Here is a 144,179-nt window from a genome sequence, read left to right as displayed (position 1 = left end):
AAACTGAAACCAGTCTAGATGTTTTAAACAAAAACAAAATCATTAAAGGAGTGGGAATTAAAGGTTTTGGCTTTAGATAAGTAGTAGAAACACCATAGCTGTGACCCAGATGTCAGGAAATGGCGATTGCTACCACTACACTCTGGCTGCTGCCTCAGGTGCCCTCCACCCACAAAGCTGGTGACAAATAATGGAATCTAAAGTTCAGCTGCTGCTAAGAGGCACATCTGTTGGAGTGAACTCATATACTTACTTAAATTATGTACACCTTCTTAAATTATGTACAAATAATTGGTAGAACCACAGATTTCGCAAAACGCAATTTTTAGCTTTCCACCCTCTCTGGGCTAAATACCTCCTCCGCCCTGTTGTCTGTCCTGGGACTCCGACCTGCATTAAGAAGCTCCCTTGACCAGTGACTTATAAATAGGTTTGGACAAAGAGGAGTGACAGGGAGAGGGTAGTGAGGTCGGGGTGTTTATTCCCCTAATTCCCTCCCTTGAGGCTGTCATGAATCGGCCTCATCATTTTTGCAAAAGGCTGAAGCTCCTATCCAGCGGCTCTCTCCAAATAGCTCTGTCTCTGCATCCTGGTAACTTCTTCATCTCCTCGCACTTTCAGGCTTATGAATGGTAATAGTACTCAGTTCTTACTAATTCCGTGGTACTGTGGTTTTCCTTCCCCCTGCCCACACCTTTGTCAATAATCCCTTTATTAAACTCTCCTCAAATTACTCAATTTGAATGTGCTGTACATTTTCTGCCAGGCCCTTGATTGGTTTATTTGCTAAATTCAAGTGCAGTAAAATAGCGTGTGAGAGGACCAATGGAAGTATTCTTCACACTTGATGACCCCACAAGGTCAAACTGGGAGTTTGTTTTTGCTTCTTTAGCCATACAGTTGGAAAAGACAGATTTTTTTTCTGTTCTTTTTATCATGGACATGGAAAGTTGTTGGGTCTCATTCTGTGCCTTGAAATGACAATAGGTTTGTTATGCTCTGTCTTTAAGCTGTCCAGAGTGGTTTAGAAGCAGGTCTGCCTACCTGCAGACCTTTAATGCCTTGTGCCATTTATACTGACATGTGGCAGCTCCAAGGCAGGCCCCAGACCACTGCCCTTAGTGGGCAGGCTTTTCCTGAGATATTCTGGGCCTCAATCCATGGCAGATGTGGTTGCTGTTAGAAAATTACCCTTGATCTAAAATTTATGCTAGGGGTTACACTCTGTCAAAGACTAACTTGAAAAAGACATGGCAAAATTATAATCATATATATATAGACAAACAGATGTGGAAACAATCTTAGAATATAAGCATTACTTATATGGCAGGAAAAATTGTGTAACTTCTGTGAAATCTACTAGGAAATTCTTTTTCTTATGACTCAGATTTCTTCCTGGAAGTTATCAACAAAACACGACACAAAACAGAACAAAACAAAAAAGCAGGATTTTTTAAAAAAGAAAAACAATTAATTCTTTAAACTCAGAGTTATGATATTCTTACTTTATATAAAATATGTATGAGGTCAGACATAAAGGGAAATATATTTTCCAGAAAAATATGGAAATATCTACAATATAAAGGAATCAATGCTACGAGTAATATGAATAACTCAGACGAAAACTTTCCGAAGGAGAAGTTTTTATAAATTACATTACACCTTCTTGGCTTGCTTTACATATTATATCTGTCATGCATCATTGTAGTGTATCGACAATGTTTTTAAATCCCCATACAGTTAAAAACGGAAAATGATAATGTCAAACTGTGCCTTAAACAATAAGAAAAAAAAACTAGACAAATTTTCAATAAGGTTTTGCTAAAATGCAATGTCGCATTTACCCAATGTGAGCTTCAGGTCAGTGTTTTTTTTTCCCTTTCTGGTGAACGCTGCTTTGGGAGGAATATCAAGGAGCACTAGCCACTGCACTTGCTTTGAACAGTGCTTCCATTAGGAGAACTATAGCCGTATTTAAGTGGTTTCCTTCCCCTTGCATATTGCCACTAGGTTTAATAGCCTTAGGTCTTTCAGCACAAGAAAACAACAACTTTCAAAAGCATAGGCTGCCTTGAACTTTGTATTTTATCAAATGGAAACTCATGTGTATTTGTGAACCTCCTTGGCTTCTACTTCTTGAAGGAAAAAGAGAATGAAGACACTGGTCTGCTAACTAGGTGTTTTTATTTTTTGTTTTTGTTTTTTTTCTTTAACCCCATAAGCTGTACAGTTCTTATGATAAGCTTCTGGGTCCTAGCTAAGCAGTGCTGAAAGAGGCCTTCGCTGAAATTTGGATTTGCTTTCATTCCCTCACAATTAGGCTCTACTATTTGCTTATCTCCGCTCCTAAACTAACCAAGAGAGCCTCTTCTGAGATCACTGGGCTGCTTCTGGTGAGGTATGGAGAGGTTCTCATCACTTCCTCTAACCCTGGGTCACCTCTCTATGGGTTCTTCCCCTATCAGTATTCAGGTATGTTCAATTACCCCCAAGTTAAATAACGAAAGAAAACAAAAACTCCCCCTCAACCATATGTATGGTTACTCCCCCTGAAGAATGGTATCCTGTCTCTTCTTCAATTTCTCAACTCTCCCTTTATGCTTTTTTTTTTAAATTGACTGTGTTGGGTCTTTTTTGCTGTGTGTGGGCTTTCTTTTAGTTGTGGTGAGTGGGGGCTACTCTTCATTGTGGTGCGCGGGCTCCTCGTTGCTGTGGCTTCTCTTGTTGCGGAGCATGGGCTCTAGGCGCGTGGGCTTCAGTAGTTGCAGCACATGCGCTCAATAGTTGTGGCTCATGGGCTCTAAAGCGCAGGCTCAATAGTTATGGCGCATAGGCTTAGTTGCTCCACGGCATGTGGGATCTTCCTGGAGCAGGGATTGAACCCGTGTCCCCTGCATTGGCAGGTGGATTCTTAACCACTGCGCCACCTAGGAAGTCCCTCTCCCTTTATTCTTTAACCCCTGATAACTGCCCTTCTTCTCCCCTAACCTAAAAACACCAAGGTCAGTGAGGACTTTCTTACTGCCAAGTCAAATGAACCCTTTACAGTCGTTATGTAGTTTGACTGATTGGCCGCATTTGAAACACCATCCATCATTTGAACGTTATCAAAATACTTTTTCTCTTAGCTTAAACTATATCACATTAAAATAATTTTTTTTGCAAAGATCCTGAATGCCTGGTTTTAAACTCTCCTCCACTGAATAGCTATGTATTCTAGGCATGTTACATAATTTTTTAGCCTCCCCCCCAATTTCATCTCAGTGGGGAATATACTAGGTTTGTTGTGATGATTAAAGAAATTAAATCTAAAAGCACTTAGAACAGTGCTCACCAGACTTGCTATAAAGTATGCAGTAAATGTTAGCTATTATTACGTTTAATTGTTTGATTTCTTCCCTTAAAACTTGTTCCCTCTGCAGCCAATGAGATTGAGTACTTGACACTTTTACTTTGAAAGACAGATTTGGTGGTCTAGACCACAGAGTTTACATAGTGGATGCCCTGGCAGGAAGAGGAAGTGAAGGAATCCCAATTCTATCAAAAAAGAAGATTGATACAGAGTCAAAGCAGGAGAACAAAATAGGGATGTGCTCAGATTTCAGAAATGAAGGAGTGTTAATTAAGTTAAATAGACAGTTATTTTGTTAGGGCATGAACCCCACTTTTTGGCCACTCTGAGTTCTTGGATGGTGGGATGGGTTCTAAAACCCTCTGCAGCTACAGCCCACCCACTGCTCCAGGAGAACTAAAAAGGAGTTAAGTTGGGAACCATTGGGCTGGTCATGAGGCTGATGAGCCCTGCACAGAGGCTGGGGTGGACCACTAAGCCTGGGATGCATGAGGAGGACCTGGAAGAGACTCAGAGATTGGTAGTGCCACCGAGAGCCCTGGGGAGGGCTGTCAGTCTAGGTGTATTGCCAGCTCTGACCAAGCTGAGAGAGATCAGATACTGGGTTACGCTAGTGGCTGACTTTAGCATTGGAGCCAGTGGAATGCCAGCAATGGGAGGCCAGAGGGCAGAGTGGGGCCATGGCTTGGATCTGAGGACCTTTCTAGTCTGAGGTCAAAAGGTCCCTTGAGACCCGATGATTTTCTCTCCTACATACTTGAATCTCTCTTCTTTATGCCTGGAATAGGAAACTTCTCTTCTTACCTGGATTCCTGTAACAATAATTAGTTCCTCTCTCTCCAGCCTTGCTGCTGTCACCCATTTGTAACACTTTAGCCAGACTGAGCTTTCTTTTTCTCTCAGGCTGATCTTTTAAAACCACAAATCTGCTTGTGTGGCTTTCCCACTGAAAACACGTCAGAGGTATCTTCAGCAAGCCAGATTCCTTGATATGGTTTAAAGGACCTTCAGAACTTGCGGGTCCTCTAACCTCACTACCTGGCCTCTCGTCCACTCCTCTCTACATGCCCGCCCTCCTGAACTCCTTCCTGAACGGCTGTTGCCTCCGCCACGTGGCCGTGCTGCCCCCGTGCCTCTCTGCATGCTGTTTCCTATTCCAGGAGCATTTCCTATTCCATGCCTGCTTGTGCCTTTACCTGGATAAATATACAATAGTTCATAATTTTTGCTACCAGCCTTTCTGACTCTTTGATTCTTGATTCAGATGACCCTCCTGTGTGTTTTCATAGCACAATATACTTCACAATGAACAACACTTTCCACTTGGGTTTACACTCTGGGGAAATTGTTGACATGTTGATCGGATGCAGTAATTAACAACTCTCTATCCCTTCTTGGCTTGCAGCCACAGGGAATGAACACAGAGGAGACAAACTTCTCTGTCCTCAACTTTTGAACCTTAAAAACTGTATTGGAGGGCATGGCTTATGTGAGGACAAACGGTTTTCTAACTCTCCCTTGAGCTGAACATATCCTTCAAAATGTCGTTTGTTCTCCCCCATGAGGCGAAGAGCAAATGGTGACAGTCATCAGCTGAATCCCCAAGGACAGAGAAAGAGGAGCCAACCTATACTTTCTCAGCAACTCACCAATCAGGGAAGTCACTCCTACTCCCCTGGGAAGAGGGTGAGGTGATGGGACCAGAGACTGGGAGGGTTATATGAGTGAACATACAATCTTTCCACTTGGAAACATAAAGCTGTGCGGGGAGACAGCCTTCACCTCCAACATCCTCAAAAGAGGGAGGATTGCATCCCATTCAATGTCCTATCTCTATCCCCTTAGCATAATGACTGGAATGAATTGACATAGTAAATGCTCATTGAAAGAACATCTTCAGTAGTTTTGATATAGATCTACTTTCATAGAAGATCTGGGCCAAATGACCTCTTGAGATTTCCTTTCATTGTCAAGGGTTACCTTCTGAGTGGTTGCCTTTTTTCAGAATGTGTTACTATATGAGAATCACAATGTAGTGTCCTGTAATTTCTCATCTAGTCAGCATGCGTTGTCTATTTGTTCTGTCCACTGATTTTAAAAGATTTTGAATTAGGGTATCGAGAAATTTCACATAAACCTATAGATTTCTGTTGTGTCTTGGAAAGTCTGAAGCTATGGTGAAATAGGCTTGTATTTCCAAATATTACACACAGGCTGTTTGAGATCTGAGCAGTTGCCTCTTGGATGGGGTGTGGTGCCCTTTTGTGTGTGCCTTAGTGTCCCACCCCCACGCCTTGACCCTGCCCTATTGCCCTAGACTTAGCCTCATTCTATTTGGTTATGTTTCCTGCCTGGCACTATAACCATTGGAATTTGTGACTCTTGTACAACGTTTCAGACAAATGGCAAATTTAGGTTTTCCCTGGCATAGCCAAAGTGGATTTTTTTCTCTTAAATATGTAGTACATATTTTATCCTCTCTTTTGAAAACCCAGTGGCCGTAATCAAACTTCGTTGCTATGGAATAAATCTTTGGGATGCATTAAAGTTTGATTTAATTTGGAAACAAATCTTCATTTATTAATATCTCTTCATTTATCTTCATTTATAAGAATCCTTAAGGAAAGTCATCTATTGCATAAAGAAAAGCATATTTGATAGTAGAAAAATTATGTGATTTCCAGAAACTTCTTGCTGTGTTTGTAGCTTGTCCCTAGGTGTGATTTAAGACTTTCCTTTGCCTGACAATTTATCTGAAAGGTGGTATTGCTATTCTTATAAAACAAGGGCAGTGATTCATATTGGCTGGGGTAAACAGTGTGTTTGCAAAACACTTCGAGTTTCTCTTATCAAAGGGGCTATACAAATTCTTTGAAAGGAGTAAGGAGATAATTGTGATCCTATGATCATAGAAATTCATATCACACATGAGGAAGCAGGATGAGTATTTACAACAAAAGCATTCACAAGGACTCATGTAATTCAGAACCAAGGTAAAAGGGTCTCATGTCAGAAATAGTACTATTAGCCCCCAGATCATTATAGAGGTTGTTTAATTAATTCTTTACTGTGAGGAAAAATGCCATTGACACTTCATTATTTTGATACTGAAACTACAATTGTGGGCTTTCAAAATGTGTATGTGAAACCACAAATAGATCCCTTCAGTTCTTTGTGAAGGGAGCTCCTATTTCTCTATTCAAAAGCACTATCTTCTGGGGATGTCCTTGTAGTTCTTTCCTAATATATTTTCACACTTTGCCCCTGCGAGTCTATGTTTGGGTGAATTGTTAATTGCAGTTTTCATAATTTAAGAAATCATATCCAAGGAATAGTATGGGAAGTGTTCTGAAAAATAGATTGCTAATAATTTATTGAAACCATCTCATTCAAATCAAAGGGACACTCATTACCAGAAAAAGTATTTTTTAAATAAACTGTTATTTTATAGAAAGCAGAATAAACCCAAATCCAAGGCTTTTGGTATTTTATACTTTCTATTTACTTATCACTTTAAATATTTTATCTGATTCATACTTGAGATGGTGATTTTCCTATAAATCTTTCATTGAAAAGGTGGATACTTAAGACCAAGAATGTGATTTATAAATTATAAATTCATTTTCTTAAGGCCTTTTTTTTGTTGTTTTCTTCACTTATTTTTAAAAAGTAAATTATTCACTAGTTTGGTAATTTTCACGAAATAGTTTTTTGGGTGTACTTTTGGTTCCATAATTTAGGAAGGTACTTAGGATATAAAGTATTCTTGCTTTGCATTTTTTATTTCTTCTCATTTTTTTAGATCCAGTATTGCTCTTAAGTAAATCTTTAATTGTTGCATGACTGGTAGAAATAAACTGTATAAAGTATTGCCTTAATAAAGATATGGGAAACTATTAATAAATGATAGTAAAAAAAGTAATAAAGATTCTTGGCACATAGGAACAGTCATTGAATCATGAAATGTTTTTAAATTTTACATTCTGTGTTCACTGTCTGAATACTAGAAAGTGTTATAAACAGCAGAAAAGGCCTAGCAAGAGCCAGACCAAGAAGTGAATCAAGTTGTTGAGTGACTTTTGCAAAGTGACCCATACCCTGTAAGTATAGTTCAACATAGCATAAGATGAAAATAACCTTATATGAAAAAATAGTAAAAGAACTGAAGGAAATATATATAATTTCAAGTGCTACAGACTATAATTATGTGCTATGTTGAATTTATCCAGATGTCCTAAAAGCTAACTGCTCCGTTGTTGATAAAATTAAACAAATTAACAGTCCACTTAACATTATTCAGAAAATCCTAAATTGTTAACTAAATTACAAACTGCGCTAGATCAGAGGTCCTGACCTATGTTGTTTTTCCCCCAACAACTATCTGTATTCTATACATGGCATAGCCTTGGGAACTTCATGAAATCTAATTTAGCAAAAGCCCAATTCATCCTTCTAGATTCAAATAGTGATTCAATTCAGTACCATTAAAACTGAGCACCTCCTGCATGTACAGCCATGTGCTCTATATTAGGATACAAGTTAAGACAAAATACCACCCTCAAGGTGGGTGTCGGACAAAGCACGCCAGAGAATAAAACAGAATGATGTATTATGGTAGCAGCCCAACACTGTCTTTGAGTGACGATGAAGTCTTCCACAGAAGAAACTCCTGAGTGACTCACAAAAGTTATGAGGAGGTAAAGAAAAGGCAGAGTGAATAGCAGTAACAATGGTCAGATGTGGGAGAGAGCTTGTCAACTGTCAGGTCCAGGAAATGCAGGTGTTTCAGAGGGGTGCGGGGTGATGAGGCTACAGCTTGATGAGGCCTCTTCCTCCTACATCCTCTGAATCAGGAGACACTGCAGATTGCACACAGCTACCAAGTCCAAGACTCTGAGGTCATCTTTGGCTCCCCACTTGCTGGCACCTCCCACATCTAATGGATTGAAACATGGTCTCAGTTCTACCTCCTTCAGTTTCTGCAGGGAGGCACGGAGCTAATTCTTTTGTCTCTCACATGATCTACGGGAATAACATTCCTACTGGCCCACGTGCTTCCAGTGTTATTTTCTACCAATTCATTCTGTACACTGCTGCCAGTGTACAGTTTTAAAGTAAACAAACAAAAAAATCAAATTATAACATGTATACAAGTGCACAAATGATAACTGTACAACTCAGTGAATTTTAACAAAGTGAATACATTCATATAACCACTATCTAGACCTGGAAAAAAGTATTACCAGCATTTTAGAAGGTCACTGTGTATAGCAATCTATAAATCTTACTTAGGTCATATTGGTTAATACTGTTGTTCCAATTATCTGTGGATCCTACTAATTTTTTGTCTAGTTACTCATCAATTGATGATAAAATATTAAAATCTCCAACTGTGATTGTGGAATTATTTATTTCTCCCTTTAATTCTGTCTGTTATGTTCCATACATTTGAATTTTGAATGTGTTATTGAGCACATATATTTATTATTATTGTTGTTGTGATTATATCTTCTTGATGAGCTGAACCTTCCATCATCATGAAATGTTCCTTTTTATTGTGGATGATACACTTTGTCTTGAAGTCTATTTTACCTGAATTTAATATAGTCACTCCAGGTGTCTGATGTCTTCTATTTGCAAGGCATATCTTTTCCTATTAACTTGCAACCTATCTGTGTCATTATGCTTAAAGTATATCTCATGTAGACAGCACACAATTTTTTTTTAGTGTATTCAGATCACCTCTGCTTTTAATTGGAGTATTTATCTCATTTTCATTTATTACAGTTGCAATGGTTGGATATAGATCTACCATTTTAATTTGTTTTCTGTGTGTCCTCTCTGTCCTTTGTACTCCTGTTCCTCTTTTATATCCTACTTTTGGATTATTTGAATAATTTTTAGAATTTTACTTCAATTTATGGATTGACTTTTAAGCATTTTACACTATTATCAATTGCTCTAGAGATTACAATATGCATTCTTAACTTTTCCGAGTCTATTTAGAGTTAATGTTGTGCTACTGCATTTAAACTGTATAACTGCAAAAATATAGTTTGATTTGTCCCCACCCTTACCTAAATGCTATGGTTGTCATACTTATTATGTCTATATACATTATAAATACACAAGTTAATGTTCTAATTTTTGCATTAAACATTATAAAGAAATTAAGATAAAAATAGGCTTTCCTATTTTCCCGGATAGTTATAATTTCCAATGTTCTTCGTTCCTTCCTGAAGATATGATCTGATAGTTCTTTCAGCCTATAGAAATTTCTTTTTATAATTTATATGGCAGATCTTCTGGCAATGAGTTTTCTTAGTTTTCTTATATCTGAAAATGTCTTTATTTTGCCTTCATTCCCAAAGGATATTTTTGCTATATAAAAATTCTGGATTGACCATTTCTGTCTCTTAGTACTGTAAAGATGTTCATCTATTGTTTTCTGTTCCCCATAATTTCTGAAAGAACACTGTGGTAATTCAAATTATTGTTTCATCATATGTTATGTGTTATTTTTCTCTAGCTGCTTTCAAAAGATTGTCTTATTTTTTATATTTAGCTGTTTGATCATAATTGGCCTAGGTGTTGGCCTAGGTGTGTTTTTCTTTGTATTTATCCTGGATGGAGAGCACTGAGCTTACTGAATGTATGACTTTCACTACCTTTGGACAGCTTTTGGCCCACTTTTTTTTCTACACCAGTCTCTCCTAGTCTTTTGAGATTCCAATTATTCATATGGTAGATCTTTTGAAATTCTTCCATTACTTCTTTGAAATACTGTTCATTTTTCCAATCTTTTTTTTTCTCTATTCTTCAGATTGGACAATTTTCCATGGATTTATCTTCAGATTCACTCTTTATTTCCTCTGTTATCCTCACTCTCCTGTTAAGTGCATCCAGTGCTGCTTCTTTTTTTTTTTTTAACGTTTGGATACTGTACTTTTGAGTTTTATAATTTTCACTTTTATTTTGGTTAATAATTTCTATTTTGCTACAGATATGTCCTATGTTTTTATTGATTTTTGAGGCTATTTTCCTTTTATGTCCTTGAGCAGAGTTGCAACTGTTGCTTTAAAACACTTGCCTTTTAATTCTAACATTTTGAATCATCTCAGCATTAATCTCCAGTGATTGCCTCTACTGACTAAATAAAACCAGGTCATATTTTCCTGATTCTTTATATTTTGAGATATACTTTATTGTATCTAGAGCAATGTGAATATTATCTTATGGAGACCCTGGATTATGTTTTATTTAGTCTTCATGGCTGTTTCCTCAAAATTAACTTGATTGGACTTAAACATCATGTTCTGTATTTAGAATGATAGCTCAAATCTCAGATCATTTCCTTTATTTTTATCTGCAATCTGTCCCATGCATGTGTGGTTCAGGGGTCAGACAGAGACTTGGGCAGAGTTCATAGATGGAATTTGGGGCTCCTTCTCTCCAAATCACTCCTTTATGAGATTTCTCTCTCATTTTTCAGTGGGTTGTTGTTGTCCTGAACAAAGATTGGCCTTTGGTAATCTTTAAATTAGAAAAACTGGATTTTCTCCCAGAGTTTTAGTTGCCCATAGAACATAAAATTTGGCCTATTCTTCCTCTACTGGGGACTTTACTAATCTGCAAAACTCTTAGTTATCTTTATCTTTATATCCCCAGTACTTTAGTATATTGCATGTTTTATAGTGGAAAGGCAATAAATATTCATTGAATAAATGACCAAATTTCCACTGATATTTCTATTCCAACTTAGTATTCTCTACTGCTTTTTATAGCTCTGTGATAGTCATCTGATGATTTGTAGACTGATTGCTCCTTAACTAGATTTGTTAATTCTATTCAGTATAATTTAAATAATCCATCAAAACTCAAATATATCTTGCTTCTGAAAAAGCTGCAAGTCTGGGTCCTTAAATCTAGCATCCTATATGAGAAATAGGTTGACTTTATAAACAACTCTTTTGCTGTTGATGATTGTTATGCCCTATTTCACCTAATTAGTAAGGTTATTTAAACGATTTAAACTTTTGCAGAATTTGTTTATTTGCTGTGAAACACTACCTTCTTAGAGAGGAACCATATATAAGTTGAGTTTAATGGATCCCATTTTGTTGGTGATCTTTTAAGGTCTGTTTTTCTAATATCTCTGTGAGAAATGAGTACAAGTATACTTTTTGAGAAACAACTTCTGATATTAGAACTTGAAAACCCATCCAGATGTATTCAGTGCCTCCAGTGCCCTTAGATCTGTTGTGTTCACTACTGAATCCCCAGAACTGTTCACAGAGCTTAGCACATAGTAAATTCACAGTATACTGTTGTTCAATTAATGAATAAATCAAGGATGAAGTACTGGATACAAGCCCTCTAGTCATTAGCACAGTTGAGATAAGCGTCTTCCTCTAAGCCATCAGCATTATAAGATTATCAAGAGCCCTGAAGAGGCAACTGAATGTGATGGATAATTACTTCCAGAAATAAGATTATAGAATAAAGAAAATGAAATCATTGTTTTAAGCAAAATTTAGGATTTTAGGCAATTCCAAACAACTTTATTTAATATGTTATTTCATGTTTTAATCATGTTTCTGTTCAAAAATTAATTCTTTGCCGATACCTCACCAAAATTTTTATTGTGGTATTAGTTGATTGGTTACTCTAGCCATCAAAGTTTTCCAGGCAAAGGTCAAGTGTTCTATGATTTGTGGTACATAAGTTTGGAATTTCAATAGAATATTTACTAAAACATTTGAAGGGCTCCCTAAAGAAATATTCCTTGGAATTTTTTTTTTTTTTTGGTCTATTCTGTAACTGCTTCTGTAACAAAGATAAAAATCAAACTAGTTTATCTTCAAACAAAATTTCAACTTTTCCTCTTACTCATCAGGAATAAACAGCTATAGATATCTGTTCAATGAACAGCAGAACACCTTTCTTGCAAGCACTTAATCATCTCACTGTCAAGGGCATGGTAGACACTATTGATGAATGTTAGCGGGGTTCAAAAGCTGGGCATCACAGTCACCTGTGCAGCATGATATCAACAGATTCTCAGGCCTTATCTGATGAGATTCTGATTAAGGATTCCATCAATTTTTATGTATTTGAAGCACTCATCTAAATCAGAAATTTGAAAAATAGTAAAATCATACTGCTGAAGAGGACTTCATTCAACTCTAATTCATCTCAAATTTCAAGTAGAATAAAAATTAAGCCAACACAGAGAGGTGAAGCTCTTCCCCTTATATAAATCCTTATAGAAACCCATTAATCAATTTCTCTTTATAATATATCTTACTGTTCATTGTTCACTTCCAAGACTAGCACCTTATATTTGTATACTATACATTACATGTTTTCAAATGAGGACAGAATATTCTAAATGAGAAGATCAAAAATTTTTTTCCAGATATGTTAGGTTTAGTCCATGTCTGTGGAAATGGTTAGTTCTGATCATTTTAGAAGGTCTATACAAGAATATCCTCACACATGTATCAGCTGATAAAGTACAGATTTGCAAAGAGCTTCTTCTCTTTGTTATCAGTTGTTGTTATTGTCCAGTTCAAACCTGTGAAAGCATGTGCACTTTACTTTGTTTACTGTGAATTCTCAACGCCTACAAATGCAAACAGACAGATTAGGAAAATAGGCAGCCATTTCTTTTAGCAGGGCTTGTAAGTACCACACAAATAACACCTCAGATGCCTTCAGGTGTGGAAAGACCGCATCTTCCTTTGTGTAATTGTGAGGCCAATAGTCAGCTTCAAGCTAAAGAGGGACTAGCAAGACTTCCTCTCCGATCAGACAGAGAGATAAGAGTGAAACACTACCTAACAAAGTCTGTCCCTGGTCCTCAGATAAAATGACAATTTTAATGGACTACGGTAAGCTCATTTACCTTAGAGGTGAAGGAAAATCCTTAACAATGAAACATTCCCAAGAACCAGGAAATTTAAAGCAAGTATCAAGCACATATTTATTGCACTTACTGAATGACAGGGAAATTGGTAGATAGGGGCAGTGAGCCAGCATGTAACAAAAAGGATTGCCTTTTTTTCCCCTCTGCTCTGGGACACAGAGGGAGGGGAAAGCCAGGGTCTGGAGTTATGGTTTAAGAGGGTACATTGAAAAAGGAGTGTGGAGGATATACACAAATTGCAACTGCTGACTTCCTTCATTGGAGCGTGTCTACAGGCAACATTTGAAACTCACATTTGGGGAGAGGCTGCCTTGAAGCTTATGTCAGACACCTAAAAAGGAGGCTCAAATGGCCATCATCCCAGCTTGCACTAGTGATGCCTTGTTGAAGTGCTATGTCACTAAAGACTAGTTTCACATCAATAGCTTTCTTGGTCTCACACTCGAAAACCTACAGTGGAAATAGAATACCTCTGCTCTCTTACGGTGCACATGAAAGGAAGAGAAAAGAGGTAGGAGCATTCTGATCCTTTAAAACAAGCTTCCAAGCACTTTACTGCCTTTGAAAACCCTGTGAATTTTCCTCCTGACACACAGGTCTGGGTCGCATTGTGTGCAGTGCATTAGCTCAGCGCTTGTTCTGCACTTTACCTGCCGCCTGGTTGAAACATTCACCTTCGTGAGCCCTTTGTGCCAGGAGCCCCATCCTCCAGCCTGGCAACAGCATGTCCTGTGGGCAGGGGGAATTGAAGCTGCACTTAAGGTGCACTGACAATAGGTTGGTAGTCAGGGGTTTTGGTTCTCATTTTGGTTCTCTTCCCTGCTTTTCCATAAATAGTTTTTTGTCCCAAGCAAGTCACTTTGCCTTCCTGGACCTCTGCCCCTATATCTGTAAATCGAGGGTGTTGGACTGGTTGCCTTTAAGGTACATTCCTTCTCTATAATTTTAGATTTCTACATGGCAAAATAATATCAGTAGGCAATAATTATATTTGAAATCTTCCCTTTCTCCTTTTGGCAGCCTTTCTACATCCCTTCATGGAAGAGGATAAATTTCCATGTGTTATTTTGTTTTTTTAAAGAGTCAAATGGATTGTGTTCGTGTGTAACTTAACATTTTAATTGTGTACAACTTAGCTTTCACGTATTCCCAAGAACGTACAGTGACTTAGCAAAGACTCATCCAGCTCATACTAGCTCTGATTTGATCTCCAGAATTATTTACACTGCCCAGAATACTTGGATCAAAAATGTAAATGATAGTTTTGAATAGAGATTTAAAGTGTGTTTGTGTTACCCACACCACGAGAGACAGTGGGTTTGCAGTTTTGGGGAAATAAGTCCTTCTTGTATCCCTGGGAGGTGTTCTCCACTCTTTAGGCTGCTCTAGTATGATTTACCAGGGAGGGGAGAGCAGAATTTATGCTCAGTCACTAGGCTATCCAGCAATAGAACAGAGGGATAGAGTTCATTGGAGGTGACTGGGATCTTTTTATCTGCGCCAGTTCTCTGGATGGGTTATTTACCTTTACATTTCCTTTTAAATTTCTATCTTCATCGAAGTTATTTATATGTTTACTTTAAATGAGCAAATTGCTCTGGAAAGCTTATTACAATAAATGGAACAGCAGCTCCTGGTGCCCCCTTTTGCTACCTTTGATTCTAGCTCCCCAGGGCAACTGCCTTCAAATCCTCATTTATTGTCCCACCAGATAAGCCTTTATGGCTGTAACTTGATTATTCAGCTTTGGATACTAGTAAAGATTGGCTAGTGCTATAGGTATACTAGTTCTTCTCTTCTTCCTGGGTACATGAGAAGACTCCCAGGATTCTTGAGAATTACATTAGGACCAAGAAAGATCTACTCATATGAGCCAGAAATGACAGAGCAGATAAATCTACACTTAAAAAAGGACTCCCCCCACGAGGAATGTGCCCCCCATTCCTCCTGCTCACCAACCTCTAGCTCTAGGTAGTCCCGGCTGCTGTTCTTTGGGCTTGTTGCCTTTATCCTCGGGCTTCCTTCATCACCGTCCTAGGAATTTCCTTCACCTCTTTCCTGTGCCAGATGCTCTGATTCAAGGACCCAACATTGTCCTCTTGAATCATTCCCTCAGTTCCCTAGTTAACATGCTCCAGTAGCCTCCTGAGAAAGGGGACCAATGGGTCCCATTCTCTTGGCCCTTGGAGATTTAAACACATTTTATTCTTTTGTTCTCAGTTTAGTCAGGTTTCAGAAGGAAACAATCTGTTCATTTGAACTGTTTTGCTTAAACAGCAAGAAGGAGACTAATGATTTCTTTGCAATATTAAACTCAACTTTGGATAAATGTCACTTTGCTGTGGAGTGCACAAGGCATATTTAACCCACTGGGGATATGGCCATGTTGATTTCCTCATAAACTAAGGTTCAATTTGGTTCAAAAGTACTTAACAAAATTTATTTTTTTCTTCATTTTCTAACTCAGCATCAAAATCATATTCAATGCTCTCTGCCCTCGAACCTATTCCTGCTCTGTTATTCCACCTGGGGCGGAAACAGTCATGCGTACAATCAATCAGACGCCTTTGGCGACTTCTCTCCAACCTTCCATGTTCAGAAATGCAGATTCCTCTCTATCCTACATTTTTGCATTTGGTCCCACTTTTCTCTTCTCATTGCCACCCCTAAGCTTTATTCAACCTCTTCTTACAGCTCAACCAGATTTCTGGGCCTTAATGTAAAAGGTAAGATGATTTCAGTATGAATGATAGCCTGACAGTGGCTTTACCTTAATTAAATTTTTATCTTCCTAGTCAAGAAAGAGGTCCAGAGGTAGGCAGTTGCTGGGGTGGTTAGTAGCTCAACGATGTCATCAAGGATGCACAGACTCTATCTTTCTACTCTGCCATTCTCAGTGTGTAGTAATACCTCCCTAGTGGTCCTATAATGGCTGCTGCAGTACTAAACATGAATCCTTCCCAGTCTCCTGGTCCCAGCTTGACTGGGACCCAGTGTTTAGAGAACTAACCATATTCTTCCTTCTGTCATGTGTAATAGTGGATACATTTACTCTTTAGGATCGTGAGTTTCTTAGCAGCAGCAATTTATCCCTGTATGTATCCCCACAGTCTCTTGGTCACAGGAGGTGTTGCATAAATTTGCTTTGAGTTAAATTCATTTAAATTAAATTGTTGAGCTCAAGGTACTTGAAAAGAACTCTAACTCCAGACATTCCATCAACCTTCAAAGTGTCCTAATGAACTTATCTCTCACTAACATGAGCTAATCTCATTCTTCTTGGAGGGATTTTACTCTGTGAAGGGTATATTGCTGTTCGACTGGAATGCAATTTACAGATTTGGAATTCCAAGACGTTCAAAGTAAACAGAATACACCAATGGAAGCAATTTAAAACAAACAATATTAGAGACATGCTCACATTCTGAACAAAGTCAAGTGCTGAGGGAACACTTACAGAAGGTGTTGATTTCTTCTGATTCTTTTCATCCTTAGATAACTTTAACAGCTGATTTGTTCTTTTGTATTACTTTACTTTTACTGTCATTCAATTAATTTATTCATTCACTAAAAGGGCACTAAGCATACACTAACTAAAAACAACTTAAAATTTTTAGTATAGTGACATGCGGACAAGTGTTGCCGACAAAATTAAAGTGAAGCAGCGCTAAATTCATAGAAGATACTGACTGGATTCTGTATTTCTGTCCCATTTGAAAACATAGAGTGATATCATTAAAAACCTAGAAAAGAAATAGGCTTTTCGAAACTTTTCTCCTCTCTAAAATTTTTAAGATCCTTTTGGCCCTTACATCGTGAATGAAGCAAGTGGTATTTTTCTTTTCAAAACTGTTAATATTTTATATGTATTAGATCTTATGTCAACTTACGAAAAATGTAGTCAAATTTGGTTTTGTTTAATTAATTAAATTCATTTTTCAAAAGAACACCAAACTTTGTTATCAAAAATGTTAAATATGCATTATTAACATTTTTGATAACGAAATAAAAAAAATAAAATTATGGAATTCCAGTAGTTGAAATAACGGTCTCACTCATAGGAATCAGTAGTAGAGTTTTACAGTGCAAGCATCTCAAGTTTTGATATTTCTTTCCTAATTTTATTCCTGAGTTCTCTGCATTTTGAGTTTTGGTCATTTTAACAGAAATTCTTATAACAAAAGAAAAGTTATCAAGCTTGTCCATTAAAAAGGAAGATATCAACTACAAATTAAGTGGAAATTTTGAGCATGAATTTTGTTCACTTAATGTAGAGAAGGGGTAGTTAGTCTGACCATTTAAAAGAACAGGATAGTCTTTCTAAGCTAATCACATTCTTGTAAAATAGACACTTTTGGAAACAGAAACATCAGGATTGTTTAGTTTTCTGTGAAGCAGCATGTTTGGTAAACAAAGGGAGAGAATGGGAACATTTTTCAGCTTCCTGCAAAACCTTTAGCTGCATGACTGCACATCATCTCTCCAAAAACAAAATACAAACGAGAGCAACAGCTTCAAATCTGTCCAAACACACACTTTTGTTATAAATACGAAAATTATGGAATTGATCTTTTGCTACTACGAATTATTATCATTCATTAGACTTTAAGGATAGATTTTCCTCCGTTGTTTTAAAGCTTTTTGATGTACTAATGGAAAAAAAAAGTTTAAAATTAATTTTTCTGATCTAGAGCTTAAGATGCTGTCTAGGTAATATACAGAGAAAGAGAAAAGACCACATCAACACTAAAAATTAAGATTGATAATCAACCCATTTCTAGAATATGGTCAGAAATTTTACTTCCTTCCCTAAGGGTGAAGACATAGGATTAGGAAAATGGTGGCAACTTGACCAGTCTTCACGCATTAAAAAGAGTCCCCTGCAGATAAACACAGGCATTGAAACTTTCACAACACTCCCTTATTATAGGGACCTGCACTATCCAGTACCATAGCCACCAGCCACATGTGACTACTGAGTAATTTTTTAATGTGACTACTAGAAAATTTAAAATTACATGTGTGGTTTGCATTTGTGGCTTTCATTATATATAGACAGTGTTGGTCTATATCATGGCTCAAAAAGCTACGGTCCATACTAACTGTAAAATTGGACAGTCATATTTTCACCTGATGGAGTTTCTGTGTGAAGTGACTAGAGTACTTATCTTCCCTACTCCCTATCTTTATATGTCCACATAGTGACTTGATCTCAGAAAACAAAGCCAGAAATTGAAGGTGGAGTTGTGGGGATGATTAACTGTTGATGCCTTATTACATCAGGAAGTTTGTGGGGAGAGTTAACAAGAAAAGAGTCCTGGTAATAGTGAAGATGTTGAAAATGGCAGTTGTTCATTTATAGCATCTTTGCAGCCTGTTAAAGAACAAGGTAGGGTGATAGGATAAGAGCCATACTACATAGAACACTACTATTCAATGGAAAGTGAAGTAGAAGCTATGCCTTTCAACCTGTCTTTTAACTACAGATCTGAGAACTGGGTTTATCAGCTGTCGTATAGAGAGTGAGAACTAAGGACAGACCATGTACTCTGTTGACAAATTCTAAGTCTAGATAAATTTCTTCTCATTCAAATACAATTAAAAAGTAGAGAAAAAAGAAAAGAAAAGAAAGAAGCTACTTAAATCAATAGGAATAAAAACATGCCATGGAACAAAGGAATCGAAACATCATACTGAAGGTTTGCTGGAGGATAGTAATTCAGGAAAAATTCAACAAAGTTTCAAATTCTCTTAAAACACTTAAAATTGCACTAGAGAGCTTCAGTAAAACTGACTATGTGAGGATTTTAAACTCTGAGCTGAAGACAAGGTAAAAAAACTGGGAAGTTTCTACACTGGTCCTCAATGAGACCCTTCCTTCGTATAACCACACAGTTGATGTTGCTGTGTATAAACGTGGACAAATATTTGTGTACAAGGTTATATGCTGCAGAATTTTTACTGGGGAGGTTATGAACAACTCCAATAGTAAGCCATAGGAAAACTGTTCATAAATTATATTCAGCTCATGTGATACGAAAATATGAGACCATTGAAAACAAATTTTTAAATATCAGTGGCATAATTTTGATATGTTCATGAGAAAACATTAAATAACGAGTCAGTAAGTAGGGACTTCCCTGGTGGTGCAGTGGTTAAGAATCCGCCTGCCAATGCAGGGGACATGGGTTTGATCCCTGATCTGGGAAGATCCCACATGCCAAGGAGCAGCTAAGCCCGTGCGCCACAACTACTGAAGCCCCTGTGCCTAGAGCCCGTGTTCTGCAACCAGAGAAGCCAGGGCAATGAAAAGTCCGAGCACTGCAACAAAGAGTAGCCCCTACTCGCCACAACTAGAGGAAGCCTGAGTGCAGCCATGAAGACCCAACACAGCCAAAAAAATAAATCAATAAAAATAAATGTTAATTAAAAAAAAGTCAGTAAGTGATCTGTACATATACAATTTTGATTATGTAATATAGACAGATAGATTATATATAAAGGTTGACATGGAATGAAGTTTGGAAGTTAGTATTGTTTATATCAGATGGTGGTGTGCTGTGAATAATTTAATTTTTCTTCTTTATGTTTGTCAGTTTTAATCCAATAAATATGTTGCTATTATTCCTCCTAAACAATATAAATTTTAAAATTACACGGACTGTTTTATTCCCTTTCATGATGTTCTTTCTCCCTAACGTTTCTAGTGTTTTAAAGCAGTTTGGACAATAACTATGGAATGAATGAAGACAAAATGTACTTTTCAAGTGTCTTTGGAGAAATCATTGGCCATTTGTCTGTTTTTGAAACTTTTTAAGTAGCCATACTACTTTGGCTTATGCAATCTTTCTATTATTTGCTATTTATTTAAAAATATATTGCAGCTTCTTCTCTAAAATAACTTAAGGCAGTTAACAATACAGAATGTGTGCAGTGTTATAAAAAGTAAATGGAAAATCGGGAGGGCTGGGGCAAAAAAGGAAGCTGCAAATAAGCTATTAACAGGCATTGCCATAACTTATGTGACTGAGCAGTAGACTTGGCTGTGGCTAGCACCACAAAACAAAACAAAAAACAAAACCCCAAACCATTGAGAGTATCTTATTATCAGGAAGGAAATGACATGCTTGGGGAAGGGCCTAGGAGTGGGTGGGGAACATGTAGAGTTTGAAATCTTCCTTCCAAGGGTGATTGTGGTTAATACTTCTCTGCCAGACATTCTTGCACAACTAATGTGGTGTGACCAACATTTAAGTGTTGGAAGGAAACTCTCCATGGGTCCTTATGTTCCTAAGTGTCCTCCAACTTGAGGCACTGATTACTTTATCCTCACATGGATTTGTGTGGCAGATAGAGGTAGATTGTGCCTCCCTCCAGAGCAGAGAAAGGTTTGCTTCTTGTCCAGGATGTTACAAATAATTTCTTCCTCTGGAAAAGCAATCACATGGGCTTGCTTACTGTCCACTACAAAAACTTAGGGTTCTCTGAGCTCAGGGTTCTTCAGCTGTGATTCAAATTCACTGTATGTGCAGCATCCACCTGAGCCCCTATGTCACCTCTGTGGGACCTGAGAGGCAAGGAGAACTGGCAAACAAGATGCTTCTGCTGCCTGCTGTGCCAGGAGTAACACGGTCCTCGAGGGCTGACCTAGGACACACATCTTCTGTTAGCACCCATGAGGCTGTGGCAGGCTAACTCATTAGCTTGCAAATAGAGTAAAATTGCAGACTTTTCAGTTTTTGACAACAATTTGGAAGAGGGGGCTTTTCTTGAAGACCCAAGGATTTACAGAGGATAAGGCTTGTCTTTGGATGGGTGCATCAACAGACCCATGTGAAAGTAAGAGAAAAGGGGAAATCATAGATAGCGCATGATAGTCAAACTGGATTTGTTAAAGGAGACTAATTACAGCGTATAGTATATGAATTAGTTAAAAAAGTTAACGAGACAGGTAATAACAGACCCTAGCAATTCCCAAAGATTATTTATATTAGATATTAGTTGTTGAAGCAACAGCTCAAAAATTTAACTATTTTAAGATATCTTCTTATTTATGCTGAAGACATCAAGCTAGAAAGAGGTCTTCTTTTTGTATAGCATTTGTACATAATGACACCATGCAAGCCATGCTTAAGTCTCCACACTTCAAAGAAATGACATTTAAAGTCACACTTAGGGAAAGTAAGCTAAAATCAGTGGGGCATTCCAGTTGCCAAGGACACTTGTAATCATTTCCTTAATTGTCCTTGACAATCTTATCATTAAAGATGTGGGACATTAATTAATGATGGAACATCTATTCCTGGAAAAACAGGCCTTGGAGGCACAATAGAGCGCTTCTCCTCCATACATCCTTTGTGAACGCTGCTTCTACAGTGCGGGTCATCCATGTTGCAAGCGTTGCCCGGATGACATGTAAACATCTGGAGCACTCGATTGTATGAGAATTGGATTGAATAAAATCAATGCCAATAATGCTGAAAATATGTTCAGAACCAGTGTTCCCTAAAGAAGCTTTTATGCCTAGATTAGTATCAGTGTTTAATTGACAGCCTCTTCACTTGGTTAATTACTCAGTCTATTGTGGCAGGGAGAGGGAGGAAAGGACAAAAGCATTTGTGTTATGAATAGTTGCCAATAAGGGAATCAAATGAGAGAGAGCTGAACACCCTGCTACGGAATACTATCTTCCATAACGTCTTCCTTGTATAGCACATGATTTTATTGAATGACTGTCTTTACTAAAATTGAAATCTTTGAAATACAGCCTGTCTTTTAAAACAAAAGTTAGAACCTTTGTGTTTTTAAACGACGGTGGAGGGCAAACTCTGCAGTGAACATTTTTTTTTTTGCCTTCACTTACCTTTTGCTGTAAATAAAAGGACATAAGACACTGAGATATGAAAACACATTAAGAACTTATTCTTTGTACCTTTGAACTTCAGTATAAACTCAACCTTTAACACAAAAGGAAGCAGGAATTGGCATATGATGAAAGCATGCACACATTTACTCTTTATACCTTTAATTCATACTGTATGCTACAATTTATAACAGCTTTTTCTTTTCCAGAATAGAAGAATGTTATGGCAATCCATATTTACTGTGCAATAGCATGATGACACTCAAAGACGCTGAAAACAAAATAAGTTCAGAGAAGGTGTTACTCCTAGTTCGTCTTCTTTTCAGGTACATCCGCATCAGTCTGACCTCTGAATGTTGTTGCTCCCAAGGCAGGGTCTAACCCTTAGCTCTTGGTCTTCTGATCTTTTTTTTCTGCACATACTTCCTTGGTAACTTCAGACTCATGGCTTTAAACATCATCTATACACTGATGACTCCCGTGATTGTATTTCCAGCCGGTACCTCCTCCTTGAACTCCACTTGGATATCTATTGGGCATCTTAAACTTAACAATTTCAAAACTGAAACCTATCTGGTCTCCTTCCATTCTGCTCTTCCCACAGTCTTCCTGTTTTTTGCTCCATTTTCCCCAACCATCCTATCACTCCTTCAACTGAAGTAGAGCCCAGAAACATTGTGGGCTTTAAAATAAAAGAACTCACCACTGCTATTATTACCTGTTTATCCTTTCTTACCCGTATGTTACTTCAGTCCCCAACTGGGGCCTCTTTTCCATTCTCTTCTCCTCTTTCATACTATTTTAGTTTCCTTTTTAAAAAACCTAAACACTTTTCAAGGCTACCTCATTTTAATTCTCATAAAAACATTCTGGCAGGGCACAATTTTGCCCATTTTGTACATACAGAACCTGAGGATTGGAGAGGTGAATGCATTTATAAGGAGCAGAACCAGCCTTTCTGATTCTTAAACATACTTTTTCTATTAAACCACATCATGTAATATATTCAGGACTTTAAACTCCTGTTAATTAATGAAAACATTAGTCAGAACGGTCATTTGCTGACACAACGGTCAGCAACGAGACTGAGGGACTGAAGGCTTCATTTTTGAGTATTGGTTTTGTTAGAAACAAACCTCATCTGGACTTTAATAAGCCTGTTGGCTCCGTGTGGGCTGGAAGCCAAGCAAGTCACTGTCCTTTGTGGGGAAAGCAGCAGGAACGTCGGAGAGGGAGCCAAGGAGAAGCAGGGGAAAGAACGTGACTTGGCTCTACCAGTCAAAATCTGATCTGCGCCATGGATACTCATTCAGATGAATTTATGGGTTTTTTTTTTTTAAAAGATCACCATTAGTGCCAAAAATCAAAGCTAAGGACTCATGCCATATTGACTGATGTGAGTGACATTACAGAACTCAACGGTCACAAGTCCTACAGTTTTATCCCCATGTGCATCATACTTGGATTAATATTTGTTTAGGCAAGATGTAGATATTTATCTTTTTATTTCAGTTGGGCAAAGGAATAGATCTCATAAGTCATCTAACTTGTCCTCTTTAATGTAGCCCTGGATTGATATGTCTAAATCAATGAGTATCTTCTAGGGGCTTAAAGATTTCTAGACAGAATTATTCCCAATGTCCTATTCCACCAGAATGGTGGGGAGCCTTACACTGATCATATGTTGATTTTTGTACATAAAATGATGCTACCAGCCCACTCAAGTCAGGATTAGAAAACATTTACTGAGCACTTACTGCATGCAAAGTAGGTATTATTATTCCCACTTTGCAGATGAGAAAACTGAGACTCAGAAGGGTTAAAAAGCTAGCTGATGTCAATGCCACTTGCTGGTTAGTTGCAAACTTTCTCTCTGGGATCTACATCTGCAGCCTAGTGTTCTTTTCCTCTGAGATTATTAAAATAAAAATCTAGCAAAACAACAACAAAAAGTAAACACCTTGCATTTTAGTGGCATTTTGTTAATGTAAAAATGTGATAATTCTACTTTGGTGGACGCAGGATTTAACGCGCAGTTGCCATCATATCACAAGGTCACCTCTATGGAAGCATATCTGTGATTTTGCCCATAGATAAAATGTTATTCAGATAAAATATCAATCAAAGATAATATACTTAATTTACCTTCTGTGTATGCCCATTCAGAACATTCTTTTTAATCCCTGAAAATAACGTTATTTTTCCTGAAAATGGAGTTTCATACCTGTCACACTTAATGTCCAGCTTAAGAACTTGAGCCACCAGCCACTTCAATAATAGAGGTATTGCGGAATGTTACAGAACCAGCTAATTGTCTAAAGAATATGTTGATACCATAAAATACCTTCTTAAAAGTAATAGATGGAAACCAAACTCTTTATCTAATTTGCTTGGAACACCTATGTAATACATCATAATTTGACTCTAGGATATCCTCAGATTTAAGATTTACTATGCCAAGATTGCAGTGAGATTTGCTAGATATTTCTCACCGATGAGAGAAACGCCTGTAATGTCTATCCCAGAAATTCACACACAGAATTACAGTAACCTGCTGCTTATTACAGGTTAAGAGGCACGTACTTGTGGAATCCAATGCCTCAGTGATAGTCACGGCCATAATTTGACAGACATGACTGCGTTCCTGCCAGAGGCACAGTTCTTTATTTTAAACCATGCAAAAATGAGAAGGGAAAAGAAGAGAAAAAGAAGATGTAGGAAAGAAGTCAAATGAAAAAGTGATTGATAATGTTTGGCGGGTAGCAAAACCAATCACATGCCAGTTCTGTAATTATTTCAAGTTACAAATTTAAATATCCTGGTGGGTATCTGACTAATTTGACTATAATTGTCTATATATTCATTTGGAACCTTAATTACTTAAAGTATAGCATTTTAATTCCGACACACACACAAATACACATAACAATCAAATAAACTTCTAAACGTCAAGTCTTGAATTTTCACCTCTTCCTTACAAATAAGCTTATTTTCTCATCTGAGGAACAGAAACTGCTCATGTCAAAATCACCAATGTTGTCCACGTCGTCAGATCCAATAGACACCTCCTTGTCCTCATCTTACTTGGTTTATTAACAGCATTCAACACAGCTGACTACTCCCTCTTTTCTCACTTTCTTCTCTTAACTTGTATGAAACCATATGCTGCTGGTTCTAGAGATTGTATGACAAGGCAATTTAGACTTTGATGCCAGACTGCCTGGATTTGAATCTCAGCTCATACACTTACAGACTCCATAAACCTGAACAAGTTAGTTTTAATTTAGCTATAACTCACATTTCTTATATGTGCAAAATGGGATAATAGATAATATCTGTCTGATTAGGTTGTTATGAGGACTAAATAAAGTAGTATTTATAAAGCATTTAGAAAAGTGCCTGGCATATAGTGAGCACTATAAAAATGTTAACTATTTTTAGTATTAGTTGTTCCTGACTGCTCTTTCTTAGTCTTCTTTGCTGACTCAACTCAGTCTATAAGCAATGGCATTCTCTGGTGCTGGGTCTCCACCTACGCCCTCTTCCAGTCCTATAGCTTCCAATTTCACTTGTTTGTAGATGACTGTCAAATATATGTCATGTCTCCTCTGAACTCTAGATTCTGAGATGCAACTGCATAACCTAAACCATAGACAAATATAGTAGTTCATATAACAAGAAGTTCTAAGGTAAAGTGGTTATAAGCAACCAGTTGATTTCTTGTGCAGCTCAAAGATATCATTACATCCCTAGGGTTTTTCCATTTTTTCACTTTCTCATCAGCTAGCTCTCCTGGTTGTAACCACAGCAGTCGTGGCCATCACATGTAGACCCAACACTGTCTAATGCAGGGTTTCTCAACCCTGGTAAAAATGATATTTGGGGCTGGGGACTGTCCTATGCATTGTAGGATGTTTAGTAATATCCCTGGCCTGTACTCACTAGATTCAGATACTGCCAAATGTCCCCTGGGATACAAAATTGCTCCCAGATGGGAATCACTAGTCTAGAGTCATCAAAGGAGCTAACTCCTTCTGTGAGTCTTTGATAAATAAGGGAACCTCTCCAAGAAAACTGCCTGTCAGGTCTCATTGTCTATGTCACTTATCCTAAACCAGTCACTAGCTGCGTAAATAGGATTACTATGATTGGTTGATAGTAACCAGTATTTTCTGGGGGTAGGATTAGACATTTGAATAGAGTTGGCCTGGTCCTCAAGGGAGAAGGGGGTGTTGGTAGGAAGAAACAGGGACTGGGCCCCACCTACTTCATCTTCGCACGGAGACTAAAAGTCAGTCCAGGCCTTTCTTATCTCAGCTCCCACCACTTTCTTCATCTCTCTGTGTTTTCCAGCCATACTGGTCTTCTTTCTATGCCTCACATACGTGTTTATCATTCCCATTTTGCTAGTTGTTCTTCCTGCAATTCTCTTTCCCCAGAGCTTTTTATTAGTGATACTTTCTTGTCAGTTAGGTCTCAGATCAGGTGACTCAGATCAAATTCGGTCTCCTCAGTGACTCCTAACCTAAATTAGCATTCTTCCGCCAAGTCACTTTCTATTACAGCTCTAATTTATTTTCTTCATGATACTCGTTACTTTCTGAATGTACCTGTTCAATGGTGGCTGCCCGCCAACAAAATGTAAGCTGTTAAAAGCAAGGAATGTGTTCTGTCTTGTCTTTCATTGTATCCCCAGCACCTCTAATAGGACCTGCAATATTATAAGTGCTCAATAATATCTCTTGTATGAATAAGAGAATCAGTGAATGAGTATCTGAGAAGTGTATTCTGGAGCATATGGAAGGAATCACCTGAGAAACTCTCAGAAATAGTTGGGGGAAAATTTAGTGTGATAATTTTCTATACTCAGTCTGGAAGGGGCTCATTTCATACATTTGGGAATATAAAAAATACATAAACTGACTTCCATTTTGAGCCAAGATGGAGTAACAGGAACAGGATTTACCCTTCCACCTTAAACAACTAGAAACCAGGCAAAACATATGAAATAATTGTTTTCATACATTGGATACCAGAGAGCACAGGGCAACAATTCTTGATAGATGACAAATAAATTAGAGGAGCCTTCCATGCTCCTGCTTAATTAATGCCTGGGGAGTCTCCAGCCCACTTTGCAGGGAAGGGGAGTCCAGGCAAATGCTGGCAGTTTCCCATATTTGAAGAGATGGGTTGGGAGTTTGGGGATACCAGAGAGAATCTGTGAGATCTGCAGACAGCCTACTCCTATACTTGAAGAGTGATGACATGCCTTAAGGAAACTATCTGAAACTTGTGGGAGAAACAACCTAAAAGGGGCTCTCCTGGGAATAGTATGTGTTCCAACAACCAAAGTGTAAAACCTTGTAATATATGTGACATAGGGTAGGCTATTCTGAAGGGTATTGCATCAGTAATGCAGAAGAACTTGCTTGAGTCTAAAGGCTGCTCTAAATTTGCCTAACAAAGCTAAAAGGCTACATCATTCTTCTCTCTCACCAGGAATATATGAGGGTTCCAATTTCTCTACACCTCAGCAATATTTGCTATTGTTCATCTCACTCATTATAGCCATCCTGATGTGTGTAAATGGTGCCTGTGGTTTTAAGTTGCATTTCCCTAGTGACTAATGATGTTGATGCTCTTTTCATTTGCATATTTGCCATTTATATATCTTACTTGCAGAATTGTCTATTCAAATTATTTGCATACTTTTAAGTCGAGTTGTATTTTTTTGTTAAGTTGTAAGAGTTCTTTATATATTCTGGATACAGTCCCTTATAAAATATATGATTTGCAAATGTTTTCTCCCTTTCTGTGGTTTGTATAAAAACTTTTTTGACATTGTCCTTTGAAGCGCATAAGTTGTTTTTTTTTAAAGAACTTTCATTGAGATACAGTTAACACACAGTAAACTGCATATATTTAGAGTGTACTATTTGGTATCCCAATCTTGCAATTCATTCCCCCCCAACACTCCCCGCTTTCCCCACTTGGTGTCCATATCTTTGTTCTCTACATCTGTGTCTCTATTTCTGCCTTGCAAACCAGGTGATTTGTACCATTTTTCTATAGTCCGCATATATGTGTTAATATACAATATTTGTTTTTCTCTTTCTGACTCACTTCACTCTGTATGACAATCTCTAGGTCCATCCATGTCTCTACAAATGTCCCAGTTTCATTCATTTTTACAGCTGAGTAATATTCCATTGTATATACGTACCATATCCTTTTTTTTTTTAATAAATTTATTTATTTATTTATTTAATTGGCTGTGTTGGGTCTTTTTTTGCCGTGCGTGGGCTTTCTTTAGTTGCGGTGAGTTGGGGCTACTCTTCGTTGTGGTGCGCAGGTTCCTAGTTGCTGTGGCTTCTCTTGTTGTGGAGCATGGGCTCTAGGTGCATGGGCTTCAGTAGTTGAAGCACATGGGCTCAACAGTTGTGGCTCACAGGCTCTAAAGTGCAGGCTCAATAGTTGTGGCGCACGGGCTTTGTTGCTCCGCAGCATGTGGGATCGTCCTGGAGCAGGGATCGAACCTGTGTCCCCTGCATTGGCAGGCGGATTCTTAACCACTGCGCCACCTAGGAAGCCCTGTACCATATCCTTTTTATCCATTCATCTGTTGATGGACATTTAGGTTGCTTCCACGTCCTGGCTATTGTAAATAGTGCTGCAATGAACATTGGAGTGCATGCGTCTTTTTGAATGATGGTGTTCTCTGGGTATATGCCCAGCAGGGGGATTGCTGGGTCATATGGTAACTCTATTTTTGGTTTTGCAAGGAACCTCCATACTGTTCTCCATAGTGGCTGTATCAATTTACATTCCCACCAACAGTGCAAGAGGGTTCCCTTTTCTCCGCACCCTCTCCAGCATTTACTGTTTGTCAATTTTCTGATGATGGCCATTCTAACTAGTGTGAGGTGATACCTTATTGTCGTTTTCATTTGCATTTCTCTAATAATTAGTGATGTTGAGCAGCTTTTCATGTACCTCTTGGACACTCCGTATATCTTCTTTGGAGAAATGCCTATTTAGGTCTTCTGCCCATTTTCTGATTGGGTTGTTTTTTTTTTTTTGATATTGAGCTGGATGAGCTGTTAATATATTTTGGAGATTAATCCTTTGGCTGTTGATTTATTTGCAAATATTTTCTCCCATTCTGAGAGTTGTCTTTTCGTCTTGCTTAGAGTTTCCTTTGCCATGCAGAAGCTTTGAAGTTTCATTAGGTCCCACTTATTTATTTTTGTTTTTATTTCCATTACTCTAGGGGGTGGATCAAAAAAGATCTTGCTGTGATTTATGTTGAAGAGTGTTCTTCCTATGTTTTCCTCTATGAAGCACATAAGTTTTCAATTTAAGTTCAATTTACTTATTTTTTTCTTTTTTGTAACTTATGCTTTTGGTTATATCTAAGAAACCATTGCCTAATCCAAGATAAATCCAAGATCTTTTACACCTATGTTTTCTTCTAAGAGTTTTTTTTAATATAGTTTTAGCTATTATGCTTAAACCTGATCCATTATAAAATTGTTATAAAATACACATAACATAACAGTTACCATCTTAACCATTCTAAAATCTACAGTTCAGTAGCATTAAATATTGATACATTAATATTGTTGTGTAGCCATCCATTTCCAGAATTCTCTTCATCTTGCAAAATTGAAACTCAATACCCATTAAGCAATTAACTCCCCTTCCTCCCCCCTCCCAGTCCTTGGCAATGACCATTCTATTTTATAACAATATCACTTCAGTCTCTTGTGTTTTTAGATTACTGATTTTTTTTCAAAACAATTTTGATAAAGCTTTCAGTTTCCCTTTTGAAATTTAGAAATGTCTCTTCTAGCAGGTTATTTTCTGGAGCGATTTTAATAGAAAGCTAGTCTCATTCATTTCTGGTTGATTCTTAATGGTATGTATTTTATTTTATTTTATTATTTTTAAACAGCTTTGTTGAGTCATAATTGACATTTAGTTGTCATACATAATTAAAGTGTACAATTTGATAGTTTTTATATATACATTCCTCTGTATCCACGAGTTCAGCATCTGTGGATTCAATCAATCATGGATCAAAAATATTTGGAGAAAAATTGCAGGAGGTTTCAAAAAGTCAAACTTGAATTTGCCACATACCGGCAGCTATTTACATAGTATTTACATTGTATATACAACTATTTACATATTACTTACATTACTTAATTATAAGTAATTTGAGATGACTTAAAGTGCACAGGAGGATGTGCATAGGTTATATGCAAATACTACGCTGTTTTATATGAGGGACATGAATATCTGCAGATTTTGGTATCCAGAGGGGGACCTAGAGTCAATTCCCTGGGAATAATGGGCCATGATTATAGACACCCCTGAAACCATCACAGAAATCAAGATAATAAACATAAAACATATTGAAAAACCAGGATAATGGACTTACCCATCATCCCCAAAGTTCTTCATACATTTATTATTCCTTCTTCCTGGTCCTGCCTGTCTTCTCATCCCCATGCAACTGATGTGCCTTCTATTACAATAGATTTATCTGCATTTTGTAGAACTTTATATAAATAGAATAATACAATAATTGCTGTTTATTGTCTGGCTTCTTTCACTCAGTATAATTATTTTGAGGTTTATCCATGTTGTACATATCAAAACTTCTTTCTTTTTATTGCAGAGAAGTATGCCACTGAATGGGTCTGCCATAAGTTGATTATCCATTCACCTGTTGATGGACATTGGGGTAGTTTCCAATTTTTAGCAAATAAATTTGCAATTTTCAACCAATAAAGTTGCTATAGACATTTGTGTCATACAAATCTTTATATGGTCATACATTTTCACTTCTCTTGGATAATCACCTACAAGTGGAATGGTTGGATTTTATATTAGATAATTGCTCAACTTTTAAAGAAACTGACAAACTTTTCCAAACTCACCATACTGTTTTCCAGTCCTGCCAGCAGTGCAAGAGGTTTCTAGCTCTTGTACATCCTCATCAACACTTTCTATGGTCCATCTTTTCAATATTAGATATTTTAATATTGCAGGGGCATCTCATTTCAGTTGGCATTTTCTCTGAATCTGTAGGTCTCCCTTCATACATTGCAGCTCTAGATAAAATATTTCAGCAGGCAATTTAAAGCTATTCGATATATGGTAAAGGGCAAAAATGGAACTAAGGGCTGGAAATAAAGTCTGTGAGAAATGGTTATGATGAAGTCATAAAAACTTTGGACACCCTGCCCAGTTATTTAATTCTTGAGATATTAGGGATTGTACTGGAACACTCTTGTTTCTCAGATATTCTGATATGAAATATCAGGATGAAGAAAAACTGGAAACTTTCTTTCTCCCCACTCTTAACTACAGCTTTAGCATATTGAATAGATACATGGCCGGAAACTTAAAAGTTGTCTATGTGTGGGAGGTCTTTCTGACCTTTCTACAGTTTGTTTATTAAGATTAATCCTTGATATAATTAAGCTGTTTTCTAGGAGTGGAGAAAAACAGTAGGGTGAATTTAGGCTTTTGTGAAATTTCCTTGAGCTTTGTCATACGACATTAAGTGACAGCTTATTAGTGGAAATAAAGCCTTGCTATTTCAAACAGCTAACACTGTTAAAGCAACTCTTTCATTCACCTTTCACTCCTTTCAGTCTCTTCAAACTTCTCTCAAGGATAAACATTTTCAAAGAGCGATAGAATACTAAATATATGTTTGTACACTTATTTTGCATGATGATTATTACCAATGAAGTTGTAAATGTCCATTAAGCCTGCTCTATCAGGAGTGTTTTTTTTTTCCTTTGTTTCTTGCAAATTTCAACTGATTTCATTTTTACTTACTCTAATAATATATAGTTCAAATATATAATTTTTGACCTTGCTCTATGCCAGGCACTATGCTGAGGACTTTGCACACATTTTAAAATCTTCACAAAAATCCTCTGAACAGATACTTTGTTTTAAATTTTTATTATTTGTATTGTTATTAGTATTATTATAGAGTTTGTCAGTAATAATATTAACAAAACATTGAAGAAAAAATGAGTGAAAATGAGTGTACTACCCAAAGCAATTTACAGATTCAATGCAATTCCGATCAAATTACCAATGGCATTTTTCACAGAACTAGAGCAAGAAATCTTACGATTTGTATGGAAATGCAAAAGACCCCGAACAGCCAAAGCAATCTTGAGAAGGAAAAATGGAGTTGGTGGAATCAGGCTTCCTGACTTCAAACTATACTACAAGGCCATAGTGATCAAGACAGTATGGTACTGGCACAAAAACAGAAAGGAAGATCAATGGAATAGAATAGAGAACTCAGAAGTAAGCCCAAACACATATGGGCACCTTATCTTTGACAAAGGAGGCACGAATATCCAATGGAAAAAAGACAGCCTCTTCAATAAGTGGTGCTGGGAAAATTGGACAGCAACATGTAAAAGAATGAAATTAGAACACTTCCTAACACCATACACAAAAATCAACTCCAAATGGATTAAAGATCTACATGTAAGGTCAGACACTATAAAACTCCTAGAGGAAAACATAGGCAGAACACTCTATGACATACATCAAAGCAAGATCCTTTTTGACCCACCTCCTAGAATCATGGAAATAAAATCAAGAATAAACAAATGGGACCTCATGAAACTTCAAAGCTTTTGCACAGCGAAAGAAACCATAAACAAGACTAAAAGGCAACCCTCAGAATGGGAAAAAATAATTGCCTATGAAACAACGGACAAAGGATTAACCTCCAAAATATACAAGCAGCTTATGAAGCTTCATACCAAAAAAGCAAATAACCCAATCCACAAATGGGCAGAAGACCTAAATAGACATTTCTCCAAAGAAGACATACAGATGGCCAACAAACACATGAAAAGATGCTCAACATCACTAATCAGAGAAATGCAAGTCAAAGCCACAATGAGGTATCACCTCACACCGATCAGAATGGCCATCATCACAAAGTCTGGAAACCACAAATGTTGGAGAGGGTGTGGAGAAAAGGGAACTCTCCTGCACTGTTGGTGGGACTGTAAGTTGGTACAGCCACTATGGAAAACAATTTGGAGGTTCCTTCAAAAATTACAAATAGAACTACCATATGATCCAGTAATCCCACTACTGGGCATATACCCAAAGAAAACCATAATCCCAAAAGAAACTTGTACCATAATGTTTATTGCAGCACTATTTACAATAGCCAGGACATGGAAGCAACCTAAATGCCCAACAATAAATGAATGGATAAAGAAGATGTGGCATATATATACAGTGGAATATTACTCAGCTATAAAAAGAGATAAGATGGAGCTATATGTAATGAGGTGGATAGAACTACAGTCTGTCATACAGAGTGAAGTAAGTCAGAAAGAGAAAGACAAATATTGTATGCTAACTCACATATACGGAATCTAAAAATAGTTCTGATGAACTCAGTGACAAGAACAAGGGCGCAGATGCAGAGAATTGACTGGAGAACTCGAGGTTTGGGAGGGGGCGGGGGGTGAAGGGGAAGCTGAGACGAAGCGAGAGAGTAGCACAGACATATATATACTACCAACTGTAAAATAGATAGTCAGTGGGAAGTTGTTGTATAACAAAGGGAGTCCAACTTGAGGATGGAAGATGCCTTAGAGGACTGGGGCAGGGAGGGTGGGGGGGACTCGAGGGGGGGGCGTCAAGGAAGGGAGGGAATATGGGGATATGTGTCTAAAACAGATGATTGAACTTGGTGTACCCCCCAAAAAAATAATAAATAAATAAATAAAATTAAAAAAAATAAATTTTTATTATTCGTATTATTAGTATTATTATAGAGTTTGTCAGTACTAATATTAACAAAACGTTGAAAAAAAAACTGCTTTCATCTTAAATCGTCTTTGTTGGTAGATAATAGGTCAGCCCTCGGTATCGGTGGGAGATTGGTTCCAGGCCCCTCGATACAGCAGATACCAAAATTCACAGATGCTCAAGTCCCTTTCAATGAAGAGCAGTCAGGCCTCCGTATTCACCTATTGATCCATGGTTGATTGAGTCTTTGGATGCAGAACTCGTGGATATGGGAGGGCCCACTGTGTATGTGTAACTCGTTTTTAAATTCCATAGTGCTTTTCTGTACTTTTTTTTCTTATCTTAGCTTCCAGGAATTTACTTTTAACTTCTATCTTGATAATCTCATCTTTAGAATTATATCCTCCTACTTTCCACTGAAAATAGAAGTCTTTCAGGTTCTGACCTGTACCTGTTTCTGTTGGTGTTCATTTCTACTGGTGTCTCTGTACTCCAAAATTCAGCTTTTAAAATCCCCTCAACGAGTTGGATCCTATGTATACAAATGAGAGACAATTTTACATGGTCTGATCTTCAATTTCTCTGCTACAGTCTACTCCCAAATATGCCATCAGGTATCTTGAACTTTTTCTATTCTTATATACAGAAACATTTCTCTTTGTCTTTCTTCTAAACCCTTCTTAGATTCACCACCTCTGTTTTTGTGGGTCTTGAGGTTTATACAAGGGGAGAGGGGCTCTTTAAGAGAGGGAATGCAAACTTCTGCTTATAAATTAGGCAAATATTCAGAATGAGAAAAGCAATGGCAACAAATTACAAATGTTGAAAAGCTGACAAATATCACAAACACTACAGAACCAAAGAAAAACGACATATTATTTTCTATTACTTTGTCCAGTATACATTTATAATACATTTTCTCCTACTTTTTTTGTCTGTCTACTTTTTGATCACATGACAAGCAATTTAAAAATATTTCCTATAGACAGAGTAGAAAGGTCTTTCCTCTAACACGAATGCTAGAAATCTGTTTCGTATTATGGATAGTTTGGACATATAATATATGTGAATTCACATACATATGCATTTTTAGTTTTGATAAAACGTTATGCCCTACCAATATAATAATTCTGATAAATTATGTTTCATGAGATTCCCATCAAAAAGGAAAAAAAATATGTGGTGAATTTGAAATACTCTGTGCTGCGTTACTGAGCAGTAATAACATCTTTTTTGGCGAAGTGTTAATGAAAATTGAAAACTCAGCTTATAATTTTACACATTGGGTAAGAGGAAAAGTTCTCCATAACTTGTTTCTACCTCCAAACAGTTCAAACGATGTTACTCCTCTACCATACACTCGTTAGGAACTGGCCTTGTAGGACACAGTCAGAGAATTTTCTCTGACAGCAGACTATTTTGATATTTTCTCTGTTCTTGTCCCTTTGTGTTACAATACGAGGTGAACTGTCACAGTAGCAGAGGGAGTATCTAGGGCTTTGCTACTCAAAAATGGATGAAAATCACATAACTGGATTTCACTAAACTGAAATTATTTCTTCAGTTCAGCTTCCTGTTAGCCAGATTCCCGAAAGGCTCACAGCTACTCTACAGTATCGTCCCCAGCATGAACGTAAGCGTGACCGAGGAAAAGTCAATGTGGAAAAGGATAGTAGTCTCATCTACTGTTGTTAAAATATCTTCCTTTTGATAACTTTACAAAAACTGATGACTCATATGCACATTGCTCGAGTCACTCCCAGGAGCTTGGAAGGGGCCTGTGCCAGGGAGAGGCCCTGAAGTTTAAGCGTATGTGGCTTGTTATAAATCCACCTCTAGTCCTAACCCAAGAAGCTTTGGAATAGTAACTGTCATTCTTAAATGAAAGCCCTTCCATTGCCAAATGCTAGTGCTCATTTCTTCAAACCATCACACAAAACTCTAAATCTTCTCCTTCACTTGATCAACCATATTATTGAGCACTTACTATACACTCCGTTTTGTGTTCAACTCTGGAAATATAATGATGTATAAAGTGTGTGTGGTGTGTCTCGCAGAGCTGGACTCAACAGCAATTACTCACCTATCCCTAGTGAGAACACCTCAGGTTTGCAGTCAGCTGTCAGCCTTCCCAGGCCCTGTCCCACTGTGACTAATTCTTTAGGCTACATTCAGCCTTAGCCTTGGCCCAGATTACCACACCACCACCCAGTTCATGGAAGCATTGTGACTTTCCCATCATACTCGGTTTTAAGGTCAGATTCCTTATCCTCAGTTACAAGGCACCTATTACACACTCCTGACTGATTCAGTGAACTCGTATCACTGTGTCCATATCCCATTACCACTGTTCAGCTCATGAGAACGTCCTTGTGCTATTTGCCTTTTCCATCCAAATTATCCCTCTTCTAGGTTTTTATTACCTCACCTGCCACTCTGTGCAGAACACTTCTCGCACACAGTGTAACCACTTTACTCAAAGCTGCCCACCATCTGCACAAAATCCTCCCTGAATCAAGTGAGATAGTTTATTTTCATCACTTACCACATCGTTGGGGGGAAAAATTGTAAATTCCATTTTCTACATAAAATCAAATTTCTAATATTTATTTAGTCTTGGGCAGGAGCATACTATAAATTCTGTAATCTTTTTTTTTTTTAATGTGTTGTTTTAGGTAATTCTTTTTTTAAAATTAATTAGTTAATTAATTTTTATTTATTGGCTGTGTTGGGTCTTCATTGCTGTACAAAGGCTTTCTCTAGTTGCGGTGAGCAGGGCGTACTCTTCATTGTGGTGCATGGGCTTCTCATTGTGGTGGCTTCTCTTGTTGCGGAGCATGGACTTCAGGCATGTGGGCTTCAGTAGTTATGGCACGTGAGCTCTAGAGCGCAGGCTCAATAGTTGTGATGCATGGGCTTATTTGCTCCGAGGCATGTGGAATCTATCTTCCTGGGGCAGGGATTGAATCTGTGTCCCCTGCATTTGCAGGCAGATTATTAACCACTGTGCCACCCAGGAGGTCCCTTAGGTGATTCTTTGAATGTTAGCTTTCAGTTAAGAAATCATTATTTTTCTAATTGGAATTCTAGAGGAAAAAAGACTTAGAAATGGTGAACTTTGGTGCTATTCATATGCAACAACAATATTTATTGTCCGATTCAGAGCTAGAGCTCATTGAGGTGGTGTTTGGCTGGCTTTGTGGGGCTTGCACCCCAAATTAGCTTTGCTTTCTGATCCAGGTGTGGATATGTGAAATGACCATCAGCCAAATGCAGGAGGATAAACAAGTTGGCTGCAAAATATGGTGACCTATCTAGTGGAAAGATGAAACTTGACAGAGACCTGGAGATGGGCTCAAACTCCACTCTGAGATGCATAAGAATCTGGTAAGAGGCATATTTAAACCTTGAGGGGAAATGGTGAACTTGAAAATGTACTAGCTGAAAGGTGCCAAAAGCTCAACCCAGTCTTCTTTGGAAAGGCACTCTCTGTCCTGGTGGGTTTCATAGAGTAAATCCATTATCACTACTACTGCCTTGCTAATGACAGTTGGGGCTCACATGGACTGAGCCACAATCCATCACATGCAAATCAGATATCCAAGTGTATAAACAATCTCTGTGAATCGATGAGGTGTGTGGCCCTGAGGATGAGGGGATAGCGGGTATATAGTTTCTGTTTGCTCAGAGCTGGTCACATGAAGGAGAAAGCAATGATGTGTGCAGCTGTATTTATATCCCGTGTTCAATCATGGAAAATGCAGCATTTGATTTCATTGTCCACCCATTGAAAGTAAGTCTTGAATAATTCTTTTGGGAATCTCACAGTTTATCTAGACACAGAATTCAGTCCGTCACCACTCAGCTCTGCGGAGTTTTAAAACGCAATTCCAATTGGTAAATGTGTTTTGAACTTTGTGAAGTCAAGGTAGTTAAGACACATGTGTTTTGTGAGAGTCTCTTGGAAATAGTGGCACCATCCCATCTGAGCAGGCACAATGCCTCTCTTAACAGATGGCTGGGAGAGAAGGCAGCCAAAAGACCATGTATGAACAACAAATGTGCTTGTTAAGGGCGGGAGGCCAAGTGGCGAATGTCGAAATTGTTTTCCATCCTAAGCTTGCCGGCCTGTGGCACAGGGAGTGGGAAGTCAGTTGACTCTTGTCCACTAAAGCAGAATGACCAACAGCTCCCATGACCATAGGAAAGGAGACCAGCAGACTTGGGAGTGGCAAGTGCTCATCGTCCTTGTACCCTTATGTGGAAGTCTCTTCTGTCTGTTAGTACCAGACTTTATCTTGTGTTCATTTATGCAAGCTAAAGCATGTGCCACCTGTACACAGACAGTAAATTTGGCATCTCTAGGGGTAAAAAGTATTTCCACCAGAGGCATCAGGTACAAAGTTATACTGCTCAGGAAGACAAGATATTATTTATAAGAAGGAAGCTGTCTTTGAAGGTTGCTACTTTTCTTACTGTTTTTAAAACAACTTTCCAACAAATAAATGTGGATATGACTAATTTATATTCTTCTGTCTAGTACAAGTGCTGTAAGGATGTAGCAAATATCTCAACTCTTGCTTGCGTATGTCAGAGCTTCTGAAGTTAAAAACACTGCAACTTATGTGGATTTTAGGCTATATTGTTGAATGATCATTTTTACATTAATGAGATTTTTTGGTATAGTCTATGGGTGGAACTGAAATTTTAATAGAAACATGATTTTATGGAAATTACATGTCAACGGGTAAAGAGAGTGTGGGGGTTTTATATACATATGTTTATTGATGAGGATGTTTTCTTTATACAAATAACTACATATATGAATATGAGAATGTTCATTTTGCTGGATTTAGCTGTATTAATTCTTCACATAATTAGATGTACTCGGTATTCACCTGAAATGGCACCAGGATGTGACAAAGTACACAGCACTAGGGCAGATAACAGATTCCATTGTAAAATGAAGACTTTGATTTTTAGACTTTTATTGTGGGACTTTTTAGTTCTTGGAAGCAATACTACTTTTTAAAATTATATATTCAAGAGTGAAGGTAAGAGGAAAGGAAGACCCATTTGGTGCCATAAATCGGTGTAAGTAGCCTAACACTACTTCTCAAGCAGTAGATGTCCACCAGCCCTCCTCCCGAAGATTTAAGGAATAATCATTCTCGACCTAATCTTTAACAGATGGACTGCACTCTCTATCACATTATGATTGGGTCCCACTCACACTAAACACAAGGTGGATGAAAAGACCTTTTAAAATAGCTTGTATTTTTATGTTTCAGATAAATGAGAATCTTTATATAAAACAGGACTGGGTTATTGACTCAAGAATTCTCCCATCTGCAAACATTTATTGGTTATTCTGGCACTGATGCAGCTTTGTGAAATACATTCCTAGGATTTCCTTCCTGATCTTGTCAAATTTTTTAGTTTGAGCCTCTGGGCTGAAAACCAGTCATGCTGACAACTCGTTATTTAAATTTTTAAAAAATAATTTACCAAATCCAGAAATATATTCCCTAACTTTTATCAAAACCTAAATGTTATTTATTCTGGTAGCATTTAAAATTTTTTCATCTCTAGTTTAAAATAATGTTGGTTTAAAATAATGTCATTTAAAATGACCTCTCAGTATTGTTGGAAGAGATGAATTAGTAGTTTAATTTCTAAATTAATTTAAATTTTATAGAATTGTAAAATATAGTTAAAGCTTATATAGCTCTGGGACCAAAATCAAAGTTTTATGAAAGCAGAGTATTTAATTTAAAATGTTGAAAAAAATCTATCAGGCTAGTCCAATGAGACATCAGCGAGTTTGGATTATTTAATTATTGGGGCCATGCTGCCCCCTACTGACAGTATTGGAGAACTTACTTTATTTTCTCAGTCTCGTTACCTGGCCCAAAACCTGTTAATTTAGGCTTATGTTTTCAATCCTGGTTGTATATTGGAATTATCTGAGAAGCTTTTATTTTTCTTTTTTTCTTTTTAAATAGCTTTTTAATGACTTATTTATTTATTTTTATTTTTGGCTGCGTTGGGTCTTCATTGCTATGCGGGCTTTCCCTAGTTGTGGTGAACAGGGGCTCCTCTTCATTGTGGTGCACGGGCTTCTCACTGCGTTGGCTTCTCTTGCTGTGGAGCTTGGGCTCTACGCGTGTGGGCTTCAGTAGTGCAAGTGAGCTCGGTAGTTGTGGCTTGCGGACTCTAGAGCGCAGGCTCAGTACTTGTGGTGCACAGGCTCAGTTGCTCCAAGGTATGTGAGATCTTCCCAGACCAGGGATCGAACCCGTGTCTCCTGCATTGGCAGGCAGATTCTTAACCACTGCACCACCAGGGAAGTCCCTCATCTGAGAAGATTTTAAGACAATTCCCATTCCCACCACCTGATTAAGATTCTGATTTATTCACCTATGGCCTGGCATGAGTTGTTTTTATAAACTCCCCAGGAGATTCAAGTATGCATCATGTTAAGAAGTGCTAGTTGAGGCACAGAAATAAAGTACTCACAATAACAAAAAGTTGACCCCTGCCCTGGAGCATTTAGCATACCAGTGATCACTAGTCTCTGTCATCTGTTCTGCAATGTCATTGTCAGAGACATGGTTTCTAGTCCAAAATTTTCCCTGATTTACCATGGGCTACATCACCACATGAGCACAGCAGCATGTGAAACATGCGTGCAGAAATACACACACGTTCACAGTTGCAGAAGCTCCTCTTCCTGAGAGCTTCTAACCAAAACCCAGCTTCATTCCTATTACTAAGAAGGCTTTAAAATGGATGCTAACCCTCACGGGGAGAAAGGCAAACAAAACTGGGAGATTGGCATTGAAACTGAAAACAGGAATGGGAGGTTTGTTTTATCATGAGGGGTGTGTGTGTTTGTGTGTGTGTGTGTCTGTGTGTTTTTGTCTGTGTCTCTTTGTGTCTGTGCGTCTGTGATTCCTGTCTTCCCCTTTGGAATGTAATTCCAAGAAGAAAGGGATTTTTATCTGTTTTAGTGCAATGCCTGGCACATAGTTGGCCCTCAATAGACATTGTTTAATGGATGACAAATAAATAAATGACTGCATAGGCTTATGTGTGAGACCAAGAGAGTCTGATTGTGAATAAATGTTCAAGGTTGCTCAAGAAAGAACAGGTAAACCCAAGGTGGTTGAGACAAGAGACCTGTCCAACTAAAAGATTGAAAATTTATATTGCTGTAAAAAATGATAGAATGAGAATAATGAAAAAAACAAATTTATAATTAATTTCTGGTAACCTGTGAATTGTGTCAAAACCCAACCATTCCAAGACTGGCCTTAGAGGTTATTTAAGAACACAGGACTAGAAACAAAACTAATCCATCACCTTTGGAGAATTTTAGGGAACCTGACTCATTATTCTGATAACTGGCAAATAAAGAGAATCAGTCATTTATTTTGCCTTTCCTATGCAAACTATATCATTGGATAACCAAATACAAGTATACTTCTATTGAAGTATTCCAGTTAATAAGTGAATAAGAAAGTATAGAATTAGACTATCACAATGAATTGTTTTAGGCATTAAGCAATTAGTAGCTGCTAACAGGACAAAAGGAGTGATAACCAGACATTAGATGCCTCTGGATGGAAGAACATACCGCCTATGAAGCAGTCTTGCTCAAAAAACAAACAAAAAAAAGAACCTAAATCTGGCAAGGCTCTAGGTCCATTTACCAATATATGGAAGCCCAAACTTATGAAGCTATATTACAGAGATGCACTCAGCAAAATTCAGAATGGAGGAAATTCTATAGGACAAACAACCTGGTTTCATCAAAAGTAAACAGCAAGAAAAGGAACAGTCAGAGGAGGTATCTGTTGATTCAAGTACCTTAAACAACATATCAACCAAACACAATGTGAGGACCTTATTTGGAATTTAATTCAAACAAGCAAATTATAAAAAAAATAATGACATTTATGGGCAATTGGAATTTAAACATTTACTGGATATTCAGTATTAAGAATTTATTAATTTTTAAGTGTAATGATGATACTACACTTATGGTCATAAATAGTCCTTATCTTTTAATTTTTTTCTTTTTTTTTTCTTTAGATCTTTATTGGAGTATAATTGCTTTGCAATGTTATGCCAGTTTCCACTGTACAACAAAGTGAATCAGCTGTATTTATACATATATCCCCATATCCCCTCCTTCCTGCGACTCCCTCCTACCCTCCCTACCCCACCCCTCTAGGTCATCACCAATCATCAAGTTGATCTCCCTGTGCTATACAGCAGCTTAGCTATCTATTGTACCTCTGGTAGTGTATATATGTCAATGCTACTATTTCACTTTGTCCCAGCTTCCTCTTCCCCTCCATGTGCTCAAGTCCATTCTCTACATCTGCATCTTTATTCTTGCCCTGCCACTGGGTTCATCACTACCATTTTTTTATATTCCATATATATGCATTAGCATACGGTATTTGTTTGTCTCTTTCTGACTTACTTCACACTGTATGACAGACTCTAGGTCCATCCACCTCACTACAGAGAACTCAATTTCATTCCTTTTTATGGCTGAATAATATTCCATTGTATATACATATGCCACATCTTTATCCATTCATCTGTTGATGGGCATTTAGGTTGCTTCCATGTCCTGGCTATTGTAAATAGGGCTGCAATGAACATTGTGGTCCATCCTTATCTTTTAGAACAAATACTGAAGCATTTGTGAATGAATTAATACGTGTGAAAGTTACTTGACAATAATAGGACAAGGGGAAGCTGATGGGGGTGCAGACACTTAGGCTGAGCCGTGTGTTGATAATTGTGGAAGCTGTGTGGTAAGCAGATGAAGGCGAGTACTATTTTTTTTCACTTTTGTATAGGTTTGAAGTTAATACAAATTAAAAAAATTATCCAATAAAAGAAAAGCTCCCTCACTAAGGTGAGGTGGATTGGGGAGGCGTGTTCTTCAGAAACTATTTAGAAACAGAGAACAAGAAAGACAGATGGTAGAAAGAGGGAAATGTTTCTAGTAGATTATGTTGTGTTCATGGTAAGCTGTTCATTCGTACTGTTTTTCTCTAAAGTTTTTTTTAAATAATGCAGTACCTGCTATTGAAGCCGGCAGGCCAAGAGCATTTCCATTTGCCATGAGGAAGAAGAGCCCACTTGGTATCCTTGCTGTGGGGTTGGTGGGAAAGAAAAAGAGGAGAGGAAGTTGCATTCAAATTGCTTCTCTTGCACATGGAGAATATTTATTCATCCTTTCTAGGAATATTTTTATATCAATGTTAAATATTTAGAAGATGTCTCCACCTGGGGCCCTTTGCTTATATTTTTCTTTCCTGTGGAAAATAAATTATGCTGGTTTTTTTCATCCAGTAACAATCTGTTAGGAAAATGTAAGCTGGCTTTTTTCTCCCCATCCCAACAAAATCTCATTTTGCACTTCAGAGCAGTTGCTTGGTTCATAGAGGGCAGACTGAATGAATGACGGATTTGGAATTTACAGATCAGGCAGTCTACCCCGTAGGTCCAGCAGAGGGAGCAGTGACCATGGATTTTGCAGACCCAAAACAGGATGAGGCTGCTTCAATCAGATAGACTGTGTTTAGACACACGGTTCCTTTAAGAACCTGACAGTTTCCTCCTCCATTTTTATTTTACAGACCCTGGAGCTCCAGGTTGATAAGTGAGTATCCATAAACACAACCTCTTTAGTCCTAATCCCACCATTACAGAAAGATTCTGTGGTAATTTGGAGACAAGGGACATGAAGCCAAGATTCTCCTTCTATGTGATTTTAATCCTCTTCAGAGCTAGGAATTTCCTTTAAGCCTTCTCCCTTTACTTAGTTTTCCTATGCCCCTTTTCCTTCTTTATTTCCATTTTCTCAAAGCCTGGTCAGTGGTAAGAGCCATTCTACGTTTCTGTGCTGCCCACTTTTTTCCGTCTGAGGACAGAGCCTCAGACAGGAAAATGGCTTCTGCTGTTTCCAACCAGCCATCCCTTTACACGCCCCCATGATAAAGGTTGGAGATACAGCAAAAGCAAGTCTATAGTGGGTGCCTTTTGTGCAAAGCTGAGGGGCAATTAGCTCTGGTGGACAGGCTGAGGCATTAGTCTCTTTTCCACATGCTGCCTTTGAAGATGAACCAAACCACAGAACGAAAGGCTTGAGGAACCATGGTAACAGTTGATCTACCTTGGCCTCACTGGTAACATTCTAAGAACGCACCAGCCCAGCTCTACCAAATCCTCATTCTATAAAAAGCAAGGGAGATCGTCACCAGCTTATCTTCCCCCGTGAGAGTGAAGGTGGATCAGCCCCTCCTGGACATCTGCTACCTCCCCAATTGCCATTCTTCTCATAGAACTCAGGAAGAAAATTCTGGACAATGTGTCCCATTAAAAACATTTTGTTATTATTTAGAGCAATGTAAATTAGTCCTCATAGTTTCTTTTGTAGAAAGACTCCCTCCACCCCGCCCCACCGCCTTGTTATCAGAAACTCTGTGCTTTAGATTAGTGTATCTCCGACTTCAGTGTACACAGGAATCACTTGGAGAACTTGTGGAGCTGCAGTTCTAGAGGAGGGCCAGAGGTTCTGAAAGGTTTCTCTGGTTTCTCAAAATGTAGTCCATGGAGCAGCCCCATTGGCATCACCTAGGAGTTTGCTAGAAATGCGAAAGAGAAGTCGTGCAACCATTTTTTTCCTCTCTATGTTCAGAGGTCCCTGATACTAGGATGAGGATGATGATGAGGATGAGGATGATGAGGATGAGGATGAAGATGATGAGGATGAGGATAAAGATGATGAGGATGAGGATGATGATGAGGATGATGAGGATGAGGATGATGAGGATGAGGATAAGGATGATGAGGATGAGGATGATGAAGATGAGGATGATGATGAGGATAAGGATGATGAGGATGAGGATGATGAGGATGAGGATGAGGATAAGGATGATGAGGATGAGGATAAGGATGATGAGGATGAGGATGATGAAGATGAGGATGATGATGAGGATAAGGATGATGAGGATGAGGATGATGAGGATGAGGATGAGGATAAGGATGATGAGGATGAGGATGATGAGGATGAGGATGATGAGGATGAGGATAAGGATGATGAGGATGAGGATGAGGATGATGAGAATGAGGATGATGAGGATGAGGATAAGGATGATGAGGATGAGGATGAGGATGAAGATGATGAGGATGAGGATAAAGATGATGAGGATGAGGATGTTGATGAGGATGATGAGGATGAGGATGATGAGGATGAGGGTGAGGATGATGAGGATGAGGATAAGGATGATGAGGATGAGGATGAGGATAAGGATGATGAGGATGAGGATGATGAGGATGATGAGGATGAGGATGATGAGGATGATGAGGATAAGGATGATGAGGATGAGGGTGAGGATGATGAGGATGAGGGTGATGAAGATGAGGATGATGAGGATGAAGATGAGGATGATGAGGGTGATGATGAGGATAAGGATGATGAGGATGAGGATGAGGATGATGAGGATGATGAGGATGAGGATGATGAGGATAAGGATGATGAGGATGAGGATGAGGATGAGGATGATAATTTTAAATACCACTTGTTGAGGACCTCTTATACCAGCAACTATATACACATATACACATTGACTCTAATGCAAATAGCACTGTCCTTATTTTACATATGAAAAACTGAAGCTCAGAGAGGTTAGTAACATGTCCAAAGTCAGCCCTCATCCAAGTCTGCCAATTCCAAAGCCTGGGCCCTGTTTGCCGCTCTATGCTGCAGTAACTGGGATCCCGCATCACACGGCTGACCTCCTACAAGATTCCCTGACTGCTTCTCCAGCCTCACCTATTGCTTGCTTTCTCCAATGATTTTTTTTTTTTTTCATTACATTTGCTGGGTCTGCAGCGTCTGCATGTGACCTTGATTAAGAGCAGTGATTCATTCTTGGGGCAGTTTCTATGTACTTGATTTCACTGGGAAAGATCACTGTGTCCTCTTGAGGAGCTTATCAACTTCTCTTATCTTTATTTTAGAGGAAACAAGTTTCTTTCTCTAATGTTTTACTAAAACATTTAACTTGATTTTCTTCACACTCTGATTAATTCCCTCTATTTATATCCTCCCTTATAAGTGGAAATTCTCATCTTGCAACATCAGATTCAAGACAGTTTTCCTGTAATCCATTTGCTGAGGAGGCATTTTGATTGTGTTGTAAAAATAGACAGATGAATTGCTTGACTAAGACTTATAAGTGTTTATGGATTAGCTGCAACATTTTTCCTTAGTCTTTCCCCCAGTGCTTATATACATTTATCCAATAAATATTTTTTGAACTTATACTATATGTCAGACATTGTGCTAGGCTTGAGAATCTAGTTTTAGTAAAATATATGTGTTCCTTTGCCACCATGGGGCTTTCTTCAATTATGGTATCGTGGTAAGCTGGGTTCTATTCTTGTGAGCCGTTTTGTATGACAGTAGGGTTGTAATCTCAAGTGTAAAGCCTGAAAAAAATATAGATTTAAGGTTTTGCCTGGAGTATGGTATAGTAAAAAGAATAGACTGGGAGTTTAGAGACCTGAACTAGACCTTTTTCTCCTTCCCTTCTTTTCCTCTTTCTCCTCTGCTTCCTTCCTTCTTTCCTTCTTTCCTTCCTTCTTTCCATCCATTCATCCATCCATCTCATTCTTCTGACCTTCCTTTTCCCCTCCTCTCCTTCTCAATAAGCATGTGCTCAACAGTGTGGATACAGCAGGAATCAGGCATAAGAGATCCCTATCTTTGCAGAGCAGAGTCCAGTGGGAAAGACAGACCTTGGACATTTCAGTTCCTCTTCATCCTCTGAGTTGGATGAAGAAGGACAAGGCTCTGCAGGCACAGGTCATAAGCAGGCCTGACCTAATCTAGGTCTAAGATATAGAAAACATAAGTCCTGAAAGTGGTGTGGCAAGCCATTCAGTTCTTCTAGTCCTTGTTGTTGTTTTTTATAACAGGGTTGTGTGTGTGTGTGTGTGTGTGTGTGTGTGTGTGTGTATGTGTGATGGAGTTGAATTTAACAGTCCTTTTAATCCTTAAATTTTTAATATTCTAAACAGGTACTTAAGCATAAAAATACATATAGATTTTTCACTATAAAAATTATAGTTTTTCACTCATATATAAAAATGCAATTAACATATGGCAAAATAAAGAGAAATATGCACACTTGTAGTATAGAACTCTTCAGAATAGGTAAAAGCCACTGTGAAACTAGATAATTTCTCTTTCAAATTCAGAAATGTTTTAATACTACAATTCTCTAAGTAATCCTGCTTTTCCCCCACCTTCTCCTCAATTACAAGACTGGAATATAATCACCTGTCTTGTGAAGGGTAGCAATCAAATAACTAAAACAACAGAGTTGCATTTCTGAAATTTGAATTACAAATAAAAATTATTTTTATGGAGTCCCTCCCCAGTGTTAAATCAATTTTACATATAATAAATAATCTCACATATATGTAACCTACAAAACTAGATATAAAGCTAATTAAACAAAATGAAATTTCAAATTATATATAAACAAAACTACAAAACCAACACTATTCGTATTAATATTTAATTTAATACAACGGGTGGTTTTGTTTTGCTGAAACTGAGTGTCTATGTGAAACATGAAATGATGCTAACTGCTGGGTGTGTGTTTTGTGCTGTGTGTTCCCTTACTGCTGAGTGCAAGGGACTCAGTCTCGCATCATTTCTGTTCTTTGGTCTACTGTGATACTGTGGTTCAGACAGCAGGCACAGATCATCTCGCCTTCACTTAGCGTGAATGAATCATTTGGGCCTGCTTTTGCTCTTTTCTCATTAAGACTTAGACTGTGGAATCATATGAATACCCTCAGCTGTAGACACCAAAATCCAGTGACAATTGGATTAGGCAATCTTGGTTAGAAAGTGAACATCCAGATGATTCAGAATAAATTTCTATTATACTATAAAAATATTTATAAAATTATATATGATTTTAAATTGTGTATAATATAGAATACATATATGTACATTTTTATGCATGTACAATTATATGTATATGTAGTATTTTTGTAATATATACATATAACTATGGTGTAATATGTGACATATGTGAGTGAGATAATCTGGGATTGAGGATCCTTTCACGATCCTTACCAAGAAGTAGGAAATCAGAGCACTTGAGTCCTCCCAGGCGACCTGGAGTGTTTCACACAGTTTTTTGCACAATCTGTCACTTCCTCCTCGCTTGTTGGATCACAGAAGTAGACACGTGGTTTTACGCACAAGTCCCTCTGCTCTTACAGAACGCCCAGTCTTGTCTGGAATTGCTATTCTTCATAAATCCCATCATAAGCTCCCAGCCTCAGAAGCCCTTTGCGGCTCTTGGTTGACCTTGTGATAAAGTCCAAATTCCTCCAGGTGGTGCACGACGCCTTCACCATCTATCTTCTGCCCACCTCTCTAGCCTTATGTTTAGTCCCACACCTTTCCGACGCATACTCACATCTCAGTGTCCTAGTGATACGGAATGACTGACAAGGATTTTGTGATTCTCTGTTTTTTTTTCCATTTCTTGGAATGTTCTTAGTTTTCTTGCCTAGAAAACTCCTAATAAATCTGAAAGATTTAGATTAGGCATTTACGCTACGGTAGGCAGAATAATGCCTCCTTGAAGATATCTGTATCCTAATCCCCGGAAGCTGTAATTATGCTAAATTACTTGCCAAACGTCACTTTACAGATATAATTTACATTACAGACTGTAAAATAGGGAAGTTATCCTGGATTATCCAGATGGGCCCCTGGTGATGACAAGGACTTAAAAGCAGAGAACTTTCCCTGGCTGGAAGCAGAAGAGGGACGCAGCAGAAGAGGAAGTTGCAGAGACCGGAAGTGTGAGAGAGATTTGACGCCCCATGACCGGAAGCAGGTTACATGGAACGCTTGAGAAGAACTGTAAGCAGTTTATAGGGACAAAGACCGCCCCTTGACTGACAGCCAGTGAGGAAATACTAACCTCAGTTCTACAACTGCAAGAAACTGAATTTGGCCGATTTGAATGATTTGAAAAACCGCGTACCCCCAGAGGCTCCAGTAAGGAACCGTGCCCTGCTGACCTGTGAGACTAAACTGAGAACCAGCGGAGCCCAGTGGGACTTTTGATCTCTAGAACTGTAAGATAATCAACAGATGCTGTTTTAAGATGCTGAAGTTGTGTTAATTCACTATGGCAGCAGTAGAATCCTAAAACACTCTCTTCCACAAAGTCTTTTCCCAAACCTCCTGTAGCCACCCCAGGTCTGTGTTGCACACCTCACCCAGATGCTGCTGTGCCTCCTGCCTGTCCGTCACTGAGGACTGAGCCCACTAAGCTGTGTGGTTCTGTTTACTTGGTGGTCTCCTCTACTCCTCTTGAAAGTAGAAAGGAGGGGGAAAGGTGAGAGAAAATGCTATCAATAGCTGTATCATACTTCGATTTACATATTTTTTTCCATTTTATACCTAACATCCATGAAATATATAACCCAGACATCATTTTCCTCACTTTACAGAGAAGGAAACCAAAGCACCAGTTACCTAATGAAGACAGAATGAAAACAAATGTAATAACTAGATTGAATTGTCAAAGAATGCCAAAGACTTAAATGTCACCACAACATCTGTCATCCATTCACAGAATGCAAAGTAGATGCTTTTGATATGATTACTGCTGATAAACCAGTCCAACTGCATCAAACTAGGACCAAGACACATCCTTAAGTCATAATATTGGAGCAGATGTTTGAACATAGATTTCTACAGTATCTAATGGATAATACAGAGGACATGCTGATACACAGGAAACAGAGGACGTTTCCTTTTGGAGCTGAGATGAACAATTTCAAAGAACATTGCATGTCTGTGATATGTGGAATGACAGAGGCAGTTGCACAGAACAGTTTAGCATGGGTGAGGCTGACCAATGGTGGTCTCACTTAAAGCTCAAGAGCATCATTGAGTCTATCATTCCATAAACATTCATAGCCTGAGGCCTTAAATCTCAAACGGCCAAGCTGGAAGCAGGCACACATCACAGAGGAACTTAAAGATGAAATTTCAGTCCCTCAGATCCCTCGAAGCACCTCTGCAAACATGGTGAATCTCCTTAGTAGAGTATCTTTGTATAGGAAGAAAATGGTAATATAGGAAGAGCTGAGAAGCCAGCAAACAAGGAAGCCGGGTTCTGTTGCAGAGTGAGGAAGAGTGCTTTTGTAGCTTGTATACCATGTTTTATAGAAAACCATGGATGAGTGGTCTTACATCAGGGAAGTCAGTTGTGCTTTCAGTAGAAAACTTTTTACGCCTTTATTTGGGCGCTGTAAATCTAATAAGACTTCAGGGCAAGCACTTGTTCACATGCTTTTTCCAAAAGAGACAATCAGTATAGGTTTAACATTCAAGGAAGATGGATACTTTTTTTTGCGGTCCTTTTTTATTTAGCTCCTTGTCCATGAGAAATCTGATGCTACATCTGGAAATAAGCTGTCGAAGTGATAGAGGAAGAAGCTGAAATTCTCTCACCTGAATAACCTGATTATATAAACTCTAGCTGCCTTGCCCTCCATTTGCTGCTTTAAGGACTTCCTCTCACACAGACAGTAACACAGCCAACTTGAATGCTAAGTGATGTTTAACCCCTGGCATTTTCTTATTGGCATTTGATTTTTGCCGTAAGTAGGTGTTTTTTCTCACAATGAGAACTGATTGACACTTACATTCCACCTAATGCAGCAGTAAAAGATTTAATAGAAGTGGAACATGATTGCTACAGTATATTTTAAGGCACTAAAGTTTGAGCAAAATGGAATAAGGGCCAGGTGGCGGTATCTACAAACTGTGCTAATAGCTCCATCAACAGATGTTTAATGTACTTAGAGTTATTCTCCACATCCTACTGTTGCTAATACATTTCCTCCCATACCTCCTCTCAACACAAAAATTTTGAGAGGAAAGGAAACATTAATAACCCCAAAGTGTTTAATTTTAAAGGATATTTAAATCTTAATACTGGTCATAAGGTGACCTTTTGACCACTGGATGGCTTATTGCAGGTTCCAATAATTTTGTTGCCATCATTAGTAAAAGTTGTTCACCAAGACAAGGCTTAAAAATACACAGTGGTCTCCTTTATTTACTCTTGGATTGCACACTGCTTTGAAGATATTTTTCAGTGGATCCAAAATGTCGAAGTGCTATACAGCGCTGTTTCAGCCAGGGGTGCAGGCGAGGCTGGCAGCTGCCTCACTGTGAGTGAGAAGGGAGAGCCCCTACTTTCTGTCCAGAGTTGTCATTTCTGGTTGGTCCAACAAGTCAGACAACCAAGGTGGATCAGGCAGTTCTAGAGAGTCAAAGTCAACACCAGGGCATGTTTTTGTCTGTCTGTCTGTCTGTTTGTTTGTTTGTTTAAGCACAGAGGGAAAAAAGAATGAAGGGGTAACTCCGATCTGGCATGGCACCTTCTTCAATGAACATTTATTTATTTATGTGACTGTCCAGCCTCCAGATTGCTAGATGCAGAGAACTGGGGCCTGGGGGGATAAGCTGCATGACAGAGAAGGTGCTGTGAGAGAGAAAGGAAGCAGGCAGGGTAGTTGGTGAGCATGATGGCTTGGCCTTTTAAGGGCTCCCCAGAGCACTTCCACGTGTATGTGGCCAGGGAGGGCGCCCAGCTCATTCGAGAGGAGACTTCTTTCTCGTCAGCCACATGGACAGAGCATTCTGGTCATATCCCTTGTTCTGGTTTCCCCAGTTCATTTCTGTTGTCTCTCCCCATCCTATCAGATTTTTGAGCTTTTCAATTTTAATATTTTTGTACAGAGAAAGTGGCCCACAAAGAGAAAAGTGCCTCAGGTTTGTGACATTCATGATAAAGCCAAATTTTAATCTGTTCTGTAAAGTATTCTCAAAGTGGGTTAGATATAATCATTTAGTTAATTGATAAGTGAACATAAGAAAAGGTTATCACTGGAATTAGATAATCGCTACTGTCCTTTCTAAACTGTAAGAAGTTCTCTGACCCTAAATATTGGGTTTTGCTCCTGCTTGAGAGAATGGCCACTGAGATTTTTGTTGGTAGCTGAGAACAAAGGACAGTTTAAAGTAGAAGCAAAATTGAGTAACATAAATCCTTGATGCTAACACGGGTTAAAATTGTAGAAGGGCTCTGTCTTGTATGAGATCCCGTTTCTATTTTGTAACCCTAACAATAATAATTTAAAATATTCTCAATGTGGGTTAGAGATAATAATTGAGTTAATTAAGAAACAAGTTTTAGAAGAGAAAAGGTGTCTTAAAACAAAACTACAGGATGTAGAGTCTTCATAATAACACTCTAGTGTACGGAAAATCTCAACTATTAGCTTTGGGAGGAAGAGGGCTGCTTCCTAGAGAAGAGAGGGATGTGCTGACTTCTAGTTGGGCTTTCTAATGAGGAAAGTTGCAGAATAAAAGAAACTAAATAGAGAGGAAAGTCAAAGATAGTAAAACAAGCTAGTATTTGAAGAGATGACAATAATAGACTTAGCATGAACTGCAAATAATAATTATGAAAACAATGATGTGAAAACAAATGATCAAGAAATAAAAAGTAAGAATCTTTTCTGACACTTAAGTCATGTAAAGACAACACTCATAGGTTTTATACTTTTTTTAATTTACCTTTTCTTGACTATAATATCCTTGGATAATACAGGGAAAACATTTTTTAAAGCACCCTAAGTCCTATATCATAGTAAACACTATTTATATCAGGTATATTTCCTTTCAGATATATATTTAGAAATAAAATTTGGACCATACTTTATGGTTTTATGTCCTTTTTCCACAGAATCAAACAGTCTTTAAAAACTTGGTTTTAAGTGGGCCTATGGAATTTTGTTGTTTAGATGAAACTTTTCCCCTGTTGTTAATAAAAACGTCACTATCCATCCTGTGCTAATGTGTAGTTAGAAGTAACAGACTTGATGTTCACGAGCGGCATGCATGGATCTTAAATCCATAGTCCTGAGTGGGGAAAAAAGTAGGAAACAGAATGAGATGTATAACATAAAACCATTTGCATGAATAAAAATGTTTGTATGCAAAACAATAATTCACACTGTGCAAGAACATAGACGCAAAGGGCTCAACACAAAAGCTTGTTGTGATACAGCTTTGACCGTATTGACTAAAGGTGAACATATTATATATACTGTGAATTAAAGATCCAATCCTAGGCATAAGCCTGACAGAAATATGGACCTGTGTTCATCAAAAGATGAACCCGAAGGTTCTTAGCAACCCTATTAGCAAGAGCAAAACCGGAACCTACCCAAATGCCCATCAGTGAACAGAGTTTGAGTCACAAAATGGGCTATCATACAGCAGTAAGAATGAATGATCTTCAATTTATTCAAAAACATGAATGAATCTTAAAAACACAACGTTGAACTAAAGAAGCCAGACACATACAAGTGCAAATAATATGGTTCTGTTTATGTAATGTACAAAACCAGCAAAATTAACCTCTTCTGCTAAAAGTCAGGAAAATGGTCTCCCTGAGCTGATGGTGACTAGAAGAGGGCACAGGGAAGCCTTGTGGGATGCTAGCAACATTTGCTTCTTGATCTTGGGGCTGATTCCACAGTTGTGAAAACTCACCAAGCTGTACGCTTAGGGTAAGTGGAATGGTCTAGTTCTCTATGATATTGCAGTACAAAAATTTTTTTTCAAGTTATACATTAAATGTATTAGAATGGTTGCCTATCAAGAAGGTAATGAGAATGAATGAATAAATTTCAAATGTGTGGTTTCAAGAACGTATTGCTGAGGGTTGCCAAAGAAGTTCTTAATTTTATTAATGACTTTTAGAAGTTGAGAACTTTTGCTTATTTAGGGGTTTTTAGAAAACTTGTGGCAGAGGATGAAATTCAGTAAGCAACTAGATGTGTCTTATTACTCTAAATTTGGGTAATTAAATTTTACTACTTCTCCCAAAGTGAAATTAATGTCTAGTAATTGTGATTGACAAGGTACTTACTTTGCCTTAATGTCATGTTTAAAAAATTGCTCCTTTTAAGCCATTTTTACTTTTAGAATATGGTGTTTATTTACCTTTACTTTTTCTTTTCCTCACATTTTAAACCTCAACACCAACCTTTCCAAATGTTGTCGAAGGCAATCCCAGGTACTTCCTGATGGAATGAGGCATTTTCCCTTCCAGAGCAACCTGAACAGATTAGAAATCACAAAATGCTTCTGATTTTAATTCCCTGCAGAGACTTGCTAGAAGAGTTGTTTTAGGTTATCCTGGTGACATTTATTAAGATCAGAAGGCACAGAGATAAGACCATCAGAAATGTTTATTTTACTTAACTATTTGGATCCTCCCACACCTGCTCAGCTCAGTGGCCCTAACTATCCTCTAATTGCCTATATTAAATGTTTAGCAAATAAGAAGCAAGAATACACCAGCTTAAGGAAAATGCACGTGATTTTCTTTTACATGAGTTTTCATGGACGATTCTAATTCCATTTAATGGATAAGATGCAAATAATTTCACTAGTTGAGTCATTTGTTATGTCTGCATGTATTGCTAGCATATAGGAAAGCTTTCCCCAGGCGCTCTGATTTTATTTTTCAGTATTATAAGTTTAATTAGAATCAAGATTTAACCCACTAGTAGTATTTTGTGTCCTCCAATCATTTCTGTTTTGGAAAAAAGATGATAATTTTACAAAGAAAGCCTATGTAAATTTTGCTCTCTTGTGATATTAAAAAACCCCAACAACACCTCTACAAATATCTAGCAGTTGAATCATTTCTTACTATGTCATTGCTTTTCGTTTGAGTTTTAAGCCAACACTGACCATTTAATGTTTGGAAAATGACTTACTAACATGTAATTTCAGAATGATGTCCTTTTTTAAATGCATTGCAGATTCATTCCTGTGAGAAACTCCTTCTTCGTCTATTCTTAACTTTTCCTAATTGCTCACTTTTTGCTGAAATGGAGCCCCATCTCATGATGTTGGGTTCCAGTAGGCTTCGTCAGACTTTTTTGTGAGTGTACATATATTGCACGGTGAAATAGATACTCATGTCTATAACTCTTCATCCTCTGAGGACAGTCAATGAATAGGAACCCAGAATCATGTGTTCTGTAGTTTACTAAAGCCCCATGGAAAACCCTGCTGCAGTAGCTATGCAAAGTTCTGGTTAAACATTGCCCTAGCGTTTGCACTGCTCCGTCTGTTGTTTTTACACTGAAGACTCAGCCCAGGTTGGAGGCAGTATTGACTTTGTAATTAAACCATTTTACCTTCAGAATTTTGTAATCACTGCATTTAAAACCATCTGTTGTGGTGAGAAGGTAAACTGTTTTTTTTAAAAGTAAAGAAAAAAATCTACAGTGGCTTTTTTTTTTTTTTTCCTTTACTTTCAGAGTTCTGATTTTTGGTCCTTGATTTACTAACATATCAATAGAAAAAAAGGAGGAAATTATCTGTGAGTGATGGGAAAGGAAGCCTGTCATAGAATTCAAAATAAATGCAGATAAAAGTACCTTCTTACCTGCTGCTCTGTTTCAAAGGTATATTGTTTCCTCTTTACATGTGGAGATATTATTAATTTATTAGAGGATGAATGGGGTGATATTAAAGACAGGTTTGGCTGGTTCATAGTGTTGTAAAGTCTTCTTGCTAACGTGCCACGATATTGGCAGGACTGTAAGCGTGTGCAGAGTCTGCCGTGGGTGGCGTGGTGCTTATTGCAGCAAGGAGGGCAATGCACACGCAATGTTCAGAGAAGGGAAAGCATTTTTAAAATAAGTGGCTATGAAATATATTGCCTTTGTACTGATGTAGAATCTGTAGGAGGCCCTGCCTTTCTGTTCACAGGAGAAAGATTCAGAAGAGTGGCCTAATCTGCACGCTGATAAACCTTTTTAAAGGGCATGGGATCAATCTCACACCCACCCCCACACCGGGGACGAGTGATGCCTGAACGACCATAAATTACACCTTTGCATTTGGGAAATGTAGCAAAAAGAGGTTGAAAGTATGAACTTTGGAGTCAGACCAGGGCCCAAATCATGGCCGTGTCACTTTTTAGCTCGTGGGCTTGGGGGAGTTACTTAACCTCCTTAACCTGAGGTCCCCTCATCTACAAACTAGTGAAAAGAAAAGTACTCTGTCACAGTGTTATTGTGGGGCCTTTATAAGGTCTGTGGTAAAGTACCTGGTACAGTGCCTGGTATGTGGGAAGCATAATGAAAATAATGTCTCTATCTCAATTAATCTACCTGAAAACAGATTCTTGAGGCATCTCACCTTTAAGTTTCAGTGCAGTTTGTCAATAAAAGTAACAAGATATGTGGTTTAATAGTGGACTTTTAGAACAATTTTGTAATTTTCTTTGGCTGACATCTATTATATATGTACATTTAGGGAGAGAAACAAAACAGGGGAATAGTTGCCAACTACTACAAAATTCAATATTAACTTAAAGTTTTTCTCTTCTTTTTTTTTTTTGAGCAAAAGACTTTGAGCAAAAGGCTCAGTTCAGAGATTCCTTCTAAACAGCTCATGGCAAGTCAACAACCGCTGACTAGGGATGTGATAGGGGTGAGGAGAAGGGAGAGGGAGTGGGATCAAGACACGCGGTCAGTCCTCAGCAGAGCTATATGGTCTCAGAAGGCAAGCTGTAACCTCACGGCGCCAAGCTTTAACTCTTAGCTCTGCTGCTTACTCCTGTATAACTTTGGGGGAACCCACCTCATGTCTCCAGCACTCAGTTTTCTCATCTAACAATAGTACCTACCTATAGAGCTGAGGCAAAGACTTCCAAAGGGAACTCACATAACCTTCTTAGCACAGTGCCTGGCACATAGCAGACACTCAGTAGATTTATTTTTATTGCAAAAATCCCATAATTATGTGATGATTGCCTATTGAACATTGCAATTCAATATAAGAGAGTTGCCACTGAGGTCATGAAGTAGTTAAGAACATCCAGTTGTTGGTTTTTTTATAACTCTTTTCATCCTCTGCCAAACTCAAGGGTTGTTATTGTTGTTTTTTTCTCTTATGGAGTTGCCGTGACCATATTAATAGGAGCTGTTATTAAAATCTTGCTTATGCTAGACAGCCCATAGGTAAATGATTCTTTTTACCATGAAAAGGAAGATGAAAAGTACTTTACCTTTAGGCACATAAAAATGACTCGAGTGTGCATTCAGATGAGCTGCATCATTGATGTAATTTACCCTTGAAACCATGGATGTGAGAGAATGTTTATACAGTGGTTCTGATTAAAAATGATATAGAGGGGCTTCCCTGGTGGTGCAGTGGTTGAGAACCCATCTGCCAATGTAGGGGACACAGGTTTGATTCCTGGGCCGGGAAGATCCCACATGCCACGGAGCAACTAAGCCCACACACCACAACTACTGAGCCTGTGCACTAGAGCCCGTGAGCCACAACTATTTAGCCCACACACCACAACTACTGAGCCCGCGCGCCTAGAGCCCGTGCTCCGTAACAAGAGAAGCCACCACAATAAGCCCATGCACCACAACGAAGAGTAGCCCCTGCTCACTGCAACTAGAGAAAGCTCGTGTGCAGCAACGAAGACCCAATGCAGCCGATAAATAAATCAATAAATTTAAAAAAATGATATAGAAATACCAGCAAAAACGTCACAAAATTTGTCCTATTTATTATGTTTAGGAAAAGAAGATATATATATATGCATATGTATACATATATGTATGTATATAATTTTATTTTTCATTCATTATAATGAGCTGATAATAAGTATTTATAATGTATTTATAAAAATCCCCCCAAATTCTGGTACCTATAAAAAGTATTGCAGAATTCCCTGGAAGTCCAGTGGTTAGGACTCTGCACTTTCACTGCTGAGGGCCCAGGTTCAACCCTGGTGGGTGAACTAAGATCCCACAAGCTGCGTGGTGCAGCCAAAACAAACAAACAAAAGATTATATTAAAAAAAAGCATTGCATAAACTCATAATTCAGAGGCACATTAGGGTATGTAACTGTTCTAATTGGTAGAAAGCTTATAGAAAATCTATGAAAAAATGTAAAAATATGTTGGCTTGAAAAGGAACTGAAGCTAACACAAGGAAAATAATTTCAAAGCAATGGAAATTATTTTGGCAACTATGGGGATTTCTAACTGCTTGAACATACTGTAGAATAAAAAACATCCTATTTCACATTCCATAATCAGTTCGGAAAGTAATACTTTCTAGAACCCGGACTATCGTAAGGAAATTTCTATCTTCCTTAAAACATGCTCTGGTTTACAACCCCTATCGGGTAGGAAATTCCTCTAGGTCGAGAAATAGGTGCTTTTATGAACCAGCATCTAACCTCCCACCATAGCTTAGCCACAGATCAATGGTGCCTCCTTGAGTCATGGACAAACTCCTTCTCTTGGAGCATGGGAAGTAGGAAGAGGTGAAATGGTAAGCCTCCAAATGCTCCTGAAAGGAAAACTGGGTGGCCAACACAAATCACAACCTAAAGATCAATCTGATGCTGTTTGGGGAGTTATAAGTAATCCTTTAGATTTTTATGTGAACGTATTAATAATACGCTATCATTAGCCTTTGTCCAGTTCAGATACTTTTCTTGTTCTTATCAGCATAGATAAAACGAGGTAAACCAGATGTGAGAGAAAGCACGGGAACCCGTCAGCTGTGCCTCAGCCGCCCAATTGTTCTTCTCTGGCTGTGCTCATCTTGCCAGTCAACCAGCCACAGAGGCCGTGGCTTTGATCTCAATCTGTTTGACTATTTGACAAAGCCAGTTGCAGATGCTCTTCATGGAGACAGCAGATTACAGACAATACCACGCTAAAGAAATGCTATCTTCTAGCCATGGGTACATTGAGAGCTATCTCTGTAGTCTGGGGTATGCTTGTTTCAAGGAGTCACAGAAATGAGGTGACTATGGAATAAAAGGCATCCATTTATCCCAGTTACAAAATCTCCATGAAAAAGACCAAATTTAACAGCAACAATTAAGTAACAATTGCCTATGCCCTAAAATCGTATAGATTCATTTCAAGGAGTAGCTAGAAAGACTTGTTACACTCAGGCAGCTGAACATGCTCTACCTCCTCCCGGAATGTGTCCTGCTTGAGTTGTTAAAGTGAGCAAAATAGTAGAAATCTGATGGAGAGTTAACTTGCAGGCACGTGACACAAATCTTAAAAACCCGTTTTGAACTTTGCTACCCCATAACTTAGGGAAGAGATTCTGATTTCACTTTGGCCAGTAACTACACAAGGGAAAATGCTGTTTTAACAACTTAGCAGGCTTTACTAAGATGTATGTGGCTTCAAGTTGCCATCAAGTGCAAGGCCTGTTTCTTTGTAATCTGAAATTAAACTCTCAGTATTGAGTAAATGCCTTTGTTGATGTCAGAAGAATGGACTCTGAGTTTTATGCTCATGTTTAGGTCCATGCATTGCACGGTGGTCAAGTCACTCCCTGGCTCAGCAGTCCAAGTGTCAAATAAAATGGCATTGCATTCCAATCACAGTTCTTTCCTACTAGACTTGAAAACTTTAGTCTTTAATTTTTTAAAGTTAATAAAGCCCTTTCTCAGCTTAATTTCCCCTTAAAAATGGAAAGAAGTTACACTTATCTTTCTTTTCTGAAGGATAGTTGATTTATAATACGTTTTAGTTTCAGGTGGACTTATCTTTAAGACAGGCAATCTCATGCTCAGAGTGAAGTCACTGTAGGGCTGGCTTGTTGCTTCTCACCCCCTCTCTTCATTCCACTCCTCTTGTCATTCAGATTTGCGAGGTTTTCACACGCTAGGGTTATTTATTTGCCTCCAAAAACTTTTCCTTGTTCAAATTAAATAGCTATCATTTTAAGTCAGGTTTTAGTTGGAAAGGTACAAACCATCTGCTGTATTTTGGTTTTCATCTTTCCTTGGTCAATTACAATATCGATAAATTTTACTGTGTGCATATCTGTCATCATCCAATAGAATGCCTATTATTTCTCCTTGCTTTGGGACCAATAAAATGGGATAATGCAAAGAGATTCCTTAAAAACAAGGCAAGAGAGACTTCCCTGGTGGTCTAGTGGTTATGACTGTGTTCTTCCAATGCAGAGGGTGCAGGTTCGATCACTGGTCAGGGAACTAAGATCCCACATGACTCATGGTGTGGCCAAAACCAAAACAAAACACGACGCAAATATTCAGGTTTTTCTGTCCACACATCTGGTTCATCAAGTTCAAACAGGGTTTTTCTGTCCACACATCTGGTTCATCAAGTTCAAACAGGGCCTGCAGTGTAGCAGAATTCTCCAGAAAACACACATTAGCCCCTGGTCGCTAACAAACTATTCAACACTTTTTGGGATATCCACTGTAACTATAATTAACAGTGTCTAAATCTTGATAATGTTTACATTATAATACAGATGTTTTCTATTTTTCTAATTGTAACAGTACTCAACAGAATTTAATTATTAGAGGAAATCATTAAGCAGAAAGTCCCCTGTAACTTCCCCACCCTGTCGATTTCCTGGAAAATCACTCTCAACAATTTGAGGACTAATCCCCTCCCTAACATGTTCTTATTTATTTTTATATCCTCTCAAATGTATGTTTTCAAGAGAATGTAGTATTATGTATACTAATTTATAATCTGCTTCCCCGACCTCTACCACATCGAGATGTTTCCGTGTGTTTCAGAAGAGAACTAGGTTTTAAAACTCATTTTGGAGGGAAAAAAAAAACCCCTCATTTTGTAGACTGTTTGCCTTCAAAAATATCTAATGTAGCTCCAAACATCTACCAAATGTCTACACCCTACAAGGATTTAATATGAAACCAGGAGGAATAACTACTCTCTGACTCTCTTTCCATATCCTTTCTTTTCAGCCCTCACTCTTTTCTTTTTCACTTCCAAGCCAGCATCTTGACTTTTTTTCTACGTACATGTTATATGTCTTTTCTTATTTTAAAATTTTGATTTGTAACAGGAGGTTATCGTTTCCATCCCAGCAAGAGTAAATGATCTGTTGTGAGCCACTTTCCTTCCAATTAAGTGTTCCTTTGGAAAAAACAAGAATTTGAATGCATGAAACATGTTGTATTTAGACGATAGGAAAATTTATATAAGATATCTATCTTGTCTCAAGTCTTCTTTCTGTTTCTCTCTCTTTCTCTCTTTTCTCCCTGTGGTAACCAGGGCATAAGGGCAGCTGGAACATGTGGCTTTTTATTTGATCAAGGGTAATGATCAACCAAACCCAGAGGAAGGCAGGTCAGCTTTCCTAGCTCACCTGCGACATAGAGTCTTTTTACGTGCTCTCCAATTGTGAGTCCATCTGTGGCATCATTAAGAAGGAAAAATCTACAGAAATCAAGGGGCTGAATGTAACAGGCACTGAATATTTAAAGTTGATTTGAATATGCATCTGCAGGGACTGCCACTCTATGAATCGAAGTGTGTTCTTTACTCATTTCTGTGAATCAAAAGAGCCATAGATTGGTTGCTTTTGTTGTTTGCTTGCTTAATTATAATTTTCTTCTCTTACATCATCATTTTTGTCTTTGCGCATATCTTTTTTTCCTTTTTTGGATTTTAAGCAGAGGACAAAAGTCTCAGGACTACCTCAAGAAACACCAAAATATTTATATGTTCTCTGCAATATATGCTTGCTAATCATAGCTTCCAAAACAAATGATGTACATTTGTGAAGAATGATAAAAGGGAGACATTCATTCCAGGGCTCCTTAGGCAGTTGCTGTTCTAGTACATTTCTTCCAGCACTTGAGGAAAATTTATGTAGTATCTTGGAGTTTCTATGAACTTTGACTGTTTTTCAGATACAAGCTATACATCAGATTTCCCAAGTTTCTGATGGAAAAACTTATTAAACTCTATGGAGATTCCAGGCCATTCTGAGGCTACAAGCACTTTTCTTGCCCACATCTGATTCTTTATGCTGTTTCTGGGGCTTAGGACTGAGATTTTAATTATTGGTAGCATTCTCTGTAAAGATAAGTACCAGAAAATAAAATGAGGTACACCTGCCAATGGTTGTTGGCCCTGGAAGCCCTGTGTTACCACATCTCAGGATAATAGTGCCTGGAGCTTAACGATAAATGTTGGTTGACACATTGACTGATTACTTTAATAGAGGCTTCTAGAACTGCTGTTGGAAAACAGTGATAGCTGGCCATAGGGTGAAGGCAGTGGGTAAAATAGTTGTCATATCAGCTATGAACTTCAGAAGAGAAAGGTGGGAAAAGAGAAATAGGAGATGGGCATTGATAAAAGGTGAGGTTATTAGGAATGAGGAGAAGATAGAGAAAGGAAACTAAGGCAGTCACATGTCATTCTCACAGGCTGGTTTTTTTTTTAATATTAACATTTTATTTTTTTATTTTTTTAAATCTTTATTGAAGTATAATTGCTTTACAGTATTGTGTTAGTTTCTGCTGTACAAGAAAGTGAATCAGCTATATGTATGCATATATCCCCACATCCCCTCCCTCTTAAGCCTCCCTCCCAACCTCCCTTTCCCATCCCTTTAGGTCGTCACAAAGCATCAAGCTGATCTCCCTGTGCTCTGTAGTAGCTTCCCACTAGCCATCTATTTTACATTTGGTAGTGTGTATATGTCAATCCTACTCTCTCACTACGTCCCATCTTCCCCTCCCCCCAGTGTCCTCAAGTCTGTTCTCTACGTCTGCATCTCTATACCTGCCCTGCCGCTAGGTTTATCAGTATCATTTGTCTAGATTCCATATATACGTGTTGGCATACGGTATTTGTTTTTCTCTTTCTGATTTACTTCACTCTGTATGATAGACTCTAGGTCCATCCAACCTCACTATAAATAGCTCAATTTCATTCATTTTATGGCTGAGTAATATTCCATTGTGTATAGTACCACATCTTCTTTATCCATTCATCTCACAGGCTGTTTTGATGTTGCTATTTTCACATTATGACCATTTTAAATTTTATATACATTAGAAAGACAAAGCATTAAATTTTCAGCTTGTAAGAAGTACCACATAATAAGCATAGCAGGATATCTTCAACCACATTTCCAACCCTCTGTCCTCCGGTCACACATGGAGATGGAGGAGTGAGTCTGAGAGATGGGCTGGGGGTCAAGAATGGAGTAAGAATGCCTACTGTGCATTTTACTAGGAAATTAAAAGGCCAAAAGTTTAATATCTGCCTTTAGACTAGCTTGAACATATCTATGGCTTATTATTGCTATATCAGAACTTCATCTAAGGCCCAGGAGAGCAATATATCTTTGTGTTCTCTGTATATGTGTGTGTAATGCAGTGGCTTAAAACATACTCTAATTCAATTCAGGCAGTCAGGAAGTCCAGGGGATGTGTCCATTCACTTAGATTTTGTAGAAATCTCTACCTTATCATGAAGATTATCGTGGCTATGTTGCTTTATAACTGAGCTTATCTTTTGGATGAGGAAAACCCAATCATGAGGTCACTTTATTGCTGATGTAGCAATAAAAGAAGTACACAACCAAACAGAGAATTCTTTCTGGTTGGATTCTGCTTTCAACCACTGATCACCACATTCATTTTATTTTTCTTCTGCGGGGATTTTGCCTGAGAACTTGGAAGAGCAAGGCTCACAACTGGATGTGTCGGTTGCAGATGCTACCAGAGTATGTGAATAGAGACTAGCATGTAAATAGAGAGTGTCATGGTAGGGGACAGAGGGAAAAACAGTAATAATCAGTGCATCCCACTGATGCAGCCAAGCCTGGATCAGGACACTCCTTCCAGTATGTCACTTCATCTGTTGTCTCCATCGCTCCTATACCTTCCGTGTCTTCCTCTCTGCTGTTTCTCCGTAGTCTGTAAGCGTACTTAAATGTTTCCAAGCCAAAAAGAAGAAAAACAAATAGCCCTGTTTTAATCCTGTAGGAAACGTTTTTAAGGGTGTTCCACACTCATGGTCTTCCTTTTTCTCACTTCCTATTTACAACTCAATCCAAACCCATACCAGCTGGCTTTTGCTCAGAACCCTCCACTCAAACAGCCCTTGCAAAGCCCACCAATCTCCATATTGCCAAACTCAACAGATATTTTCCAGACCTTTTCTTAATGGAGTGTTTATTCTATGTTTGCCACTATTGATCATTATATAGTCTTGAAACTCCTTACTTCCTTAACTTTCCTCTTTCTTTGCTCTCAGCTTTGACCATCAGTCTCCTTCATGAATACCTTCTCTGTGTCTCCTCTTTAAACACAGGATTTTCTCTGGGATCTTCTTTTGGTTCATGGCTCTGCTTAGTCTATAAATTCTCCCTGGGCAATAATTGTGACAGTTTTAACCAACACCTTATCTTAAAACCATCAAGGACATATTTCCAGCCTTTATAGTTCGCCTGAATTTTAGACCAGAAATAGGCCAAACTAGGCATACTCCAAAAGCATCCTCAAATCAATGTGCATATAATGATTATGTTTCTTATTAGACTCCAACATTATATCCCTCACAGAAACATACCACTTCCTGCTGTAGTTTTTTTTTTTTTTTTAAAAAACAACTTCATTTATGTACAGTCAGATATAAAGACATCTCTTTGACTCCTGTGCATATATTTCCTCAAGATTAGGGCGTAAAAGTCAGGCTAGTATGCCAGACATGTTCTGCCCATGGCAGGGCCAAGGAGAGGATTGTCACTTGAAAGTGGGAACACTTAAATGGATGACAGACAACACTGGACCCACTGACCAAGGGCATTCTTCTAGCCCTGTACTAGCTCTGGGAATGGAAGAGGGAAATTTGAAGCAGGGTCCCTTTTGGAGTCTCCTTATGAAGATACTCTTCAGGTATCAAAGCTAAACTTCCGCCCCCCAAGTCCACTTCCTGTCCAGTTCCTTTGCTTCCTGCCCTCCCAAGTAGGACATTCTCCTTTGTGTCTAAACCCCTCCCCAACTCCCCCAGGAAGTCCCGTGATCCACAAGGCAGAGGCCTCCCTAGCAGCGGGCAAAGCAGGTACAACTTACCCTCTCCCTCACACGTGGCTGGATACTGACTGAGGCCCTGTGTCACGTGGATCACAAATACCCCACTGGGAGCCCTAACAGTTAAGAATCTGGGAAGTACGGGAGAACACATCAAAAAGGGGAAGGATGGGTTCCCCTGATGCCCAGTATCACAGGGCATCTAAAGCACATTTTTCTGAGCCAACCAGCTGAAGGATCACTGCAGCTAAATACAGATAGAGAAGCAACACAGCCAGGCAAACACCCACCAGAGCCAGTGACAAAGAGCAGTTTGGGGGTAGGGGGAGAGAAGGGGAGGAGTCTTCAGAGCCCCAGCCCCAATCCCCTCTGCCACTGGCTACCCTTGCTCCCCACAACTCCCTGGGTTTTGAAGTGAGGAGGGGGACTACAGGCTGAGGTGAAAATACACAAGGACAGCCAAACAAAATAAAACAGAACTAGCATCAGCCTCCCCCCGTACCCCACCCCAGGAGAAATACCCTCATTGTGACTAGTATTTATGAAAAATCTGTAAGAGACTATTCTATGTAGTGGCTCTAATCCCACACACACAGCAGCTGCCTGTGTTGGGAACTTTTCAAATCCGTGATTGCGGGAACAAACGGCATTTTCAGCTTCTCATGGTGCCTGTGCAGACTTTACCAAGACTGTGGTTCAGTCCCAGTCACATTTACCTTCTGTCTTAAATCTAGAATGGGTGAGGGAATGGAGGGCAGGGGAGAAAGGTGCTCAGGTGCTAGATAAAGCTTACTCATCAGCAGCCTATTGACTCCACCACTGTTCCTTCTCTTTGGTCTGTCTAGAACAGTGACTATAAATTAGGAAAAACAAAATTATGCTGGCCCGTGGGAAATAACTGGGGCAAAGAGGCAGGGAGGAAAAGGGCACTGGGAAGCCCTGCTTCAAGACTGAAGACAGACAGACAGACAACCACCCAGACTGCTTAAGTGTCACAGACAGCCCCCCACCCCAAGCTCCCTTCCAGATATCCCCATAAATCATTTGGGCACACTCCCTCTAGGAACTGCAATTTCTGTCTCCCACCTATCCCTAAGGAGCTGACCCTGTGGAGAGGTGTGTGTGTTGTTTTGTATTTGCCAGAGGCCCTCGCCCTAGCTGCTCCTGCATAGGTCCCTCGGCCCCTGATATGGGATGAACACAGCCCCAGATGCTCGAGAGCCAAGGAGGTCAGACTGGGACAGCCTCCCCACATCCACACCCTGGGATCCGAGCTTGCTTGGTTCTTGCCATCTTGCAGGATGACGTCCCATGTGGAGGGAGATACACAGTGCCTCTCCATCCCTGGGGTGGGGGGAAGGGACTTTGCTGGGACTCTCGAGTGGGGGGAGGGGAGAGGGAAGCAGGGTCTAAACCCTCAGGCTCCCGTGCAGGTCTGTCTCTGTCCCAGACGAGCTGCTATCAGAGTCCATTTCGGCGTTCTCATTATGGAGCCTCTCGAGCACTTTCTGACGAATCAGTCCCAGGCGCATCAAGAGGGACTGGTAGTCAAAGTGGCCCCGTTTCTCTCCGAAAGGGTCCTGCATAGTCTGGCCTTGAAGGTGCAGGCGATCTCTGCAGGCCACCTCATAGAAGTCATAATACTCCAGGAAGGACTTCTCCATCACTCCTCGTAGGGGTTCAGGGCAGGGACACTTTCCTTCCATCATATCACAGACTGCCACTCTGATGGTCTCATGCCGAATACATTCATTGTAATTTTTGCTGTCTCCTGGATGTCTCTCCTGCTCAAAGCCAGGTTCATTGTGATAGGGGTTCTCAGTCATCAGCGACTGGATGGAGATGAGCACGGAAGAGATGCTCTGGGCTGGGCTCCAGGCAGGGCCAGTCCACGTACCTAGAATACTCAAGCAGACTTTCCCATTGCGGTAGAAGTTGGGGTTAAACCTCACTGTGTTATTGCCCGTTGTCATCAGTTTGACCCGAGGTGGGTGGATGGGATAGTCGGGCGGACACCGAAACACGAACAGGAAGAAACCCCCTTCATAAGGAGTGTCAAATGGGCCTGTGATCAATGCATGAATCTTAGTCATGTCAACAGTATCAGGGACAACGAACATTCCTGGAGGAGGCTCCTTATAAATGGACATGATATCCCGCTTGATCCGGAGTAGACACTGCGGCGCGGTTCGCTCGCCGTCCCAGTCGGAGCTGAGTGTGGGGTCCCAGTGGCTAAGCAGTGCGGCCCCGTGGGCAGCGGCCGAGGGCGGGAGCCCGGGCAGCGGAGCCAGGCCGCTCCCCGGGCCCCCGGCCCCACCCGCCGCCGCCGCCGCGGCCCACACATCCGGCAGGAAAGGCGGCCCGAACCCGCCGCCACTGCCGCTAACGCCAACAACACCGGCGACGCCGCTCGCCCCGGGGCCCGCCGCCCCGGCGCCTGCCGTCGCCGTCGCCGCCTCCTCAGTCGGACTCTCCGCCATCGCTCCTTCGCTTCCGGGACTGCTCGGCAGCACGTCCGCCGACCAGAGCGGCCGCTCCTCCCCGAGCTCCCGCACCACCGAGAGCCGGGCCAGAGTCCCTGCTGTAGTTCTTAATTGGCTAATGGCATCACCACATACCAAGTCTCCCGGATCAGCCCTTTTCTCTCCCATCACTCTTACCACCACCTCCATCTTCCATATCCAATTAATCAAGCCTTGTCTTTTCTTGTTTTTAACCTATTGAACTCATGACAAGAGTTCAGGCCTTAGCTATGTTTTTAAACCTGGAATATTGTAGTATCTTCCCCACTAATTATACAGGTTGTAGTAACCCAAGGAATTCCATGCACAGCTCTTCTGTGACATATGAGCTTCCTCCCATGAGTTACCTGTACTCTAGCAGACCCATGAACACACAGACCTACCTCAAAAGACCCAGTCAAAGCAAAAGCATTATATATATAGTATAATATATATAATACTTTTTATAATACTAAAAAAGTATTATATATTGTATTATATATAAAAAGTATTATATATTGTATAATATATATAATACTATTTACAATACTATAAAAAGTATTATATATATAATATATATATACATATACATATATATAGGTACAATAATATAACTTAGAAAAGTCCTTGATTGTTGAACATTGTTGTTTGCACTGACCTTGGGTGGAAAACTGGATTTTATTTCTTCACAGGGATATGCAGAAGATGTGTCTGGATCATTCTTTTTATTTAATGGAATGTGTGATACATCTATCCTTGAAAGCAGAAGGCAGATGAGTTGCTAGGCTATTGAGAGGTGTGTTTGCATGGATAAATAATTTCAAGGGAGGAAGCCATGTGTTTACAACCTCATCAATATTAACTGAACTTGAAAGAGCGAATTGTGACACTGACATTGATAGGGGATCAAATCATGACCCCACAGTGCCTGAATTTCACTAAGCGTGGCTGCTTAATGGCATTTAGCCTCACTTCAATTCCTGTGTTCCCAATGATACATTGTGTTCATGTCTCTTGCCTAGACTATTGCCATATCCTCATGGATATATGGATATAGATGTTTGTGTTTCAGAGGTCTTTTTTGGCAATTAGGACAAGACTATTTTGTGATTGTCTATCTGAAAGGAATCGTAAAGCAGTTTCTTCTAGCATTCAGCATGAATGTTAATGTAATATGTTAAAAAATGGTTAAAGACAGTTTGGGTGATACAAACAAATTTTATTTAACATCTCATGAAATGGACAGTCTCCATTCTAAGAACTGCAAAATGACAAGGCAGGACGCTTTTATAGGAGAAAGAATAAAGAACAAAGAAGTATAGAGCTAAGAGTTGACTTGGTGTTTTAGGATTGGCTGACTGGTTATATCGCATTTCTGGTCAAGCAGAGTATTTACAGAGACACTAAAGTTATCTAACTTTCAGTTTGCTGACATGACACCATGGGCAGAGGTGACTCCATCTTGGACCTAGAAATTATTTCAATAAATGTATTACATAGGGATGTTGTGAGGATTAAAAGAATTCATCCAGTGTCTGTATTATTAATATTTGGGAAATAACTTCATTTAAGAATATTTAAACAGTTTAGTCATTTCCTAAGAATTTGATTTGGAACACTTTTAGTGTGACATTCCTTTTCCTCACCTCCAAAATTTAGGCAGGTAGCAATCACTGTGGGATATGGTCATAACCTAGGCATGCCAACTCCCAGACATGCTAAGAGCTGGCAGGATGTTACAGCGGTTTTGTCTCCTGGATATCAGACATGCTGAAAGTAGCTGGGAAATTTAGTCCATCATCTGGATGATTCCTTATGTTAGAAAAAAAAAAAATCAAAGGTATATGTTTACATGTTGGGGTTCAATGAAAACAATGCTGAATTAAAAAATATTCTAGACCATATTATTTCCAGTGAACCAGGAAATCATTATCTTTTTCTTTTTTTTTTTAAAGTTTAGCAGACACTTAAATATTCAATAGTAGGGAATTGGTTAAGTAAGTTATAGCATGTCCATATGAAGAAATTCTATACAGCTACCAAAAACGTTCTGTCAAAGAAAATGAAATAGCATGAAAAAAAGGTTTGTATAATACTAAGTGCAAACCAGCATGCACAAAGAGATGCCCTCACATCACATGTGTATATAGGCATGTGCATGTGTGAAAATTATGTTTATAGATTTTATTTATAAAAGGTAGGATTATATGTAGATTACCCCCCATTTTACATTTCTAAGCATCTTTGGCTTTTTCAATTAGAAAAAATATTTAAATTTCTGTAAAGAAGCAAGACATTCTTTTCCATCCTAACAAAATCATTTATTACTGCCTAACTGACCTCCCCAGAGATATAAACATTTGCTGAAACTTAAATAACCCTTTGACTCTTAATAACATATTTTATTCAGCTCACTGCTGAACTAACATCTGTGGGTAAAGTTTTAATTTTTGAAACTGAATAGGCGCGCTCCTCTTATGATTTATTTTTTTCTATTGTCATTCAAGAAATAATTATGAAATATTTAAATTTAGTAAAAAGTACACGGAACAATATAAGAGACATCAATGTATCCATCACCAAACTTTAAACCAATATATAACATTTTGCCATATTTGTTTCACATCTTTTTTAAAGAAGCAAAGTATTTAAGGTATTATTGAACCTTCATCCAGTCTTATTCTTCTGCTTCCCTCCCCGAAGGTAATCATTACACTGAAAATAATACATATACCTCCCAACCACATATTTTTACTTTTACCACATGTGTGTACCTAAAAAATAAATAGTTTTGTCTTATGGTTTTAGATTTACATAAATGTTAAACTTTACTTATTCTTTTGAACTTGCTTTTTACACTTAACATGATCTTTTCATGATTTATTCCGAATACGTGTAGATTTAATACACTAATTTTGCCTAAATATAGTATTCCATTGCGTGAATTCTTCTTTTGCTTATCCATCCATCTATTGATGGTCATTTAAGTTGGTTCTGATTTTTTTCCTTTTACAAGTAATGCTAAGAACATCCTACCACCTTTCTACTTGAGCAAAAGTGCAAGAATTTATTTACGATGTATATCTGGATTGCATGACTTACAAAGGCATCTTCCAAGCCTCCCCAGTCAACCAATCAATGAATTAATCAACATTTACTGAGGGCTTAGGCTATTTAAATAGATAACTAGATCTTAGTTCTTAGAATGCACTTGTGTTTCAACTCTATGATTGAAAATAAAATAAAATCTAAAGACAAAAAAAGTAGCACAATTTTCTTCTCTAAGGAATGCTTCTGATTGGTGACTATGCCAGGACAAGCCCAACCTCAGTAAATTTTCATACCTTGTGCAGTTCTGGGCCCCTGTTAGATGACCAGCCTGGCTCTGACCTCATTATGTTATTTGATACATAGCATCTTGAACCTAAACGTGATTATTCATTTTGAATTTAAAGGTGTTTATTGCATGCAGTTTTAATTAAATATGTATCTACTGTGGAGATACATCAAAAAGTCTAACAGTTGCCTCAACCACCCCAGAGTTTATAGTCTAGTTCAGGAGACAGCAAACTAATGTAATAAGTATCATGTTGGAAAAATATAGGACGTAAAGGGCACGTATAGGAGGGATCCTAACCTGTACTTTGGGGTTTCAGGAGTGATTTCTTAGAGAATGTAAACCTATACTGGAAGGTTGAGTAAGAATCAGTCACACACAGAAGAGGCAGAAGGAACAGGAAGAGAGTTTATTGTATTTATTAAATTCCTATATATTAACTTTTTAAAAATCTCAAGCTTAGACTCAGTTAAACCTCTATCTGCCTATATGTCACTGAGGTCTATCAAGGTCTATTTCTTCAGTCTTTCAATATCACTTTGTCACACATTAGGAAGACTGATAAATGAGCCAAAAATTTCCATTAAATAAGGCTTCCTTCAATGTTGTTTATGTCAAATGCTAACATCCTGAAATATTTTAGAGCCATTAAATCTATTGATTTTTATAAGCACTTCATCTCTATTGACCATTTATCATTCATATTTCTTCACTTTCTACTCTGACCACAAAATATAAAGGAAATCCCAGTACCTACACAGTGATTACTTTTGACATCTAAAAATCCTCGGAAGCTTCCAATTGCAGACAAAGTTCCAAAGAGCATATACATTATATTGATTAATATCAGGTCCAAGCAGGAAAAGTGAAAAAGCCTTAGACCTGTGCTAACGAGTTTGGGCCCTGTTCCGAGGTCAGAGAGGAACCAGAGGACAATCTTGAGCAGCAGTGCAGTTTGTGTTGAAGGAAGCTCCCTCAGGAAGTGATGGAGAACCTGATCAAGTTGAGGCTAATACCATAATCCTAATAAGAGATGAGAGTCTGCACTGGGGCATTGCCTATGAGGGTGAGGTGGAGATGAGAGCTCAGAAAGATAACCAGAAGGAATAGAGTGACTAGAAGAGGGGGCAGTGAGGGGGAATTTAGGATGTCTTCCAGGTTTCTATAGTGATGAGAGGGAAAACATGGTGAGAACACAATGCTAAACTTTGGGTGCCTGCAGAACATCTTGGAGGAAATGTTCAATAATTAACAACTGGATGTTCAGCTCAGTAGCTTGGGAGAGTGCTTTTTGCTGGGGTGGGTCTCCTTATAATAATAATACAGAGAAGAGAAAGCTTGTCCCTAATTTTGCAGTTATGAGGGCATTAGAAATATCCAACACGTTAATAATTTCTGACTATAAATTTAACTATTTACATTTTTAAAATACTAATTTAATTGACTTTTAATGGGGAATAAAATTAATCAATGAAAAATATTTTCTTCCTAATAGAAATTTTCACAGGAAAATCTCATATTTTTATGACTGTGTATTATAGATCTGAAAACAAAGGCAATCAGACTGAAATAAACATTGGCAATTTCCTCCCAGAATTATTGATTCATAGAGGAAGAATCTGCATCATTGTATGAAGCCAGCAAAATATGTATAAAGACAAATTATTTTAAGATATTGCTTGTAGTCGTGTTGTCATATCTAACAATCAGATCATATTGTACTCTGTGGATGTCATGTCTCTAAAACCATATTGGAGTAGTTAATGATTTGCTATGTTTTATTTTTTTCCTTTACTTTTACCCAGTAAATTCTTATTTAACTACACCAGCCTAGGTTATCTTGCTAGACAACTCTAGCAATAGAGCAGTCTACATTACACATAAAGACATACAAGAACAGTTTGCATTGCCTTCATGTAATGCAAACTGATTCCATGGGATTTGAACAATAACAATAATTAACAACAGTCACCATTTATTGAGTCTGTGCAAAGTGTCAGAAACCATCATGCTAAATATTTCATAAGCATTAGCTCAATTAATCCTCACAAAAACCTTTTGTGGTAGCTAATATTATTAAGCCCATTTTACAGACAAGAAAACTGAGTCTTGGAGAAGTTTTTTAACTTGTCATACAGCTAATGTGGCTTCAAACGCAGATTTGTCTGACTCTGTCGTGTTTTAAATTGCTACATATTTTGTCTCTGCTTTGAAATCCTATTTATGTTACTCCTGTCTTCATAGTATAACAGAAACTTGAACAACCATGTCAATGCTCACTTCAGTATAAAGATAAGTCTGAGATCCTTGGGGTGGTTGCTTTCCTAGGATAACTCTAGTCTATCCCACATCATCTTGATCTTCTTGGTCCCTGCTGCACTCTCTGAATCTTTGATGGCCACATGTTCTCAAATGCAAGGAGCCCACAAAAAGCTATACAGGAGTTTCACTAGGGCAAGTCACTTAGCACTGAAGCATGTGTCAAAGACAAGCTATTCTTCTTGGTTTCCAGAATTCACTAGTCAATTCTTGGCCTCTTTTCCCTTATGCTCCCTGGGGAACATCAGGATGTGAGAGAATCACTGATATGTCAACACGTTCTCTTTCACTGAAGGATCAGTGTTTCCTAAGAGGGCTTTCTCTGCTAGTTTGATGTCCAAGTGCCTCTACTCCCTGAGGCAACTGAATACTCAACTTCCTGTAAAAACGCATCAGGGACCATCTTTAGGTACATATCCTAGGCGAAGTTTCTTTGGGGAGTGGAGAGTTGAAATGAATATTATAAATTGTAGAGATATCCAGACGAGGTGTAATGAGTGAAAAACAATACATGTGTTGGAAGAGGGGATGGCAAATAACACAAAATATTACCCCCAAAATTCAAAGGCAAGAAATCCTGCCATTTTGCAATATAAAATATGGAAACAGTTCTGTTTTCCACAGAGGTCATGTATAAAGCATTAATAAGCTAAAGTACACAAAGCTAAATGACAAATCTTGATTAACAAACTGCCCATGAAGCTCATATTTGCCTCGGTGTGTTTAAAGATGCTTGAGGGCTATAAATCTCTGACCCTCATTCTATTGATTGGTAAGAGCACCATCCTTGTTTTTAACTAATAAAAACAATGGTTTCTGTTTACTTTAGAGCAGGTATCATATTGAGTAGTTAATTTTTCACTTTTGTAAATGTGTTCCTTACCCAATTCTTACTCGAAGACTCTACAACATCTATTTTAAGAAAAGAGGTGAAGTCACCACATCACACTGAGAAATCTTGATTTTGACCTTCTCTTTACCTTTAGTTCCCTTCAGCTTTAGGCTTAACATTAATCATGTGTTCTTTACACTTCAATTTTTTTTGATTATTGAGTTATTTTGTTATTGTTTTCCAGAGAAATAACTAATAGTTTCCTCAAAAAAAAAAAAAGCTTCCCATGCTATTAGAGAGGCTTTTACTAGAACCCCTGATGTAAGTATAAAAGGTTCAAACTAAATGAATGGTCAATTTTATCTTCATAAACATCTGCATGAATATGATTGAAACTATAGACATTAAAAGAGAAATTTGCGGAAAGATTAGAGATCTCTCCAACTGGATTAGATTCTATAAAAAAAACTAAATAGATTATTTTGTTCATTCTGGAAATAGAATACTTTTAAAATGGGAAACATTTCTACCATAGTATTATGTAGTCAAGATCAATAAAAATTAAACACTATTTATAAGATTTTGATATTAGAAAACTAATCAAAGACTTTTTTACCAATCAGAACAGAGATAAAACCTTATTTTGTAATCAGATATCGAAATTAGCAAGTAGATTGTTCATTGGAGTCTACTTAAAACTATCAGTCTTTCCCAGCCATTGCTAATGCCTGTAATCAAGGAGTAACTGAAATTTATTTTCTTTTCATTTAATCAGTGTGCTTTTGGAACAGACAGGTTGTGTTCTCTGCCATTTACAAACTCAAGGATTTAATTTAGAATTCAATAATTGAATGAGATAGTATAATGACTTTTATATAAATTCATCATTTCTTATCTTTCCCAAAGCACAAAATGTCCTGTATGCCATAATCATTAATGTTTACTTTTCTGGAAGGTTTTTGTTTAAATTTCTATAACTCACCTAGGATTGTAAATCTGCCTTCAAAAACAGTATGAACAGTTTACTACTCCAGGCCTTCTAAGAGCTCATAGGTGTTATTGTGAGACTTGTATGACAATTAATTTCACTCCCTTTATACTCAGGTTTATAGAGAAATCTAACTACCTGTAATATCCCTTTCCAGGAAGTTTGAACATACTCTCATTTGCCTCCTGCTTTTTTGAAAAGGTGGAACTTTGGGTCTGAGTTTCAGAATATATATCAAAGTTTTTTTTCTTTCTTTCTTTTTCTTTCTTTCTTTTTCTTTCTTTCTTTTTCTTTCTTTCTTTCTTTCTTTCTTTCTTTCTTTCTTTCTTTCTTTCTTTCTTTATCTTTCTTTCTTTCTTCTTTCTTTCTTCCTTTCTTCCTTCCTTCTTCCTTTCTTCCTTCCTTTCTTCCTTTCTTTCTTTCAGATTTTTTGATGTGAACCATTTTGAAAGTCTTTATTGGATTTGTTACAATATTGCTTCTGTTTTATGTCTTGGTTTTTTGACTGCCAGGTGTGTGGGATCTTAACTCCCCAATCAGAGATTGAACCCTCATCCCCCCTGCATTGGAAGGTGAAGTCTTAATCACTGGACTGCCAAGAAAGTCCCCCTTTCTTTCTTCCTTCCCCCTTTCCTTCTTCCTTCCTTCCTTCCTTCCTTCCTTCCTTCCTTCCTTCCTTCCCCCCCTCCTTCCTTCTCTTTTTTCTTGAGGCTGTGAGGTGAGAGGAGAGAGAATGCACCATCTGGGCTGACTTTCAAAGACTGGCAGTACCTTTGTCCTATTCTTGTGGACTGTGTTTGTATAAGCATTAATCAGTTGTTCAAAACCATAATCAGTGAACCTCTAATTTATTGCTTATCAAGTTTTTCTGAAGAAGAGGAAACACATACTCCTGTGGACTCAGTGGTGTAGTCAGAGCTGCTACACCCTGGATGGCTAAATGGAGCCCATGTCCTTTAAGGGTTCCCAGGGCAAATTTAAATGGAAAGAGGGGCTTCTGGCATTGTTCCTCACTGATCGGAATGGCACAGCCACAGCTCTGGGGTTGTCTCAGCATCCCATTAGAGGGGCCCACCCATTGCTACCTATTGGACCCCTCTCCCAACTCAGCTTCTTTCTAGCTCTCCTTCTTTTCTTTCTCTCTGCTTCTGGCCCTACTCCTCTGCCTGTTTTTTTCTCTAGGTTGTGTGTATGTGAGTTTCTCAGTCACAGTTCCTGATGAGATGATCTGATTAGTTAGATAACATTTAATACAGATTGCCATTACTGAGCAAAATTTTGGGGCAATCTCCTCACAGCCTAGTGGTCTACCTCTATTTCTCCATAGAGTGTTACTGGCTTTTGAAGTGGGCCAGTTCTTCAGATATCACCTACACATTGCAGGATATTCACATCCCTGGTCCTGACACTAAATGCCAGTACACCTGCCCTCTTTAGGCACCATACTAATGAAAAATACCCCCCTCCCCATTTCCAAAATAAGCTTTTGACCAGGACAACCTTGAGAGTCTCATGGACTCTTCTGTCTCAAAGCAGAAACAAAGAGAATGATTTTACATCACAACTGTAATTGAAATTTAGTTTAAATTATTAAAACAAAACAAAACAACAAACACTTTCTGACCTGAAAGTGTACTTCGGAACATATAACTGAGGGTAGATCTAATTTTTCTTAGTGCAACGCTACCTGGAGAGAAGAAAATAAACCAGATCCCTTCTGATCTGTGATTCTGTGTTAATGACGTAGCTGGGCTTTAGTTTTTCTTCAAGTTGTTACAAAACAGGCTCTTGGTCCCTGAATTGTATTAAGAATCCACCAAATAAATTGAAACATTCATTTTTCATGTCTTTTATATTTAGTAACCACCATAAGATTTGAAAGGTAGTGCCCCAAGAATTGAGTTATAAACATAGCATTTTAAAAATTTTAACCTTAATTTTGCAATTCATATAAGTATTAGCTTGAATGGGTCACTTCTTTATAATTGATGCTCCAGAACTTCTAACAACTGTTTGAAGAATGATTTATTTACTTTTGAAAACATAAAACCTAGGCAAGATCCTCTTAACTATATAAATTAACCTAAAGAATAACAGAAAATGCCTTAAGCAGCCAAGCTTTAGATCCATGAAGGAAACAATTCTTAAACAAAGAACGTAGCTGATGGGCAGAAAGGTATTAAATGTCTCAAGCTCCTTTTGATAAAATTAAAAATGCTGTCACCATTAATTCGTGCCAGAATATCACTGCCTCTCCAGGGGCATTTGGAAATATAGGAGTTGTTTCTGGTCGTCACAAGGCTGTGTCAAGGAGTACGTTGGTATTTAGTGTTTGAGGCCAGGAATACTAAATCTTGGGCAATATGCAAAATAGTTCTCCAAAACAAAGAACTGTCCTGCCTGAAAGCCAATGGTGTCTGCCTTGAGAAACATGGTAATAACTCTAATACTGATAAACTCAAGCCCACTACCTGGGGAAAAGAGCAAGTTAGGCTTCTGGTCATCAAAATTTAGCACCTTCCTGTGATGGACATGAAACCCAGACACTGCTCACTTGTCTTCTGAGCTTCTCCCTGCTCCGATCACTTGCCCTCACTTTAAAAGGGCAGGAGGGAATATCAATATAGTGTCAACTATTTACACTGAAATGCTTTGCAAATAGTGTTAAGGAAAACTTTAGAGCTGCTAGTGACATATTCCTTTTTTATTCCTTCTATCTAGTCAGTCACCAATGCTTCAAAGTAGTCTTTGAAATGATGCTCATGTTTCTTTGAAATGATGCTTGTGCTTCTTTCTCTCTCTCCCTCCTCATTCACTCTTCTTCCCCATGTCTCTGCTCTTATCTGCTGGGTATCCCCATGGCAGAAACAACCATCTGGAGTGGCCCATTCTTAGGCTAATTCCTCTCCTAACAAGTCCACCTCCTCCCCGCAAATGCTGCTAGATGTTTGCTAAACATCATTTCTCCACCTTGCTTTTTACTCAGAAATCTTCAGTTGAGCTTCTACTTCCCATAACCCCTTCATCATTACATCAAAACTTATTAAAGTTTTGTCTTTTTCATCTTTGTATTTTTTCATCTTTTTCATCTTTGTATTTTCCATTGTGTCTGACATGAAACACATGCTGAATATATATTTAATTACTATAAAATGGAAATTTGGTTCTCAGTTTTTGAGATTTATGTCCAAACACTTCTTAAAGCTGTTTTGTTTTCTGCTTCTCCAATCCAAGCCCTTATTAATTTCATTTCCTTTGTGCTTATGAGATTACCATAGCAAAGAATAGGACACTTAGTTTTCTATTACTCATAATTTGTTATTGTTGCAAAATATTTCTGCTAATTAATTAGCTCATAAACTACATACTACTGAGCAAATGGTAGCAACACACCAACAAGTCCACAGATAATTGTTTATTGCTTGCTGAAACAATTCCACAGTTTGTCTCCACCAAATTACATCATGATGTAAAATGGGTGTTTGGGGCTTACAGATCCTTTTATAATATATCTGGGGCTTACAGTATAACCCAATCCTTAATACAAATAATGGAAGACCTGTCATAAGACTATAGGAGAAACCTGGAAAGTTAATGGAAGTTTCCCATTATAGGCCATGAGTCTTACAACAGACCTTTCAGTTAAGACATATGAAAAAGAAAAAGAAACAGAGCTAGATAAGTGGCGTATCAAATTGTATTAGTTTATATGTAATGAATCTTTCACTTCTGAGTTTGTTTTTGCATCCAGATGACCCTGAACACTCATTCACTGTCAGTTTCTCAGCAAAGTTCTTGACTAAAGACTGCTTCCACATCTGTAGAAGTTCCAACAGTCTACAAATCACAACTTCTTGATATTTATACGCATGGATCTGTTATGCACGTGTTTTAGAATTATTGTTTTGACTAACCAACTTTACTCTTTAATTTGATATACAAAGGAGCTTTGCCGGCAAATCCCCAGCATTCTTTAGAAAAAGTACCAGCCCTGAGAGCAACCAAGCCCTTAAAAATATTTCCATACTTTATTTCTTCCTATCTTTTTTATATAAAGAAGAAAAGCATTTCTAATCTCCATTCAGTTACATAGACTTGGAATACCGCTACGTAACAGAAATCATCACACTAATGCACAGAAACTGAAAGTCAAGCCACTTTGGTCGAGGCTGAATTGAATTAAGTCTTGATCTTGTAAACATTTCCATAGGAGGTAGCCGTACACATTTGACTTTCGTCAAATAAGGGATAGTAAACAATCATTCTGCGATCCTAATAAATTAAAGGTATTTTAAAGGCATTAAATACATGTTTCTCTTTTTTAAAAACCAAAAGTGAAACAGCACACAGATTTTCAATAAATTAAGAAGTGAAATATTAAGTATTCATAGTTGAAATGTCTGCATCTTCAAAGCTCCACTGGTTCCATTTGATGATGTTTGAAACTATGATTAACAACGAGACCACATTCTAAACAATTTGTGTGCAAGGCAAACTCTGCAAGTATTTCCATTCACTATGGAGTTGTTCATAGTTCTATACCAGTGACCTGAAAAACAATATCCTGCCACTGGATATTCCATTTTCCTTCTCCGATGGCAGTCTGAGTAGACGGGATTTGAATGGTAGAGATTTTTAAAGTTTCAACGCCCACCCAACATTGCTGACTTAAGTGCCTCCAGCCGCTGTTCCCATGAACACAGTGTTGATTGGTGGTAGAGAGGATACCATTTCTCTACCATTTGCTCCATGGGAGTCCAGGGTTTCCTGAGCTGGATATTGACTGGAAGTTCCATACATACACTGAGATGAGGAGGAAGGAATTGGGGTTTGCAAGCTGGATGCTGTAAGGGAAAATATAATCAGCAGTTGAAAATTGACTATTTTCTTTTTTCTGTGCCACTCACTTTTAAGCCTTCATATTTACTTGTGCACTGAGCACATATATCTGTACTAAATTTGAGTGTGGATGGTTTCTCAGAGCAATCCTCATCTTTTCTTCCATCTTCCCCCTTGCTATTCTCCCACAAATTTTCCTTCTTCAACACATTTCACAAAGAAGACTCAATTTCAAACATAAATTCAGACAACTGTATTACCAAAATATACCCCCAGTCTACCCTCCTTTCCATCTGCACCTCCACAACTACAGTTCAAACCACCATCTTCTCTTACCTGGACCAACACAGCAGCCTCCTAACTAGTCTCACGACCCTCACGTTTGTTCGCTCCACTTCTCACCCTGCAGAGAGCGGCCAGGATAATCTTGCAGAAATGTATATCAAATTGTCTCTCTTCTCAAATGCTACAATGACGTCCCATTACTCTCAGAACAAAATCCAAGCTCCTTGCCCTGGTTTGTAACACTTTAGGTGAATTGGTCTCTGCCTTCTAATTTATTTTACACCCCTCTCTTCATTCACTATGCTCAAACACACACAAGCCTTCTTTCTGCCCACTGAATTTTCCCGAAACGTTTCCATTTCAGAGACTATGCAACTTGCCATTTCTTCTGCCTGGAACTCCACCATCAAATCTTCAGGTCATTGCCTCCTCCTCCTCTTCCTTCTTTTTTTTTAATTGAACACTAACTTTATTATTTTTTTAAATTGGGGTATAGTTGCTTTACAATGTTGTGTTAGTTTCTGCTATGCAACAAAGTGAATCAACTATATGTACACATATATCCCCTCCCTCTTAGACATCCTTCCACCCCCCACCCCCCATCCCACCCATCCCACCCATCCAGGTCATCACAGAGGAGCTGAGTTCCCTGTGCTATACAGCAGCTTCCCACTAGCTATCTGTTTTACATGACTTTCAACTCAAATGTTTCTGCCTCAGGATTCCTTTCCCAGCTACCTTACCTAAAGCAGCTCCTGCATTACCATGTGTCATTTTACCCTATTTAAGTGACCTGAGAGTATCTGAAATTATCTTTTTAATGCATTTGTTTATATTTTCATTGCCTTATCTCTCCCTACTGGAATGTAAATGCCTTACAAGCAGGAACTCTGTCCTATTACCACCATAACCTCACACCTAAAGTGAGGTTTGGCACATAGTAGTAGGTTCTCAAAATTTTTGGCCAAATAGCTCACTAGCACTCATTTCCTGCATTTTGGTTGCTGTCTTCTCAGTGCTGTTTTTCTTCTTTTTCTAAGTACCATCATCTCTGTCGCTTTACAACAGGCTTTGCAACAAAGGAAATATAATTATAGGACCTAATTCCCCTTGTGCTACTCATTCACTTACTCTATTCCCTCTTTTCACCCTGAAGCCCTCTTTGCAATTTACTTGTAAGCCAACTCTGACAATTAAAGTTTAGAATCTGTCCTACACCCAAACTATGTTCCGCCAAAGCATCCACTATCTAAACAGAACTAATAGTAACAATAGCAACACGGTACATTTCAGTCTCACAGTGAGGAAACTTCCTGAAGTGGAATTTTCTGCTTCATTAGAGTAACCCAGAAGCAATGCCCATCTGCAGATAGCATGAGATGAGCTGGCCGACTCTGCTCAGGGAGTGTCTGAGATGGTCATAGAAAGGGAAGAAGTGTTTCTATTGAATTATTGGAAAACCATACTGAGTGAGGAGAGATGGAATTTGTTTCATTTTCCCTTATGCTCTGTTTGGGTGTCAATGCCCTCTACTTATGCTAATCTGAAATCAATTCCATTGGAAAATTTCAATCATCTCATATAAACATTAACCCTCTGCCTTGATACTTAAGTGGATATATACTTGCCCTGTGATACCTTATTAGCAGGTTTAGAAACTAAATCTATGCATATGTTTCTGCCCCTTTTTTCAACTCACTGATGTATTGAGTTCCTACTATGCAGCGGACCCTTTGTTGGGTGCCGGTGATACATCTAGTAGAGGTTGCAGTATTTTCTTAGGGACAGCAACCTGGTTGGAATAAGATGCTAGGAGACTTCATGGCAAACACAGTTTTGCTCATTTTTACTTAAAATGTATGTTATAGAATAAGAAAATGGTACTGATGAACCCAGTGACAAGACAAGAATAAGGATGCAGATGCAGAGAATGGACTGGAGGACACGAGGTTGTGGGGCCGGGGGGCGAAGGGGGAGCTGGGACGAAGTGAGAGAGTAGCAGAGACGTATATATACTAGCAACTGTAAAATAGATAGCCAGTGGGAAGTTGCTGTATAACAAAGGGAGATCAACTCGATGATGAGTGATGCCTTAGAGGGTGGGGGGGAGCCGAGGGAGGGAGGGAATATGGGGATATGTGTATAAATACAGCTGATTGACTTTGGTGTACCTCAAAAACTGGTACAAGAGTGTAAAGCAATTATATTCCAATAAAGAACTTAAAAAAGAAAAAGAAAAAAAAAAGAAAAGAAAACAACATTTTCTACAGAGGTGTCTAATTACATTTTACATACAATTGAGAAAATGATAGTAACCTTCATCACAAGTCACCATTTTTTAAAACTTGGGGTAGTTTTAAGAGACTGATGGATATTATAGAGTCCAAAGGCAGCTCTTGGTACTGGCCCTGCTTCCAAAAGTGAATAAGAGAAAGTGAGAAAAAGATATCATTATTGCCTTTATAAAACTTAGTTTTTTAGACTGCTTTTTGACAGGTTATATGAATATTTTTCATACATAATAGATGCTGGAGATTCTTTTTGGAAAGAATAACAGATCTAGCAGTAGGCTGCATGGTGACACGTATCTCGGGAAATGGTAAGACTGATAACTAACAGATTAAAAAACATAACTTCAGATTTAAAGTGATAAACCAACCGTGGGAACATGAGTGCCCAGTTAATACTGCATACCTGAGGTTAACCACTTTTAAAAAACGTTTTCAAGAACTATGAATATAATTTACCTACTACGGGAGTTCGACATGCAACTGAAGGTGGTGTGTCTGCGTAAAACGAGCTGGTCTGCTTTCTACTACTGTCATCTAAAATGTTGAGCGGGTCATGAATGTCGCCATAGGGAGGCAGGGAGCGAACACTGCTGATGACAGAAACGTGTTGATTCACCATCGACCCAAGTCTATGAGACTCTGGGTAGTTTATATTGCTTCCATAGTACCCTGTAACAGAAGTGTTGAGAATGCAGAGTTAACTTATTGCAGATATTATAAGGGAGAAAAAAGAAAGGACAAGGTGATAGGATAGAGCCTTAGAGATATCATACCATAAATAGTACGTTTACATCTACATTTACAATACGGTTGCATTTGTGCTCACATATGGATGTGGTTCGCTATGTTATTTTTGGTTTTAAAAATACACAGACGTTATCGTATTATTAATTTTGAGATATAAGACTACACCTCTTTCATATTTCCCTTATCTAAATTAACAAGATTTTATGATGCTTACGAATTAAAAAAAACACTATTAGCCTCTCACAAAGGTTACTGTGCTTGTCAAATACCAATTTTATTTACAGATTCATGTTTCTGGGAGAAGGACTGGCCTACACTGAGGAGAAGGGCATCAGAGCAGCCTCTGCATAGAGCCTACTTCGGTGGCTGAATAAGTCCACAGATTTTCCAACTCAGTAACTTCAAGTGTTTTATCAGCCCAACAGGAGGGACTGTTTGGGTCCTAATCTTTACGATCTGCTGCTAGTTCTCCAGAAAAAAAGATTGTTCACTAAAAATATTTTCAAAGGACAAAACATTCTTCTTTGAGGCTATTAAGGTTGGTCTCAAACATATGGTTTGACATAATATTTTTTCATCACATGTGGCATTTAGAAAGGCAACTTTAATAAAGCCACAAGAATTAGGGATATGTTTGTATGTGGCAGAAATTGGCTTCAAGGGTCTAAGATTCCATGATCTTGAGAAAGCTCTACGTGGGATGACATGCTATTCAGTGGAGGTGGAACTCAATGTCTGATTTTGCCTTACTACCATCTCAAAAGCCAGGAAAAAATCCTTGAAAAACTTCAATACCAGTAGGTGAATTAGGAGGCAATGGTGCTCCTTGGCAGCTGGCAGCCCCTGCGTTGCTCAGGAAATTGAAGCCTCCTGTATTTAAAAACTGCATACTGTGTGAATCTTGGCCATGTGGGGATGGTCCGTAGCTGGAAGGTGGCCGAGAATTATATGGGGACCCAGCACAGCTGCCACTGAAGAAGTCTCTAGAAAGCTGCTGTTCACTCCAGACCATGCATCGACCATGCTCGGGACGATGAGGATAGAGTCCTGATGGGGTGTGAGGCTGTGCCCTAAACACAGTCTGATAGTTAGAGTTGGTCCCATAAAAGTCATGGTTGGCTTGAGGGAGAGTAGGATAAATAGGCTCTGAGTATGCTGAGCAGTGTGATGGGGCTGAGAGTACTGGGCCCACACTCGGGGGTCTCCCTGCCATTGGCCCCTGGTTAATGACGCTTCCTCGGCTGGCCATGGCTGGAGAAATGGGTGGTGTCATCAGATGACCAGAGCTCTCAGAAAGCTCCATTTGACCTGGAAAAAAGTTATCAAAGCATTCACTAGTGGCAAATTAAAAACAGATGGGTTCAAATCTTTTAAAATTATGCAGAAATTTATTAATATACTTTTTTCCAACTTAGTTCATTTCTAACCTCCAAAAATAACAGGATTAGGGACCTACAAAACTCTAGGTTTACAAAACATCATCACAACAGAGTATTTCACAATAGTGGCAACTTTTGGAGTTAGTGACTATGGAGGAAAGCCTGAGATGGCTTCATCTTTCCATGGGTATAAAGATGATTAGCGATCAAGCTTGGGAAGGGCAAGGGGTCTGCGGTTCATGTTTTTCTGAAATTAAAAAACTAGCTGAATGCCAAATGGTTTGAAGTTTAGGGTAAAAGGAAAGGGCAGTAATGTCAAAATGACCATGGCTCCAGAGCAATCAATTCAAAACTTCATGTGACCCCCATTGGTGAGCAGTGGGTTATGAAAGCCACCAAATCCTTGGGCCTCCAATTTTCCACTGGTGGAATTACAGCCCTGAACTATAAGGCCCTTCCAGGTTTAAAATTCTGTGTGTCCAATGAAGTATGGTATATAGAAGGATTTCAAAGAAGACGTAAGGCAATAAGCAGACTTAAAGTATTAACTAGTAGCTAGTTTATGCCATAGACATTCAGATTGACAGAAAGGGGACCCTAGACCAAAGAGGAAGATTATTGTAACGGTTATCCTAAAATAGCTGAATGCACTTTTTAATGGAGGAGAAATAAAATCTCCTAAAAATCCAAAAATAAATAAGAAGCTCATATTTTTTGATTTTCAAAGATTTTGTGAATACCTAATCTATTTTTTTCTTCCACTAAATGAAAATTACCAATTATTGGGACCTCTGGTATAACTAAGAGAGTATGTTGAAGTGTGATACCTATCTTAAAAATGGTATTGATAAAAGTGTGAATGACAAATGTTGAAAATCACAAAAATATTATAAAGCTTTGTTAGAAGTCAGTGAAGATAAGCCTTTTTATTCTTGGAATGCCGGGAGTTTACCAGCTTTAAGAAAACAAAGGAATAGGTTCCTGTAAGACATCCTGAAGCCTAAGTGGTTTTCTTGGTTGTTTCCCAGCCTACCTGTGAGCGGCATGTTGTCTGTATTCCCAGCAGGGAATGGGTGCAGAGCAGAGGTTAGGCCTCCAGGCTGACTGGATGACAGAGGAAGATAGGTTGTTTCCACATGGCTTTCATTCTTCACAGTATCACTGGGAACAGTGCTCCCTTTATTACGGTTGGCCAGAAAGCATGAACTCGGAGATGCAGTGAAGGCAGCTTTACTTGCATCTGGAAAGATTTTTTTAAATAGGAAAGCTAATATCACGGCCACATAACTTGGTAGATAAGCCCAAGTTAAAAAAAAAAAAAAACAAAACTGAAAATGTTCTAGGGATGTGTCATAAATCTGGAAGTTCCTGAAAAGTATTTTCCATGGGAAACAAGACTAGCAGATCTTTGGTCTTGGCAGTGCTGCTGGTTTTTGTTAACTGTGTATTTGTGGTTGTATGTGTGTTCTTAGGGGCACTAAATAATCCATTCTGTAGTGAACAGCTTTCAAAATGCAAGTCATCTCATCCCAAATAAATGTTTCTTTCCCTCTTTAAATTCCTATAGAACTCATCTCTACACCATTTATAAGGTAGTATACCACACATACTGTCTTAAATTATAGTTATTTTTGTATCATAGTCACTTCTCCAATTTTTTTATTTTATGTTTTTGATGTGGTCCATTTTTTAAAGTCTTTATTGAGTCTGTTACAATATTGCTCCTGTTTTATGTTTTGGTTTTTTTGGCCACGAAGCATGAAGCACGTGGGTTCTTAGCTCCCTGACCAGGGATCAAACCTGCGTGGGAAGGCAAAGTCTTAACCACTGGACCGCCAGAGAAGTCCCCACTTCTCCAATTTTATCTAAGTTCTCAGAAGTTAAGAATGTTGATTTGTATACTTCACAGTTTCCAGCAAAGTACCTTGACTACTTTGTTAGTGTCAGTATCTTGTGTTAGTGGTGACATTTTGGGGATAAAATCTGAGACTGTTATAAACCCATTTAACATGTGTGCTTACAAATTCTTGAACTTAGGTTTCAACAAAGAAATATGCAAAATGAAATACACATTTTAAATTACCTGAATTCTTCATATACTTGTCTAATAAATTCTGTAACTCCTGCTCTTTGTCATTATTAAACTGGGTCTCCATGGCCAGCAGAATGTATTCATCAAGAAGCATTCGGATCAAATGGAAGGAACCTTGTTTATGGATAGGGAATGGGGAGAGGGCATTGTGAGATGAAACAAGGGAGAGAGAGAAGGAAAGAGAAAGAGAGAAGTCAAGTTATCTTTGTGACCATCTGGCAACACTTTACAAGGAGCAACTGAAATAAACAAATACTTGTTGGACTTTAAATGACCTGCTAAGACCAACATGCTTAACTTGGGTCTCTAATCTTTCTGTGTACTGCCTGCCCAGCTCACTGTGTACTGTCCTGCCAGCTCTTTGGCCACTAATTACATCAAAGGAAAATACGGATGAAAGTGAGACATGCTTTATGCTTTAAGAGGGCACACATTGGAGTGTGATAAGCTTTAACCTGAGGAGAATGAGCTCTACTCTGCTCTATTTCTGTTTACTTTGTACTAAATAATTAGACAATAGCCAACATGGTCTGAAAAGAGTATCAAGTAAGAAGATGTCTTTCTAGCCTGAAACAAAATGCTCTTTCATTTGAAAAAAAGGAAAAGGGTAATTTTCATATGGAAGATGTCCTGGAAAACCTTAAACTTCTTTTAACTATTAACAGATTTCCTAACAAAAGTCTTTTTTCATAAGAAAGTCAGGTTTAAATATTGTATAATTTAAGAAACTTTAAATATAAGAGACATATTTCAAATAATAGACAATATATTTTGTCCATCCCTCAATACAAGTTCACTGATTTTATCTAATTCTGTTGAAAATTAAATGAAGACAATTTAGTTAATTGTAACCTATTTTATAATGCAAAGATTTCTCAAAATACAACTACTAAATGCAGAAGTAATGTCTACGAGATAGCATTATAACTACAAGCTAAGAATCAGAAATTTTAGGAAAAAGAGGGTATTTAATTTTTGAAAAAGCTAACGACTCAATTTTTTTCATAAATCATATAGATCAGGATAGATGGTTCAAAAACATATGACAGCATGTCTTCTAAGCTGCTCTTTGATTCTTGGAATACAGCTACGTGGGCAGGTTCCTGGAAAAGATGCCAACATTCCCCATATTGTAATGAATAGTGCCTTTGGAAAATACTTAATTATTGTTTATTTGCTTGTTTAACAAAGAAAATTTATCCAAGCACTGATGGACTATAATGGTTATAACTGCTGTTTATTGTGTTTACCAGGTTCTGGCAATGTATTTTTATATATATATATATATCACCTCACTCAAGTGCCTATATAACTCAATGAAAGAAATATTCTCCCATTTCTACAACAAGCAGACTAGCTTGGGTAGAAGCCAAGCCAAAGAGAAGCAGGGTTAGGATTTAATTCTGCAAGTGGTCTGACGACAAAACCCAGGCTAATCCCGACCATGCTCTACTGGCTCAGTAGTCAGATTTGAGAAGTGACAGTGCCACATGTTTACAACTGGATAGGAAATGTGACTGAGGAATGAGTGATGTAATTTATCTAAGAAGATTTTTATAAAGCACATAAGATACCAAAACTGGATGCATTGTTCAAGGTGAGAGTATGCATGACTCGAGCACCAAAAAAGCTCCACTTCAGCAGAAAGTCTTGAGCCCTCTTCTTTAATGACCTTCCATTTTGTTTGCTGGTCTAAAAGTAAAGGAACAAAATGAAACTATAAAATCTGTCATCTCATTATTGCATGCTTCCTACATGAACTCAAGAGGTAGAAAAACTGTCTGACAGGTGGGCAGATGGCATGGCATCCATTCATTTCATCAGATAAAATGATTTGTCCAGGGATTTTAATTTTCATCTTTGTCATCATTTTTCAGGTTAATAGATCTTTATTCTATATAGCATTGCTACCTAATAAATTGGACAACAAAAAGAAATAATTTACAAGATATTTTCTTTCTTAATTTTCCTCTGACAGAGCTTTAAAAAGAGCAGAAGGTGAAGTGTGAAAGAAGGGTTATATATTTCTGTGAATGATTAACCCTGACTTCTCTGGTCCTGAATGATAATCTGTTTTCCTTCCAGGAGAAAAAAATCCCTACAATATAACTAGTATCCTTGATATGGAATGACTAACACCAACAGGTGATGGATATATTTGTTCTTATGGCCTTGCTTCATGATGGATGACTTGAAGGTTAACTGAAAGAGTTGAAGAAACCACATAAAAAACCACAAAATACTGAGCTCCTGGAATTTAAAAATGTAAATACTTAAAACCATATCTTCTATCAGCTGTTATGAAAATGTGCTTTTTTTTTAAATGGTCATGTCTACTTTTTTTAAAAATAAATTTATTTATATATTTATTTTATTGGCTGTGTTGGATCTTTTTTGCTGTGCGCAGGCTTTCTTTCAGGTTTAGAGTGGGGGCTACTCTTCATTGTGGTGCGCGGGCTCCTCATTGCCGTGGCTTCTCTTGTTGCAGAGCACAGGCTCTAGGCACGTGGGTTTCAGTAGTTGCAGCACATGGGCTCAATAGTTTTTGGCTCACGGGCTCTAAAGCTCAGGCTCAATACTTGCGGTGCATGGGCTTAGTTGCTCTACGGCGTGTGGGATCTTCCTGGAGCAGGGATCGAACCCGTGTCCCCTGCATTGGCAGGCAGATTCTCAACCACTGCACCACCTAGGAAGCCCTGAAAACATGCTTTTTAAGAATAGGGCCAGCTCTTTCCAGTTTCTAAGTTTATCTTTCACTACGGATGTTACTCAGCGACAACCTTATTGACTGATAGGAAAGGAACAGTGTCTTGTAGTCTGTTAAAAAGTGACAAATAGAATTGAATCTGTGCCCAATGCTCTCAAATCTGCCATATTTCTGATCTTGATATTTGACTTCCCTTATTGGTAGAGTTTTGAAAGCTTTTCAAAGCATTATTACATACAGCCTGTCATTACCCCCCACCATTCAAGAAATTACAGCCAGTTTAGCATTTACTATTAATAAAATTTTAGTCTCAATATGTCATTGAAAAATACCTTAATAACTCTCTGTTCTACTACAGTATCCAACCATTCAATAAAAGCCTCCACAGTGGCATTCTTCTTAAGGAGATCTTTCAGTTCTTGGAACACTGTGATAGAGTCATCTACCAGGTAAAAAGGAAAAGAAGAAAAAAGAAAGCAAGCAGTATATTGCACTCTACTTTGAACCCAAGAGGAAACCTAAAACTAGAAATCATTAATAATTTTATAGAATGAAAGGGAAAGACAGGTAGATTAAATTAAATGGTTAAAGAAATTAATTTCATATCCTGGAAACTAACAAAAAATCCTTAGTTCTTTACTCTTCAAAATTTTAATCATAAGTGTACATGTCTTGGTATATATTGAAATGCAGGTTTATATATTATATACTAGGGAAGAATAAGTTGTCAGTATAGATGGTTATTCATTTTGAATGCAATGCTTTCATTAAATGCAACAGATTTATTGAAACCTAATAAATGAACAAAGCTAGACTTGATTTCCTGCTTTCTGAAATATCCTTTATCTTTAGCAAAAATTAAATTCTGCCCTGCAGAATAGAGCCACTTAAATGAATAATCTTTTATCATGTAAAAGTTAAAGGGACAGTTAAGGACTATCATTTTATTAAAGAGTTTGAGGTTTACTGAATCCCAAAGGGTAATATAATTTTATGTTAGGAAGAGCAGGACTGAGGTTGGACCGTCCCCAGAGAGCAGTGTGCTACAGCCTATAGGAGGCTGCATTTTTTGGTCTTTTCGGAGGAAAACGGTGGGAGAAATAGCGGGTTGTTATCCTTGGAAATGGAGACTGGTTGTCTGGTCACACGTACGGGCTTGGTAAATTCTGGCAGACTGTCCAAACCTAAGCAGGGCATTTCTGCTCTGAAAAACAGTATTGCATTGAGATATCATTTTGATATGCATTTTGTACCATATGATGCCAAGAGTGCAAAACACATGGAAATGTGTATTCATGTCATATAAAACTGGAAGAAAACTCACAAAACTCAAAACTGTTTTGATTATTCTGTTTTTTCTATTTGGGTTATTTCTAGGCAATGAGATTATAGATGACTTTTATTTTCCTCTTAATATTTTCTATATTTTCCAGGTTTTGCACACTCAGTAAGTAAAACTCTTTTAAAATATAGAACAATTTTTTAAATTAAAAATATTTCTATAAACCAGGGTTTCTCAAACAGATATGATTTTGTAGTCCAAGGGGACATTTGGGAATGTCTGGGGACAACTTGGGGGAAGCTGCTACTGGCATGTAGGGGGTAGCAGCCAGGGATGTTTCTAAATATCATTTAATACACAGGATTGCCCCCACCCCCAAAAAAGAGTTATCCAGTCCAAGACATCAGTAGCACTGAGGTTGGGAGACTCTACTCTAAACAAAGAGAGAAGACTTACATTCAGTGTAGACGTCAGATTCAGTGTCTGTGCTGCCCGAAATGGTGAGAAGGGCCTGAGATCCAATACTATTCAAGTCAACCTTTTCAATATCAGATACCATAGAATTCACAACATGCTGGTCAAAGAGAGCTGGTCTGGCAATCTGCATAAAGAAAGTAAAAAAGACACTAGATTATTTCACTGCTCCTCCATCTAAAGAAAATTTTAGCTTCTAGAGAAATAGTTCCCTGAGACAAAAGTATCATAAATAACTCTTTTCTTATTTTGAAACTAAAAGCAGTAGCTGAGACTCATGATCATCTCTGTTAAAGGTTTGGAAACTGTTTTTGGAATAAGAAAATAATTTCTTTTATCTGTGGTCATAAAATAAGAATTTCACAATGTTAAATTTCTCATCTGGAACTATCCCAAGTTAGTCTTTCAAAATTTAGGGGACTAGAAACCTTCATAAAGCAAAGGATCATTTGAGGAGAGGGGAAGTATATTTTAGCAATATATGAAAATGTAACTCATTTAAGAATTACTTTTTTCTCCCTATTTAAGAGAACTAAATTAGAGGTAATTTCAAATGTACTGTGGGTTTCACAACATCACACGGGCTTATTCCCCATACCTATTAATTTTATTAGTTGGATTTATTTATTAATTGAATTCATGTGGCAAATAAGAGTTTTACATTTTACATTGCATTCAAATGGGTTTTTTCTTCTTTTTTTACTTCCTATTTTGAAATAATTTAAAATTTACAAAAAAGTTGCAAAAATAGTGCAGAATATTTCCATATACTCTCTATCCAGCTTCTCCTAATGTCATCATCTTACATAACCACTGTATAGTATCAAAATCAGGAACTCAACATTGGTACAATACTAGTAATTAAACTACAGACATAATTCGAATTTCATCAGTTTTCCCACTAATGTCCTTTATCTGTTCTAGCATTCACTCTAGGATCTCACATTGCATTTAATTGCTGTCTACTTAGTCTCCAATCTCTGAAATTTGCTCAGCCTTTGCTATCGGCTGGTTCATTTTTGACTTGGTGACTCAAATACCCTCGGCTTACCAACATACCTGTGCAAGATGTAAGAAAGATGTTTGTCGTTTCAGAGATGATACAAATCTCCGCACGATAGGTATTTTCTTGTCAATGAGAGCTTCTGGCAAATTTTCCAAGGATGATACAACCCATTGTTCCCAATTTTTAGCAAAATTTCTTATGTCTGCTAATAAGCTACAAAAAACCCCCCCCAAAGAACAAAAAACTGTGTATTAAATGCTAAGTAGTTCAAAATGCATTAAATGAATAGAGTTTAATGAAGGTATATTATTATTCCATGATTCCAAGAACATGGCTGAAGTCAGCCTAGGTCTGCCACTTATCATCTTGGTCAAAATACTCAGTCTCCTGAAGGTCCAATTTCCTCATCTGTCAAATGGGAATAAGAATAGTATCCATGTCACAGGATTATTATGAGGATTTCATGAAATAATTTATGGAAAGTGTTCAGGTTAAAACTTGGCAGGCAGAGAGTGATGAATAAGTCATGCTGTATTATTAATATTAACTCATAATTCAATCATTTTCTATAACATATTCCTGGGAAAAGGTAAATGCGCACTTGATTTTGGATATCTTGGCTTCTTGAGAGACATGCGTAGGGATCATAATGTCATTTCAGGTACTTAACATATATTTCTAGTGACATATTCTTATCATCCAAATATAACTGTAGAGTAAATTACCACATACTAATTATAGGACTCCATTTAGAAAATTGCAAATGTTGGTTGTGTACATATTATGAAAACATACAAAAATTTATAAATCAGTCAACAATCTACATAGTATATCTCAACAAAACAGATCTAAATATATTTAGGATGGGGCATACATTGAGGAGCAGTGACATGGTACAGGAAGAAAATGGGCAGAGTTTGCAGTTAAACAGACCTCAATTGAAATCTAAGTTCTGTTTCTTACTAATTAGCTGACTCTTGGCAATTAAATTAACTTCTCTGTACTCCCAGGTGCTTCTTTGTGAATGTGGGATCATAATAATTGTTTTGAAATAGACTGACAACTTGTTTTAAAAAAATCCAATTGTACAATGAGAAGGAATTGGTTAAAGTATAGTATTTTTCAGATGCCGGATTTCTATGCAATCATTTAAAAAATGCTGATCTATATTTGTTGATATAAAAGGATTTTCACAGTATACTGCAATAATATGTGTACTATCATTCCATTTTTTAATATTCCTAGAAAAAAATGACTGTGACATACAATAATAACCTAAGAAATGTGGTAAGATGAGTGATTTTTTTATTTTTACTTTTTATGAGTGATTTTTTAAATGCACTTATGTATGTTTTTCATTTTCTAAATGAATATGAACTACTTGCATACTTATGAGATAAATACATAAATAGTACTTTTCAGGCTGATTGTAGGAATTAAGTGAAATAATTTATGTAAGTCTCAAATTCCACACTGTGTTTAATGAAAGTCAGCTATTATTACTATTAGTTAAATGGCTGAATGCCTGTCACTATGTAAGCATAGCCATTTTACTGTGACACAGAAGTAAGTGTACCTAATTCAGAGCTCAGATTAGAAGTTTAAAGACAACATATTAATAATTAAAAGAAACTATTGACCAGGCCAATACCAATTATTATTTAAATAAATAAACCAGTCTAGAGGAAAAGGTAAATCAAAAGTACAGATTATTTTCTCAGTCATCATGTATTTATTGAAAACCAGCTATGCCCACCCTATATGTATCTGTGCCCCAAAATACTAAATTTCACTACTTTATTAAAGTTTATTTTTTAAAAATTTGTTTTTCAAGTTTCTATTGTTCTCACATCAGAAAAGACTTTGTGAAAAATCTTCAGGCATCATTTCAGTTTGAGATTTTATTCCTTTGTTAAAACCCAGGCCATACTTCCATTATGCTACTTCCTTATTTTGGCAATTATGACCAAAGTTATAATAAATATAAAATAATTTTCCTTATAGTTTCATTATTGTGGTTATTTTCCATCAATTATCCACATTTATCTCCCTCTAGCCAGTTTCCACTGAAGTACTTCCTTAGTATCTTAAAGGTCAACTACACTTAAATATTTATTTTTTACTTGGGTGGCTCTCAAATTAAAGGGATTTCAGGATTGTTCCATTGATTTTGTTCCATTGAGTTTGAATATAAAGATTGAGGCACATCTCTTACAGCTAATACAAAAGGACAGGAGCAGGAAAATAATATTGGTAAATGAATGAATTTCTACTTAATGTTTTGCTTTGCTATAATGTATAAGGTTAAACCCTATACAAGCAACTATCATAGTTTCTTGACTGAACCTACCTTTCAGGCATTTCTTGCATTGTTGCAGGAATGAGTACATCCGTAAGAACCTTAATCACAGCAAAAGAGGGTTAACATAAATCCTTAATGTCTCTATAGAAACATACTTACTCTTTGTTAATTACTTTTTATTCCTAGCTTTCTAGAGAATAACATGTTAACATTTCTGAATGTTATACTTTTTTCTCTAAAATGGATGTATATATGTAAGTTGTGTGTGTGTGTGTGTGTAAAAGGCAAGGGGGGGTATATAGAACCATTGCAATGCTAGTTAAACAGGTGACACGAATGTACCAGGTACAGAGAGCTAATTATTGGAACATAAAGAACACTGAAAATAAAGGGATAGACTGAACCTTAAACACAGGTGAGATGGTGAGTACAACCTTGATGAGAACTAGTATAAAGAAAAAATTAGTGCTGACTGATCCCAGCTCAGGAAAAATTATGATAAATAAAGGAGACAGGGAACCAGATAGGATACGAACAGTACAGATCCCCTAGGCTGGCTCATAAATGACTGAGTGGGCCGGCTTGGGGAAGAGGACCAAGAGGTCTAGAGAAGATATTTCAATATCTGAGTAGACATTCGTCTACAAAAGCCTGTGTAGCTTACCAGCAAGACACACATGTAGTCCATATACTTGAAACACTGAAACAGGAGACGGTATTGTCTATGCCCAGTATACTAGTTACCAATGATCTGGCCTTGGGAATCATGTACAATTTTATGGACCAAAAGCTGATCACTCTCTAGAGGTGGGATAGAGATCTTACAAACTTACATTACATTGCTCTATTTACAGTGTTCACTGAGCCTCCCTGGGTCCACCATGAGGAGGAAAAACTTTGTGCATGTAAAAGTACTTAAACTCTGGACTTTTGTGTTGGACTCAAGGAAACAGACCATTGCGGGGGTGGTGGGGAGCTATGCTTTAAGGATATTTCTTGGAGGTGAATGAAGGGACAGACTGAACTTTAAGTGTAGGTGAGATGGTGAGTAGAACCTTGGATGGTGAGTAGAATGACAGTTCGAACAGCTTTACCTTGATGCTGGTAAATGTGTGTGCATGAGCCCAGGTCTTTTCTTATATCTACTCTTGGAACCACCTTCTTTCCCCTTTCTGGTTACTTCCTCATGTCTTAAACATTACAGATAATCAGTTAGTGCCAACTAAAGCCCTTCTCTCTAAATGATGATATTCTTACTTGACCCCCCAAAAATGAGACAATCCTTGCTCTCCTTTGTCTTTTTTCAACTTTAACTTGAACTAAAGGTAGAGAACACACAGCACTTACTTCTCTATTCTCTTATCCTCCGATGAGGGAGAATGAAACAAAGGATGAAAATATGGGCTCTCTCATCCTGGTTCAAGCCCATCTACTAGTTCTTGGTGTGCAAAATTGCCTCTGGACTGAGTTTATCTAGCTTCTGCTTCACTTCTCTGCAAAGCTGAGAACGTAATAGCAGCAACTAACTTAGAAGGATTTTGCTTCCTAAATACTTCACAGGGCTCCAGCTTGGGTTTTCTTGCTCACTCAAATTATGTTTTAAAAGGAAGGCCCTTGTTTTCCCTTGTGACAATTTAACAGGTTAATATAGACAAACTCACTTTAAAATACCCAGATTGCAATACAGTTTTCTCCTTCAGCTTGGACCTGTGTCTGTTCTAACTAGGGAACAGACTGTGGGGAATTAGCTTCACCTTCTTCCCCACTGAATGGCTGGCTAGATAGCCAACCAGCTCCTCTTTGTTATACGATGGCCTCATGATCCTTCTGTAGACACTTAGGGACTCTTATTTGACAAGAACAGAATTGGCTATTAATGTATTAACGCTAGAGATTTCCAAATTTTTCAAGCTATTAGTCCCATATGAGTGCATCATTCTGCTTTCCCCAAAGCACTGATACTGCAAAAATTTAGACAGAATGCTCTTTATATGGTTCATGTTTAAGACATCCTAAAGAGCTTACCTTGTAAAGAATTGAGTCACAAACACAGAAAATGTCAATGATAACAGGGTTTTCGAGCAGGGGAAGAAGATGATCAGGCATTCCTTGCCAAAAGTGTAATAAGAAATGCTGGATCTATTTGAGAGCAAAGAGTATGTACATTAATATTTTTCTTTACCATGAACTCATATGAAGAACAGGACAAGAATGTTTACATAATATAGTCAGCAAAGCGTTCTTTGTCACTCTTACCTCCTCAAAGTTTCCGTTTATTGCATTGTCCAGGATGCACTGGCAGTGAGTTTTGTACATCATTATCAGGGTATCAACCTATTTCAAGGAAGAGAAATCTTAACAAAAGCACCCTTTCAATGCTGTCTTCATTTTGTTCCTGCATTCATTTGTTCATATATTCAAACACACTGTTAAAGTTCCTGTTATGTACCAAGCATTGTGCTCAATGCCCAGGAATCAAAAATAAAGGCACAATTCTTATTTTAAGGAACATACTGACTTGTGACGGGAGAAAGGCAAGCAAATGGACAATTGTAGGACACTGAGATGAGAACAATGAAAAAGGTGATTGTCCAGGGAACTATGGACCAAAGCAACATGGTAGTTTTCTGCTTAATAAGAAAATTACCTTTAATTGGAGAAATAAATGTAAAACAGTAAAATACATCAACTCGTCACATAGTTTTATTAAGTAGGTGCTTGGGCAGTGTGGAGTAATGGTTTCCAGTTTCAGTTGTGGAGTCAGCTAACACTGAGTGTCAGCTCCACTGCACTATTTTGCATGGGTTGCTTTGTCTCTGACCCCAAGCTTTATATCTTCAGGTAAGGTAGTAATAACATATTACTTATAAGGTGTTAAAGAAGATAAAATAAAATGAGATGTGATGCACATGGAACAATATTCCTGGTACAAACTATAAGACCTCACTATGTTACCTAAAATTAGTAATAATATCAAATGACTCATTGACAAAAAAGATTTGAACATTAAATGTCTGTCATGAAAATTCTCTATTTTTATGTTACACTGATATTTGTATTGCATAGATAGAAAGTTTTAAGCATATTTTAAAATGTGCAATGGATTAGAACTCAATAATATTCTGGAAAACTAACAATATTCAAATTCAAAACATCTTTATTTTATAAGCTAGAAATATTCCTACCTGTTACAGGTTGTGCGTTGTATGTGAACAGGAATAGGCAGAGGTTGGAGGTGTGAGCTTTGGCTGCAGGATCCCTGGATTTGAATGCTAGCTCTAATCTGCTACTTACTAGCTACGTGATGCTGAGCAAACTACATAACATTTATGTGTTTTAATTTCCTTATCTATAAAATCGAGATCATAATAACAGTAAATACCTAAATAGGCTGTTATGAGGATGAAATTAACACGTGAAAGTGATTGGAGTAATCCAAAATACGTGTTAAGAAACTTACTATTGCTAGCTATTTTTATCTTCATAGTATCTAGGGTGGTGATGATGATTGGGGTGTCCTACCCCAACTCTTTTCTCTCCAACCTTTACCCTGCAGCCTAGTGACAGCACACTTCTTTGTGGTTTAGTGCAAAGCTGTATGATGATGACATGCAAATTACCAATCTACCTCCAAGGAGGTATGCTGACTACACACCTCGGGCAGGATATGTCACCATTAATGCAAATGAGGCATGCTCTTTAAGCAACGATTTTATATTTTTAGATGAGTCGCCAAGACATTTTTTAAATGAGGATAAGGATAGTATGAAAGATAAAAAGGAATTCATAACTGTAAAAAATTAACACGTTGACCCCTGAAACCTACAAGCAGACTTTTATCTTCATAAGTATTTCCATTTATTTGTGTCAAAATGTTTTCTTCCATACACAAATCATCAAAAAATTTAAATCTTATAACTGGTACTTTATTTAATATTTACATAGTCTTAAGACAATAAGTTTTCACTGTAGCATACTCTGCAGTCTTTATAAACATAACTTTGCTCAATTTTCTGAGAACAGATGTCACATTACAGAGGGTAGGAGCAGAGGCAAGGCTTAGCTCTAGTAAAGTCAGTGAGGAAGTGATGGGGGGGTGGCAACTGCCTTGAGTGACACTATGATGGGGCAGAAAGCTGGCCTCTCAGCTTCAGCCAACACATCTCATTGGGGTCAGCTTCTCACTAGGCCGTCTCCAACACATCTGCTTCAAGAAAATAGGTGCTTAAAGTGCTTAGTTTCAGCCCCACCTGTCTTTCCAGAAACTGACAAGTTACCTGCGAAACTTGGCTACTGGCTAAGAAGGTAAAAGGCAGGGCCCAGCTGTCCTGAAGGCACAAAGAGGAGTATGAGTCCCTGGTGCTCATGACCACTGGGAATGACTTTGAAAACCAGGGGTTGTTTAAGCATCTTGAATACTGAGTGAGGAATGATCTACAGGCCAGTTTTTCAAGTTGACAAGTAAGGAATTCCTTGGAGGCTAGCAGAGAAGCTGAAATAAACTATTGGACCATGTTCCTCACTTCTCTTTTTTTTTTTTCTTTGTTACTCTCTCCATCTACCTTCCCCACCTGGTATATTTACACAGTAAACATCTTCTTGATATGCTTGTATGTAAGCCATCCTCTCCACAAAGATGAGCCAACAATACCCTCCCCCAAAGAACTGTGTTCCCTGAGGTCCTGCAGATTTCCACAAGTTCCCCCACAAATTGCCACATGTTAACATTTACTGGAGGTGTCTTAAGTATGAAGTCATAACATCACACATTCTTTCTGTGAGGTTAAAAAATGATGTGATAACCTTGAGAAATGATGGAAGAAGAGAACAGTAGGAAGTGGACATACTTCAGGAGACTAGCTTGTAATCAGCATCTGAGAATTATCTTCAATATTTTGTCTGTTCTCAACTGGGATACAGAATAAGACTATCACCATAATGAGCCCTGGAAGTTTCTGTGCATCTCTATTTATCTATCAATAGACCTTTTTATCAATGTGTCATTTTTATTTCCAGTTTCTATAAAAGCCCATTACTAAAGTAATACAGCTGGACACTGTTAATCATATTCCTCTATCTCTGCACCTCAAAAATATGAATTGACTTAAACATACTATGAAAGATATTTTCCAAAATGCTAATAAAAAATGAACTTTAATTGAGAGAAGAATGCAAAAATCTTTATGCCTTGATTGAATAATGGATCCTGCTATTAGTCAGCTAGCAGATACCCAGAAAATAACTCTAGAAGTTCAGAAAGAGAGGAGGATTTAGCTTTAGACTTTACTACATAAGCACTGAAAATGTATTTATAAACTGAATTTCACGAAACTGTTTCTTCCTTAACTTTCAAAAAATTTTCCAACAGAGCACGGAGTTTTATAATTGAGAGGAATCTTTGGAATCTTCGAGTGGGGTCCTTGCTTTCATCTAGGCATCTCCCCCTCAGTGCCAGGAACAAATTCTGTCCTAGAGAAGTGCTTGATGACTAATTACTGAAATTAAATGGAGCTAATAGAAAATATAATGCTTATAATTAAAGAAATTGCATGTGATAGACACATTCTAGTATTTTCTTCCTTGAAAGTAAAAAACAATCCTTACTCTTTTGAGGTTTATTTCACCACCTTCTGATTATGTACTATCATGGAGATGGTAAATAATTAATTGGAAAGTCTTTAATCGATGTTAGTAAACATTTGTCCCTCCTATAAATCAGTCAATTATGTTTGATTATGCAGATTTCTGTTTCCTGCAAGTGCCATGAGATTCCCAGCAAACTGAGATATGGAACCAACATATCAAAAAATCAACACAGAAGTATCTTGAATTGATACCTTGTCCTTAGAAATGCATCCTTGGTACACAAGGTGTTGAGCACTGGGGAATTCTGGAAGAAGTGTTCCAGTTTTTGAGCTAAGTGAATATTTACGAGTGAAGCCACCCTATAATTTAGAAAAATGAAAAGAAATAAATCATTATCAACTATTTGGCTCCAAAATACAATTCTAACAAAATAGAAACATACAAAAGTTCATTCTTTTTCATCCTGCAGACCATGACAAAGGAGATTTGGGTAAACTGTCTATTAGATCAAGTAACTGAATAAACTAGACATTTCAGCAGAATTACTGTTGCCAAATTATAAACAGTTTCATAGTCGGGATGTTTTTCTTGTACTTTGGATTTTAAACACTTGTCAGTTTTCACAACTTTTAGAAATTTAATTTTAGTTCACAGGTTTACATTTGTTAATGACATAAGTTTTGAAAGATCTTTTAGACTGCTGAAATTATTTTAATATGAAAGGATCAGAAATTGCCAAATTCACGTATGGATTACCAAATCATTTATGCATTTAATAAATGAGATGATAATAATTTAATTAATTTATCCAGTCTCAGAAATAATTAGTGGTAAATTTGTGATTGGAGTCTAACTCTTCAGATGCACAAACTAGTACTGTGGATTTTACCATCTCAACCTTCCACCCCCTGCCAAATTCAGATATTTGTTCTTCTTTTGAATCCTTTGGGGAAAGCATACTTCTGGTAGTTTTCAGTAAATTAGAAAAAGTGACAAGTAACATATAATACTGCAGTGCTAATGTACCTACAAGAAACCCACACAGAAAGAGAGAATGCATATTCATGATGGGACCAGAGCCTTAGCAAGTCAGTCTCCCCATCACAACTCATTGTTCCTGCTCTACAAACAAAACATTAACAAACTGGATTCTAGTAAAAAGTTTTGGCAAAGAATAAATTGTGAATATGGTAAAGGAAGTAAAGTGTTCCTGGCAAGAACCAAATTTCATTCTTTCTCATAGTTTTCCTACATTTGCTTCTCGAGTTTTAGGGTTTCTTTGTTTGTCTCTCTCACATTGAAGATGTTTACTAGACAACAGCTTCATTACTTACATTGGTAGATTGGGTTCCTCTCCTATCTTATCATTCCCAATATTTGTAGACTCTTATAGACTTATCATGATAAATCAGAAAGGAGTTGGGGGGACTTTTGTGTCCTTAAACACAAAATACTTTAGAAACACCAATTTCTGATTGACTAATTTGATATAAGCTTTCGCAGAAATTTTATACTAAAAGCACAGTACAGATTCATTACTTTCAGGTTACGTTTTAGTTTTTAGCCTTGTTAATCTTTATTTTCAAGAATGGATGGAGAAGGATCATTCTGATTAAATAATTTTTAAGAAATTAATAAAGGACTACTACATAAATGATTATTGTAAACTGAGATAATAGCACATTTGATCTGAATGAAGTCAGTCTTAATTCAAGATATGTTTCAAAGATTTTTTAATTGCTTTGGGTGTCATTTATGAGCACCAATTATCATTGTGTTGTGAAAGAATGATATTGTCAATGAATAGGGAAAAATAATGAAATGCAAGAAAATAAAGAATTTAATCTGGAAAGAAATGATATGGCAAAATATGAAACTAAATTTGATAAACATAAAAAAATGCACCTAAATTTTAATTTTAGGAAAGTTTACACTTTTTTCTTATAACTTTTCTCTTGGGTGGAATATTATATTTATTCATCCCAAAGTATAATTTGATTGGAAAAGAGAGACAAAGAAATAAAAAACCAAAAATGACAATACATAATTTATGTGGTGTATAAAATTTGTTAGGAATATGAGAATAGTTTCATTTCCATAGTTATCAAAAATCTTTCTACAAAGGAAAAAAAAAAAACCAACCCAGGAGACTTAACAGGTGAATTTTATCCAGTATTCAGGAAACAAATCACTTCAAACTTAAAAGATTTTTTCCAAACAATGGAAAAGAAAGACCATGGGCAATTATAAAGCTAGTATTACTGTAATAATAGTTGTAACTCTACTTTCTGTTTTCTACATGATTTAAGAGATATTTTTTTAAAAAACAATGATTAGTATAAAAGCTAATATTACTGTAACTTTGACTTGTAACTCCATACTTTGTTTTCTACATAATTTAAAAACAAATGCATTTTTTTTTATTTTTAAAATTTATTTTGGATGCAAGGATTCTTCATGACTAATGCATCATTAAAAAGACTATTATTGTATATTTTTGGACACACAATTTATAAAGATCTAATTTTGTGGCATTAATAACTGAAAGAGGGAGAGACCAAGCTGTAAAGGAGCAGAGTTTTATGTATTATTGAAGTTAAGCTGGTATAAATTTAAACTAGAGTGTTATAAACTTAGGATGTTAAATGCAATTCCCATGGTAACCAAAAAGAAAATAGTTATATAAGGTACAGCAAAGCAAATGAGATGGTAATTAAAATGGTTTGCTACAAAAATATCAACTAAATAAACAAAAAAAAACAGTAATGCAGGAAATGAGGTGTAAAACTGCTCTAAGGCATATAGAAAACAAATAGCAAAATGACAGAAGGAAGTCACTCCTTATCAGTAATTACTTTAAATGTAAATGGATTAAATTCTCTAATCAATCAAAAAAAAGTCATTGGCAGATGGATTAAAAAAAATATTATCCAGTTATGTGCTGTCTACAAGAGACTCACTTTCGATCCAAAGACACAAATAGGTAGAAAGTGAAAGGTTGGAAAAAGATATTCCATGCAAATGAAACCAAAAGAAAATGGGGTCATGGGGAGCTACACTAATATCATAAAAAATAGACTTTCAATCACAAAATATTAAAGAAGATAAAGAAGGACATCATATACTAACAAAAGTTTCAATAAATCAAGAAGGTATAACAATTATAAAGACTTACACACCTATAACAGACCATCAAAATATATGAAGAAAAAAAATGACAGAATTAAAGGGAGAAGTAGTTCTACAATAACAGTTGCACCCTCAGTTATGCACGGAATAAGACTGAAGATAAGTAAGGAAATAGAGAACTTGGGCAGCACAATAAACCAACTAGATCTACAGACATATGCAGAACACTCTAGTGAACAATACAATACACATTTTTCACAAGTGCATATATAACATTTTCCAGGAGAGACCATATATGTTAGCCATAAATTAAATTTCAATAAATTTTAAAAGAGATCATACAAAGTGTCTTCTCTGATCACAATGGGATGACAGAGGAAAACTGGAAAAGTTAACAAATTAACATACTCTTAAACCAATAGATCAAGGAAATAGATCAAAGGGAAAATCATAAAGGCAATTAAAAATACTTAGAGATGAATGAAAATGGAAACAAAAAAACTTATGGGATGCAGCAAAAATAATAATAAGGGAAAAAATAAGAAAGATGTCAAATCAACAACCTACATTTACAACTTAAGTAATAGAAAAATAACACACTAAACCCAAAAAGGGCAGAGGGAAGGAAATAATAAAAATTAGAGTAGAGATAAATGAAACAGAGAATAGAAAAATAATAAAGAAAATCAATGAAACCAAAAGCTGGTTCTTCAAAAAGATCAAAATTGACAAACTCATAGGCAGACTGACTTTAAAAAAGAAGAGAGAAGACTCAAATGACTAGGACAAAAAATAAAAGAACTGAGTCTACCAAAATAAAAGGATTTTAAAAGCATACTCTGAGGAATTGTACATCAGCAAATTAGATAACTTAGATGAAATGGATAAATTCATAGATAAACAAATCCTACCAAGACTGAATCATAAAGAAACAGAATATCTGCATCAGTCTATAACTAGAAAGAAAATTGAATCAGTAATCAAAAAACTCCTGAAAAAAGAAAGAATCTGGACCTGATGGCCTCCCTGGTGAATTGTACCAAACATATAAAGAAGAAATAACACCTATATTTCTTACAGTTTTCCAAAAAATTGTAAAGAAGGGAACACTTCCTAATTCATTTTATGAGGCCAGCATCACCATGATACTAAAGTCTGGCAAAGACACCTCAAGAAAAGGAAACTATAGACCAAAATATCTTATGAACACTGACACAAAAGTCTTCAGTCAAATACTAGCAAACTGAATTCAGCAGCATATTAAAAGGATTATACAACATGACCAAATGAAATTTACTCCTGTAAAGTAGGGATGGTTCGGAGCACAAAAATCAATGTATGGCTTATTTATCATATGCTTATTTTTAAAACTGTGTGTGTGTGTGTATGCATGTGTTATAAATAATATATTTCCCAATAAAAATGTTAGAGTGTTATGGAAACACATATTAAGGAGCAGAGTATATGTCTTTTATAATTCTTATTTAAAACTCTCATGTTGATAAATTATAGTTTTGTGTAATAGAAACTAGCAACACGTGTGGAACATCAACAGGGGGCCAGAGTGCCTAAAGAAAAAATTCAAAAATTAAACTTGTTTGGGTATGTTAACAAATCTGTAGAAAGTTGGTATAAATCAAATAATAGTATTCTGTCTAGAACATGTAACACAAGAAGGAAGGAGAGATTGATAATCTGGGAAAAATTAGAATATGATCATTTTAACTCTGTGAGTAGATTTGCTATTTTAATTGCACTAAAAGAGGTGCCAGATTTTAGACCAGCTATGGAGGTCTGTGGGTTTTTTTTTTTTTTTTTTCCTCTCAACTGATGACTTCACTGCTCTTGGTTGAACTATTAAGAATCTTATTTCCAAAAGAAAACAAGAAGGAACCTACAGAAAAGAAACAATATGATTAGAGGGCAAGAGGGTCTGATTTATGAGGAAAGATTAAAGGATTTAAGCTGCACAGTTTGGCTAAGTGATGACTAAAAGAGAGCATGATAACAGTCTACAAATATTTGAAAAGCATATACCAAGGAGGGAGGATTTGCTATTTATCTTGGTACAAAGTTGTTAAACTGGCCATGAATGGTTGATGTTAAGGAGAAGGAAACTCAGGCTATCAGGGAAACTTCCTGGTTGAAATGTATGAAATCAAGGGACTTATTCCCTAGGAAATAATGGCAACTTCATTACTAGAGCTACTTAAAACAAAATTGACCCATACTAGAAGATTCACAGGAAAAGAAAGGTTTTCTTTGACCAGGACAAAGTATGAAAACTAGGTTTCGTTTATTTTATTCCTGGAAATTGATGGATTCTGATACTTTCTCTAAGATATTTTGAAATTTGAACCACTATATTTATGAATAAAAAAATTTTAAGCAATCAAAATTCATACCATTGGCTGATAATGACTCTTACTTTCCTCTACATGTTTTGTTTTGCTTTTGTTGCTGTTGATTTTGTTAGCTTTTATATCATGAGCTATTTAAAAATTTTAAAAGGTATAGATAAAAAGTAATAAATACTCATGTATTTACCATCCTGATTAAGACATTAGACATTTGAAATATTAAAGCAGACTCTGTAGCCATCCCCAATCTCATTCCCCCCATAAGGAATAATTAATGTTCTGGATTTGGTTTATATCATTGCTATTCAAACCTCTAAAATTTTACCTCATCTGTAAATACTTTTAAACAACATGTATTATTGCTTTAAAACTGGTACCATACAGTGTGTATCATTCTGCATTCAATGAGCTTTTTTTCACACAACTTTAGGTATTTGAGATGAACCTAGTTTGATTCTTATGACTCTAGTTCATGCATTTCCAAAGGTGTATAGTATTTTCCTATATTAAATACATAAAAATTTATTTTCTTACTATATCTTAATAGACTTTTATTTTTTGGTATTTTGAAATTATAAACAATACTGCAGTGAACATCCTCATACATGCCTCTGTGCACAGTGTGAAGGTTTCTCTAGGAATGTAGTAATAACATGTGTGAACTTTCAACTTTACTAAATATTGCCCCTCCTACCATTTATGAGAGTTCCTTTGCTCCCATTCTTACACTGTATTTTAATACTTTTTAACTGCTGCTATTACAATAATAGTAAAACAATTACTCATCAAGATTTTAACATGCATTTCTCTGATTAAAAAATAGATACATTTATTGGAAGGGATGGTATTCAAAATATTTATTGACTACATGTAATAGAACCTGGTCAATCAGAACAGGCACCATGAGCACCAACACTATTTATTAGTTATTCTTTTTCATCTTGTGTGAATTGCCTGTTCATATACTTTGCTATATTCCTATTGGGTTGTCTTATTATTGAGCTGAACAAATATTCTAAAACAGTGCCATCTGACAGAACTTTCTGTGATGACAAAAATGTTCTATTATCTGCACTGTTCAAATACAGTATTCACTAGCCAGCACTTGAAATGTAAATAATGTGACAAAGAAATTGAATATTTTGTTTTATGCAATCAGTAGCCACATGTGGCTAGTGGCTACCATACTGCATAACATAGTACTTATCGATATTAATCCTCTATCACTTATATGTGATATATATATCCAGTTTTATTTTACACATTTTACATATTTGAAGCCATGTAAACATATATTTGTTTTTGCATCTGTTTTTCTTCCTAATTAACATTTCTCCATGTCATTAAAAGGGCCTTTATTATATTATACTGATATAATATTCAGTCCTATAAAAGTCATAAATTGTGTAATCATTTTTTTTATTATTAGTCATTTAGATTGCATACGGTTTTTCACTGTAGTCAATAACAATTTTTTCCATAATATTCTGTGCATTTTCTATTATTTCTTCATGTGAGACTCATACAAAAGTGACATTAGTGGGAGAAAGAGTATGAACACTTTAAAGACTTGAACACAGATCTTGCAATTATTTTCCAGAAAGTGTGTTCTGTCTTCACCAACAGGATATCAAAGAGCTTATCTTACCATACTTTCACCAGCTTCTTAATAATTTCTTAATATTTGATAATTTTATTATTTAAAATGTTAATTTTAATTTATTTGGTAGTCCATTTTTCATGCATTTCTTGGCCTTATCTTCCTTATGTGTATTGTCTATTCATGTCTTTTTTAAAAACTATTTATTGAGGTCTTCATATTTTTTTTAATTGATAGTATTTCTTCATGTAGTAAAGATATTATCCCATTGTCATATTTGCATGTGACAATGGAATATCTTCCCACTTTCATTTGACTTCAGATTTTGTATATGATGCTTTGATTTAAAGGAGTTTTCAGGTTTTTCCTTTGAAATTTCTTAAATTGTTTTCATGCTTAGAAATTCATCCCTCCCCCCAGAAATGAGGTAGATACATGTTTCCTTCTAATTATTATTTTTGCATTTAGTAATTTATATGAATTTCATACAGGTATGAGGTATAGAAATTTTTTTCCAAACTAGTCCATCTTTCTAACATTATGCCCTAAAGAGTTTTATTTATTTGGTACTCTATCTTCCTCCACAAAGGACTTATGGCAATTCATTGAAAAATATTTATTTTTTCATTGGTTGTAAGGTCTCCTTGATCACACACTGAATTATTATGAACACTATGGCCTTTCTTCAGGTATCTAATCTCTGCTGTAGATTTGTTCTACCTACATTTGAGTCAGTATCATAGTGTCATAATACTTTGATGTCTGCTAGACAAGTCCCCTTTACTATTCTTGTTTATACTTCTCTCAACTATTACTTCCTATATATCCTTCTAGACCAAATTAATCATTTCCAAAAATAACTGCCCACTCAAAAATTTGAGTATTAAATATCTAAATTAATTTAAGGAAGAATTGACACATTTATAGTATCTAGCATTCCTGTACAGGCATGTGGTATGTCCTTTCATTTAAAATTTTCTTTTATACCTGTATTTTTTTTCAAATAGTAGTATGATTCTCTTATTATGATTACTCCCAAATATTTTGCATTTCTGCTGGTTCCTGCAATTCACATTTTATAAAGTTCTACCTCTCTTGTCTTCCACAGAGACTGTTCCTACTTCTCTCAGTAGGGAATCTGTGAGAAAAGTAAGTCTTGTAGAAAAGGATTTGAGTGACCATCTTCTCAGTTCTCCCAAGGATGGCACTTAGCTAGTACCACTCAAGATGCAAAGAACAAAAAAAAAAAAAAGAAAAAAAAAAAGGTGCAGAGAAGAGCTCATTCCCTACATACAATGGATGCCTTGGGGCATTAGGGCTACATTCTCTCTAGGAATCCTGACTGAGAAGAGCTGGGACTTTTTTTTTTTTTTATTTATTTTTTATTGGCTGTGTTGGGTCTTCATTGTTGCATATGGGCTTTCTCTAGTTGTGGAGAGCAGGGGCTACTCTTCATTGCAGTGTGCAGGTTCCTCATTGCAGTGGCTTCTCTTGTTGTGGAGCACGGGCTCTAGGCTCACGGGCTTCAGTAGTTGCAGCACACGGGCTTCAGTAGTTGTAACACATGGGCTCAGTAGTTGTGGCTCTCAGGCTCTAGAGTGCAGGCTCAGTAGTTGTGGCACATGGGCTTAGTTGCTCTGCTGCATGTGGGAGCTTCCCGGACCAGGGATGGAATCCATGTTCCCTGCATTGGCAGGTGGACTCAACCCCTGTGTCACCAGGGAAGTCCCTGGGACTTTTTTAAAGTTCTTCGAACTATTACTACTCCCTATCAAGATTTCACTTACAGAAAATGACCTAATTGACTGCTGATACCTCAGAAAGAAATTCAAAACCACCAAACCCACTTGCATCAGAACTAACCCATATCTTTTTCCAGTTTTAATGAAATCCGTGTTCCTTCTCTCTAGGGTCACTTCCTCCACTCGGAAGTTCTTCCTTGCCCACCCCTTCACTGCACTATACTTTCAAGTTTCTACTCTCTTTCATATCTTCCATCTCTACTCTTTACTGAATCTGTTTTACCAACATTAGAACCATAGACTAATCTCCCTTCAAAATGAAATGTCAGTTCCTCCTCCAACTATCACCCTCAACTTGACTGAATTTTCTATGTTCAATGCCACTGCCCACTCATTTCACAAACCAATCAAATCCCAGCTATCCATTGAAAATGCTCTCGCTGCAGTCATTAATTATCTTCACTTAACTAGCTTCATAGATCTTTTCCAGTCCTTATCTTGATGACCTTTTAGCACCATTTGATAGAAGAAATCATTCTCTTCTGTTGGAAGCACTCTTTTCTCTTGGCTTCTGTGCCACTGTATTCTCCTTCCTCTTATCACTCTGGATTCTCCTCAGTTATTTTGCTGACCCTCTTCTTCTTTCCCACTTTTCACAACTCTTTTCTCATGATGTCTTCTCTTCTCATTTACTTTTTTTTTCCTAAACATTTTTATTCATTACCATGACTTCAGTCACCATCAAACTAAATACCTAAATCCTCTTGTCCAGTCACATATATCCAACTGCTCACTTCAAGTCTACACTGGATGTTTTACAAGCACATCAAATATGGCAAGTTCCAAATTGAACCCCTTATCTTTCTATTCTTTCTAGTTGCTTCTCTTCCAGTGTTTCCTAGTTAAAATCAGTCACTCCTCTCCATCCCTAGGGCTATTATCCTCATTCAGATATTTTCTTATCCAGACTAACCACATATCTATAACATGATGCTCTCTTGTTTGCCTTCTCGTATTCCAGTGTTTGATATTTGGCAATGTCAGAGACATTTTTGGTTTTCACAGTGAGGGGGAGGGAGAGTTATTGAATTCTGGTGGATAAAAATCAGAGACACTGTGAGGTTGCTAAGCATGCTTCAATGTAAAGAACATCTCCCATTACACAGAATTATTTGGCCTAAAATGTCAGTGGTACCAAGGCTGAGAAATCCTAATCTATGCTGTTCCATCTGTCTGGACAACTCTTCTTCTCTTTTCCTCTACTCCTCCTCCAAACTCCTACATATTCTCAGTTCTTCCCTTAAATGTCACTTCTTGTGGGAAATGTCCTTAATCACTTAAACTAGGTTAACCCTCAAGACACCTTTTGTAATTAGTTATGATTACTTGCTCAAGATATGTTTTTCTGCTACACTGTAAAGGATCAAATCTGTCCATTCACTATTTTGTCCACTTGTACCTGTAACAACATATATCTATTGATTAACCTCTCAACCATGGGTTTAAAAAATTGAACTTTATTCTGAATTTTTAAGAAAACACATTTCTCAGCCTCAGTTTCCTTAGCTGTAAACTGGCAATATTATCACCTATTTTCCCTACATGACCATTCTTAATGTTCAAATGACCTAAAGTATGTGAAGGTTTGCAATGAAAGTCTCACATCCTGAGTAAACCGTGATGGTTGGTCACTCCATGTACAAAATAGTTTTTTAAAATTTCAACTTTGTTAAACAAATATTTTAACATAATTTTTAAAAAAAGTATGTAGAGTATTTTTGAGCCTTTAGAAAGCCCTTAACTGTGTTTGTTTATATAATCTTCACAATAATGATACTTCAGGTAGCTTTAGAAAAAAACAGGCTGTATAGCCTAACAAAAATATTTTATTTTACTTTATTAACAAAACTGACACCTGAGTTTTTACTGTGCTCTTCTAAGGAGGAAGCAGTAGACTTGAAAAAGATTTTTCTTTTATTCGATAAAGTGAGGCTTGACATCTGCATGCTGTATCAGCTAATGGACCGCTGGTACCACCAGCCTCTTCAAAGTGGTAGAAAGAACACCTGAGAGAAATGACTTAAATTCCCTATTGACATAAACTTCAGTCAACTGAAGTGTATTTCTGAGTCAATATTTTTGCACTTTCACAACTGTTTATCTAATAAAGGGCTATTATTTCATTGATAAAAAGAGCAATGTGGAGGATTTTATTATGTAATTAGCCATTAACTGTATTAAAAGCATTGGTGGAAAGAAATTGGTCATTTCAGAGGGTTGGGGGTTTATATTATTTCTTAATATGCTTGCATCATTTCACCAAACTAATGGAGTTACAATTTACCTCAGGTCCAAATTTACCATATAACACAATGTCATGTGCCCTCAGTTCTGTGCTCCTCCTTTTAATGATTAGTTAACCTGAGGATAATGAAGGCCTTATCATGTGCCTAATTAGCCATGCAGTCCCTAATGGTAGTTTAACTCATTTAGATAAAGGCAGTTTGCTGATCTGTTCTTTGATCGGGAGTGAGAAAGAGGAGGGGAGTCTAGGGAGAAAGTGAGTGTTGTGTATATGGTGGACCCTTTCTCCTTAGCTCCCACCTCTGCCCCCCCCCACCCCCAGTGCAGAAGAGATCAGCAAACTGACTAATACACACACACACACACACACACACACACAGAGTAAAACGATCACATCATAACATTTGGGCTTCTCGGTAGCTATTAAAGGTTTTATCTAAATAGGTATAGTCCAAATACCAATTCTTTCCATATCCTCAGCTTTAGGCTTTTTGTTTATATTTAAATAAAAATTTCTTGGATTCGTAGTGGTCTTTTTTAAAATAATCTTTTAAGTATCTGATATTAGGTAATGGTAACTGAAAAATTACCCCTCCTAGGTTAATTGGAGGTTGTTCAGTAGGTCCATGTAAAGAATCATTAGTTGCCCGAAATCTAACTTAGCTCTGCTGGAAGTCCTTAGCCATTCAAGGGACTCAGTAAATAACGTTATTTCTATATTTGCCAATAAGGATGAATAACTCCTATTGTTAAGCTTGTAATACAAATTATAACAGATGTAAAATAGAAATGAAAATAATTGTTACCTCATTCTTCAGCTTGCTTCCAGAAAACCTTAAAAATCAGAACATTTTTCATTAGTTAAAAATAAATATACAGTTATAGCTATCAAGGACCTACAGAGGACCTACAAAAGTAATAACTTTATATCATGATCAGTTAAATAAATCTGGAGGAATTTATTTGATTTTTCAAAGGGACCCAAGCATCTTTCTCAACTTACCTACAAAATAGGTCTATTATGGGAAAGTAAAATAAAGGATATTTAGGGAAGTCAGGTAAGATTTGAGGCAATCGAAGCACACTTGATATTAAATATTTGTGTGTTCTGGCCTGTATTTTCACTTCACAATGAGTAGTGGCTAGTAAGCTGCCATTATGTTCTTTGTAATATCTGAGTTCATCTTGGTATGACTCAGGTGACTAAAATTAATTTTTTTCTGCAAGATATTTTACTTTAAAACTAATTCATTCTTTTGAGAGCTAAGAGCAGTTCTTGGTAAATCATGCCATAAAGCAATCTCAGATGAAGATTTAATCATTTGGAGCTCCAGTATTTTAAAAAATAATAATCGCATATTATCACTGGTTCCACTGCATGTCACCTTACTTGTCAGTAACCTCCTCCTGATAGCTGATGGCAGATTAGTGCAATATGTTCTTTCTATTCATCTGTGTTTTTTCTTTCACAGAGACTCAGTAGCTCAGGTCGGTAGCTTTATCTTACTAAGGTATGCTGGTATATCGAAGAATATGTGATTAGAGATGATTATAATAAGCTTTTCATCTTTATAAGACACTGTCCAAGCACACAGTTCTTTAAAACAGGTTATCTCTTAGAAAAAGAATTATATTTTCTGCTTCTATTTTATTGAATCTAGCTTGAAAACAGACTCAGCCTTATAAGTAAATACTAATTTAAAAGCAATTCTGCTTCCCTGTTTTCTCTTTCACATCTCTCTGGGTGAACCACCTGGTTCGCCATTAATTTCTCATTAATGATTGCAAATTATATAAATTGCCCAATCTTCGTAAATATCCAAAGTTAAAATTAAGGTCTGATGCTTAAAGGAAAACATTTCAATAAGCAACATTAGTAAGTCATTTTATTCAGTAAATACTATACATATTTTATTCAATAAATATTATACATATTTAAAGACATACAGAGAACTTGTCTTGAAGATAGTGGAACTCTACCTTGTCAGGCCTTTTCCAGAATAAACGGAGTGGTAATATGCACTGCTCTCTTTGATGCCAATCCCATAATAATGATACCTAGAGCAAGAACAGGAACGAGCTCTGTGTTAATGTCGTTTTTTGAAGGGGAAAAAGAGACTAATGTAGAATTGAAGGAAACCGCAAGTAAGAACTGCAACCCCTTGATCAGCATCTTCCTTTCCTGATTTTTTTCAAGTAACATCTTAATGTGTTTAATCCTTCTTTAATGGTAACTAATCCTACTTATGGTCATATTTCTGGCTCTAAGCTTGAAAAAGACAGGAGAATCACCTACTGCTAATCCCCCTCAAACCTCTAAAAAATTGGGTTTCAACCCCCTTCCCAAATTATAAGTGCAGGCATTTAACTGTAGGCATTTAAATTTGTAAATGTAGACATTGGCTCGAAGTACATCAAGTGTACCTATCTGCAAATTGCTTGGTTCAATTTGAATGTGGTCAACGGAATAAGGAAATGGTGGGTTTCCTTTGTAGTACACCTATGGAAGGGGAACGAGTATGGCATTATGTGTGAGGAAGACGTCGATGTCACGCGTAGGAGTATGTACAAAACATGTGACCCTTTAAAAGCTATTGGCTCATGAGGAATGAGAAGCCCAAATAACTGTCATTTTCACTTCAAACTTTTGTACAACAATGGGGAAAATCATCTATGTGATGAGTCAATGGAAATACGAAACATGGATGTAAATTATGTAAATTTATGAATATGAATGTAAATTATGGATAATCTGTTATAAATGTATCTATGGATCCTAAGCCATGGGCAAATGCAGCCTCTCATGGAGTCTCAAGTTGTACCTCATTCTCCTAAACTGCGGAGTCCCAACTTACTCCACACCCCAGTACAAATGCTACACGTGACACAACTGCTAGTCACAGTGGGTATTTAGTGAGGGGTGGCCAAAGCCTGCTAATTTCTGCCCTCACTCTCCCTTCCCCTCTCTGCCCATCAGGCAGCACCATTACCTATTTGATTACCTACCATTTCCATTTGCATTCATCTAAGATCAGGGAAGGAATGGAGTAAAAGAATCAGGGGGTTTCCAGTAGACTTCAGTGTAACCATATTTAAAACTTCATTTCTTAGCGTCACCATCTGAGTTTAAAGTGGACAGGGCAGTGAGGCCCCTTTGCTGACCTCAGTAATAACAAAGGGACTTGGCAGAGCAACTCTACCCCTAAATGTTTTCAAGGCTCAGGACGAGCATAGAAACAGAGGCCCACATACCTTATAGTACCTAATTACATAAAATATATAAATCAAGCGAACACACTGTGAAGTAAAATGTCCCTGTCTTCCTATCTTGACAGTGTACCTCCATAATGATCTGCTAGGTAGATCTGAACTTAAAATGCCTAGACTCCTGGAGTTCCACGAGGAAACATGGTGGTGGGGGAAGGCTCATCCCCAATGCCCTTCTTTCCCCAGCCTCTTCTCCTTTGTTCACTGTGAGGGGCCTCCAGAGAACTCTCCGGCCTCCATGTCCAAGATCCACACTCGCACATGCCCTAAACAGCTGCGCAGTGGCCACCCATCAGGTCTGTGTCTCCTGAGAATCGATGAGGGAAGAGACCCACTTAGGCCCAGGAGGCAGGACTGAGACTGGAATTCTTGGCCCCGTGGACATGAAATGTGGGCTCGAAGGGGGATGTGGTCTCCAGGTGGGCACATTCACTAGGGCTGTGGACTCCTTGTCTCCTGAGAAGGAGATCAGGTGGAGCAGGGCAGGAACAGAGTCCTCTATAAGGGTGAGTCCCAGAGATGGCTTCTCTCCCATTAGGTTCTAAAGGCAGTACAGTGGCAGAGAAGTTGTGTCTGATGACCCTGGGCCATTTGAGATGGAGAAGAAAGAGTTTTTAAGTATGCAAAAAGTACACATATAATAAGAAATGTTTCAGAAAGAGTTGTTATATTTGAGAAACAGAAATGGAGGGTGATCAAGGTAGTGAAGATATTTTATGAACGTGGTAGACTGGCAACACGTTTCCAAGTCCTCAGTTTTGGTAGAAGGACAAGAGCAGTCTGTTAACTGAACAGAAGAAGCTCCATTTTTACGGTAAGAAAATAATCCTTGGTAGATAAGGGAAAAGAACCTCTATGGTATTTCGGAAAAAAGGGAAATGTAAAACGTAAGCAAGCTCCAAAATATTGAATTTATTTGTTTATAATTAGAAACTGAAAGAAGAAAACTTGTCATAAAGACATTACCAAAAGCAGCTCTATTAATAGAAATTGATAAGATAAATACCTGAAAACCATAACAAATGAACAGATTTAGATGATATTCAGCTAAGCATATTAGGATTAGTTAATGAACATGAGTCTGAAATAAGTATATTTCCCTTTATTAGACTTTAGAACTAAGATACCAAATGAAATGTCTTGTATTGGAAGAAACAGAGAAGCTTGAGAACAAGGGAATCTATTACAATGGAAATATATTGCAATTTCATGGTCTTTTGCAAAGTGTGCTGTTTGTTCTATAGATACTACAGTTTAAGTAACTTCATTTTAGCCACTTGCTAAAGCAATACATGTTAAGCATTGCTTTAAAAGTTGATAAATCTTTTATCATAACTTTGATCTCCGTTTCTCTTTTTTCAACATGTAAATAATATTATACCATGGGAAAGTGGTTTGCCATGTAGACTGAGAAGAAACTACACAGCCTTAATAGGTGGTAGACAAAAATCATAAGACAAATCAAAAGGATAACCGTGAGCTCAACAAATGTTAGAGGGCACACTGCATCCTGACCACATGTGAGCTCTCAATACAGTGATGAAAAGCAGAGATGGATAACTGAGTCAGGAACATACACGCTTCTGAATTCCACCCTAGTGCATGGCTTCTTGAGCCAGACTGCCTGCCAGTCACAGAACAGTGACTACATTGAGCAGCCCTGAAGCAAATTTTGCTTCCATTAAAAAAAAATCACTTGGTGATCACTTTTTGTAAAAATCGCAACATCCTTTAGGACCCAATACACCCTGAGTAACATGAATTTGTAATTCTTTTGTCACTTAGGATTTTTAAGGAAAGGATATTTTTATAACACAATTCATTTGTTCCTTATTTTTATAAAACAACTATATTATTTTGCTTCCTCCTTTCTAATCATTAGGACAGAACATCTTTAAAAACGAAAGTATTTAATACCTGCACCTACATTTAGAGTCAAGATTTTATACCTAAAAAAAAAAAATCTTTTAACTAATGTATTTTATTCATAGGTCAAATGTAAATGACACTGTCAACCAGACACACACTGACACCCGAGGAAGGTGACTTGGTCAGCTACATGCCACTCTACAGATGAGAAGCAGCATGTCCATTTCTCATTAGCAATGCCTCATAATTTAGACAGGCTGATGTAGCTGAGCATGTTATATCAATACAACCTTATAATTATGCTGGCCAACAGGCAACCAGTGAAAGAGTGAACTCTTTCCTTCAAACATGTATTCAACGCTTACTGTGTGCTAGGTGCTAAGGATTCAAAAAGAGACAGATGAAGGTTTTTGCCCTGGACGAGTTGATAGTCTTGTGGGGGTAAAAAGCATGCAAAGAAAGATCAGCAGTATAAAATTAATGTGTGCTAAAATTGAAGCAGGTGATAGTAGGTACTAATATAAATAGTTACCATTTATTGGGCAACTATTACATGCAAAAAACTTTATGTATACGTCATCTCAAATTTCCACAGCAGCCTGCAAGTAAAGTAATATCTCTATTTCAAAGCAAAGTTCAAAAAGGTTATGTGATTTGTTTGAAAAAATTGTGTGAAAGGTTATGAGTTTGAAAACAAAATTCAAACCCAAAGCTCCACAGAGCACTGTTTCAATAGACCATACTCAAGATGCAAAATAGGTATATATACATACTTTTATTCATAACTAGAAATTATAAATATCTCAATTTTATGTATAATTAGAAATTCTTAAATGAAATATAATTTGAATATGCTTGACTCAGCCTATACACTTGCTTTTCAACTTCAGCATGAATCTTTAAGAAATGATAACTAACTTGAATTATTAAGAATTATACCACTGATCTGAATGTTTCATATTTGAAATTCCATATATAAACAAAGACTCCCTCTGGAATATAAGCTCCCTGTAACAGGAAATCAATAAACATTTGTTGAATAAATAAATTCATAAAATGAAAAAAGATAAAAATAACATTGTGTCATAAAGAAAATTTTATAAACAGGAATTTATTAATAAAGGGCATGTATACAGTATCATATACTTAAACACAGCACGATTTAAAATTTGGTAGAGATTAAAAAAATCTCCTGTCTAATGTGATGTAAGGAAATCTACTAAGTCATTTAACTCTACAACAAGTACAGTATAAACTTACCTATTTCTATCAGTTACTTGCTCTCCATAAACAACATGTGCTTTCCCTGCTTAGTGCCTTAACTTCGTTGAGCTCTTCATTGGGAATGCCCTTCTTCCTTCACGTCCTCATTTCTTATTCATGCTTCAAGGCATAGCTTCAACACAGGAAGTGTTTCCTGGTCTCTTAGGCAAAATTAATTTCTCTGTCCTTCGAACTCCTCTCTTGGCCAGTTATCCCATGTAGCTTTGTATCTCGTACTATTGGTATGTGTATCACGGCTTACCTCCCCTACTAACCTATAAGATTTGGAGGAAGGGAATTGTATCTTTCCCTTCACTGTATTCCCCCTTGGAAATTACTGTAAAGAAAAGTCCTCATTTATTGACCAGTCAATGTGTTCTGTTAGAAATCTGAAAACTGATAGAATACAAATTAAAGCCAATAGTTTTCAATAACTGCTTCCTAGGACTGTGCCTTTCCAGGTCACTGGTAAAATATTGGTGTTGAACAAAGCTGAACAAAAGTTATATACCTAAACAATGTATGTAAAGGACATGCAATAAGTATATTTAGGTGGAAAGAATAGAAATATAAATCTCAATATTTTGCAGTGACCATTGTAATGCTTTAGCACATTTCATATCCAGTTTCTTCTGGAACCAATAAAATAATCTTCCCCTTTAATCCTCCTTTTAGTCTAACTAGGAACTTATCATCTGAGTGATGATTTAGTGTCTTTGAGAAGAGATAATAAATGAGCAGCTCTCTGTCTTCCTAACAGCTGAAGATAAACCTCATAAAACTGGGGAGAGTAATTTCATACAAGGTATACATGGATTTTTCACCTCACAACATTTCATATCATTATTTTGTTGTTAATATATTACCCTAAAATAATTCTTGCTAGGAAATATTTGCCAGAAATATTCTAGCATAACAAAAATATATACAGGTAAATGTTGAATAAAAAGTGAGGTGTGCCTCACTGTGGGAAAACTAGTTTTTTTAATTTATATACCAATAGCCAGTGCCTATCCTGTAGGTTACTCTGAATAAAGATTCCCAAACATTTCACAATTCTTTCTCCCTATATGATTTTTATCCATTTCTATTTTAAAAGATATAAGATAACTGCTTAAAAATCCTGGATATGATTAGCTAATTTCTCTAAAATAATGTTTGCATAATATAAGCAGTCTTCGTGATTATCTAACAAAAGTGTGTTCATTCATTAGCATTGACTGTCCTTAACCTTGTACCAAGTGACAGATATCATTTACATTTTAGGAATACAGAAGAATTATAAATTAATTTTTATGCCCACATTTTTAAGTGAACGTGTTATAATTTAATAGGACAAATGAAATTATTGCTCCTCTTTTTGGTACTAAAATATTTACCTTGTGTCTAATACTTTTCTTCATTTGCTGATCAATTTATACCTGCACTTCTATTTCTTCTTTTCCATTTTGTCATTATATAGAATTCCTGAAACATATGTTCCCACTGAGCTAGTAGCCCTGATGTTAGTTTACATTACACAAATGATAACTGATAAGGAAATGATGGGATTAAGCTGTTCAGGGACTTGCAATAACTTACTATGATAAGAGCAGCTGCCATATCAGTTTTATTAACCCACTAAATCATTACTAATAAATAAGATAACAGCTTTTATCGTCATGTCTGAAAACCAAGATTTAACTGATCAAAGTCTACAAGAAATTAAAATGTAACTTCAAATCAAACAGTTTACTGTGTGCTTGAAATCTCATGAAATCTACTCAGTGGGCTCAACGATGTTCTCCCTTACCCTGCTGAGCCATTTTGAGCAAGGGTGGGACATGAGCTCTTTTGCTAATCATTGTATCTTTAGGGCCTAGTCAGCAGCAGGACACACAATAAAATGTTTATTAAATACGTGAACATTAATAGTGAAAGTTTTTTGACAGCATGTACCCTTTCTTACTATTCTTTGTACCTCAAAAACTCTTTAGCACCAATATAAATATGAATGGATTGATTATCCTTGTTATAATACATTCATAACATAAAATAGGCAAGAATTACTTTCCATTAGATACTCTTTGTACCTATAGGATTTTGACTCATTTTTAGTTATTCAAAATCAAAATTTAAAAATTTTGCACAGGAAAAAAATCAGGGCATATCATTGGCATTGGTGGTAAATTGAAGAGAAGAAAAGGAAAAAAACACAAAAGCAAAGTTAGTTTTTATCTTGGTATTGAGAAAGTGTAAAATCTGCCATTGGGATTGCTGGTTTTCTTGGCAGGGAGTGGATGGTAAGAGTGAATGAAGGGATGGAGCCCTGAGCTTATTATTTACTTATAAATTAATACCAAATTTATTCATATTTTAGAAATATTAATAATTCAATAGATATTTAGTGATAGAATGTTTTGGGCACCATTATAAAAACTACAACAGTAAAAAGTTTTACAAAATTACTAGTAAAATTGGGAGAAATTAAGAATTCCTGTTTCTCCAAAATATGCTTACTTCTTCATTTATGTTTCTGTGTTTCATCAATTGTTCATATTTCCATACACATAAAAATATTTTTCATAAAATATAAATTTTTGAAATATTAAACAGCCAATGGAAATGGTGATTGTGAAGATGATATACCAACACAGAGAATGTTTGGGACAAAAATTAAAAGCAGAAAGCAAAATTGTGTTTGTGCTGCAAATTAGCTTTTATAGAAAATATCTCTAAATGTAAAATAATTTAAAATGTCATGTGATTGATGCTTGAGAAATGTTGCTAGCTCTTTGAAGAAGAATATACTATATTGATAAACATTTGCAACTGTTAGATCAGACAAAATTAAAATTTATACCTCAAAAACTCAAAAGTTCAATTAAACAATTCTTTGGTTGATATAACTGATATCGGAAAGAAGAAGCTTTATTTGTTGACGAAGCACAAACTTTAGAGCCACATAAGCCTTGATCTAAATGCCAACATTGCTATTTTATAGTATCTGTGTGGCCTTGGGCAAGTCAGTGATCTTGGAACTGCAGTTTCCTCCTTTGTAAAACATGGTAATTCCAATCTTGTGTTGTCATTGTAAGGATTAGAGAGCATGTGTATGTGTGTGTGTGTGTGTGTGTGTGTAGTGCTCAATAAATAATAACTTTTAATTGCACTGCTGATTTTTGGATGCATTGTGATTAATATCGTATTAATTTTACATTATTATTATAATTAATTTCATTACTAATAAGAATAGTGAGGTTGAAAGCATATTCATGTCTCCATTCATTCCTATACCTTTTTCATCTAATTCTCACACAAAACCTGATAGATAAAGGCATCCCCAACTTATTAATGAAAAGCTGAACAGCTCATCTAGTTATATATGGAAATATGGGATTGCAGCTCAGAACTGTCCAATTTGAAACCTCATGCTCCTAACCACTAGGCAACTCTGCATTTGATATATTATCTTCCAAGATAAAAGAAAATCTAAGGGTATTTCTTGGAAATAAAGTCAGGAAAATTATCTCGGTAAGAATAATTGCATCAAAATATTACCAATGACAAAATACACAAACTCTACATCATGCCATTTCTTTCAACATACTTAGTTTACATAGAAAAAAAAATTTTCCCCATGATATCAAAATACCAAAAATATAACATGCAAGTTATAAAAAGCAAATGGCACATCAGGAAAGTAGGAAGAAATTCAAATTGTTAATGTTGTGCTCTTGAGCATCTGCTCTTAGATATCAAACAAATTGCCTGAACTCACTATATATTGTTACAACATAAGCCTACACACTGGAGCCTCACTGTGTCACAGTGGACAAGGTTAATGATTCATCCCTAATCCTAAAGGCTCCTTCTAGGATTAATTGACTTTCTCTGCAGCCTGCCTGCCTGTCCTCTTGTGGATCCTGTGAAGAGGATTTCTCTGCATTGCTTTGCCTCTTTTTCCACTATCTACCTCAAACACTATCTAATCTTTTCTCTACCTACACAATTCAGTAGGAATCAAATTCAGTAGAAATGAGCCAGTTAAACTGATTCAACTTTGAAAAAATGCTGACTTGCTTAGAAGGAATGAGCCAATTTTGTCTTTCTCAATCTGGCATTTCATTTCTCAGGCCACAGTACTATTAACATTAATAGGAATCAATTAAATAGCTATTAATTGATAATCTATTATGCAGCAGACCACAGAAAGAATACGAAAATGGGTGAGACAAAGTCTCTGTCCTCAAAACACTATCTTTTGAGGGGAGGAGAGAAGTTAATTTCACATTAGGATAGGTATCAAAAACTGCTATGAGGGTGCAAAGAAAAAGCCTGCAAAACATCAAGAGGCTAAGAAAAGATTCAAAAGAAGAGGAAGTTCAGGAGACAGTCTTTTAAATGGATAGGATTTCAACACACCTCTGGGGAAAGGGCATTTTCCATGGAGGAAGACAGGAGGAACAAAGCAGTGGCGGTTGAGGGGGAAGCAAAGGGAACTGGGCACTAAATTGGCGAGCGCATAGGCTGCATGCTGAAAAGGGGGAAGCAGAGGATAAGGTGAGAAAATGGTTTGGCACTAAATCATAGCGGACCCTGAATGTCAAGGTGAGAAAAGTCTGTCATGAGCAAGTGAAAGTGTCTGAGGATGACAGAGAAATGATTGAATCTGAACTTCAGAAGGTCAGTTTGGAAGAAGTGTATTGAACAGACTAGAAAGACAGAGTCAAGGCCAGTCTTCGAAAGTGAGAATGGAGAGAGACAGATTCAGGAGAATTCATAATAAAGTAGGATCTATGTTTCTGGCAAGTGACTAAGGCTGAGCTAGCCAATAGAACAGCCACAGTCACATGTGGGTACTGAGCATCTGAAATGTGACTAGTCTGAACTGCAATGTGCTGTAGGTATAAAATATACACGGGACCTCAAACATTTGGTAGGAAAGAAAGAATGCAAAATAACTCACTAATAATTTTAATTTTTATTATATGGTTAAATGATCTTGTTTTGGATATGCTGGATTAAATAAAACATATTAAAATCAATTTCATCTGTTCCACCTTAATTTTTAATGTGGCTACTAGAAATTTTTGAATTAAATATGTGGTCATGTTATATTTCTTTGAACAATGCTGAACTAGATGTTAGAGCAGAAGGAGACACTGGACAAACTAGAAAATAAGTGGCAGAAGAGGGAAGAGGACTTGGTAGTGCTGTGACAGGGAAGCCGTAGGGGAATTTTTACATATTTATTTATTTTAAGAGGACATTATTAGCAGGTTCAGATGCTAGACAAGTGCCTAGGAAGATCAGTAACAGTAAAAATGAGCCATTGAGTTTTTGCCTAGGTAAAGAAATGGACAGGACAAAGGCATGTGATCAGTGATAAGGCAAGTGAGCAGATAGCTACTCTCAAGAAATAGCAAACAGAAGAAAAATAACAGCAATACTGAAGAGTATAGCAGGTTTAAGATGATTTTATTTTTATCAACACAGAAGAGATCTGGATATGTTTGTAGACAGAAGGAAAGGAAAAACTAAAAACATGATGGACAGAAGAACTAATGGGTGAACATGAACCTGTAACTGGAGGTTGTACAGAGATTGCCACAAGAGATAAGTAAAGCTAAAGTTATCAAGAGAGAGAATATGTAACTGCTTATTTTATATTTATATTTCAGTTGAGTCATTGGTGCATGTCATTTGTCTTGAAGGGAAAAGAGGGGAATATAAAGAAATTATTATCTGGGAAAGAAAACCAGAGGAAAAACTGAGACCATGTTCAACCCCTGGCGTGGGACTTGCTCCTTGGAAGTGTTGTGGATTCCCTGTGGTCACTTATGTAGCCTTTCCCTACATGCGTGCATTTCCCTTACGTCATGGCTTTAAGATTAAAAAAATGATTCATTTAGATTATTTCATCAGAAGAAATAATGTATTATGATTTTTTTGGTGTAAATTGTGCTTTTTAAACATTATTCTAAAATCCACTTTTTTTTCTTTTTTGGTCTTACAGTTGATAAAAGTCTGCTTTATCGAGAAGAGAATGCCTAATTCTATTCACTGATAAAGACAATACTTGTTTCGCATTGCATTAGTCCTCATGTACAAGGCATCATAGGTATAGATCTGAAATGTGCTCATCCGCGTGTCTTACTTTGAATGGCCTCTTGTTCCAAGCCGCCGAGTCGTCAAGAGGGGAAATTTTTGACGAATTGTCTAAAAAGAAAGTCAATTACTTTAGTTTTTAGAGAGTGTGTGGTTCTCTTGCGAGCCTCTCATAATCAATCAATTCTAGAAAGCAAATGTTGAACTTTGAGTAAATATTTAGTCTGGAAAAAATAATATCATACACATATTGATTCGTAATGACACATCAGCAAAGGGAGGGAGGCACTGTTTTCATGAGATTGCTCTACTGCCCTTTTCTCAATTTCCAAAGCAGATCATACCAATACCTGCTCTTGCTTGATGTTACTACCAAAGCAATTACTACTTTATTTATGTACCTTGTGGGAAGATTTGGGTTTCTTTACAGTAATTCTTTGCAGAGATTTACCCACAATTAAATATCTATCTCCAACCCTGAAAGGACATGGAAATGTTCTTTGCCTTACCAGATCTGCACAGCAGTGTTTTAAATTTTTTCTTTTCTATGTTCCTTTCTCTAAATTGGTTAAAAATGAGCATTTGATTAAAGAACAAAAATCTCTTCTATATAAAACAGAGGTTTTAACCTGAATCTTAGGAGATCCACACATGATCCTCTAAAGGCTCCATGGCAAACTTTATGTATGAATGTGTTAATTTCTCGGGGACTGGTTCTGCAGTTTTTATCAGATTCTCAAAGTGTTTCATGGCTCCCCAAACAGTTAAGAATTACTGCCGTAAGGGGGACTAGTAAAATATTAAAGTTAAAATGGATGTTAGAAGTTGTCTTACTCAGCTTCCTCATTTTACAGAGTGAGTGAACTGAATTTTGAGGAAGTTAAGTGCTTTTCAGGTTTCACAACAAATTAGAGTCTAGCCTAGAACCTAAATCACTGGATTACCATGCCCTTATCACACTGTCTCCTGTAAACAGATAGGTTTTCAAAATAAATTAATAAATTATTTTATTAAAAAAAACTGAGAAGCCAGACCATAGTAATCATTATTTTCTAGACAACGAGTCCCTCTACAGGTTAGAATTTGGATTTCAGTTTATAAGAGATGCCATATTTGAGATCTAAGCTTCCTACATTTTTTCTGGGATATTCTCAGTTCTTAGACAATAGAGCATGATGAGAATCTCAAAGAACAAGGCTTTGCCAAGAGATTGAGATTGTTTCCTGATTCTTAAAGTGAGCTTAACATATGTAAGTACAGTAATGTCAGTTATATAGATTCACATCCTAACCACACGGTTTGGGTAAAAAGGGATGTTTTTGAATGAGAGAAATTTAACCAATCCCATCACAACATCTTGGAGTTTGGGGTGTAAATATACTTAGAGCAAATGGAGAATTAGGAGAACTATTTATGAAATAGAATAAACACAATCACCAATTACATTAACAAGATACTTGCCACCTCCACTTAATTCTGCTTCTCAATACAGGCCATACCATACTCTTTAATGTATCCCTCTTTGAAGGGAAATAGTATTGCTCAGATGGAGCTTCCTTTAAGGTCACATTCAATCTTCTGATAGCCGGGGTTCTAATATTCAAAACATATAGTAGTTCAAGGTAAAACAAAGAGTAGGTAAAATCTAGGTTAAACATACAGTAGTTCCAAATACAGCCCTTAAAAGATTTCATTTACAAAACAGATGTCTTAATATTCTGTAAGAAAGCTTGAACAGATAAGTTTGTTTCCATACTTTCTGTCTGACATGACTTCAGTTGTAAGGTAGTAGAGCCAATATGTGTTATTTACCTTTCCAAAAGTGGCTGCACAGGCTGGCTCCAATTTCTCTTTCCTGCAGAAATCTAAATAGTGTGCATAAAGGATGCACCGTGGTAGGCAAACTCCTTCACATACAATGTAATTCTCTTCAAGCCTAAGAAAAAGGGCCAAGAATTAGGTCAAACCTTTTCTTTATTTCTTCTTTCCTTTCCCCTCTCACATTGATTTACTGCTCCTTTTGCATACAGACTCTATATGAGTTCATGAGCAGACATATATAGACTTCTTTTATTCTGGATAATATTAAAAATACAGTCACAAGGATTAAAGTTAGAAGAGCAAGAACCCCAGCGAACACCTGTTAGTGGAGTTAAAATACCATGGCTAAGACAAAGCCACTCCTGCCTGGTCCACATCCCAAAGAATAGGTCTTTCGTCTGTGTAAATCTTCACTATTCATCATGCTTTCCTTTGTGATAATCAAATATGAATAGTGAAAATGAAGGTGATGGTTTTTTAAAATAACATTTTCAACACTGAAGGGCTGCCAGCCTTCAGGTTGGCAAATGTCTACAATCGCTTCCTTTCATTCACAAACTAGTTCTGAACATTGAATAGTTAGGGAAGCACGGTGATACGTTGATTTGCAAAATACATGAGTAAATTAACTTCACTTAAGTTTGAAATGGTACCAATCTATTTCTATCTCTACACTTTTTTGCTGTAGTCAGTGCTTATAACTACCTAAAAGATCCTGTACACTCGAAACATAATATTATTCTCTATAGATGCCTCTAAACGTGACATATAAATTCAGCTGTATATTATAAACATAATTATATAAACTTTGAAAATTTAGAAGTAATTTCATTTAATTTGGATGCCTGCAATTGCAATTACACACAATTTATATAAATGTAATAAGAGATATTTAAGTGTTATAAACATCTGAACAGCAATCAAGAAATCAGAACTTGTAGATTCTACTCTCAATTTTTCTAAACTTTCAGTAGATGATATTGGATAAAATTTACTTATATTCTGTTTATGTATAGTAAAATCATAATTACTACCATACAAGAACAATGAAACATAGAATATGCATTCATATTAAAATTAAGTGCAACTCTTCAAGAGCTCTGATTTAACACGTTCCTAAGGTGCATGAGATAAAAGCTACAGGACGTGTTCCTAAGCAGGTAAAGCATCAGACATCCATTTTTCTATGACAAAGGGAAAAAAAAGAATCAAAACCCAATTTGCATACATAAAACCAAACACCTAGTTGACAGTGAAAATTGAAGTTACTCAGGCAGATTTTTCACTTTAATTTTTAATTCTAGTTTTTAACATCCCCACTATAATCCATAATCATAAGGGAAAAATGATCAGAAGGATTCCAAGGCTTTTTAAAAAAGTATATAACATTTTTTTAAGCTCTTTTTGGGAAAATAATTGCTTTATACTCTTGTACCAGCTTTTAACATTTTTCTTTTAGGAAAGAGTATGGAGAATTCAAACAAAATGACATTTTATAGTTTCGAAAAATATGAAAATTACTGAGAAATATTCAACTATTTAAAACTGTATTTTAATGACACACATTTAATGCCCACTTTTTCATCTGGCTTCAAAATACTGAAAAATCCTAGAAATAAGTACAATGTTGATTTTGGGTATGACATTTTTTCTTTAACTGTAACACATTTATATTTATAAAACAAAAACCCAACTTTGTTTCCATTCACTCAAGTTGAAATGAATAATGGAAGTGATCATTCAAAAGACCTTCATAACATATCTGAAGTCAAAACCTTTTAGCTCCAATTATCCTACAGAAAATAGTCGTGTCTTAAATATTTCAGATAATTAGTTCAGTTATTTACTCCTCTAGTATATTCTTAACTAAGTAAATGGGATATCAACTTCAACAGTTAAACCATAATTTGAGAAGGATATTTAGTTTATATTTCAAATATTTGAAAGAGGTAAGGATATAATCACAAAAATTTAGTTTATGCAAATTGTAATTCCATGTTTAAATAGAATAAGATACACTAGTTTTTTAAAGATGTTTTTTCTATTGTATTTTTCTAAGATTTAGATCACACTTTACATATAAACAGATTATGTAATTTATCAGCAAATAGACATTTTTACTTATTTGCATCTTATTTGGAATTTGGGAAGAAATTTACAGTTCTATTTCTTCACACTACATAGGGAAGTTTAATATTATGTTTTAACTTTAGATTTCCTTTTAGAACAATATTATAAAATGTTCTGTATATGTAAAGAACCTACTGATAAGCTCTTGGTTTTAAAAGATTTTCCACAAAATCCAATTAGTGGTATTTCACTATAATAAATCACATAGAAAAGGTACTATAAAAATAGTTGAATATTAATGTACATTAATAGCGACATCTTAGCTGATTTTTCTGTGTCTTCTAGTTCAAACGCAGTTCATCCTATCGCCGATACATAATTTTGAATATGCCCTCTATGGATAAAGGCAATGTTAATATCTTTCCATCTTTAAAGTTATTTTTCAGAATCATGTTTTATAAACATAAAACTACCAAATAACACATATAAGGACTGAACTGATTACAGGTTAAACAAATAAGTCATAAAAAATATTCATTATTGCTTATATTCGAAAAAATTATAGTTTTAGTCTATAATGCACAGTGATGGTTTTTATTGTATTGCAGATCATTTTTCACCAGTACCAGAATGTGTCTATACCAAATACACAGGGAAAACAATTTCTGGATGAATTTCTAATTGGTCTTTTAAACTTCTCCAAGAAAATCTGAGGGAGAAGCAACTTGAAAAAAGCAAAGAATCTTAATAAACTGACTTTAAAAAATTCAACAGGTGCTTAAGGCTACCCTTGGGTGAGTCTTACCACTGCAGGGTGAGCTGAGTCTGCTTCTTTTTATCCTTCATAATCTGCGTGATGCTTTTCTTCTGAGAGAGGTCGGTTGCTTTGGTTTTGCTGTCCCGATTGTCCGCATCCTCTTCTCCAGAGGAAAAGTTACCATTGCTTAAATGCATTTCTGATTGCAAGTTGAAGAGATGATAAAGAAAATCAGAATATAAAATCAATTAATTAGCCTCTGAATGTATCTCGCCGTCAGGGTGGCCTATGGGGAGTTAGGAGGAGAGCTGTGAAAAATCCCTTAGACTTAACTTCTATTTGACAAACATTTTCCTAGGGGAAATCTATCTACGTCTGCGGTGTGTTGATTATTGGACGCCCTTTCTAAAATACATGCGCGTCCCAGCGGCGTCCCGGGAGGGGGCAGAGCACTCACCGGCTTTAACTCCCACCCGCAGCTCCGGGTCGTCCCCTTTCTCCCCCCTGCCCAGCGCGCCCCCCGGCTGCGCCTCAGCCGCCAGGTACACCCTCTCTTCGGGGTAAACGAGGAAATCCTTGCCCAAAAGCTGCACACAACACTCCTCTTGGACTTCGGGGGAAACCTGGCGAGAAGCCTGCGCCTGCAAGAAGGCGTCTTCCAGCTCCGGGACCTTGGCCATCCTCCTGGCCGCCGAGACTCGGGCACCCGCCGCTCGACCGGCTCCCAGCGGAGCCCGGAGGCCGGGGCGGGGCTGGGCGGGGCGGGGCTGGGGACCCGGGGCCGCCGGGGCGGGGACGCAGGCTGCGGCTCGGGATACCCTGGGCTTCGCGGAGAAGGAAGGCCGGGCACAGGTACAGCTCAGGCCGCCCTGGGAACCCGGTGGGCCGAGGCGGGACTGCCTCTCTCCACCTGTCTGCCATCCTGGCAGATGCTCAGCTCGGAACTCACTTTCTCACCTGCTCCTGTCGAGCCTGAGTCCCATTCCCCACATCTCCTTCCCTCTCTTTCCCGTCCTCTCATCTTGTGCTGGGGACTGAGGACTCTTTTCACAGCTAAAGCTCCGGGCAAGAATGGAGAAACTCCACTGTCTCTCCGAGGGAAAAAGCAACTGTCCCCATCTCTACTCTCAGAAGACATCAAGGATGCTTCAGCAGACAGCCTTGACTGTGCATGCCCGGGCCAGGAGAGAGGACCCCAGCAATGCTCAGCCTTTGCACAACATGGGCTAGGTTGATTTATTTCTGGAGTAATCCTAGCGGGTGGTGAGGGCTCTTCTCAGTGACTTTGGACAGACACCACCACGTCCCACAAGTGTCCAGACGGCCCTGCTCCCAGGTGCAGAATGCCGGGCCTCTCTGCCCTCCAGGATCCGGCCCTGAGCTTGGAGAAAAAGATGCATTCACTTCCTACATAGTTTGTAATTTAAACGTGTCCCTGATGATTCCTCACTTTTTATACCTAGTAGTAGTGCAATGGACATTTGTTGAAATGGAAAATGAAAGAAATTGCCATATTTCATTGCCAATCCAAAATGGCAAGAAAGTCATGTGTGGTGGAAAATATCTTGTGCTCTCTTTAAGAAGGAAAAGTCAGTAGACTTGGGGTCTGTGTTGCCAGACTGCCACATAATCTTTCATTCCTTCCATCTTCTATTCTTTTGACAGATAACGCCCTGTGCTTACTATCTATATGCTTAGTGCTCTGCAGAAAGGGCAAGAATCCTGCTTTGGTTCACATTGCCTCACCACAGCCTGCAACCTGTCATCCTCATTTGGAGCATTAGAAAGATAGATCACCCCTGAAATTTAATTTAATATTAAACTATATTACATCAAAATGTTACAGAGAAAACAAAATGGGACCCAAGGTGGTGGATGGCTGAGGGTGGATTATGGGGAGAAGTAATACAACCTAAGAGCATTAACTTGGCTATATAGCCAAGACTACGAGTGCATTTGACCCTTACCCACTTTTTAGCACCACTTATGGGAAAGGCACCACCTCTCTGTCAAAGGTTTTCTCCTTACCGGGTACCTGCAGAAGCTGGGTCCAGGCTGGGGCCATCCACCCATCCAGGCACTCAAAGCTTTGAGGCTGTACCAGCACCGCTCCCCACAACCTTGAGGATCAATCCCCTCTACCCCGTCCCCCCTCAAAGCCTCAGAGCTTTCCCAGTACATGGCGCTTAGCTCTACAATACTTAACTTTAGAATGTTCCTTCTTTACAGAGACACCCTCAGACTCATTCTGTAAAGGAGGTCCTGGTTAACTGTACACAAAAAGACTCTGCCCACTTATATCACACAGTCAGAAGAAAAACATTCAGGAAAATTACTGGGATTTAAAAAAATTCTTTTTAAAAAATATCACTTGAACCTAAAAAAAAAATAATAAAAAACAAAACAAAACAAAAACAAAAAAAAAAATCACTTGATATCCAGGTTGAGTGTGTGTGTGTGTGTGTGTGCCCATGCACGTGTGTGTGCGCGGATATGTCAGTCATACAGACATTAAGTGAATATCTGGCAATTACCCAGCTGAATTAGTTAGTGAAAACACAAGCCATTTAAGGCTCTAGATGAACTTTTGCCTTAATTTTAAGTAAAATCTCTGCCTAACAAAATAACATGTAAGTTGTTTGTACTACTGATCAGAAACAGAAATCTGAGAGACATAATAAGTAAAGAAATTGAATCAGTAATAAAAACACTCCCAACATATAAAAGCCTAGGACAAGATGGCATCAATGCTGAATTATACCAAATGTTTAAAAAAGAGTTAATGCCAATCCCTCTCAAACTTATGGGTTGCAATAAAAGTGGTGCTCTGAGCAGGGGAAAAAAGCTTCCATCATCCAAAATTACCATTTTTGATCACTATAATTTGAGCTCATGAGAATAATGTTTAGGAGACATAATAATGATAAGCAAGTCATAAAATCCTAGGCAGGAAAATAGGTAAATATAGAGAATGATCTGTTAAAATACTGATTCTAAACATTTTGTTTTTTATATTCCCATTAAGAAATTTGTATAAGCCATAGATTCTCCCCCCAGAAGAAAAACAAACAAACAAAACACACTCACATACACACATACAAAATTCTGCATGCAATTTGACACATCCCAAACAAAGAATATCTGAAAACATTTATTCTCTTTGAAGAAAATAGCACAGCAATATATGAAAAAGGAGATTCTTGGAAGTTCCCAAATGACAGTATCTTCATGACTGGAGGCACCACGTTAAAGGAGAAAGGAATTTAGAGTCAAATACATTGGCACTCATTCTCTTTGTGACTCTGGGCACTTAACCTTTCTGTTTCTTTCTCTCTTAATTGGAAAAACTAGTATGTATCTGTAGCAGACTCATGGGTGTTTGTCCAGATCCTCTTGGATCCCCCTCTCATTTTCGAACCACCCTTTTTCCAGCTTCAGCTTCCTTTTGTTTCCAGTAACCAGCTCCACCACCACCAGGACTTGAAAACACCTGCGACTCTTCTTTGGAGGAACTGCCCTCGGCTACTGGACCACCATTGCCCATAGGCAGAGCAAGCCCAAACACCTCGGTGTTTATACGTCCCCTGGGTGTTCCTTAGCCAATGACTGATGATTAAGGGGAATAAAAGTTCGCTCATTGACCTCATGGTGGATAAATCTGAGTTGCAGTTTACAATCCACAGCTCCTCTGTGGGATCAGGCTGAAGCATCCTCTGCTGGACAATTCCTGGAATCCCATCCTTGTTTGGCTTCTTTCCCTCCTCTGTCCTTCTATCCCTACTCCTTTACCTTTTTCTCCTAGAAATGATTTCTCATAAATCACATTTGTAGATGACTGTTTGACTTGTGTTCTGCTGACATGACACCACATTATAGCACTGATGTAAGAATTAAATAAAACATTATAAAAAAGAAACTAATGCAGTGACTGGAACCGTAACCACTCAATAAAAGGTATCTAATATTTCATTCTGAAATTTTAGGTCCCTTTTAGTGCTCATAGGCAAAAAAAAAAGAAATTTTCTCTGTCATTGCAGAATGATTCTGAGAAACATCTTGTTCCTTGCTTAGACTCTTTCTGAGCATACTGTGATCTGGAGTGACCATATACTATGAAATTTCTGTGAAAGTTTATGCCTCACCTAACTTTTTTATGTTCACCAAGATTACTTTTTAAATATATAAAGTACTTATATTGCTTTCAGGTAATAAATTTCATATTGTTGCTACATTCAAATAAAAGTAAGATCAGTTATGAACTTAACAACACAGCCCCCAGATACATGAAGCAAATACTGATTTGCAGAGATGCTAAGACCATTCAATGAAAAAAAGAATAGCCTTTTCAACAAATGTTGCTGAAACAATTGGATATCCACAGGCAAAAGAAATCCTTTCCACATGAATTCGAAACTCTTCTTCACAGTATATATAAATATTAACTCAAAATGGATCAGAGACCCAAATATAAGAGCTAAAACTGCACAATTCTTAAAAGGAAACATAAGTGTAAATCATCATGACCTGATTTAAGAAATATTTATTAAATATGACATCAGAAGCACAGCAACAAACAAAAAAATAAATTGAACTCCGCTAAAGTTTGTGTAACAAAGAACACTATCAAGAAAGTGAAAACACCCAAAATGGCAGAATACTTAAGTATCATTTACTTGATAAATGTCTAGCACCCAAAATATATAAAGAATTGTCATAATTCAGCAATCAAAAGATAATAGCCCAATTTATAAATGGACCAAGGATTTGAATAGACATTTCTCTAAAAAAGATAAACAAATGCCCAATAAGCACATGAAAAGATGCTCAATATCATTTTCCTTAGGGAAATGCAAATCAAAACTACAGTGAGATAGCACTTTACTCCCACTAGGATGGTTATAATTTTAAAGATGAAAATAAGATGTGGAGAAATTGAAAGTCTCATGCATTGCTGGTGAGCATGTAAAATGCAGCCACTGTGGAAAGCAGATTGGCAGTTCCTCAAATAATTAAACATGGAGCTACCATATGACCCAGTAATTCCATTCCTGGATATTTACCCAAGAGAACTGAAAACATATGTTCCCACCAAAACTTGAATACTAATGTTTATAGCATAATTACCCATACTAGTCAAAGCAGATACAACCCAATGTCCATCAGTGTTGAGTAGATTAATAAAATGTGGTATATTCATAAAAAGGAATATTATTCAGCTATAAAAAATAATGTAGAAGTGATACATGCTACAATATGGGTGAAACTTGAAAACATAATGGTAAGTGGATGAAGTCAGATATAAAGACTACATATTGTATGATTCCATCTATATGAAATGTCCAGAATAAGCAAATCCCAAAAGACAGACGGTAGATTAGTGATTGTGAGAGGCTGGTGGTGGAGGTAATGAGATTTGACTGCTTAATGAATGTGGGGTTTTTGAAGGGGTTAATGAAAATGTTCTGGAATTGGTGGCGATGGTTGCACAAGATTGTGAATATGCTAAAAACCACTGAATCATACATTTCAAATTGATTAAAATGGTGGATTTTACCTCAATAAAGAAAACAATATTTAAATAAGCAAGTTTAGGTTATAAGGCTATCTTACCAGATAAGAATGACTACTTAGTCCAAGACTTTGCTATGAAGAATATTTACAAAGTCTGGACAAAGTTCCCAGACATATTCTTTTTCATTTTATTTATTTTTATTTTATTATTATTATTTTTTTTTATTGGCTGCATTGGGTCTTTGTTGCTGTGTGCAGGCTTTCTGTAGTTACAGAGAACAGGGGCTACTCTTCATTGCAGTGAGAGGGGGACTCTACTCTTCATTGCAGTGGGGAGGCTTCTTATTGCGGTGGCTTCTCTTGATGTGGAGCACGGGCTCTAGGCACACGGGCTTCAGTAGTTGTGTCTCATGGACTTAGCTGCTCCACGGCATGTGAGATCTTCCTGGACCAGGGCTCGAACCATGTCCTGGACCAGGGCTCGAACCATGTGTCCCCTGCATTGGCAGGCAGATTCTTTTATTTATTTATTTATATTGGCTGTGTTGGGTCTTTTTTGCTGTGCGCAGGCTTTCTTTAGTTGCGGTGAGTGGGGGCTACTCTTCGTTGTAGTGCGCAGGTTCCTCATTGCCGTGGCTTCTCTTGTTTCGGAGCACGGGCTCTAGGCGTGTGGGCTTCAGTAGTTGCAGCACATGGGCTCAATAGCTGTGGCGCACGGGCTTAGTTGCTCTGTGGCTTGTGGGATCTTCCTGGACCAGGGATCGAGCCAGCATCCCCTGCATTGGCAGGCGGATTCTTAACCACTGTGCCACCTAGGAAGCCCTGGCAGGCAGATTCTTAACCACTGCACCATCAGGGAAGCTCCCCAGGCATATTCTTAAAATATGAGCTATTAGTTAGTTTTGCTATAGTATTATACATTTCAAATAATTATGTCTACATTCCTTCTTCAAGTCTAATTTTTTCCTCCTTCAGCCTTTATTGTGCCATGTTCATTTTTTCTCCCTTCCTCCCTTCCTTCTTTCCTTCCTTCCCTCCTTCCTCCCTCCCATCCTCCCTCCCTCTCTCCATCTCTCTCTGTCTTGGTCTCTTTCTCCCTTGTCCTTATTGCATGTAGGATGAGAAAGAAGTACTAGAAAACAAAGAACAAAAAGGAGAGAAAGAAAGAAAAAGAAAGATCAAAAAATGGTTGAGAGGATTGAGGGAATCAATTAAAAGAACGATAAAGATAAAATATGTCCCGTTGGTTAGAACTTTGTTGATGGCTCCACTTTCCATGTAGGCAGAAGCAATTTTTTTTCATAATTGCAAATCAATGTAGAACATCAATTAATTTGGGGAAAATCCAGGTAAGGGGGTTTCAAGGAAGCCATAGCTACATTCCATCTGGACAGTGATCAGGACCTGGAAAGGGAATGTACCCTTGGAAATGTGATAAATGGCAGGTATTAATGTTATTTAAAGGGAAGGTCAACATTGCTTGGTGACAAATGGACAGATTTTGCGTGAAAAAGAAAAGCTATTTCGCAGGTTGCAGTCTTTAGGAACTATCAAGTAAAATAAGAAGTACTTTCTATATAAAATAACCATGCAGCTCCTTGCTTGACCCTGAGTCAGGACTCACTGTAGCCATTGTCAAACAAAGCTACCAGACAGTTTCATGAATAACAGTTACCTCTTTTGCAACCATCATCCCAAAGATAGAGACTTAAGCTTGAATTGAGGTCAAGAGCTAATAACTCAGTCCTGAGCCAGAAGTGACTCTACTGAAAGAGTGCTGCTCAGTCCCATTCAAGCATCTGAACATTTCATCAGATTTCCCTTAGGGCTGTAATAAGATACTCTTCTTGCCTTATAACCCTCCAGACTGTAAACCTTACTGAGTGACTGATGCTAATATGTTTATTTCTTATTCCGTATGTTGTTTAAAAAGTAAAAGTGCCAGGATAGAGAGTACATAGGTGTGTGTTATGTTACTCATTTTATGTTGCTCTAGATCAAAACTGTTTCAAAACAAAATTTAAAAGGCAGGGTAAATTTTATCTTTGGTAAAAGTTGACCTATGGTTGTTTATGAATAAAAGATATTTACATACTTCTACGGGTGCATACATACACATAAAGTATATGAAAGCTTGAGAAATATATATATTTTTATTACAAAGTTATTGTTAAAAGTGGAGAGAGAGGACCTCCCTGGTGGTCCCGTGGTTAAGACGCCCTGCTCCCAATGCAGGGGGCATGGGTTCCGTCCCAGGTCAGGGAACATCCTGCATGCCACATGGCACAGCCAGAAAAAACAAAAACAACAACAACAACAACAACAACAAAAACAGCCTTCCCAAAAAATCAAAACTGAGAGTGTATTTTAAATATTTTAATATTCACTTATTTAGTTAAAGTATTAAAATCACTCTACTCTTATTCACATGTAAATAACCACTTACTTCTCTCTCCGTTTCAAATACAAGACAGTCTAACAGTCTTTTTTCAGACTAATAGGAGACCAATTGTGTGTTTGCAACAGTGAAGAAAGAAAATAGATTAGTTAGTCCATATACAATGGTAAATAATGTATATGTGTGTATCTGAGAGTTACTTCTTACACAGTGTTGTAATAAATACACATAGTAAATAGGAAAAATATAACAAGCAAATCAAATTAAATATTAGGTATATATGTTAAACCATAGCTGGTACATAGCTGGTACATAATAGATACCTACAAATATTTATTACAAAAATGAATGGAAAGTGGTAGTTCTCCATCTTCTCCTTCATTCACAAATAAATAAGACATGATTTCTCTCTTTCAGTATTCTCAGTGAACTGAAGGAGGGAGACAGATTACACCATGATTAACACTATAATGGTGATATGCACAAAGTGCTCTAAGAGCACAAAGGCAAGAGTGACCATCTCAGGCAAGGGCAGCCTCAATCCAAGAAGGAGCGTCAGAAAGCTTCACAGAGAACAGCTGAACTAGTTTTGAAGGATTGGTGTGCATTCACAGGTGGAAGGCAACAGCATGTGCAGAGACACAAAGGCAAGAAGGAGCTGGTTGGCGGAGTCAGTAGTTGGGTGTAGTTGGAGAAGAAGGAGCATCACAGGACACAGACAATCACGAGTTGGGGTCAGATCTTCAGGGTCTTGTTCATGCTAAGGAATGTATAGTTTACTATAACTAAAAATAAGTTATTGAGCGATCTTTAGGGAGAAAGTATAAAGAATGAGCAGATTGTGGATGAGGAAGGTTAGGAAGACTAGGTGATAAAACAAAGGCTTGGACTAGGACAACGACTCCTTTCTTTTTAAAATAGAAAAGAAAGGAGAGATTCAAGAACATATTGAGGATGTCTACATGGTAATGGGGATAGATTTTTACAGTATTGGCTCCTAATGATTCATGCCTTCTCCATCCATGCCTTTGGGTGACGCCCTCCTATGTTGACTCTGAACTTGTCTATCAGCAAACATGCAAGCAGAAGCTTGAAAAGACTGAGGCTCCATTTCTCTTGCTAATGCTGAAAACCCTGAGACATCACCATGTGGACAAGCCCAGGCTAACTGGCTGGAGACGTCAATCCAGCCGACACCCAGAATTAACAAATAGCAAGAACCAACTGTCAGACCCATGCGTGACTTAAATGAAGCTGTTCCAAAGTGACCAGCCTCCAGCTGACTTGCCAGGGAGAGCAGTTTCATGAGTGAGTCTCACTGAAGCCCATTCCAGCTGAGCTCAATGCAAATGGCTGACCCATGAAATTGTGCACTATTATATGATTGTGGCTTTAAGCCAGTAAAGTTTGGGGTAGTTTGTTACACATCAAAAACTCACTGGTTCACTGATGGATTGGTTATAGCCTTGCATAACACAAAAAGTTGGTTGAACTTGAAGTAGTAGCTCACAGGAAAAGCAATTTGGCAAGTATGTGTGGAGCACTTTTTTATTTTTTGTTTTTCATGGGGTTTTTGGTTTATGATTTATATATATTTTTTTAGATGAGGAAGATTAGAACTCAAAGGTGAGGGAGATTTTGAATAATAAAACTTACTGCAAAGGGTTCAAATAAACTTCAAATGCAATAATATACACAAAAACACCAGATGAAAAATAACTGTTACCTTATGTCTGTATATATGCAGACTATACGTACTTTATTTTTTACTTGACTTTTTAAGAAATTCACACCAGGGGGTATACACACATAGAGATCTCATTTTTTTGAAAAACAACATGGAGTGCCCAGTACACTCTAAAACAGCTCTTTAAAGTTTTTGGCTACAGGTGGAATGTAATTTTCATAAGCATATCTCTTCTTCTATCTCCAAACCCAGCAAATTCTGCACTTGCTTCTTTGAAATGAAGAGTCCACAGAGACACACTCTATGGGTATAAACGGAACAAGATACTCCAAGAGTGAACACTAAACCCTCTGAAAAAGTTAAGCATGTTTGAGGGCCAAATTCTATTCATTTTCAAACTTTTTAGTTACAGTATTATATTTACCACATATTTTCCTAGTGGCCTTGGGCTGAAGTGCCTATTATTTCAGATAAGTAAATTATGTAAAAAGATGTGCTATTTTAGCAACATTTAATTTCAAAACATAATGTATAGTGTATAAGATGAAGACAGTACAGTCTCCCAAAGCAAAAGAAATAAAAGCAAAAATAAACAAATGGGACATAATCAAACATAAGCTTTTGCACAGCCAAGGAAACCATAAACAAAATGAAACACAACCTACAGAATGGGAGAAAATATTTGCAAATGATGTGACTGACAAGGGCTTAATTTCCAAAAGATACAGACAGTTCATACAGCTCAATAACAAAGAACCAAACGACCCAATCAAAAAAATGGGCAGAAAACCTAAATAGACATTTCTCCAAAGAAGATATACAGATGGCCAACAGGCGCATGAAAAGATGCTCAACATCGCTAATTATTGGAGAAATGCAAATCAAAACTACAATGAGGTATCACCTCACACCAGTCAGAATAGCCCTTATCGGGCTTCCTAGGTGGCACAGTGGTTAAGAATCTGCCTGCTGGGGCTTCCTAGGTGGCGCAGTGGTTGAGAATCCGCCTGCCAATGCAGAGGACATGGGTTCGATCCCTGCTCCAGGAAGATCCCACATGCTGCGGAGCAACTTTAGAGCCTGTGAGCCACAACTATTGAGCCCATGTGCCGCAACTACTGAAGCCCACATGCCTAGAGCCCGTGCACCATCAAAAAGTCTACAAAAAGTAAATACTAGAGAGGGTGTGGAGAAAAGGGAAACCTCTTACACTGTTGGTGGGAATGTAAACTGGTGATGCCACTATGGAGAACAGTATGGAGGTTTCTTAAAAAACTAAAAACTAAATAAAAACAGAGTTACCATATGATCCAGTAATCCCACTCCTGGGCATATATCCAGAAAAGATGAAAACTCTAATTAGAAAAGATACATGCACCCCAGTGTTCACAGCAGCACTATTATTAATAGCCAAGACATGGAAGCAACCTAAGTGTCCATCAACAGATGAATGGATAAAGAAGATGTGGCATATATATACAATGGAACATTACTTAGCCATAAAAAAGAATGAAATAATGCCATTTGCAGCAACATGGATGGACCTAGAGATGATCATACTGAGTGAAATAAGTTGGGCAGAGAAAGACAAATACCATATGATATCACTTATATGTGGAATCTTAAAAAAATGATACAAATGAGCTTATTTACAGAACAGAAATAGACTCACAGACACAGGAAACAAACTTATGGTTACCAAAGGGGAAAGGGGGGAAGAGATAAATTAGGAGCTTGGGATTAACATATACACATTACTATATATAAAATAGATAAACAAGGACCTACTCTATAGCACAGGGAGCTGTATTCAATATCTTGTAATAACCTATATGGAAAAGAATCTGATTGATATATATATATACATATATATGTGTGTGTGTACGTGTGTGTGTATCACTTTGCTGTACACCTGAAACAAACACAATATTCTGAATCAACTGTACTTTAATGAAAAAAAAAAAAAAGACGAAGGCAGTAAACTGTTTCATGTCATACCAGTGTTTACTTGGGAGAAATGGACAAGACTAGAAATGCTTTTCAGTCCTAATATCCCCATCATAACAAGGCAAATAATTAAAATTAAAAGATGTACATTGTAGGTGTGAATTTTCAGTTATATTGTATCTACTGTCAAGGACAATTTAGAAGAAATTAGATGATCTAAAATTTAAGGCAGCACACATGATTTATCATAATTTTGTCCTTACCTGTTTTTAAATCAATAGCTGGTTCCAAACCTGTTTCTCTTCTAAGTGTGCTTCTGTATATCACTGCCCAGTTGTGACAAACACTCTCACTGATTCCTTTATTTAGAATCCCTCTTTCATGAATATTGAAAATTGTAGCTTTTATTTTTTCTCAGCCTTTCAATTTTTTGTATTTTACAAAATTGACATGTGAATATACTGTTTGTAATCACTTTACTGTACATCATAGTTTGACTAATAATCACTAGTAATTTTGATGAAATACATTGCTTTTTAAATGTAATACTGAAATCAATAACTCTTTTCAGAACTCATGTAATTTCCTGAAGCGAAACAAGATTAGTTTTGCTTAAATCACTAATTTTGTAACTTGTCACTGAGTGGAATGGATACTATGCCTACTAACTGCAGGTTGTGGTTCTAAGACTGTGTGTACAATGCATTTGTTCCTCATCCCTCACTGTGTTTGAAAGCTTTTGAGCCCAATATATCATCTTTACTGAACAATTTATCAATTGGAGGGGCTGAGTAAATGTTACTCTTTCCATAACATACTGCTTTTGGGTGCCAGTAAAGGATAAATAACGATAGAATAACGTAATAAGTAAGTAAATATTAGGTCAAGAGAAGAGGTAGGTGGTAGGTGGTTTAAACCTAATGCAAGGTTTAAAATAGTACTTCTTGAAATTGGACCATCTGCACCAGAATTACACAGGAAATACACAGATACCTAACTCAGAACCAGGGAATCACTGCATGAAATGGATTTTATCAACATAGCGTCATAAATTTCTTACATCAAGACAAGGAAAATTGGCTTCTTGAAGATATGAGGGAGGAAAATATGTCTCAGCCTAAGCCACAGTCTAAAACCTTAGAGACATAATAAAGGATCCGTCGACCGGATTATGATTTAGCTTTGGCTCATTCAGAACAGCAATGTGAGGAGAGAGTTGGAGTAAGGAGGAGGGGACGAATATGGAGGGGAGGCTGAGGAATGAGAAGCTGATCATAATCTCCCAGTAGTCTCAGCTGAGACTGAGGGGAATCAATGCTATCCCCTTGGGGACGTTCTGTTGGGAAACTTCTCCAGGGAACAGCCATCTCTCTCTTTTTGGCGTGTACATCAGTACATGTTGTTAGCAATGCCTGGGCACTGCCTGCACCTTCTCTGCTTTGAAGAATAGGAAAACTAATACCAAGAAGTTGCTAGGTCTTTCTTCAGGTCCTTATAAAGAAAGTCATGGGATAATTTCTCCATTTCCACAGTCAACTAGTGAATACTATTAAATGGATAGGACACTTCATGTGGAATATTTTTCTTGAGTACTATGAGAAATAATTTACATTTGAATGAAATAATTTAATAATTATTGTATCAGAAAACATGTTGCATATGTTATCTTTTTGATTAGCCATATATGTATGATGTGAAGTGAAATTTCAAGAGAAGAGAATTTTTACTCTTCTACATAAAATAAATAGAAACTATAAAGTTAAAAAATGCAAAATATAGGGACTTCCCTGGTGGTGCAGTGGTTAAGAATCTGCCTGCCAATGCAGGGCACACGGGTTCAAGCCCTGGTCTGGGAAGATCCCATGTGCCATGGAGCAACTAAGCCCACAGGCCACACCTATTGAGCCTGCGTGCTGCAAATAATGAAGCCTGTGCACCTAGAGCCCGTGCTCTGCAACAAGAGAAGCCACCACAATGAGAAGCCCATGCACCACAACGAAGAGTAGCACCCGCTAGCCACAACTAGAAAAAAGCCCACGAGCAGCAATGAAGACCCAACACAGCCAATAAATTAATTAATTAAAAAAAATTTTAATGCAAAATATATAGAAAGGTGATAGAACCCATTTTTATCCTGAGATGAAAATTGTTTGCTGATCATGTTAGCAAACAAACAAAAAAAATCATGCATTTCAGGTTAAAAAAAATAGAGGTGGGGAGGGAGAGTCAATAAGAGACAGAGAAGTACAAAAGTGGCTTTGATATTAACTTTATAAAATCAAAAATAGCTAAAACCATCAAGTGATTAACATTTCAATTACAAAACCTTATTGATCATTTTCCTAAATTCTGTAGTACTACAAATGTGTTTCCATATGTATGTTAAGTCAACTATGGTTGAATTTCAGCAATATATCTTTCAACATCAATTGTATGCATCAAAATAAATTAGAAAATATATAACTGAAAATAATATATCAATTTAAAAAATTAAATGGCACAGAGTACTAAAAGTAAACTGCAGTAACATTTACACTAACATGGAAAACAAATAATTTCATATGATTACACATTTTAGGTTGATCTATTTGTAATTTCTGTTTGCTAACATCTCTAGGAACTTAATTCATTGACAAGTAAGGCAACATAGAATCAGATATAAAATCAAAGTGTATATCAAGCCTATTCACAAACATAGAGTAAATGTGAAGTAAGCTTCAATTATGAACTGAAAAATAGCCACTTCACCCTTACAGCATAGCTATTATAACTACTAATTTATAACTTAAGTCACATCAAAAAGGTGGCTGATTATCTGTTTCTAACCATGAGTTAATTTTGAAGGGAGACATGGAGACATAAAAGTCAATTGGTCCCTCCAGAGATTGTAGGCAAATTGTCAAGGTCGTTATATGATTTGGTGGTAGACCATGGTAAGGATAATTAAACTAATGGGAAATTCTCCTACAATGAGTTTCCATTAAATAATCTATGAATTGCCAAGCTGCCTTCAGCATTCACTTAGAGTTAGAAATAAGAGGATCAAAGTAGAAAAAGGAAATTGCAATAGTTGAGACAGGAAGTGATTAAGGTAAAAAGATGGACTTGAGTAGAGTCAGGGTCATGGTAAGGATGATTTCTGTTCTGACCCTGTTCCGGTATGTTGATAATTACAAGACTATAGAGAGAAAAGTAAAGCTATGGTGCCAATAGCAGGCATATGTTAGACTTCCAATTATTTCATCATCCACTTTGATGTGAATGAATCCAAATTTTTAAGCTAGAAAAATTTGTAGGAATATGAATACATGTCATGGATAATGAAATTCTGAGTTTAACTTAAAAGTTAAGATTGTAAAGTGATTTTTTTCAAATTCTTGACTTTCTGATGTTTTAAGATTCATTGCACCAGAATAAATGGAAGGATATGATGTCTTCACTGCTTTATTCCATGAGCAGCAGGCATTAAGTAATCTCTGTGTGGGTAGCTTTGTGAAAAACCCTACTCTTGTGTAGGAAGTGAGGCTCCCCCCACTCAGGGATCCACTTTAATTTCTGCAGTGAGGGGACACACCCAGGCTTGCTGGGGAAGCAGGCTGCCTAGCCTCACCCAACAAAATGATCTTTGTACACAGACTGATGACATCCAAAGAGAGCTGAATGTCACATTTACCTATGTGCAGTCCTGAGGTCCAGCAAGGAAATAAGAAATGCTAATGAGAATATGGAAAATGAGAGAAAAGGAAATTTAAAAAAAACCAAAAAACTGTTTGATATATTTGAATGCAAATTCAAGACCCAGAAGAAATAACCAAGATAAACTGAGAGGAGTGGACTTTGGCATACTTGGAAAAAACATATGGTAGAAGGATAGCACATTGAATCCTATGAGCTAGAATGGAGATACAATTTCCTCAGGAATGAAAGAATAAATGTAAAGTGTTTCTCAGTATCTATATTATTAATAGTATACAACGCTTTGTTTATTGGTACTCAATATTCATTTTAGGAATTAATAAACTTATTGGGTTTTAATAATAATATGTTGTATACACACATACACTCAGTACCATGTTAAGTACTTTATATATTATACCATTTTATCTTGATTCTGTGAAATAGGTGAAAATATGATTTTTTTTATAGATGAAAAAACTGAGACTCAAAAATTTAAGTGACTTGTCCAAGGTCTCATGGTTAGTAAATGAGGAACCAGGATTGACTACAGCCCTGCTTGATTTAAAGGTCTTACCAGTATAATACCAAGCTTGTTAGACCTCCTACCAGCAAAGGGTCTGTGTCATACATACTTGGACCAGTGGTTCTCAGCCCTATCAACCCACATCTCCACATTCCATTTTTATAA

At 37.2% G+C, this 144,179-nt stretch overlaps 2 protein-coding genes across 2 annotated transcripts; both read right to left on the bottom strand.

Annotated features, from left to right (window-relative positions):
• Nucleotides 1-64,607: 64,607 nt before the first annotated feature.
• Nucleotides 64,608-67,544, bottom strand: LOC130856094 (ubiquitin-conjugating enzyme E2 Z-like). Its single transcript, XM_057740293.1, has one exon. The coding sequence runs from the start codon at nt 67,509-67,511 to the stop codon at nt 66,441-66,443; it is 1,071 nt and encodes a 356-aa protein (XP_057596276.1). The 5' UTR covers nt 67,512-67,544; the 3' UTR covers nt 64,608-66,440.
• Nucleotides 67,545-79,676: 12,132 nt separating this feature from the next.
• RFX6 (regulatory factor X6) lies at nt 79,677-128,950 on the bottom strand. Its single transcript, XM_057740158.1, has 19 exons — nt 128,728-128,950; nt 128,319-128,469; nt 125,435-125,558; nt 123,672-123,733; nt 113,114-113,191; nt 111,940-111,967; nt 100,250-100,357; nt 96,669-96,746; nt 96,438-96,551; nt 94,461-94,510; nt 92,164-92,323; nt 91,087-91,231; nt 89,681-89,790; nt 88,216-88,333; nt 86,633-86,755; nt 85,583-85,789; nt 83,966-84,478; nt 82,880-83,092; nt 79,677-79,852 (listed from the first exon to the last, which is right to left on the bottom strand). Exons 1-19 carry the CDS (start codon nt 128,948-128,950, stop codon nt 79,677-79,679), a joined length of 2,781 nt encoding a protein of 926 aa, XP_057596141.1.
• Nucleotides 128,951-144,179: the final 15,229 nt, after the last annotated feature.

The sequence above is a fragment of the Hippopotamus amphibius genome, chromosome 6 (genome assembly GCF_030028045.1).
Source record: "Hippopotamus amphibius kiboko isolate mHipAmp2 chromosome 6, mHipAmp2.hap2, whole genome shotgun sequence".
NCBI classification, from domain to species: domain Eukaryota; kingdom Metazoa; phylum Chordata; class Mammalia; order Artiodactyla; family Hippopotamidae; genus Hippopotamus; species Hippopotamus amphibius.
The sequence above is the reverse complement of the archived record's forward strand: the minus strand, read 5'-3'. Positions and strand labels throughout refer to the sequence as shown.

What these genes read in the sequence shown, in the direction of transcription:
- RFX6 (XM_057740158.1), bottom strand. Translation starts at nt 128,950, where the DNA reads ATGGCCAAGGTCCCGGAGCTGGAAGACGCCTTCTTGCAGGCGCAGGCT. An exon ending in GGAACAAGAGGCCATTCAAA is followed by an intron (nt 113,192 to 123,671) that starts GTAAGACACGCG and finishes TTCTTGCTCTAG; the next exon opens with GTATCATTATTATGGGATTG. An exon ending in ATGTCGAACTCCCGTAGTAG is followed by an intron (nt 79,853 to 82,879) that starts GTAAATTATATT and finishes TTTCCCTTACAG; the next exon opens with CATCCAGCTTGCAAACCCCA.
- LOC130856094 (XM_057740293.1), bottom strand. Translation starts at nt 67,511, where the DNA reads ATGGCGGAGAGTCCGACTGAGGAGGCGGCGACGGCGACGGCAGGCGCC.